The sequence below is a fragment of the Sander vitreus genome, chromosome 23 (assembly GCF_031162955.1).
Source record: "Sander vitreus isolate 19-12246 chromosome 23, sanVit1, whole genome shotgun sequence".
In the NCBI taxonomy this organism is placed as follows: domain Eukaryota; kingdom Metazoa; phylum Chordata; class Actinopteri; order Perciformes; family Percidae; genus Sander; species Sander vitreus.
In genome coordinates, this window is record NC_135877.1 from 3,567,069 (window position 1) to 3,705,562 (window position 138,494).

A 138,494-nucleotide genomic window follows, 5' to 3' on the forward strand; every position below is an offset into this window, starting at 1 on the left:
TTTGCCAAATGCTGCGCATGTGTTGTCAAATGATTTCTTAATTTGCTTGTGTTTTGTCTGTTTGCATGTGTTTTTTTTTTATTTTTTAGTTGCAGTGCGTTTGCCCCTGTCGGCCACCGTAGACGCGAGTAGAGATTTTAGTTATATGAGAAAAAGGTATCCCAGCAGCCTTTTTCTCATAATGCTATGACTTTATATGATGACATGTCAAAATATTGTGTTAATAATGACTTCATAGGATAGAGATGTTTGGCAGTGTGACTGCTGATATCACATCTATTTGTAGCTATTTCTCCTCCGTCTTTTCCCTCTCATAATCACCCTGTAAAATGAGTGTTGCTGCATTATTTTGGAGCCGTTCCCTCGACACAGCATGACACGGGCAGAAATACACCTCCTCCACACAGAGCGCATGCACGCCTCATCTGCTGATTATAGCATCACAAATGTCAGCGGTCTGTTACAAAAAGCAGGTTACATTGCACTGAAAACTCCTCTTGTTCTGAGCTCTCAACTGGTAGTGGAGTAGTGGAGTAAAAAGTACAATATTTCTCTCTGAAAAGTAGCAGAGTAGAAGTAGAAAGTGGCATGGAAAGAAAAGACTCAAATGAGGTACAAGTACCTCAATTTTGTACTTAAGTACAGGACTAAATATAAGTAAATGTACGTAGTTACAATCCACCACAGGTGTTTTAGAACATTGCAGTAACGAAGGACGTGGTGCTTAACACACACACACACGCACACACACACACACGCACGCACGCACGCACGCACGCACACACACGCACACGCACACACACACGCACACACAAACAACCTACAATTGTACATGACTTCATTGTTTAGAAATGGACACGCTGTCCCGTGTGCCTCCTGTGTCACCAGGCAGGATCCCCCCGCCTCCCTTGTTTCGGTGTCTTATCCTCCCATCGTTCCGCTGTCTGCCACTTTACAAATGACCCGCTGGTGTTTTTGTCTCTGTAAATATCTGGCTGCTGTCGCTGCAGGTACCCATCAGCCCCTGTGATCTCTGGGCACGGCTAAAGTACAATAGATACAGTCTTTAAGAAGATGAGGGTGAAACGAAGGAGCTATCTTTGTCCCCTATGATCATCTGATGAGACAAAAAAGCAGCCCACACAGACAGCCCGGTGCGATGCCGGTGCACGTGTGATCTCGTACTGTTTCTGCCAAGTTCTACTCTCTGATAAACTACTGTACTGTATGTCGACCGAGGTTATCCCTCATGTCGTCCTCTGGTCAAATTTGACTTGTTTTTAAAGTTTTTTTATATCAGAAATATGGGAAGTCGAAATAAGCGCCGAAAATGTTGAAAAAAGTGACAAACGCAACAATAAAAACTTCATAAACACCAGAAGAAAACGCCAAAAAAGTTGGAAAAAGGGACATAAACGTTGGAGAAAAAACCCCGACCAAAACTTCAACAAAAAACACAAAAACCTAAGAAAATAAGGGACAAAAAAAAGTGTTTTTTTATGGTCGATGGGAAGACAACACAAGGGTTATTATAAGAAGAAAGAAATTGACATGATGTGGTTCAAACACGATATATAGCAACATGACGTAGAAATAGTGTGTGTTCTCTAGTGCCGCACAGTCGACACAGGAAGTGGTGCACAATTTGAAATATGTCATTTCCAACGCTAGTGCATAGCGTTGGGTGCAGAGGTGTCAAACTCACTTTCACTAAGGGCCACTCTGGAAAATGAAAATCACATCAAGGGCCAGACATGAGTAGTCTTCTTTTTTTTTACGCTTGTCACTAAGTTTTTTGTCATTTTTGTTGCTTTCTCTGACACTTTTGCCTCTTTTTTCGACTTTGTTTTGTCGCATTTTTGTTGACATAAATCCCTATTTGGGTTTGGCGCAAAACTACATTCAATTTATTGTGAACCTAAAATGATATGCTGGCTGAATTAAAAACCTTCAAGGGGCCAGGAGTTTGATACATTTGCACTATATGGAGGGAATTAAGTTTAAATCTTGCGTGCAGCGTCACAGACGGTCACAGAAGTACGCGGCCGCGTCGACGTGCGCAGGCCCGTATTGTAGTTTTGACGTTTCGATTCAACATTTTGCACTTCAGTTCAGTTTTAGTTAGTTTTCAGCGTGTGTGTTGCTAGTTTCAGTTTCAAAGTTTTAGTTTTGATATATTTAGTAAGTAGCTGTATATACAGTACACTGTTGGAGGACTGTATAGGAATGCCAGTGATGCTTGTTTCTTTCTTCTTTAGCGTCCGATGTGAAGCAATTGCAGCGCAGCGCCATCCGCTGGAATGTCAATATCAATTTTGTTCAATTTTTGTAAAAAAAAAATGTAGTGTTCAATCCGGCAGAATAGTTTTATTTTAGTTTGAGTGTTTTCTTTGAAGATTTTGAGTTTTTCTCTAGTTTCAGTTTGCTGAAAATATTTTCCACTGCTTATTCATTTAGTTTACTTTAACAACCCTGATGTTGACCTGAATGAAACTAAGATAACATCATGTTTGCAACCATCCGAGGAAAATGATAATGCCATAACAGTAAAGCTGTTGTTTTCATGCAAACTAACCAGTTTTACACGTGAAGTTTGGTTAACTTGTGAAAACAGTTGTCTTTGCTCTGGAGGAGCTTCGTCAAATCTGAAAAAAGATAACCCTGGTGATGTTGTAGTGATGTCATCAAAGTTATCTCAGCCTTGGATTGGAGACTGCATTTTTTAAAGGAACACGGCGACTTATTGAGACTTATTCACCGTATCTCCCAGAGTTAGATAAGTCCATACATAACCTTCTCATCTCCGTGCGTGTCGTAACTCTGTCTGACGCCCCCACCGCTAGCCTAGCTTAGCACAGATCCTGGAGGTAACCGGCTCCATCTAGCCTACTGCTCCCAATAAGTGACAAAATAACGCCAACATTATCCTATTTACATGTTGTGATTTGTATCGTCACAGCGTGTACAAATAACAAGGTCACATGAGACACAGCCATCTTCTAACCGTATATACATACTGGGAACTATAGTCTCAGAAAGGCGAAGCACTACTTCTGCTACTTGGGCGGAGTGATTTGCTCGCAGCACCTGAAGCCCCGTGGTGAGGAGCAGAGAGTAACAACGGTGCTTTTCAGGTGTTGGGCTAATCACTCCGCCCAAGTAGCAGAAGTAGCAGTGCTTCGCCTTTCTGAGAATATAGTTCCCAGTTTGTATACAGTTAGAAGATGGCTGTGTCTCATGTGACCTTGTTATTTGTACACGCTGTGACTATACAAATCACAACATGTAAACAGGAACATGTTGGCGTTATTTTGTCACTTATTGGGAGCAGTAGGCTAGTTGGAGCCGGTTACCTCCAGGATCTGTGCTAAGCTAGGCTAGCGGTGGGTGAAAAGACATGGGCACTTGGAGCCCGGTTCAGACCAAAGATTTGCGACGAGACAAAACGGTTTTAGAACGCCTGAAACAGTCCGTCTCAGCTTGACTCAAACCAGCTGATGGTGTTGCTGCGACTCAGTTTCATAATTTATATAAATTCATAAAATTTCTGAATAAATCTAATATGGCAATTCTCTTGTTTGTAAAAAAGGTTTCAAGAAAGACACAAAACTCACACCAAAACTCCATGAGATGACCTGATACTCCCTGCATAGTAGCACACATAGCGTACCTACTTTTGCATTTACACTGAAAACCTGTCTGTTACCTGAGGTAAGGTGGGGTTGTCCTCACTTCTGTGGGAACTGAATGTGCTGGGGAACATACACAGCTGTCAACTAAGAATTTCATGTCTGGAAGTCAATAAAACTAGTCCAGTAGGTACGGGGGCGAGAAGTGAGCGGCTTCGCTCCCATTCATCTGCTGCTTTGGAACGTTCAACCTTTAAATTACGGGTTAATTTCTCTCCCACTTTGCTTAAATCCTCTGTAGACGTTTCATCTTCTCTTCGGCAGTTTGTCACATTGTTTTCAAGATTTTAAAGTGACTAGATAAGCATTTAAGCTTCTAATGCATGTCCACCCCTTAAAATGGAAGATATCATCTACCAACCAGGTGCAGGAGCGTTTTGGAGTACCTAAAAAAATAAGGAGGGAACTTGGAGCGAAGTGTGTTTGCACTTAAAATCTGTCAGTGTTACGGGGATGTGTGCTACTTAGCAAATCCAGGCCTCCATGTTCACTTGTGTCTGGTTTTAAACAACGATTAGAGCCATTACAATATTTGAGAAGGCTTGATGTATACAGCAGGTTTTGAAAGCACAGCGAGCGGAGGTCACGCTGAAGAATCCTTTATGGTAGATTTATAGTGTGTTCCGTTGGTACACCGAGGTCGGAATTTCCGAGATCAAAGTTGGACACGCGCCCCCCGATTTCCGAACTCGGACAACCTCGCAGCACCCCGAGGTCAAAATCCAACATGTTTGCCCCGTGCATCAGCAGCAGTGAAAGCTGCAGTAACATGCAGTTATTAGCACTTCTGTCTTATTTGTGTCTCACTAAATCAGTCGTACACACAGTCGTGTCCATCTTCTATCTGTGGACATGTTGCTATGCACAACAAAACAGCGTCATGCGTTGTGAACTGGTATTGCTAACAATGGCTAACCTGGCTAGAGCTAAGCCCACAATGAAAAATCTGACTTGTAAATGGAACGCATTCAACTCGGGTGCGACGTCATTCTCAACCACATTTACATTGCTACATAAGTGGAGTTTTGAGCCAAAAGCGATCTCCGTGCACACCAGTGTTTTTAGCTCCAGCAGAAGAACTAATCTCTGTCTCACGCCCAAACCTCATATCTCATCAACATTCTCGTATACTGGACATAAACAGGAGGCAGCATGTATACTCCGCCCGTCGCCGGTAGTTGCCATGGTAACGTTAGTAGCTTAGTCTCGGAGAATGAGACGTCGTGACCCAATCAGGCGGCGAAACATTGGCGTCCGTGTTGGTGTTGCCAAAGGTCTCCGTTTGCGGCCGTTGAGACTACAACACAACCCCACAGATTCCAAACCAAAACGGGTCAGAAGGGTTATAAATGTGTCCGGTTTAGGGGCTCTGAAACGCCAGAGCAGGGGGAATGGAAGGTGTAAACGTAGCAAAGGATATTTGTTTTTAAACCAAAATGTGGCAAATGAAATGTAGCTCCTGCTTCTGAGTTCCGAGGGAAATGGAATGATGGTGTGTGTGTGTGTGTGTGTGTGTGTGTGTGTGTGTGTGTGTGTGTGTGTGTGTGTGTGTGTGTGTGTGTGTGTGTGTGTGTGTGTGTGTCTCCGGGCAGCCTTTGATGTGGGATGTGTGTGACTCCCGCTGGGTCACCAGCTGCAGGGAGTCTGAGCGGAGAGCAGCAGCTGCCGCTGTTGTCATCAGGAACAACATCACTCCTCTGTATGCACGCTTGCGTACAGTGGGCCGTTCAGTGTGTTCACGGACATAATCATGTTTTCATTGTAACCCGACGAAGGTAACATTCCCATCATTATTGTCATGTAAACACTGTTGCTAGGCTTGTCGCTTACAAAGCAAACATAGCCAGATTGCTGTGACACAGCTGGAATACGCATCATGGAGCATTATGCAAGCGTGGTGAACAGTTTTCATGAAGTGGATCAGGCTGTGATGTCGTACATTAACTTTGGGGTTAACATTGGGGGGCTTGAGATCTCCACTTTTGGCATATCAAACACTTCATTTCCTGCATTCTGGTGACTTTTTCTGCAATAATTTGAGCCTTTTCTTCATCCATTTAAGGTGCAAATGTCTTTAATTATATAAAAGAAATTATTATTAGGTAATAATTTATCTAAATTATCCCCCCTGTAAATTCCGCCTATGCGTACATATAGCTATGAAAAGTAAAGCACTATAATTTTGGTTGATTCCTTGTATTTATTTCTTTGTGGCTGGGTCATGAAACACAACGCTTTCAAGCCTGGGAGCAGAGTTTTAATGTCCCAAGAAAAACACAAGATGTTATACCCAGGAAATGCGTGTTCGTGTCCCGGGCGTGTTTTAATACAAACCATATTTCGGGGGGGCGCACCCCATGCCACCCTTCTAGCACCACCCCTGTGGAGAAGTACCTCATAAAACCCCACTTCCAAATATCTGAACTATCCCTGTTGGCAAACACCGTAAATCTTGGCGTTGTGACTAACCTATTGTCCCCTGCAGCCCACAGGATGTTTGCAGAATTATGTGTGTTTTGTGAATTGTTCACAGGTACCATGAACTCACCACACACCTGGGAGCCTTCCTAGGACATAAAGCACACTGAGGTTAACCAAGAAAAACAAACATTTGCATTGATCTGCATAGAGCGCGGCCTTGTTGGTCCAGATTACTTCATTGTGAAACCGACTTGTGTGAGTATTGGTATGGGTGTGTGGGTGTTGGTGTGGCTGAGTCTGTTACAATATCTGAATGGGTGAAGTCACGTGTGTCATGGTGTCACCTGTACAGCAAGGGTTTAACTGATCAGCAACCCCAGTGTGTAGGAATGTGTGATTGGTGTTGTGTCATTTGGATAATACATTGTGAGACAAATGTGTCACTGTGTGTTCTTTTTTTACTGCAATTTCTTTTCTTTTTTTTTCTTTCAGTAAATGCTGTTTTCCTGCTGAGATCAATCCTAATTAGGAAATTTCAAAATAAGCACACAGTACTTGAATTATAATACTATAATACTATGAATTATGTTTAAGGAAGATTGCAGTCAAGATGGTAGCATATTCAATGGCAATATACCATTTGCTAATTGTGATACAAATTGTCCAATTAATCGTTATTTCTATTGGTGGAATGTAACAAAGTACATTTACTCAACTACTATACTTAAGTACAAATGTTGAGGTACTTGTACTTTGCTTGAGTCTTTTCTTTTCATGCCACTTTCTACTTCTACTCCGCTACATTTCAGAGAGAAATATTGGACTTTTTACTCCACTACATTCATCTGACAGCTTTAGTTACTTTACAAATTAAGATGTTTTTCACACAAAACACATGGAGTTTATAAAATGCAATGTTTTATTATAAGTTAAACTACCCAACAATATAACGGCCTACAAGTCCAGCTGAGATGATTAGACCATTAAACACACAGCTGTTAGGATCGTTCATCCAATTCATTTGGATCCAGTTTCTAAAATGTGAGGAATTTTCTGCAGTACTTTTATTTTTAATACTTCAAGTACATTTTCCTGATGATACTTACATACTTTTACTTAAAGTGGCTAGATGTAGGCTAACTTTCAGTTTGTGTCGATTCAAGCGGACAAGGGGGGAAAAAAATAGTAGGCCAACACTAACATGGACTGAAAGGAATATAACGTCCGCGCTAAATGGAAGGTGGACGTAATTTAATGTTGGCTACTGAATCACAACCACATTGCGCATTATAAAGTTATTTTATGAAATGAAATAGACATATTACATACCTGAGGGACAATTTGGTCGGTAGTCTGGGCAGCGAGAAAGTGTTCAGTTGCACGGACGCAGATTGGGAAACAGTAACTCTGTCTCCTAGTGAACTTTTCATGCAATACAATACATTGGAAAATTACAGTGTTAAGTGTGTATTGTTATCATTTCTGATATGTATTGAATACATTGTTCTTAAAGTGATACTGTCACAAAGGAAAATACATATTTATAAGAACAAATTATTTCTTTTTAGTAGTGAAAAGTAGCCTTATGTTTTTTCTTCTGTTTTGTTGCATGTTTAAAGCTACAGTGCGTAGTTTCTGTCTCCCCCCATGAGGAATTCTAAGTAATGACACCAAAACTATCGGTGTGTCCACATGATACAAGGCTTCCGTGATCGCGAACAGCCCCCGCCCTTCCTCCACGCAGTTGCTAGTAGCCAAGGAGGACACGGAGGATTAAAAAACATGATGGACTCTTCAGAAGAGGTCGTTATCTTCACTCGAGTTTCTGCGCGGGAAAGTCACCGGACGCCACAATCTTCTGAACATAGTCACACTGAGAAATCCAGAGAGAGTTGTGTGGAGCTGATAGTCTGAATTAGCTTTGTAGCAACTCATTTGGCAATGGCTGGAATGTAACAGATGTTCATTAATATCAAAAAGTTACGCACTAAAGCGTTAACTTAACATGCTTTTTTTGAACAACATGACTCCAGAAAAAAATATTCTGTATTTACTAATGACTCCTAACTCTGTTTATACAAAAAAAAATTTACGATTATTTTTGGGCTTTTTATGGCCTTTAATCGATACGATAGCTTGAAGACAGGAGAGAGGAGGGACAACATGCAGCAAAGGGCTGCGGGTCGGATTCGAACCCTGGCCGCTGCCAAGGACTCAGCCTACATGGGGTGCACACTCTACTGGGTGAGCTCACAGTTTAACAGTTTAACCTGTTAAGTTTCACCTTGTGTAAAAACTTAAACGGTTTAAGGCAACGGGTTTCCACGCAAATTTCTAGTAAAGTCAACTAATTGGGGATAAAAGTGGGGGCAAATAAACACGAACGGTCCAGCAGTCGAAGTGAAGCAAAGACACGAGGCAAACATTAGCTTTCTGTCTGAACATACCTTTGAGCTTGATTTATGGTTCTGCAGAGGCTCCACGCAGAGCTTTCACAGTAGCCTACGTGAGTGGCCTGATGTTTATACTTGTGTGTTGGTGTGTGCGCCGATTTCTTTAGGAGAATAGCAGGGCCGGCGTGTGTGTGTGTGTGTGTGTGTGTGTGTGTGTGTGTGTGTGTATGGGGAGTGCGTGGTGGAGCGAGTGAGAGAGTGAAGGTGATTAGCCTCGTAGCGAGTACTGATTCTAAAGTCATAGTGAGAGAAACAAAGCGTCTCCCCTGTTCTTTCTGACCACGGTGGGAAATCTGGAGCAGGAGAAGTTAACCCTCTCCCTGATTTCATGTTGTTTATGGAGAAGGAGAACCAGGAAATGAGTCGGGGGGAAATGCAACACTACCAATCCACGGCCGAGCGACGTGCGTCGCCACAACGTGTAGTTACATTTTTCGAGAGGTGCACGTCAGGCTACGGCGTAGGGTCCGGCGTAGGTTCGTGTCTCCACGTACCTATGTACGTAGCCACGCCGTAAATTTCACGCGGAAGCATAAATCATGCTTTAGAGGAGTTGGTAGGTATACTCTGGACAGAGCCAGGCTAGCTGTTTCCCCCTGCTTGCAGTCTTTATGCTAAGCTAAGCCTATCATCTCCTGGCTACAGCACCGTACTATATAAAACACACAGATTTGACAGTAGTATCAATCTTCTCATTCAACTCTGTCTAAATGAATGAGCTTACTTTAAAACTTAAAAGTATTGTGTTTAAGGTTAGCTGAAAATAATTGTCAATCACAGAACTCTTTGTATGCATGTTTATGAGTGTGTGTGTGTGTGTGTGTGTGTGTGTGTGTGTGTGTGTGTGTGTGTGTGTATGTATATATGTATATATATATATACACTCGGTATATTATCACTAAATACTAGGTAGATTATTGAGTGTTTCCAATTGTAACAACAAATGCGATTAATTTACCATTTTTAACTTTTATTTGATTAACTTTTGATATTTTGTCTCAATTTCATTTATTTGTTTATTTTTTGGGTATCAGGGGAGGGTTGGGGGTGTGTGCTTAAATGTTTGTGTCAAAAAATCAACATGTACTGGTATTTTTTTTCTTACGGATGCATGACAGACATTTCTTTGTAATTTTCTGTGTTTTTTATTTGCACCATATGCTTTTATATAATATTTTCTGCAGATATGTTTGGAGTTGGAGTTACCCGCTGCTGCAACATGTATGAAGTCATGTCTGTTTGTGTTGTGTATACATGTGTTCACTCCTTTAGCTTCACCTGAATAGATTTGATTAGAACAAGGGAGCGTATCAGTTCTGGTGGCAGTCCATGCGTGTCTTTGCCTTTTTCTCATGGGAAAAATGATAGCGAATGACGCACACACACACACTCACACACTCACACACTTCTAATCCTACCTCTCTGCAGTCCCACAGTGGGACAGATGATGTCATTCACCTGTGGTGCCGTAGGGCGACAAAGGCTCTTTTGTGCCTGTGCAAACACACACACACACACACACACACACACACACACACACATACTCACTTTCCTTCCTGTGTGGGGCTCACGTGAGCAGAGCAGATTGAATTGAATGCACATGTGGCTTCTCTCTGCAGGGGGGAGTGGGCCGTTTATCATTTGTTTGCCATCTCATTCATCAAGCCTGCAGAACAGTCAGAGCTGCTGTGTTGTCACAAAGTCACTCCTCACTTTGTAAGTCGAGTTAACGAGACCAATCGGGCCAGGTCAGGAGCAGGTCGACAGGTTTCCTTTCAGACATTTGAAGAATTTGGGTTTCTAAATGAGACATCTGTCCGCAGAGCCCACTCTTAAGAGACAGTAAACGCCGGACAGATAGGGAGCGTGTACAAAGTACAGACAGCTGAGTAAATGAGTGCAGCGAAGTCCTTAAAGCTACACTTATCAATATCATTATATCAAAAATGGAACAAATGACTTAGGGGCTTTTTAACACCTGAAAGTCCAAACCAAGGTCCGGACCAAGGTTCATGTTTTTGTTACATTGTAAACATTTGGTCCTGTTAGTTTTGGTTTCACACTGCAGTTATGCAAGCGCACTAAAGATCTATACATGACATACTGTATGTATATGTGTTTTCAGCTTGTTTTACTTGCCCCATGTAGCACAAAAAAGAAAAGCTAATGCTGTTTAATTAACAAATGTAGTCTCTAAAGCCAGATTACTAAATTGGCAAAACTTTTACATTAAATGAACCTGACATTTGTTTGGGAATATACACCTCTAAAACACAATATAAAATTACATCTTAAGGACCCCATATTGTTCTCATTTTTAGGTTCATACTTGTACTTTGTGTTTCTACTCGAACAAGTTTACATGCTTTAATGTTTAAAAAACACAGTATTTTTTCTCATACCGTCTGTCTCAATATACATGTATTCCCCCTCTGTCTGAAATGCTCTGTTTTAGCGCCTGTTGCTTTTTAGCCCCCCTCCTGAAAAAGCTGGGTTTGGGTTTCTTGAAAGGCGCTATATAAATAAAAGTTGTTATTATTATTATATATAGTGTAGTTGTGACATCACAACCGTACGGAAGTCCTGATAGCTCGTTTAAAGGCACTATTTCTAAATAAGGGCTGTGTGTGTTTCAATTCTTTCACAGTATTTCTATAGCACCTCAACCTGCTTTATAATCAAAAAGACATGCACTAACAGCATGACGTTACCTAGCAACGGGGAAATAGAGTAATATATTACAAGCAGGAAAAGAGATGGCATGATCATCCTGGCAGCTGCACCTGTCCTCTCACACTGTGATATCACTTTAAAACACAACAGGTGCAAAGATATGGCTGAGATTAGCCTGCTATTACCTACAGTGTGAGTGTGTGCCTGCACGTACAGCATGCTAACATACAGACAGGCACGTCTACCTACTGGGTAAAAAGCTGTAGGCACTACCACATGGCAGAGACAGAAGCTACTCTAAATCTAATGAACTGTGACATCTGCTTTTAGGTAGTTGTGTTTAGCTGCAGTTTGTATTTCAGTTGTGGATAAAGGTATTAATGAGAACATACTGTATGTTTATGTTATAACCTCTCTTAGTCTTGATATACTTAATTTGCAGTTATGGCCTGTCTTACTCGCTCTTGCTGCTTACGGTCTTGACATCGAATTATTACTTTTCCCAAAAGTGCCCTTAAGTAAGAGGAGAATGATCGCACTCTCTCTGGGTACATGTCTGTTACCTTCCGCTTTCTTCGTGTTGGCGTTCTAAAAAAGATTTCTGACTATGGTTAACTGCTCCTCAGATCTCTGCAGGGTAAATCCAGACAGCTAGCTAGACTATCTGTCCAATCTGAGTTTTCTGTTGCACGACTAAAACTACTTTTGAACGTACACATGTTCCACCAAAACAAGTTCCTTCCAGAGGCTGTTTAGCAGCGGCACCGTTGCTCTGTGCAGAGTTTAGCGCCGCCCATGACGATTGTGATTGGTTTAAAGTAGGGCTGTCAAACGATTAAAATATTTTAATCGTGATTAATCGCATGTTTTATCACAATTAAAATTCTATTATTTTGCATTTCAGAACTGTTTTTAAGTACATAATAAGTACATAAACAATGGAAAGCAATTCTTACCAGTGGATCTTGATTGGGAATCAAATGAATGCAAAGAAAGTGACTTTATGAACTTGACTATTATTTATTTACTGTAAACAAATGTGTGAATCTGTCATTATTACACAATTCCTACAAGTACCTAACCTAACTGAGATGTAACACTAACACTTTGCTTATACAGTACAAACAAAATGGTCCAAAAACCAGATGCCACAGCAGGACATTTAACCTTTACATTTTTAACAAGGATTGAGAACAATTGACTGAGATGTAACACTAACAACCACTGTTAAGGCAAATGAGTGCAAAGTCCAGCCAGAGTCAATATAGTGTTTATTAACTCCTAAATAATGTTGATTACTCACTGACGTCCAGTGATCACCGGTTAATGAGACAGCGTTTGCACTTGGCAGCAGTTCCAGTTTAGCTGCTTTCTCCGTGTCACACAGGCTGTGTGTGGTGAAACTACTGTCCCCCTCAACGGCAATGTATAAGACGGGTCAGAACATGTCAACCGTAGCACTTCTTTAAGACCCGAGTCTTCTACGATGCTGCAGTTAGTTGCCACCCATTTTGCAATAGCTGTAGTAATTTCTTTGGATTTGGTTTCATCCGCAGGTCGGCAAGTAGCACTCTCCAAAATACTGCTTTGCCTGAGACCCCTAGCTAGCCAGACCCTCCTCCGCAGCACTGTGGAGGAAGGTCTGGCTAAGAGAGACCAGCTTTTAGTTAATGCCAAAGACTGTATATAAAGATGGACGACGTGTCGCCACTCCCTCCCACTGTTGAAAAGTGAAGCCAAAATTTCCTGGATACGGGCGCTGCCATCTTGTAATTTTGGAGCCAGAGTCTGCGCAGCAGCGATCGGGTGGTGGAGCCACAGTATCGATGTCCCACCTATACAGCCGCCTGGCCAATCCCAAATCAGTCACAGCTGTCAATCACAATGTTTTACCCCATTTGTATAGCATCAAATAACTAATGAAAACTAAATTTATCAGAAAAATTAACATTTAAACAAACATCAACGTGACCGGACCTACTTTAAATGACAGAAACCATCTTTGGGGGAAAATTATTTGCTGTGTACTTTTTTAGTTTGGCCCTATGTCCCATCCACTAACATGGATGGACTGGATTAATGTCCTATACTGCAGCCAGCCACCAGGGGGTGATTCAGATGTTTTGGCTTTACTTATACAGTCTATGCATAAACCCCTAGACTGGGTAAACCCAGCCCGATCTGCCGGCGATTTGATTGCGCCCTGCAGCTCAGGCTGGAAACTTGTACATTTATCTATCCTGCTTCTGTTACAAATCTGTGGCAACTAATCACAAACTGGCTTATCCACCTGGCGCGCTATTTGGTTTAACACGATGACAATAGAGAAGCAACGGCAAGCAGATTCTTGTTTACATTCAACAAGGCGGCCACCGAAGCGCAGTAATCCGTTGATGTCGCTGCTGTTTTATTTCAAAGGCAAGTTTTCTCTGTAAACAGAACAGAAACTACAAAAGAAGGATGTGTTTGCCTTACTAGCGACCACCTTTGGTAAAAGCCTAATTTACCACCAGTGAGGGCCTAAAGAATACGTGCCAAGTACGTCACCTGGACCGTTGGTCTGATTGGTTGAAGGACTATCATTTGATATAACAGAGTCATTTGAACTATGCCCGTTGATCACGCCTTTTGTGCAGTAGAAAATACAGAGCAGACTCCCCAGACTAATGTTCAATCTTAAAAGATTGAGCTTGGTCTGGTGATAGACAGACTTATAAACCCCTGGTGTATACACCATGACCATCATCAGTATGTGCCTCTGTTTATGTCAATATATTTTACTAAATAAATGTAGGCTCACATTTCACTCATGCACATCTGAGATAACAGAGTAGTCAAAGTAAGCATAGTAAAGGCTGAAGTGTGAGTTTACAGTTTTATGGCCTTCTGCAATCTGAACATTGAGTGCACCAGATGATTAAAATCTGCAGTCATTGATATCTTGATGCTGATGTCTTCCTCGGTCATGGATGATGTCAGGGCCCTCTGGGTGTCCTGCTTCTGGTTTGTAGGTGCTGTTTTGGAGTTGGGTGACCTCAGTCCACCTCGTCCTCATAAGCTCACGTATGAGCCAGTAGGCCGAAGTTTAGATCAGCTGAAAGGTATGAGCTCATGTAAACTGCAGCTCCATCACACTCTGTATATTAGCCTGGGCCACGGTGTAATGGGGGCTAACCTAAACACTGTTATGGAAGGACCACCCTCTCATGTGAGAATCTGCTCTTCCAGTGAATTAGGTGTGTGTGTGTGTGTGTGTGTGTGTGTGTGTGTGTGTGTGTGTGTGTGTGTGTGTGTGTGTGTGTGTGTGTGTGTTGGTGAACAATGCCATGTTTGGACCTGTGGGCTCCCTCTCTGTTGCAGAGCAGGATAACATCTCCACATAGCCTGCTTAGTTCTCTCAAAACTGCACTTTAATCAGTGCACAGAGGAGCTCCTCAAATCCACATTTGGCCTGTTTTTCTCTTCTCTAAAAATTGTTGCAAACACGAAAATGAGAATCAAGCCTGTTTTCCATCAGTGGGTTTGGAATGAAAAAGCAGGATTCCGGAACATTTCCTTAATGTAACATGTTTAGTAATGGGTTCCAAGTTTTGGAAAAGCTGGAGTTCTGTCATGTGGATAGAAGTTGGCTTAACTTCATGCATTTGTTTAAAGACAAAGAAATACACTTATTTAATATTTTATTTTAATGTGCTAGCTAATGTCTATATAACCATGACCACTGACGTTTAGTAATAGTGAATACATTTTTCTTTTTTTATTTAAAGGGTCTAAAGCATTTAGCTTTTTTGTGTTTTTGTAAGGAGTATCCTACCAATTCTACATCACATCATGTTTGTGCTTATTGCATTTTTATCAATTCTCACACAGCTTTTCCAAAACAAAGTTTTTTAAAAACTGACCCTGAAACTCAGTTTCTCCTTCAGTGCATTCAGTGGTTCTCGGAATGGAATTTCTCTGTGAGGTTTGGTGACGTTCTTGTTTGTTTGCACTGTTTGACCAAGTGAACAGCCTGCACATGAAATGTTGGAGTCTGTTGGCGGTGAAGCCTCTCACAGTCCCACCATTTTACCACAGGAGGCGGTAAAGGTTTCAGTGTTGGAGGGGAAACTGACCTGTGTGCTCTTATCTCACTGGGCCAAAGGCTAACAGGTTTCACAGCAGCAGAGGTGCTCTGAATGTTACACTGCAAAAAATGTCTAATCAAAAACATCAATACATCGTCACCTACAATCTTATTAACCTTTAAAGAGTCCTTATTATACTCCTTCTCAGCGTCATATTTGTTCTCTTGGGGTCCACTTGAATAGGTTTACATGCTTTCATTTTCAAAAAACTATGTTTTCCATACTTTGCCTTGCATTTTTGCATTGCTGCAGCTCCTCTGCCTGAAACGCTCTGTCTGGGCTCTTGGCCCCGCCTTCCCGGATAGCCCAGTATGCTGTGATTGGTCAGCTGGCCCACTCTGTTGTGAATCGTCAACCAAATTGAAACAAGCCATTGGGCAGGCTGTGCTTGCTCAGGCAGCACCTACGGGCAGCACATATGAAAAACTGGGCTGGCTTTCTCAGGAATTTCAAACAGGAATGTGGGTGAGGCGTTTTTAGGCAGGTTGAGAAAAAGTGCTTTCTGTGGGAGAGAAAGCTCCATTTGGAGTGAAATGTGTTTTTTGTATTTTATACATCTATTACATGCACAAACAACTAAATAACACTCAAAAAAGACGGGAACAATCCAAAAAAAGCATGATAGGGGCTCTTTAACATCTTTGCTGCTGCTGTTTTGCTTTGCCTTTGTCTTACTGAGTGTGTATGCTACTATTGTTCTGTTGTTGTATTGCCTGATGCTTGACCTAGAGATTGGCATGGTTTTATTTCAGTTAGCCTAATAGCTGGTTTGATTTGCATTGAGAGATGATCTTATGGAAATTACCCCATGCCAATCTCTAGGTATGGTGAAGGGAATGTGATGATGTGTGGGGGGGGGGGGGCTATTTTAATTCCAAAGGCCAAGGGAACTTTATCAGGATCATAGTATCCTGGATCCATGAAATAACTGGCCTTTAAAAATAAACATCTGCCTGCCTCTATGGGAGTTTAACATAGGGGTGTACTGACTTATGCCCCCTGTATTTTAAGGAAGAACATTTATTTATTTACAATACATTATTCATTCACAAAGAAAATTGGTGTCCTTAAAGGCTGGATTTTTCCTCATTGTTTTTAATTAAGGCATTAAGATCAATTCCCAAAAGATGATTTTTTTATTCCTCTTTTTAGTCAACTTTAGCGTGGGTGTATTCACTTATGCTGAGCACTGTATTTCTGTCACTCTAGACCGACAACAAAGTTTTTTTCTTATCTTATCTTAGCATATCTTGTTGTCACATGTCTTGCTTGTTAGGATTGTATGTAAGTAGTGGATGTGTTGCAAATGTCAGTGTCCCATTGTCAATGAGAATGTTTTCTTAATGACTTGCCTGGTTAAATAAAGGTTAGAAATAAAAAATAACAAAAAGTCAAACTGAAATTAAAATTCACTTTTGCTAAGACATAAGTATAATATGCAGGTTGTAAAGCAGCTAGACTGACATTGTTTGCTGTCGCCCATCCTATCTGTGACTACATTGAGATAATGTGAATCAAAAGAAGGAATGTAGATGTTTTTACAGTGTGTGGCAGCTGGGCCCTTGATTTGACAGTCTCATCACAGATAATGTAGTAAACACAGGGAGTAGCCATTGAATGTGTTCTGTACTGTTCTGAGAACACTGTGGTGAGATGTTTGTTTGGTTAATGTGACTGATTCCTGTGGTATTGTTTCATAAGTCTGTGTACTTCTTAGTCTACTTTCTACTTTGGCTGACTAACGACTATGACTCTAATAACACCCACAGGAGAGTTTTCCGCCCTCCTATCCAAACCAGAGAACAGGTTAAGTTTAGGCACAAAAAAACTTTAAAAAAACATCAGACTTAGGTTAAAAATCAGACATCTCTTCACTTATAACTTATAACAATATAATAACTTGCTGTTTACTCTTATTTTCAAACGGGACACCAACCCTGGCCTCCCGGGTGAAAGTCCTGTGTATGAAGGAGACATTTTTGGGCGACCAAAATATTCCAAATAACTGAAAGTGAAAACAATTCAATTCAATTTTACTTACAGTATTATCTCGAGTTATCTCAAGACAGATAGAGTAGGTCTAGACCACACTCTATACCCAACAATTCCCCCAGAGCAAGCATTTAGTGCAACATAGCCAGGAAAAACGTCCTTTTAGGCAGAAACCTCGAGTGGTGAGAGGGTCAAAGTTTAAGAAGAAAACATGGAAAGCACCCAAAACAAGTTCACAAGCTATTTCAAAAACTAATCAAATGGGGTTTAGGGTCCGTTTAGGGGTCCTTGATGTCAAAAAGTTTGAGAAACCACTGGTTTAGACCAACAATAGCTCTGTATCAAACAGCTCACACATCTCAGTGTTCACAGGACAGAGACACAGGACGTCTGCCAGCTGTTGCACCCAAATACAACAGAATGACTCAATTTCCAAAACTCCACTGTGATAGTGATAGTTGCTACACAGCAATTCTCCAGATAATGATCCTGTGGGGATCAAACCAAAAACACATGATGACTCATTCTGTCAGAGTGTGTGTGTGTGTGTGTGTGTGTGTGCGTGTGCGTGTGCGTATGGTACTTACCATTAGGCCAGTTACACACTGGATGCGTCGCTCGAGCGTTTCTGTTGCGTCTCAGAAGCATGGCGGCTGCGTGGATTTTTCTGTGTCCTACACACTGCGTCTCACGCAGGCAGTGTGTAAGCGGCCTTATGGCAATGCTGATAGGGTATTGGTGCAATATTTACGGGAAATGTGCAATCATTATCAAAATGAAGTGCAATACGAGGGGGAGGATGTGTTGTGGGTTCTCTTCTGTTCTTCTGTGATTGTGAGGAAAGGTGGGGGGTGGGGGGGGGGTATGGTGTGATATTTATTAGATGTTCATTGAAGCATTGGATGAGATAATGTATGATTATGTTTCTATGTAGGTTAACTGTATGTTTATTGTGTGTTTATGCGCGATGTGTCGCCATTTTGTTTCTCTCCAATGCCCAAGATGAATTTCTCCTATATGAGACAATAAAGGCTTATCTTATCTAATCTTATCTAATCTAATCTAATCTTATCTAATCTTATCTAATCTTATCTAATCTTATCTAATCTTATTTTAGACTACAGGTTCAACCTGATCTAAGGGTGTTTTCTTTGGTCTGAACCACACTGCATGTTATTAGGTCCATTTAGGTGCCCATTGTCTGACTGCTAATTACTAGAGTAGAGTCACACTGACTCAGACATACAGTACTTGGGTCAGAGCAGGTGTGTTGTGTTTGACTGACAGGGACCACCTGCAGTGACATCACCCAGTAAGGGCGCGGACATGTAGAGGCCCACACACAGAGCAGTGTCTCACCAGTACTGAATTTAAGATCTGTAAATATGCTAAAACAAGTGTGACAAATGTGAAGGGATGTAACACTGTCTCTCTCACTGTTGAGCTTTATACTGTCATAATAAAAGTGCTGCTGATGTCTTGCCATGGATTAAAATGTTGATCTTGTTGTTAATATAGAGGTCTATCTTTTGCTTTAGTCATTTTCAATGAGTACAACTGAAATCACGTTTCGTCATCCCTTTTGCTTGTTTTTTTTATGATTATTTAAAGGAGCAGTGTGTAGGATTTAGGGGGATCTATTGGTAGAAATGGAATATAATATTCATAACTAAGAATTGTAGTGTTTTCTTTACCTTAGAATGAGCCCTTCATATCTACATAGGGAGCGGTTCCTCTTCCACAGAGTCGCCACCATGTTTCTACGGTAGCCCAGAGCAGCCAAACATACACTGGCCGCCGTAGGTTCTACTACACACTTGGAAGGGGAGGGGTGAGCCACTAAAGCTTACACACTGCACCTTTCAAGGAGAAAAAATGTTATTTGAGGAAATATCAGGAATTTTCCTTTATATCTCAGCTTAGGCATGTCGGTGTCTGATTGACAGCAGCTGCCAGAGTGACAGTGCCCTGCCACACAAAACCGTTTTTACTTTGAAATATGTTAGGCCCATATGTGTTTGTGTTATGTCGTGAATGTGAAAATGAACTGCTACCTCCTCTGTCAGCTCTAGCCACAGAAAAGAAACAAGCGGAGAAATCAGGCCAATTACAAAAGCTGGTCAGTCTGACGTGGCGTTGCCTGAGCTCATTACTATTCATGAGCTCGCCCAGTTGCGCTGGGTAAAGGATGCTGATAGCCAGGCTCTCATTGGCTAGCTGTTAGCCAATCAGAGTCAAGCTGCTTAGCTTGTTGAATATTAATGAGAACTGGCACAAATCGAGCTGAGTCTTCCTGCAGGCTTTCTATACCACGCTAGCATGGCTTGAAACAAGGTAACCAAGGCCTTTTTTTCCACAAAAAATGTTACAGAGTCCATGGTAGAACTTCAGACATTACCACAAAGTAATGAAATATGTGTGGCAGGGCACCTTTAAGGCACGGTCACACATACATGAATGGCTGGCGAGTGACTGCATGGCTTGCTGAGGCGAAACCGGCTGGTTAGACACAGCAACAATCAACGTTTCCTCCGTCTTGGCTCACTCGGAAAACCACAGCCAAGATGAGACAACCACAGAGACGGCTTTGCTATTGGTTTAAGGCTGCGTTTGAGCTGGTCAAAGTTCACTAAAGTTAAACTCCACGTGAAAAAAGATGAATTTGCTCTTCCTACCGGAAGGGAATGTTTATTTGTCCATACACTCGCATAGAATGGAAGTGAACCAAAGGTGGATAATCGCCAATGTTAATTTTGCGCATGTGTGACTGTGCCCTAACACCGTAGAGAACCAGAGCGTGCCGGTGCTACACCGTAGAGAACGAGTCCAAGTAAAAAAACTCACTTTGTAGTAACAAAGCGCCGACTTTATTGCTTGATGTGATATTTTGATTGTCTGTATTGAAATAAGGTCTCCTACAAAAACGGATACTAGAACGGTATTCTGTTGTATTATGCTGCGTTCATGCCACCTGGGAATAACAGGGACCGCCCCCGTGATTACGTTGTTTTTCGGACTGCCAGTGTTCACATGGTCGGGATGTGTCTTCTTCTTCTGTTATATTGGCGTTTGGCATAACAACTTGTTGCATGACTGCCACCAACTGTTGGCCGTAGCCTAGAGCATCAGGTGTGTGAAAACATGGAGGCCACAATAACAAAAGATTTGCTGCTGTTTTCTTATGCGAGCATACAAACAGCACATGGACAGCTGTTTGTTTGTGTTATCTGCAGGACAACGGACGGGAAACGACACGGATAAGGTGTTGTTTTTTTATACATGGGCCTATTTATGAATAATTTGAAACATGTTATGTCTGTGTATGTTTCTCAGCAGAGGCGTTTGTCCACAATAAATAAGTTTATTGTCATTGAAATATGTTCAGTGAACCAAAGTCGCCTCCATCAAACGTCCGTTGTCACCAACTGGGAAGCTCGGTTAGCAAAATCTAGCCCGAGTTTCCCACCTCTGATTCCCACAGGAAGGGACGTGAATGATGACGTTTTCACTCGGAAAAATGTTTTTCCGATGTCCATGAACGCAGCATTAATCGATGAATCATGAAAACATAACCCATTCCCTTTTTGTTTCTGTTTTTTTCCCCTCAAAGAAGACAGGACAAGTGATATAAAGAGCAGACCTGTCACAGACAAAAATAATGCAATTTAAAGTGCGTGCGTGCGTGCGTGCGTGCGTGCGTGTGTGCGTGTGTGTGTGTGTGTGTGTTTTTAGCTCGAAGCGCTTAAAGAAATGATTTCAGCGGGGGGTTGTACATGCGGTAGCCGCTGCTGTGATAAGCCCCGGTCTAAGCGTCCAGTTTGTTTTTAGGCACTGGGTTCACAGCAGGCTGCTATTGATAGAGGCCGCACGCTTTTGGAAATGAAAAGTGCATTTGAAGCCCCCTTATGAAGCTGCATTCCTGACTAATCCAGAAGAGATCTGCACTGCGAGGCCCTCTGATCTCCCCAGGCAGGGCAGAAAAAACAGACGGACGAAGGGGGAAAGAACCTGAGTTAAAGAGTCATTCATTAGCCTTGTGTTTACACACAGTGCATACACTGTAAAAAAAAAAAAAGTATCAACATAAAAAATAAAAAGTGTCCAAGGGACTTGAAACATTGCGTTGTTGTGACAATTATAATTGCCTTTACATGACAATTAGTTGTCATAACAACTTTCAGTTGGAGGGACAAATTATGTTTGTACCCGCAACAATAATCGTTACGTTGTCAGCCCAATGCAGAAAGAGTTGTTAACACTCAAAATAATTCATGCAACTGGTTATCCCCCAAACCTAACCCTTGTTAATTTAAGTTGATACAACTAGACATTTTTTGCAGTGTATTGTTAATGTCAGGTAAGAGCATGTATCCAGGAAGTTCTCAGGAGCTTGTTTTTAGCACGACAGGTAAAGCATGTGATCCTTTATGTACAGTTAAACATGGAAATCACTGAATGAATCACTGGAATTAGTGCAGCAGTATTCATTATGGGAAAGAAAATATATATCTGAAGTCATCCATCAATATTTACTATAATAATGGATGTTTGAAAAGCAGCTATTCTGTAAACTAAGGACTTTAAGTCACAACAAACCTGTCAACCTGTTAATAGTAATATTTTCATTTCCGTATATTTCCTTTAAAATCAATTTTAGAGAACAATGTTATCATTGTGTACGAGTACGTGTAAATAAAGTTATCTGAATTTTCTCTAGGCCCAACCCATCTCATCAAATTCAACTACATTTATGTATCGAAGCGATATTTTATATCCGGGGCCAAACGGAATATGCAGACTTTTTTTCCAGCGGTGATCCAGAAGAAGAAAAAATTGGCGGACTGTTTTTTCTGCTTGAGGTGGATATGAGTTTTATATTTTTATTTATTTATTTTATTTTTAATTCTGCAGACAAAATTCTGCATAATAGTGCATCGGCAGATTCCGTGTGGCCCTGCTGATATCCCACTTATATGTCCCGTACGTCTATATAACTGCCTGGCTTTCCATTAAACCTTCTCCAAGCACTTGACCAAGCACTTGTGTTAATTGTCTGTACAGATAGTCCCCCCCCCCCCTCGGTCCAGCCCAATAAACAGAATCCAAACTTAAAATCACTCGACTACAAAAGAGTTTTCTTTCTTCAAGGGGCCAAGAGTTCAGTGAACCGTGATATAGACTTGAGTCCAAAGAGCCGCCCTAATGGCTCTGACACTGGATCCCTTCTTTTATCTGTTCTCTGGCTCATTCTTTCCATCTCAGCCTGGCCTAACAGTGATTCTCCTGCTGCCTGCCATGTTGACACAGCGAAGCCCGCCTTTGATTTTTTTTTCTGTCAAAGTGGCTCGAAAGACAACACACAGGCTGAGAAAAAGCGGAGAGGAGGGGGGAGAGCCGGGGGGTGTTCGTGGAGGGTCTGGAGGCGGGCCGATGGAGGTAGAGACAAGGAGAAACGTTTTTTGATATTCTCCCTCTGCAGCTCATCCTGAAGCGGGCCTCAGTGGTGGAAGAAGTATTCAGATCCTTTACCTAAGTAGAAGTACAAATACCACACTGTAAAAATACTCTGTTACAAGTCAAAATCATGCATTGAATAATTTACCTTAATAAAGTATGTACAGTAAGTATCATCAGGGAAATGTACTAACACTGTTGTATTAAAAGTAAAAGTACTCAATGCAGAAAAATCCTCACGTTTTAAGAGCTGGCCGATATGTAATATCACGATAGTTTTGACCAAATACCTACTGTAGATGTCGATACTGCGACGGAATTTTAGGGTGGACAATTGGTGCTTTAACAAAATGTTAGATGGCAGTTGGACTGATCAGTCTCCCCGAGTTGGTCCAAAAAGTGCCTCAGAACACACAGAAGAGACGAGACGTAATACGTCTCCATAACAGCAGGCGGCGCTAATCTGTATTGTCGCCCAAAAATGAAAACCGGCAGCTGATTGGACGAACGCGTAACGTGGGTCTGGTTTCTCTGGAAATTCAAAGACAGACTGTCATGGCGGCTCGTTCAGAATACGATCTCATATTGGACTAAAATAGTTCACCGAAACGTGTTTCTAAAAACATTTTAAGAGAGAAATAGGCCGTGCAGTTGCTGAATCTGTCTTCATTTCAGATCAACAAAGGTCAGTTTAAAAGATTTTCGTCAGATTTTGAGAGACTCTAGTCAAGCTCATTCCGCTCCCTGTTTCAGATGGGTCATTTGAGCCCGACTGCTGGCAGTGCCCGCCCCGCTGATTATACATGTCAAATCGGCCAAAATGAAGGACGACGGCCCCTCGGATGGACGACGGCACGGAACACACCGAACAGACTCAAGTCACTGACCTCGCCAGACTGTCCAATGGCCGATTATTGGGTTGGTGTGTCACCTTAAGTGGTTAAAGGCAAAATAACACAACAGCTAAAACTGTCTGTTAAGTTCAGACAATGACATCACTTTACTGTAATGCAGCCTTTAAAACTAGAAAAACACTTACAATATTATGATATCCATAATCCAAGACAATATCTAGCCTCATATCACGATATTGATATAATATCGATGTATTGCCCCTCCCTTCGCACTTTAGAAACTGGAAACGATCCAAACAGTTCTGTCAATCAACTCAGTGTTTAATGGTCTAATCATCTCAGCTGGACTTGTAGGCCGTTATATTGTTGGGTAGTTTAATTTATAATAAAAAATCAGATTTTATAAACAACATGAGTTTTGTGTGCAGAAATCTTAATGTGTAAAGTAACTAGTAACCAAAGCTGTCAGATGAATGTAGTGGAGTAAAAAGTACTATATTTCTCTCTGAAATGTAGCGGAGTAGAAGTAGATAGGGTCATGAAAACAAACGACTCAAGTAAAGTACAAGTACCTCAACATTTGTACTTAAGTACAGTACTTGAGTAAATGTGCTTAGTTACATTCCAACACTACTTGTCACGGGGGGAGCAAGCAGCCACGTAGACAACGCAGTCAAACACAAAGCCACCCAAACAGCAGCCATGCAGCTTTTTATAAAAACCCGGAATTCAACTTGATCCATCTGCAAACAGATGACACTCCTGTAAACAAAGCCGGGGGGGGAAGATGAGCTCTTCTAAATCCTACGAAGCCTGAAATACAAGGAGTGCACGTGAAAACACTGTAAACTGTAAATTAAGAGCACAGACTGTAACCTTAACTGACGTCCTGTTCTATAGAAAGAGACAGACCAACATGCCTTGCATACTGTGGCGTACATGGTGCTCCTGTTCTATGGTGATTTAGATTAGATTCAACTTTATCGTCATTGCACATGTCACAAGTACATAGCAACGCATCGTCTGTATTTATTCTATTAGTCTGTGTTTTGCAGTGTGAAAAAGTACAAATACTTTGTTACTGCACTTAACCCTCTGAGGTCTAAGGGCATTTTAACATATCTTCTTGAATTCTCCTTTTAAGGTTATTTGCATATAACCTGATCCCCATGTGTTTCATATCAAAATGTTCAGAACAAACTCAGCTTTCTGTATGGTGACGCCCAAAATTGTTGCAGAGCATGTGAAAGCATGCCTTCACTCAATTGTTTTGGTACTCGAAATGAGTTTACAAAAGTCTTGGGTCCACAAAAGTAGCGTAATTAATGAATAAAATAGTAAATAAATGTGTAAAATGAAATTTTGTGATATTGATTTTTGAGTAGTCTTTTGTCTTTTGTGCTCGATGGTGTTTTTTTTTTGCCAAAGACCATCTTTTGTCCTCAGAGGGTTAAGTTATGTTCACGTATCTGTACTTTACTTCGTTATTTATATTTCTGGAAACTTTCACTTTTTTTCTCCACTACTTTTCCTAAATAAAATGTATGCTTTCAATTCACTACATTTCCCCTCAGCGTCTCTGTCACTCGTTACTTGCAAGAAATGTTTTCGCACGTTGGAGTGAAATATTCTTCCTCACAAAAAAATGAAAAATTCACTTTCTGTTTTTCTCTTGATAGATGTCAGACTTTGAATTCGATGTTTAGGAAAGGTGTATAAACCCTGAATATGATGCTTAACTATAAGGAGGCCACAGTGAAGTTCATAATCAAAGCTTTTCTTTACTTTTACTTCTAAAAATGAACTACATTTAATATTAGAAATTACTTTTGATACTTAAGTACAGTAAATATCACTCAAGTATTGCTATCAAGACTGGTGTTTTGTATTGTTTTGTCTGTATTTTCTTGTTAGAGTGTTGAGTTATTATTATTATTATTATATATATTATAAAAGGTCCATCCAGGGACACATTTTACTAATTAAGTGGCCCGTCGGTGTAATTTTGACACAGGTCAACCCAAAGAAAAAGCCAGGTTTACATTGGCAGAGCGCCACCTACTGTACCGGAGGTAGAGTTACTCCTGTCATCTTCCCATTCTTCCCCGCTCATGTATACGGGGAGAACTTGCATAACCCAGTTATTCACTAACCCGGGTAAGACCATACCCCGGTTACAGCTGTGCATGTGAACGCACTGAATGTGAATTTGATGTATTCCGGAGCTTATGAAGACATGAAACTCCTCCAAATCTTTCACAGTAGCACCACTCCAAATAAAAAAACAAATCATCTATATACCCCATAACTGCTGATGAACTTAGAATAGAGATTTGTGATTGTAAATGATATCTAACTCCAATGACCCCATGAATAAATTTGGCATAATTCGAAGCCAATGGTCACAGCGTTGACATCCATAAGTCGTTTTTTTTTCAGATGTGTGTGACTGGGGCCCTGCATGTGCCGAGAACGCTGACACAAGAGAAGAGTGCCAAATTTGAAAAAGTAGTTCAGCACGGAGCTTTAGGAAAAGCTCTCTCAGCATTTTTCCCACTAAGCCTCTCTGAAAAACCTCTCTGGCTCCTGCACCTACGGAGCTGTTGTATAACCTTTTACACTCACCGGAACGCACAAACACACACATGCACGCGCACACACACACACACACACACACACACACACACACACACACACACACACACACACACGCACACACACACACACACACGCACACACACACACACGCACACACACACACACACACACACACACACACAAACATGCACACACACACTCTGTTCAACCATGTGGTGAGGAAGCCTTCGGGGGGGGGGGGGTGTTGGAACAAGGGAAAGCCTATTTTTGAAAGTTATCCACCACGGGACTCAATTAGCACTTCATCTAAAGACCGGAGCACGGGGTCGCTGCGTGCTCCCTCCCTTCCTGTGTTTCCTGAGCAAAAAAAGCTAAAGTGAGTTGACTCAGTAGTAGAAGTAGAAGTATTTCAGATCCTTAACTTAAAAGTACTAATATCACACTGTAAAAAAAAAAAAAATGTATGTATATATATATACTCTGTTACAAGTGAAAGTCCTGTATTGAAAATGTGACTTAGGTAAAAGTATGTCTATATCAGGAAAATGTACTTAAAGTACATTTTAACAATGCAGAAAAATCCTCACGTTTTAGAAACTGGAAAGGATCCCGACAGTTTTGTCCATCATCTGTTTTATAATTTAATTGGCTAGGCCTGTTTATTGTTGGGTAGTTCATAATAAAATGTATCGTATTTAAAAACGCCATTTTCTATGCAAAGATCTTAATTTGTAAAGTTAAAAAGTCTAAAGCTGTCAGACGAATGTAGTAATTAGTGGAGTAAAAAGTACAATATTTCGCTCTGAAATGTAGCGGAGTAGAAGTAGAAAGTGACATGAAAAGAAGAGACTCACTAAAGTACAAGTACCTCAACATTTTTACTTAAGTACAGTACTTCCTTTCGACCCAGTTCTTTTGATCAAACCCCTCGACTTTGACTTCTTCTACTGTCTTTTCTCTTCCTCTTCTTCTCGAGGCTTCAGACAGTCTTGCTGGCCTGACTGCGTCTCCTCCATCCGCCCTCACTCTTGTGCTTCAATATCCTGCACATTGTCCTGAAAATAGCCCACATTTGGCTCACTGATGTGCTTAGCCTTTGTCTCCCTTCACTGCCAAAAAATCCCATATGTCTGAGCTCCACTCGTACGTCTGAAGAAAAACGAGTCAGCACAGTCATCATCTGACTGTGCTGACTCGTTTTTCTTCACTCTCTCTGTAGTGTCTGGCATGTGGTAGATTTTAAAGTGGAAATTGTCCAAAGAAGATTGTGTGCAGGAGTCCATGAGCGCAGAAATCTTTAGCACAGAAATCAAACCCCTGACCTCAGATCATTGACTTTAATGCTGTACAATACTCCCTTCCTTCCTTTGTTTTGGCATAATGTCTGACAGCAAAAGGCTGAGCACATGCAAGAGGCTGCTAAACTGAAATAACAAAGTTTAAAGGGATAGTTTGGATCTTTTGAAGTGGGGTTGTATCAGGTACTTCTCCATAGTCAGTGTGTTAGCTACAGTAGATGACGGTCTGCACGTTCCCAGTATGGAGAAGTAGGCAGGAGTACTGGCACAGAAGCTAAGCAATATACTGCAGTGGTATTTTAGACACCTAAAAAAGGCCCACCTAAAGAAATCTATATCAGTATAAGTGTACACTATATTTTGAGCATTTTCACGGCTTTAAGCCGTTAGACAGCCCTTTACTTTCTGAATAAAAAGCAATTTTAAAGGACAAGGTGTCACTAAAAAGTCCAAAAAGGTATGTATCCAATGGCAGCCTTATTCCATGTTTCCCATTCATTAGCCGTGCAATGCATTCTGGTAGCATCGCAGCGACGGGGCGTCAAGTTGCCTGCTACTCATGCAAATAAGGGGTGTCCAGCTCCACTCGCTGCCTCTCGAAAACTGACGAAAATCTCTTAAACTGGCCGCTGTCGATCTAACAGCAAAAACACACCGCCAGCGAAGCACCGCAAAGCTCCGTGAACATAGATTTGTGCCCGATCACGCGCCTATAGCTGTTAGACGTGCATAGACGTGCATTTCTACGGGGCGGTCACAGAGCAATCCTGCTCCTCTGCACTCTACAGAACGTATCTCTCTCTCCCCCTCTAGCCTAAGTGGTTATGTGTGTGTGTGTGTGTGTGTGTGTGTGTGTGTGTGTGGGGGGCGCCGAAACGATTGCTGCAGCGTGCTGGCCCGCGCGGCCGCTCCTGATCACAGCTGGATGAACTGACAGATTGGATAACATGGGCGGCAGAATGAAAATAGCTCTGCTTCACGGCTATTCACAGAGCTTCCGCGTCCGGTGTGTTTTTCTGGCAAAAAATGAAGACAGATTCAGCAACTCCATAGCTTATTTCTGCCGTAAGACTGCAGAAGTAATTAGACATCATGCCCTGTGGTTGAAGAACTAGCCTTATACAAGCAGGCAGGGTCATAAGAACTGATTTCACATCTTTCTTGAAAACTGGGAAAGGGAACTTGATAAAATCTCTACCAACTGAGGCATTCAAATGAATCATGTCATCAAGCGATTTATGACTGGAAGTCAAAGTTGTACGGTACAAGCACTGGGTCCTTGGTAGGTATGTTCTTGATAGGTAAGTTCATATCAATCTATCCAGAAGCCGTGGCGTGTTTACACTCTCAGACCCAGCTGCTTGCAGAGCAGTGTGTGTCTCCTGTCTGCGCTGAGATTTTCCAGATCCTCACACTCTGTGTTGTTTTGCTCTCTCTCTGTCTCTCCTTTGTTGCAGCCTGTCATGTGTTTGGCACCTCCAATGCAGCCTAGCTCAGCACTATGATGTGTGTTTGTGGGATTTGTGCCCTCCTTGCAGCAGAAGTCTATTTTTTCTATTGCTGCAGGAAGTGTGTATGTGTGTCCTTGCTGTAAGTAGATCAGTTGCTTTCTCTGCAGGTCGAGGTGACCTTTGACCCCTACACTCTGACCTGCCAACTGCACACACACATGGACTCCCTTACTCACACACACACAATGCCTTTGTTCACTCATCAGGGATCACAACCTCTCATTTATGGGGGGGGGGGGCGTGCGAGTATTCTAGCCTTTGCTGTCCCCATTTAGACTGCAGGGGTGCATTACAGGTTGTTGTCCCAAATTTAACCCTCTGCCTGCACACTTCACATCACCTCGCCGTGGCTCCCATGATTCACAGGGATATAATGGAGGGCAATTACCTCTGATTTAACCTTAACATGACACAACACCTGCCAAACAAGAGCTGTAGATAATAGCAGGATAAAGTGCTCAGAGGCAGGACTCAGTGTACTTTTATTTTACTGGTAGTGCTCCAGCGTAAATATTATCATTAACTGTCAGGAGTCTCTTTCTTAATCAGCGCCATTGAGCATGTGTTTGTTTCAAGATATCCAAAGTTTGTTTTTGATTTTTTTTCAGGGTTCATTGAATTTTCCTACAGGTTTGGGTTTGAGGAAGATAAGGAGAAGTTGAACTCTCAAGCTTATTTCCCCCTTGTCTTTTTAAGTTGTAGCATCCATTAGCTTGGAGAGCTACCTTTTAATGACAGCAGCACAGGCAGTTAACCAGCTAGGGGGTAGATCCTAAATCTGATCTGCTAGAATGGTTGATGTAGTTAGGTCAAAGACCCTCTAAATCGTCTCTTCTTAGGTTTAGGGATGGGCTGTGGGGATTGGTTAGGGTAAGAATACCAGGGTAAGCCAATCAGAGGCAGAATAAGATGGGGCACGAGGCATGTCCTTTGACGTTGACACGTCTAGGGGATCCAATCTAGCATCTACCCAGCTATAGGGGACCAAAGTTGTTAGCTAATATGTGTCCCAACTGTAATTTCAGCACTCCATACATTACTCCTTATGTTATCTTGCACATTGCTTCGCACAGTTGTAATTTGAATCACAATGAGTATGGAGTAAGGTTACCAGACTACACAACGGGGAAATGAAATGCCACACGCCGGCGACAACAACGGGACGGACCGTCACACGCGGGACATGATCCTCAGTCTCTGTGGCACGCAACAACGGGGACATGAAACCCCACAACAATGGGACGGTTGAGGTTAGGAAAAGAAGAACGGGGAATTAAGGAACCGTCACACGCAGGAGACGCCGACAACAACGGGACGGTTGTGGTTAGGAAGAGAATAACGCGGAAAGGAACTGCAACACGCCGGACGTGATCCCCGGTCTCCGGGGTGAGAGTCCTGTGTTGTTTGACCCATCCACCACCCCGACCAACCGCACTGAGCGGATTTTCGCCTTATCAATACTACTCGCTACCGTAATCGTTCTGTGATCACGAAATATGCTTCCCGTTGAAATACATTACTTTAAAATTTGTGCTCACCACACGAAAATAACGACATTAACGTGTTCAGTACACAAATCAATAGATTCAATAACGTGACCATTTCACGAACTGCCATGAGACTAATGCTAGCTGGACTCCTCTGAATGGACCTTTTTCACAGCAGACATTTTGACTTGTCATGGTAGGAAAAGCACAGCTGAAATTGATAACCTTAACAATGGCTCAGTTCCATCAAGTGTCCCAGTAAGCTATATCAGTGAGTCAGCATGTCAACATGTCTGCCGTGAAAAAGGTCTATATTGTGCGACAAAAGTGTTGGTTGTGAGAGCTATAATGGCACTGAAAACTTGAATAAAAAGTAAATCTAGTAGGAAGCATTGTTAATGTTAGCAAGCTGGGCTAACTAGCTTCCCCTTTTCGAGTTGAAGATAGGGTGCTTGGCATGCTAGCTTCCATTTTCAGAGTGGAATTCAAACATAACAGCACGTGGAGTCCTTCTAAATGTTGAAAGTTAACAGTTTACTGTATAGCTAACCCTTTGTGGGCTTAAACAGATTGTTAAAAACGCATTGTACGCTCTGTGTCCGAAAAAAGTTTTTATTCTCCTGACAGATGGAAGAATATGCGCACTAGCTGCAGCATCTTTACAGCTTATATTTCCTTACACAAAAACAATTTCAGTTTAGATGGTAATTATGTTACAAAATCCACTTGGCACAAGATGCATCTTTTTAGCTGCCTACAATCTTTGGGAGTTGGAATCAGTGTGTTTTTGTGCATCTGTTAGTGCCCGTTGTGTAATGACCTGGCAGGCAGAAAGTACAGCTTTATCTGATAAGCTGCATTACTCCATACCATCTCCTGATCTCCCCCTCTCTTGCTTCACTCTCCTGATTCCCATTGGAGGCTGTAAAACAAGCAGGGAGCTCAACTCCTCTCACAAAATCCTCCCTTTGTGAGCAGCTGAAGCAGGTGAGCCAGAGGTACCATTTGTCTGTCGTTGCCAAAATACTTGGGCAACAATGGCCCCCTTCACAGACAGCCTGGAGCAGAGTGTGTCAGAGCAGAGAGGCAGGGTACAGCACATGGAGCTGAACTTTAGACAGAGCTCTATGGCTGCAATAGCACTTTAATAACCATGATGAAGTCAGTGCAGTTTTATAACATTACACATTCAAAATGTGTTATGGTTTACTCTGATTTTTGCACTTTAGACGAGCTAAAAGCAAGCAAATAAAGTGGACGTTGATGTTCTGTGGGATTGTTTGCACATGTGCTTGTAAAGATGGGCCCATGGGTGTACAGTACCTGGCAGGGTTAAGAAACAAAACAACAAAAGTTAACAAATTAACATAAAAGAAATGATATAAAGAAGATTTGATGACAAAATACAGGAACAGAATCTTGTTTTTCACCATGGAAACTAACAAGTACACAAATTGTCTTTGGGTTTTTCGCTGTGTGGGTGCTTGCGTCAGTTGAGATTTTTGAGGGGAGCACATAAGCTTCTCTAAACCACACTTACCCAGAAACCCCTCTGCATACGTAAAGACAGTAGACATGTGTCATTAAAGAAGCATACTAGCCATGAGCATCTTTTTTGTATGGACTTCTACCCCCCACATGTCAATCCCCTATTTCTTCCCTGCCTCTCTCTGTTCTACTACCAAACCCAACATTTCAAAAACAATACATGTCAAAGTAATGTAGAGTTCGATTCATATAAAAGACTTTTTGTGGAGGTTGGCAGCTCTGAAGACTGTCTTAAAAAAAACTCCCTCTGTGAACAGCACTGCAAATAGCATTTCCTGGCTATCTGGAAGCAACTGTACTCAGTAAGTTGTATTTCTTCTTCAGCCTGGACTGTGATCCAAAGCTCGTCAGTCTGTTGTTCTTTTCTCTTCGCCGTTCATTTAAATAAAAACACTCTGCGGAATGAATATCTAGGAATCCTCCCAAACCATAGTCGGTTGGCTCTCACAAACCCTTGTGCGTCCTCTGTCATGGAGCACCATTTAATGTACCCCTTACCCCCACTCCTCGTCCTCCCTCAGGTCCTTAGTTAGTGCGGGCTGGCGCTCTGACAGACGGAGCTCAAGCAGCACTGAACAATGGCTGGCGTCCGACACACTCCGGCAGACTGTCTGGCAGAGCTGTAATCACGGGATGGAGTAATCCCGACAGGCAGTTTTTGGCGTACATGTGTGTGTAAGCAGTCTTAAAGCTACTGTATCTGCTCGTGTGCTAGCATGTGTGTGGTTCTTTAACTCCGTCCCCAAAGGGATGTCTAAGTGCTGTTAGAGGTCGGCGCGGCTCGTTCGTCAAACCCAACCGCAGCATTGACCGTCTGACAGTGGGCAGTTGTAACAGCAGCCTGAGAACTCCAGCTGACAGTTAGTTAAAGTAGTCCCTGGTGGCTGGGGTGGAGGCAGACGGCCAGCACATGGGCGAAACAATATGACGGACTCCCATCCATAGAGGTTCACAGTCCGGATACATCAAAAACAAATGTAATCTGGGAATACGCTTCCCTCAAAACGTAATTGAGAATGCAGTTGATGCGTATACCATACACTAGAAGACTAAAAAGACTTTTAAAAGACTAAAGTCTGACACCATCTTACATCTAAAGACAATCTGTCATAATGTCACTGAGTTATTAGTCACAAACTAGAACATTTTGTTGCCAAGACTTAAAACTTACCATAATATCAAATGTGCTTTGTCAGAACGTCAAGACAGAAAAAAGACTTAAGACTGACATTTATGACCAACTTACACCAAATACTTGAGACGACTGGAGCGCGTACCCAACTCTTAACAAGACTCATGATTTCATTCCGATATCGGAAATTTGTCTGCGACAGTGGAATCGCTTGAAAAATTGTTTGGTGTAAGGCCGACATTAGATTTATGGGAACATAATATTTGGAAAATAGGGCTGCCATGTTACACACACACACACACACACACACACACACACACACACACACACACACACACACATACACATATGTTTTCCAGGAAACTATAAGCTTCCATTCTTTTCTTTTTTATTGCAAATCTTGCCAGAAAATTAGGAACTGGCATGTAAAAATGAAAGACCTCCCCTGCCCTCCAAGAAAATCTGGCTACCCTCCCTTTTGCAAAATGAAAAAACACATGCACACACGCCCTATCCTGTCCCCCTTTTCTGACTCCCCCCCTAATAATGTTCGTACAGTCCCTAATCAGGGTGTCAGGGAGTGCACATCATTTGGCATCATCTTGTGAACTCAGAATCCTGAATTTCAGTGTACAAAGGTTCAGGAGAACAGCCTGGTCAGTGACAGTAATTCATGTGTGTATACAATATGCTTTTGTGTGTGTGTGTGTGTGTGTGTGTGTGTGTGTGTGTGTGTGTGTGTTGAACTGTGTCCCTGCTGCTGATCTAAGCTCCTTTTCACACTCCTCTCTGTTTTTCTTTCTCTCCAACACTCCCTGTATAAACACAGTTTGCTCTAATAAGCCTGACGCACACCAGTTTAATTGGGCTTTCATTTCCTAAGCAGGGAAACCACAAACACACACACACACACACACACACACACACACACACACACACACACACACACACACACACATACACAAACAAACACTCAACACTGGTTCAGGGGTTATTTATATGACCGTGTTTCTAATGCGTGCAGCAGACAGGTTTAAAGACCCTGGCAGCTCCACATGGTAAAGTGACTTGGTACAGCAGTCATGAAAAGATTTGGTTTCCTGCTCCTCTGAGAGCAGCTAATAGACCCAAAGATCTGGCACATCAAACACACACATGCACACACACACACACACACACACACACCACACACACACGTGCAGTCCTTTCGTCTGGTACGGTGGTTACGTGCCACACCGCAACCACCACTGAGAACTTTCTCCTCTTTTCACCAACCATGTCTTTTTCCAGCCTTAGCTTCCAGTTGGATCCAGCAGCACATACCCTCCTCCCCCCTTTACAGATGTTCCAGCACGTGCCCCAGTGCTGGGTAAGTTCACTCCAAAGAAATTGTTGATGATGGACTCTTTATTTTCTACTGCTGGCCGATAATGAAAACACTGTTGTTGCCACTGCAGAACTCCAACTTTATGAATTTCTCTACTGGTGCAGCAATAAAAAAGTCTCTTGTGAAGCTTACCGTAAGCGATTGGCAAAAACATTTTTATTATTAAAAGGAAGTGGATGGATTTGTTCAAATTGGGAGTTGCAGATATCGGCATAATTTGTAGGAAACGGGACAAGATTTTGGTATCAGAAGCATTTTGGTTTATGTTTGTAGTCCGAATAGTATTGACCAATCACGTTTGAGCAGGCTTTGGTTGCATGCAGGTAAACATTTCCAAGATTGGGTGAGAATGAACTAAACAGTAAAGTTATGGGCTGTAAAAGCAATACAGTGAGCTGAGAGAATCTAAAACGCTGTGGAGAGGAACTGCAGAGTTGGTGATAATTCTCCATGAGTTATACTGTCTATGTTATGCATAAATATGAGTGACTCCTTACACATACACACAGTCATCTGATCCATTGTTAATATGTCTATTGAATACAGCAGCTTTAACCAATTCAGCAAGATAAAAATAAAAAGATATTCTCATTGTTGTCATGTCAAGTTTTTTCTTAACTTCCATTTGAGTGTGATGCAATCAGCTTACTTTTTCCAGACTGGTTTGTTGTCGACTCTAGCTGAAAAAATAGACAGAATTCCTAATTTGGGAAAATCCAGAGCAGGTACTTGCAAGTTCTTTGTCACTTTTGAATAAAATACTTTAAAAGCCTCCCTTTCCATCTTTTGAGCAGAACAAGAATAATGCAAAAGTGTCACCAAAAAAAGTCCAATATCACAAAACTCCTTTAGGCCCAAGGCTTTAATATGGCAATTAGTCGCCCTGAAAACTAAAATCCTGACAGAATACATTCCAAATTCTACTTGTGTCCTGTAATATTCCTGCTCATGTTCAGCAGCAAGTTGTACGTGTCTGTGTGTTTTCTGCAGCCGTGTTGTTAGAATAGTGAAGTTGCACTTCAGTCAGAGGTTATGTTGGGATGTGGATGGCTGATGCTGCAGTGAAAAGCCTCCTTTGTCTTTGCCTCAGACCTTGCCCAGCGTCATGTTCCTAATGGCTTCTCCTGGAAGCCAGAGTGTGTGGCTCACGTAACAAGTGAAATGAAATGTCTCGCCAAAGCAGATGTTAGACAGAGGCTGGCTGCAAGACGTGTGTGTGTGTGTGTGTGTGTGTGTGTGTGTGTGTGTGTGTGTGTGTGTGTGTGTGTGTGTGTGTGTGTGTGTGTGTGTGTGCAAGCGTCTAGAAGTAAAGGTTTAAAGAAGAGAGAATATTTGGTGAGGCGTACTTCTGAACTCTTCCTCCTAAGGTGTGTGCATAGGCGTAGATTTTGGGGGGGATGCAGGGTATATGCCCCTGTGTGTGTGTGTGTGTGTGTGTGTGTGTGTGTGTGCGTGTGCGTGCGTGCGTGCGTGCGTGCGTGCAAGCATGTGTGTAGTCTGGATTAACCCTCGTATTGTCTTCCCGACATGCACTTGTTGTCCTCTGGTTTGGTTTGCCTGTTTATAAAGCCTATAAATTAGTTTTACACTTTAAAAAAAAAGTTTGACCCCAAGGATGACATGAGGGTTAAACGTAACCAAGCCCACTTCAGCGGTCACAATGAATTTCAAGAGGAGCAACAGTCAGAGATAGCATGATCATGATGTCAGAGGACATAAATAAGATCAACGACCGTGATGGTCAGGTTAAACAGTGATATTAGTAAATCATCTGAGATAGATGAGGGCTGACCCCAAAAAAACCCATAATTCTCCTAAAAAGTGCTCTCTCTAATGAGATTTGAAAGGTGTGTGTCTGTGTGTGTGTGTGTGTGTGTGTGTGTGTGCGTCAGGCATTAGGTGCTAAACCCTGGATCAAAGGCACTGGCCAGCAGCGGGCGGATCTGTCTGCGTTTTGTCGTTTTTTCCGTCCAGACGGCAGAGTGTGTAAAGCTGCAGGTGAGGCCTGTCATAGCAGGGAGTCTTCCAAAAGCAGCGGGATGCTGGGAAATCCAGGAGGCGGGCATCTGTTTTCCATCTCTACCGTATGGACACGGTGGAGCGGGGAGAGATTGAACTGTGGAAATACCCGAGCAGACAGAGGGAGAGGTGTGAGGCCAGGAAGGAAGAAAAAAAGGATCCCAGCAGGCATCTGATGGAATGTGATGGCCAGGAGAAGTTCAATGTCAACACACACCAGGGTCAATAAGGAATTCATGACCTGTATTGATCTTTATCATGCTCACCATGACAGAGATAAGTTAGCTAGCTACTTAGTCTCGCATTGTCAGACCTATCCCCACAGCGCTGTGGAAGAAGGTCTGGCTACACCAAATAAAGGATCAAAAAAACTCTCTGGGTTGTTTGCATTTCTTTAAACCAGTGTTCTTCAACGTTTTTTAGGCCAGGGACCCCTGAGCTCAAAGAGAGACCGAGTAGGGACCCCTTATTGTATTTATTGTAAACAATTGAGTTGCATATTAAACTGGGTCGAATGGACAAAAATAAATGGTAATTATTTATACATAATGTTTCAACGGTAAACAAGGTGCTATGAGGGGCAATTAATCTTTAAGCATGACTATATGGCTGCCATAGTGGCTACCTTAGCTATAGTAAGCTTATCTTCAATATGTAAATATATTTGTTAGGCCTAGGTAGCTTCTCTGTCTCTCCTCTCTCCCTCCCTCTGTCTGTCCTAATTGCAGGAGTGGAGTCTGGTGTGCAGGAGTCAGGGTTCCAGCTGCCTCTCATCTACCACAATCAACCTTTGCTCCATATACCTGGTCATTCCTCCACTCAACCTTTGCCTATGTGTTTTAGTCTACTGGTATGTTTGTCTGTCCTGATTCCTTTTTTTGTGCCTCCAGCTGCCATTGGAACCTGACTCCTGCTACCACTCCACTCCTGCCGTACACCGAACCGGAACCACCACCACTACTGGACCCCGCCGCTAGCTGGCCTACTGTCTTTCTCTGAAGGACCTGCTCCTTCCCGGAATTCACCTGACCTGTTCTCCACCCTGGAAACCTGGACTTGCCTCCCCACCCCAGAAACCTGGACTTGACACTTGAGTACTTTGAGTAAAACCTGTTAAATTCACACTCCTGGCTCTGCGTCTGTCTGCATTTGGGTTCTGTTTATCATTCAAACCTAACAATATATATTGTTTTCTTCACAAATAGGCTAATTTATTGTTGCTATTCATATTTGAGACTTTCAGACATATTTAAACTTTTGAAAAAAACTTAAATATATTTTTACGGTAAGGTAATTTGGTAATTTTTCTCAGTAGTTGGAGATGGAAAACGGAACAATATTGGACATATTCATCAGGTGGCCCAAAACTATAACTAACTAACAAAAGCGGCTTATTTGGTCAGTGACACAAGTGATTCGGTAAACTCCGTTCAGCTTGAGAATTTAGTGCTTTTTATATTAATTTCTTATTGAGCAGCCCTATTGGAGAAGACAGAAATGTCCCAATGAGGACACTTACTGTATCACCATGTTGAACTTGTTTTGGTTGAGAGAACAAAAAGAGATGTGGTCATGATCATAGCATTGTTCTGTGTTACTGACCAGCTGGACATGAAACCAAAGGGAAGAAACTCAGGAATGTCCCAAAAAAACTGCAGTGGTGCAAGAAGAGTTTGGGCCAGAAGTAGAGATTTGGAAACCAGTGTTGCGTTCAGCTCTGCCAGGACTTCGCAAAAAAGTCGTTCACAAATGGAAACTGTGGTGCTTTAAATGTCGTCCTCGGCCATACGTTGGCAACCTTTTGGTACAATTTTTGAGTTCAGTGTGTATTCTTAAAATAATTCTCAAAAGAAAATAAACCGTGATGGTTTTAGTGCTGCAAAATAGACTTTTTGGTAAGCTAAGATTAGATTTATTTCACAGTAGCTGTACAGCAAGTACAGGGAACTGTGTGCTGGTCTTTAATCAATTTGCACTCAAAATCTGCTTGTAATTACTGGTTGATTTATGAAGTAGCAGCTCATTACATAGGCAGTGTGTGGGTTTGCCCTCCAGGCATACTGCTACCACACCTATACTGCTCCAGTCCTCCTAAATCCTCATTAAAATCCTGGTTAAGAGTTTACATGGCCAAGACATTTGGTTTCTATTGCAAACCTACGTGTGGTAATCAGATTGAAACCTGATAAAAGAAACCAATGTTAACACCTCTAATGCTTAACATGTGATGTAATGACTTGCAAAAGTATATTTAAGCTAGGCCTAAATTTTTTTTTTTTTGTTAAAACACTTTTTGCACCACAGACCATTTTTATGTTGACTGCGTTGGTGTAGGCTGGTGGTTGGAGGGCTCGGGAATCACGTTAGGCTCTAGATCAGAGATCTTCAACAGGGGGTCTGGGACCCTTAGGGTTTCCTAAGTTACTGTATTATTAGGGGTCCAAGCCTGAGTCTGCAAGAGCAATGGCGTTCGCGCAGCAGGGCTGTGGAACCCTATTGTTTTTTCAACTGATTATTTTCCATTATTCTTCTCCGCCTAAAACTCCGACTACAGCCTAAACCGTATATGGTGGGTGGGGGGGGGTTGCCATTTTCAGGACTGGTCACAAACTCCGCAAGGACCTCAAGCGCAACAATTGACCCACTTCCACCACTAGGTGGCGCTATAGCGGAAAAAAACACGCTTGGCCTTATAACTCGTACACCGAACATTTTAAAACCATATATCCACGCGTTCCCTGGATCCAACTGAGTCACGTGATATAGGCCACGCCCATTTCCGCCTAAACTTTTATGCATGAAAAATCGTGATTTATCAAAAACCTACTTTTTTGAATTCCTCCTAGACCGTGCAACCGATCGGCACGAAATTTGGCAGGTAGCATCTCCAGATGGGCCTGACAAATTTATTAGAAATTATTTTGATAAAAATTGCGCATATTACGCACAAACAAGTTTGTGATACTTTGCCATATCTCAGCCAAAATAAATGCTATCGACGCCAAACTTTAGATTCTTGTTTGCCGTGACCCTCTGGAGGTCGCTCAGGCGTTTTACGAAAATTGGTCAATAGGGGGGCGCTACAAGTATCTCATGAACGGCTCATCCCATTTTTACTAAATTTGTTGGGTACCATCTAGGGCCACTCCTGAGGCCAACCCTAGAGTGGGGTACTGAGGGGTCAAAGTGGGCGCAGCCTATGGGACCCAAGTCTAAATTTACTACTTACGCTAATGTGAACAACTTTAAATTTACAGAGTAGATAGACAATGGGTCATGGACCACACCTACCAAAAATTACACATGTGGTGGCGCTATGTTTTTTTGCCTTTAACTCCCACATTAGAAATCCTTACATCCACGTGTTCCTTGAATCACAAGATATAAGCCATGCCCATTTCCGCTTAAATTTCTTTCCGCAATATTGCGCAATGTGCAACTTTTTCGAACTCGTCCTAGGCTGTGCGACGGATCAGCACGAAACCTGATACGTAGCATCTCCAGGTGGACGTGACCAAAAGTTACTCAAAGACTTTTGCTACGTTAAAGTATGCGCATTTGACGACCAAACTAATTTTCATAGCTAGCTACCACGCACGTATCATATCTCGGCCAAATTAAATGTTATCAGCAAAGAACTTGAGATCGTTGCTCAACATCCCACTACGATGCTCTGTACCAAATTTGGCAAAGATCGGCTTTTAGGGGGCGCTATAAGCAACGTTTATTTGTTGGCCAATAACAATGCATTTAAATGGGGAAAATTGCAATTGCAATATCTCTGCCACAGTAAATGCAATCAACACAAAACTTGTGATGCTCGTTCGGCATGCCGCTCTGAGGCGCTCTACTGAATTTGGCGAAGATCGGCCATTAGGGGGCACTATAATCAACGTAGACGTGTTTTGGCCCTTTTACTCAATGTTAATGACATATTTGCAATGGGAATGTACCACAGACCTTGCAGCTCACACTTCTCAATATTTACTGATGTTTGCCTCCTACGTTACGTTTTGGTTTTCGCTTTTGCGTGCTCCTTTTGGTTTTTTACAATGAACAAACTTCTTAAATCACCTGACAAAGTTTCCACAACCTTCACAGTGGACAAATGCAACTCTTTTCTCTCACTTTTTCAATCCAAAATCAACACCATTCATAGGCGCCGATGAAAATACTGAGCACCCACGTGTGCCTGACTGCCAGTAGGCTACATTAATTTACAATTAAACATTGCAGTTGGTGCTAAGTGGAGTCTGTCATAGTGTGATTGGTTATGTATATTGGGCATTGATTCTTAATTTCCCACGAAGCTGATCGCGGTAACGTGTCAGTTGAACTTTTCATCTCCAATCCTATCCGTATATCATTGTTAAAGGTAGTCTGTATATGCATGGAGGTGAACTGTTGACCGCTACGTTTGCAACAGCGACGTACCGCAGACGTCGCGGCTCGCGCCTCTTGATATTTACCGACGTTTGCCTCCCCGCCGCCCGGCTTCGGGTTCCGCTTTCACGCGCTCCCCGGGTCGTCGGGGGCGACTGGCGTGAGTGGCTTGGGCCCCGTCATAACTGCTTGCAGTTCTAGTTTTAAAAATGTATTTTCCAAAAGTTAAAATATGTCTGAAAATACACGTAAACATGAGTCCAACATTTAATTATTAAACAGCCTTTTTGTGATTTCTCTTTAAATTCACACATTGATATTGATTATAGAGTGGATACCCATACTGTTAAGCTTCAAGGATTCACTGTGCAACATATGTTTAACATTAAAACATGATGTATAAATATTTGAACGTGTTAATAATTATTATTTTAATACCTTTTAGTATTGTATTAACCATAAAAAGGTATGTGTAAAGGCTTTAGGCCGCCCTAAACATTATTGTAGGCCCAATTTATTATCCAGTTCAATTTTATACAACATGTAGTAGGGGGTCCCTGCTCCGTCTCTTTCAGCTAAGGGGTCCTTAGCCTAAAAAATGTTGAAGACCTCTGCTCTAGGTCAAATGTCCGGATGTTATAAGACACTTGAGGAAGGTTTTTGTGATAGTAAGCTAATGACAGGCCTAAAAAGATAAAGTTAGCTTTACTACTAGGTAAGAAGCTAGTTAGCCAAACATGCTAACGCTATACCAGACAAACCTAACCTAATCCTTACACTGTTGCTCTTGTGTTTTTGGATTTGGAAAGCCACCACCATGACTCTTTGTATACCAAGTGTTACTGGAGCCCTGTGCACACCGCTAAAGCATGTAGAAATCTAAAGCTTGACTGGGCTAGTTACGGTTCAATGTATATAGTTGTATTGTTTGCTTGCTGCCTGGTATCAAATGTGGGCTAAGGAACTACTGCTTAGTTTTATTGGCCTCACATTAGTAAACATGCAAAAGAAACTTTTTGTGAAGAATTCAATGCAAAGAGGCTACATGTAACTATGTACACACATACTGTATACACAAATGATTTGCCAATTAACCTCTAAAGCCCTGTTTGCATGGGACAAGTATTACCTGGGGACATCTAGTGATTTGTAATAAGTGTCATGTCTTGCTCCAGTGTCAAGTTAATGTTTTTTCAAGTCCCTTTTAATCATAAAATTGAATTGAATTTTCTGTGTTTTCTGTTTGGTTTTACCACTTCCTGTTTTATTTTGATACTCACCATCTTGTGTTTCAGGTCTGTTTACTTCCTGGTCTTTGTCTGTCTTCCCGTGTGTGATTACCCAATGTGTTTCACCTGTGTCTCGTTATCTCCCCCCTCCCCCCCCAGAGCCTTGACAGCATACGGTTTGTGGGGATAATGTCAGTAAATTAGAGTAAAATACAGACTTTACTTATCCCGTGTGAATGCAGCGCAGGAAACATTCATTTTGAAAATTAAATTGTTTGATTACTGTATAGGAGTCGTAATTTGATTTGTTTTCACACCTATAGTTTGTTTGCTTTGGTCCAAATCAGTTGATAAGTTTGTTAACTTGGAACGATTTCCCCTTGGTTCGGTTATGTTTCACACCTGGAAAAATCCAAGCGTACTAAAATGCGTCATTACAAATCACGCAAGAACGTTCATTCCTCTTATTGGTCAGATGTGTCTGGGGGTGGGAGCAAGAAAGTAAATGAAGAAGGTCCTGTGTTCTTAACTAGTGCAAATTTCTTCCATCTCCATGGTCAAACCAGCTCATTTCATTTAAATAAACAGACACTGTTTCGCGAGAGACGTTACTATGTCATACTATAGCATGACAAAAAAGTGATAAAAAAGAAATTGCATAGTATGTCAAAAGTGATAAAAAAGCCATATTATGGTATGTCAAAAAAGTGATAAAAAACCAATAATATGTCGAAAAAAGTGATGCAAAAGCCATAGTATATCCCAGATTGCTCAGTTGGTAGAGCGGGTGCCATATATAGAGGATTACTCCTCGACGCAGCGGGCCCGGGTTCGATTCTGACCTGTGGCCCTTTCCTGCATGTCATTCCCCCTCTCTCTCCCATTTAGAGCTGTCCTGTAAAATAAAGGCCTAAAAAGCCACACTATAGTATAGTGTGTCGAAAAAGTCCATAGTATAATATGTCAAAAAAAAGTAATAAAAAAAGCAATAGTATATGTCAAAAGATATGAAAAAGTCATAGTATAGTATGTCAAAAAAAGTGATTAGAAAGCCATGTTGAAAAGTTATAGTATTTTGAAAAAAGTTATATAAAGGCCATAGTATAGTATGTTGAAAAAAGTGATTAAAAAAGTCATAGTATGTTGAAAAAAAGTGGTAAAAAAGCCATAGTATAGTATGTCAAACAGTGATAATGAAGCCATAGTATATCCCAGATAGCTCAGTTGGTAGAGCGGGCGCCATATATAGGGGATTACTCCTTGACGCAGCGGGCCAGGGTTCGACTCTGACCTGTGGCCCTTTCCTGCATGTCATTCCCCCTCTCTCTCCCATTTAGAGCTGTCCTGTAAAATAAAGGCCTAAAAAGCCACACTATAGTATAGTCATAGTATGTCGAAAAAAAGTGATACATTTAGAGCCTGTAAAATAAAGGCCTAAAAAGCCATAGTATATTATGTCAAAGTCCATAGTATAATATGTCGAAAAAAGTGATAGAAAGCCATAGTATGTCAAAAATAATAATAAAAAAGCAATAGTATAATATGTCGATAAAAGATATGAAAAAGTCATAGTAGACTGACAGTAATAACTTTCACCGACACATGTTTGTAGTCTTCATTCCTGTAACATAGGTGTTGAAACTAATGACCCTGCATAGGACTTGAACACTCAACCTTCTGTCTACCAGTCTTTCTCTTAACACCCTAAGCTATCTGATCCAACAGGCATGTCTGTGTTTTGTTGATATTTTTCTCTCTTGAATAGCATATTGGACTTCAGAGCCTAATGAAACACATAAGATTCAAACACTCAACCTTCTGTCTTTCGTGTCTTATCACTCTAAGCTACGAGATCTGTCACAGAAATGTATGTTTTCGGCAAATTTGTTTCTTTCACTTAGTATATTGGACCCAAAACATGTAAGATTTGAACACTGAACCTTCCGTCTTCCAATCAGAATCTTATACCCTAAGCTATCTGATCTGAAAGGAAGGTTATGTTTTTGTAAAAAGTCATAGTATTGTACAAAAGAATGTGAGTGTGTCTGTATTGCACCAGGGGGATGAGTTTCTGCGAATATCCTGGGACTTGGATCATCTCATGATTTTGTCACAGTTGGGCAAAACAAAGACTGTTAGGGATTAAGAAATACTTGTGAAAGAATATAATAAGCGACTATATAATACATTTTGATCATTGCCTAATACTTGACTCCATGTTGAAATTTATGGGACATAATTGATAATGCTAAAAAATGTTCCTTTATTTCTTTTTTCTATTCAGGATTTATTGCTTATCCCTTTATCATCCTTAAGGCATTTCTTTGCTAATACACATTTCAAAAATATAATACAAATATTAGATGCATTGTCATCACAGCTAAAAAACACAAGTGTATGATTTCATCTGGGTTGGACAAATTAAACTGCACAAGGACAAACACATTTTCAATATTTTATTTCAAATAGAGAAGGCACAATCTGTTATCAACATGTCTTAGTGGGGATGAAGTAGAAAGGCTCAAATAACTTTGGTAGGTTTCCCTTTACAGCCTCAAATATATATTAAGAATCTAACACATTTTCACTCTAAAAACACAACAATATCAAAAGTTTGTCTTCACCACATTCAGATGGTTACATTAAAAAAATGAAGCTATATAGTATGAGTACAGTAAGAAATAGTGATATACAGTATAAATCAGGGATCTTCAACAGGGGGTCCGGGGCCCTTAGGGGGTCCTCAGAGTCAATGCAGGGGGGCCTCCAAATTATTGTTTTTGAAAAAACTTTAAAAAGTGAAAAAGTCTTAACATGGATCCAACATATTAAATATAACCCCCCCCACTGCTTACTGGCCTATAGGTAAGGTAGTCACTAAGATAGTCACCCACAGATTAGTTCATCCTAAGGATTCACTGAGCCACATGTATGTTTAACATTAAAACATGATTTATAAAATCATGCCAACAATTAGTAGGCTATTTTAAGAGTTTAGTATTGTATGTATAAAGGCTTTAGGCCACCCACACGTTATTGGCCTAGTTTAATATGCAACTTAATGTTTTACAATATAAGTAGTAGGGGATTCCTGCTCCGTCTTTTTCTCAGTTAAGGGGTCCTTGGCTTAAAAAAACGTTGAAGAACCCTGGTATAAAGCAATCACTATGTTAATAGTAATCATAATTCTTATTTCATTGTATGCAATACAAAGTGCTTCCCAAGTCAGAGCTTACCATATAATATCTAATCAGACCAATCATGATCACATCAATGCACAAGATTAACATAAAAACCAAACACCCCTAAATATTTGAAAGCCCTAAACCACAATTTAAACATTCACTTTAACTCTACTCCATGTGGGTAGTACTTTATAGCGTGTCCTGATTATAAGGAATACACAGAGAAGACTAGTCTAAAATATGTTTCAGTTTCAAACCAAGACATAAAGGAGTGTAAGACATTTACTGTAAAGTGTGTTTAATGATCAAACTAAAATAAAGATATGTGTATTTTTGTGTATACTGTTGAACAGGGCTCTAAAGAAACTGAGTATATGACCCAAACATGCAGTAATGTATCCTCGATGTATCCTGGGAGAAAAATGGTGTCTAGTACTACACTGTGCTCATACACCTTATAGAATCAATCATTATAACCAATAAGTATCAGGGAGTGTTTGCATTTTCTTTATTGCTTTTTTGAAGTATAGTTAAAGATGGAAAGAGAGCAATAGAGAGTAAAGGATAGAAGTCGAGAAATGAAGGGAGAACAGTTGGGGAACATTATACATTACATACAAGCAATATTTTACACTTATGTCTTTTTTTTTTTTGCCAGGTACATTTGTCATTTATCCCAGCCTTTAGAAAATGAGTCTTCCATAGTTTTTAATCTCTATGTGAGTTTCTCCATCATTTGAATGTAACTGATAGTAGTCAGCCATTGTCTGTGTTCAGGTGCATCAGTCTGGAGCCAGTTCTTAGTGATGGCCTTTTTTGCGTCCGCAAGAAGAATCTTGACCAAATATTGGTCTCCTTTATGCACAGATCCTTCCAAATATCCTCTTTTTTTAGTTTTAATCTCCATTTTCCAAAACGTCCGGTGGATTGTTCTGGATATTTCCCCCAGGGTTGACATCTGGTGTTGCAGTGTCTCCATACTGCATGTAAATAAAGACAGAGAAGTGTTTAGAGTATTAACAAGAGTGGTTCAGAGAGAGATTTGTCATTACTGAGGCAGGGCACTAGACTGCAAAGGAGCTGAAGTGATTAGTCAAAGAACAGAAAATAAACCTGTAACTGTTTTGATGACTATAGTTATGATTATTCATTCAAGTAATTTTTTTTAATCCAAAATGTCTTAATCCAGGTGAGGATTTGCTCTTTTGTCTTAAGTGACGGTGCTAAGGGATAAAACAAACTATTAGCCACCTTGGGCTTTAGTAAATGGTTACAGGCATTTTCTCCTATTTTCTTAGATCCAGAGACCAAACTATCTTAGTTATTGATAATAGAACCTCCAGCCTGAGGGCCCCACACAGTACTTGTCCTATATATAACAACCTAGATCTAAATAATACCTGAGGGTTTGGCAAGCCCTTCTTTATGCACCACTGGACCAAGTGCTTCCTGGCAGCCTCCACACTCTGCTCATCAGTCTTTCTACTGTAAACCCTGATCAGCTGCTCAGAAAAGCATGCTGGGAGAAGCTTGGACACCTGACAAGAATGACAGCAGCATAGAGTTGAGAATACTGACATAACAGAGGCTGTTATATATCATCAATCTGGTACATTCAGTGCATTCCATCTGTTTCCCTCAACCTGATTAAATAGGTGCCATCCTATATCCAGTATGTTGACGTATCTGTAGATCTTGTGTACATTGCCAGTTATCTCAAAGAACTCAAAGACTTCTGAACAATGAAAAGGCAGCCGATGTCAGTTGCGCTAAGTTTGCAACTTTCTGACAAGCTGTCAAACCCTTTGACACAGGCCATCTTTTTAAGAGTTTGGTCTTCAACCTTTGTTTGCATGGCCTGAGGCACCTGCCTGCCACCCCCCACACACACACCCATCTAGGGCACACACAGACACTGACTCCAAAATATCTCTGTCAACAGTTTCTTAGCGTGCCAATGAGTTACCCTGAAACTGATGTGCTTGAAGGACCCTGAAGAATTTTAACTGTCTTGTAAAATATTCCTCAAGGATTTTCCCTTGGAAAGATGATACTCCCTAATAAACTTGCAGCAATGTTTAATGCTGCCAGCTGGCAAAGCTTCCACTGGGCTTCTCTTTCTATAGTCCCCACTTTTTCTGCTGCATCTTTGATACAGCAATACACACTACATTATGTGAGCATAAACATTTAAACAGTGACTTCAAGTGTTGGTACTGACATTTTCTCAATGTATGCCGATTTGAGAATCTGGATCTGATTCTCTTCCAAGACACAGTACTTTTGTAATGAAAATGGATGTTTTCTGAAAGCACCAAGTTTGCGAGTTGTGTCGTGTTTGCTGACGTTTTCAGAAATGGCAGAGCCAATGGAAGTTCATTTTTCCACTATCCACTAACTCTCATATGCGAAGCAAGGTGTCTAGTGTCTACCATTTAAGCTAACTTCCCTCAACAGAAGCTAACTGGCCAGCGAAGCAGTCTGCTTTTTTGGCCATTAACGCGTCATAAGTCTCCATCTTTATAGCGCTGCTTTCCATGTCTGTAGCAGCGAGGACACACACATACGCAGCCCCAACAAACCATACACAGCCAGGTAGCCTCTCCAAAACTGGTCAAATTTTGTAAGTTCTGTCTTGCTTTAATTCTGGAAGAAAAAAATTGAAAAAAAAGTCTCAAAAGCAGGCTGGTTTGCTCAGATGGTTAGAGCGTGGTGCTAATAATTCCAAGGCCATGAGTTCAATCCCCATACTGGCAAGGGATGGGAAATGAATGTGTCTGAATCTGCAGTGAAGGTTTCAGGTTCTAATGCAAAGTTGGAGATTATAGAAAGCTGTTCCTGCTAAGACACAAATATGATGGAGAATGTGGGCCCATGGTGAGTTTGTATATTGTAATTGTAGTCGTATAGAGTCTGAGGCAAATGGTTATATTCCCAACAGTCTCATATTTTTCCTCTGGCATGCCTTTGCACTTTTTTCGACATTACATTACCTACTCGCTAGCTTCCTAAATTGTTAGCCGCTGTGGCTTCTAGACGCAGGCAGTAACGTTAATAATGCCGTGCCGTGTTCTCACAACTTCACCACTTGACTGACACTTCAACGCCAAGCATATCGTTTACAAGACGAGTTCCATTTAAAGGCAGCATAAAAGAGCGGCAGTCAAACCTCAAACTAATGATAACAATGTTTAAAACATGATGGAAATATGAGATTCACGTCTAAGTCTCCCCTCCCACCAGTAGAGTTCCACACACTCTGCTGTACTGAGTTAACAATAAGCCATGATCTTAAACACACACACACACACACACACACACACACACATGCGTGTGTGGGCCTGAACATGTTTTGTGCTTTTTCACATACTCACACACACTAATACATGCGCTGACACGCACATTGGTCAGCTTGACTTTTCCTGCTTTCATACAACAACTGCGGAGTAGTTCACACCCTCTGTTCATTTGCCAATTCAGACACACACACGCACGCACGCACGCACGCACGCACACACACACACACACACACACACACACACACACACACACACACACACACTCCAGCTCTTATTACATGTCTGCCCTGAGAGTGCTTGGCCTCTCGTTGCAGACATTCAGCACGACTCCTCTGATGGAAAACTGCAGTCCATTCACATCGTTATTTCATATTTTGGCTGCAGCGATCCCAATATCTTTCACCGCCGTGACAATTGCCTTAGCAGACAGCCAGTACCGTGCTGCATGGCCACAACGCAAGGAATCCAGACATTACCCAATATCCTGAGAGGGTCCGGGGGGATACATGCTGCTCATTTACAGACATGCCAACACACCGTGTGACTGGCCGACAGGTCTGCGGTTTAAAGGCACAGAGGAGATTTATCAGGCTGGACATCAATGACACATTGAGAGATGTCATTTACACTACTGGATATCAGTCTGTGACAGTCAGTGCATGTCTGGAACTTATTTTGTGATAGTTTTCAGTGCACCACAGTACACTTAGCTAACAACAAGAGAGTCAAACTGCATTGCATTCTGGTCTTTTTACTGTACAGACTGTGAAAACTAATTTCCCTATCTATCTATCTATCTATCTCTCTATCAAGTGCCACTGTAGTCTCGCAATGCCAGCTCTACAGTGTTGTGGAGTAAGGGCTCGCTACACCACACATACATTCTGGGATAGGAGAAAAGAACGCTCTGGGTTGTTTGCATTTCTTTAACCCAATCACAATCATCGCTAAGCGCTGGATGCAGGGACAGTGGCTCTACAAAATGGTCTCACAGAAAGGAACTTCTTTTGGTGGAACATTTGCATCCTGCAAAAGAAAACGCCACATACAATATTAAATCTCCACCCCAAGCAACAAAACAGCTATAGTCTGCAGATGTAGTTTAACACTGAATGAGAATTCTTGTGTTTATTGTTATATGTGTATTGTTAGTCTTTTATGTAACACATGTGGCTGGCCCCCAGACTGGCCCCTCCATTTGAAATGGTCTAAAGGATGAGGATTTACGTGTTAGATGGTGTTCCTTTATGCCTCTATGAAACATGTTGTGATTCTGGGGGTTGGGTTCTACAGTATAGGACAGAAAAGTAATGTTTGAAAGCTTACTTGAATACCCGTGCATGAGTTTATTCATGAATGCCTCTGCAGGACCGAAGCAACTCAAAGTTCTCATGTTTGTGCCCATGAGACAAAGAGCTCTTGTGATGTCTGAGCCAGCTGGCTGACCCTCTCACTCCCTCCACCTCACACTGCTAACCTGCTGCCCTTTCACATGTACACACACACACACACACACACATACACACATAGGCTAACGTCAGGCAGCGTGTGGACAGCTTCCAGGAATCACACTCGTCCTCTTCCCTGCCCTCTTATCCATCACTGATTTTCCAGTTTTAACAGCGAGCCTGGAAAGTGCGAGTAAGCGTTTCCTGTGGAAAACAGTACTTTCAACATAGTAATTTAGCTTCTGCAGCCGTGCTACTGTTAACAGACAGATGAAACTGCAGGACGGTGGAGTTGTGGAGGGGAAAGAAAGAAAAAAAAAAAGAAGCTGTGTCAACTGTGAGGTGACAGATCTGAATTTAATTTTCCTCCTGGGTTTTAATAGAGAGCAGTAGAGGAGCAGGTCAGGGTCTCTGCAGCACAGGGTCAAAGGTCAACATTGTGAGGATGCCGGACAAGATCTGCAATGTATAAGAGACATTTATGGAGCCATTAGACTGAGTGAGGGATTAGCTCACAGCTCAAAGACACAATTAGGACCCATGGGTATGCACAATCAGATAGCACATGATTTAACAGGGAGAGTTTATGTCGTTCCAAGCATTCAAAGTGCTCCAACTGTCAGTCAACTAACATTGTCTATGCAGAAAGTTAACAGGCCCTTCACTTCTAGCCTAAATACAATAACTCCTCAGACCATAGGCGTAGTTTTTTTTTTTTTTTTTTGGGGGGGGGGGGACACGAATGCAGGGCACATCTCCCCTGCCAATATTTAGAAGAGGTAGATTTGTATTCCTCAAAAAATATGACTGGTTTTAGGAGATTAAGTGCTCGTTGTCACTTTTTTTTTCGTTTATCGATTTTTACCACATTTTTGAAGTATTTTTTAATGTTTTCAGAAGTTTATGAACTGAGCAGCTTCATATGAGAGAATTTTATACAGGCCAAAAAGCAGAAAATGTTCTGTATTTTAACTGTAGCTACACACAATTTCTGTTTTTTTTTTATTTACAATGCAAAGTCCGGGTAATGAGCTGCCAGTCCTTTTCTGTTATGTTATGGATTTATTTCTTCGTAAATTCTGGGGGGTGACCCCTAGAGCCTCCAGTTTGTCCGGTCCCCCCCCACCTCCAATGTTGAAACCAGACCTATACCTTTGCCTCAGACTATGCAACTCTTATAGAAGCTGGAAGAAAATGGCACAAGCATTGTTTTGGTCTTTTGGAAATGAGAACACACCTTACACTTACAACTGTACTCAGTTTGTGTGACCTCCAGGAATGTTCATCACCCAGTTGTTTCATCTTATCACCACCACATAAACACTGCCAATCCAAAATAAAGAGGTTGAGGCACATGAGGGATGAAAGCAGGGCATGACTGCCATGGGTGTAAACTCTTCTCCTCAGCACCTCACAGGCGCCAGGCTATGTTCAGACTAATCTAATTTTCCTGTAAACTATTATTACAGTTTAAAGAGCAGCAGCGATTTAATGCAGCAGAAAAACGCTTTGTTCAATCAACTGTGAATCTTTGTTTTATTGCTGTTGTCGCAGTATTGCAATGTTCTGAATGCGTGTTCATTCACATTCCTGACCTCGACTCGCCTTCTACTGCACTGGATACACTGGTTTTTGGAGCAGGTTACAAAACAGTACATACACACACATACACACACACACACACACACACACACACACACACACACAAACAGAATAATGTGGTCAAAAACAAACAGACTCAGGTATCGAGTTAGTGATTCCCTTGAATATTGCAATGATTAAGTTGTGCTTGTGTTGTCATTAGGTGTTTTGATGAGGATATGTATTTTTTTGGTTGAGCTGTCATTTTATTTTTAAGATTGCTTAATGTTTTTTTAAACTCTGTATTTCTGCACAGTCGCAGATCAAAATAAAGGGTACACTTATATTATTAGTATTATATTAATTGTAGTATTAGATCTCAGTGGTGGCTGTGTAGGATCGTTTCTTACTTGTGTTATTCAAACATTTCCAATAACTCCAAAGCATTCTTTCTGTCATAGTATAATGTATTATATAGGTATAATAACCCTGAGGGTGCAATTATTATTTAGTTATTTTTTTTATGCCCCCATCAAATCAGCCTTGAAATTGGTTCAGTATTAAGATAGACCACTGCAGTCGGCAGCGGCAAAACAAGTTTCAGTGTTATGTTATTGGGAGATTGCGAGCCTTCAATTTACGTCCACTAAAAGTGCTGTTTTTACCACTGACATGCTCCGATTAATATTCTAAGTGTCTGACATTCTAAGAGTCTGACGTTATGCAAAGGATCCCTACAGAGGTCAAACATTTTGTTAAAGAGTTAGATCCTTTTTGTTTAACCACAAACAGCCAAACCCACGAGACTCAATCTGAATACATATCCATGGGGCCAAGGTGCTCTTGAGCAAGGCACCAAACCCCCAACTGCTCGGGGCGCCTTTCCATGGGCGGCCCCCTCACTCTGACATCTCTCCATTAGTGCATGTATAGGTACTGAGCATGTGTGTGTAATTCAGGCCTGTGTGTAATGTGTGTGTATATATACTGTGTAATAACAACGGAGTGAAAACATTGTAATTTCCCCTTGTGGGATTAATAAAGTATACATTATTAATATAATGATAAACATACAGTAATTCTACTTTCTATATAGTTTACCATTCACTGCAGAAGGAAACATTTCAATGGAATGGCAACAGGAGATCTGCATTTATCTTTTACTGCATATCTGTCATGTGTAGGTGACTTGTGATTGGAGCCAACAAGTTGGGTAACTTAGCCAGTCAAAATGTCCTGATTAACTCTCCGTTGTTATAAAAGAACGACGCATGACCATGTTCCCCGTTACATAAAGTTCAATAAATAATGATCACAGATTTAAAACATGAATTAAACCATTTACTGAAACTGTGTTTTAACTGTCTCAACATGCAACTTACCAATCAGAAACGAGGACACAAGCAATAAACAAGGCCTTGTGTAAGTTAATGAATATGTTGTGCCTCGGCCAAGGCATTTACAACCTGAACACACTGCCTCCTCTCTGGCTTTCCCACTACATACTAACATACTTCTCTCCTGGTATGGAGAGCAGTGTGACAACATCTCTGTTACAGTCCTAGCATGTCAGAGGTGATAAAAGGTCTAATTAATAAGAAGAGCAGTCTGAAAAACACAGCACTACCTGCGGTACATTCTGTACTTTACGGTTGTTTTTCTGGCAGAGGGATGGCCTTCCATCATCCACCACAGACAGATTATACAACACTGCCTTCAAGTGCTGTTGGATGTTCGGAGTTACGTACTAATTTATGACTGATTGCCAAATGGTAAATAGTGATTCAATTAATCTCAGTGTACTACTTCAATGCTGTGATTCCCAGTTATGTTTATAGAGTAACTCAACTACTTTGGAAAAAATATATAAATTGGGATTGGATTGGATTTATGTACACATATTGAGTCAGCTGCTAACAACTGGATGCTACATGTTATGATTAAGAGTGTGTATGTGTGGGAACTGGCAAGCTAGCTAGCAAGGATGTCTGAACATTGAGCTAAAAGTAATGGACAAACATTTCATATATTTAGCTAGTAATGGATAAATGGTTTAAATAGTTAGGTAATGGATAAATGCTTGAATAGTTCGCTAAAAGTATGGGTACATGGTTGACATAGTTAGCTAAGAGTAATGGAAAGTGGCTGAAAAAGTTAGCTAGAATTTATGAACCTTGCTTTTAGTCAGCTAAAAGTAATGAACAAATGATTGAAACAGTCTAATGAATAAATAGTAAAAAGTAATGGGTACATTGTGTGTTAGCTAAAAGTAATAGTTAAACAGTTGAAATAGCTAACTATAGCAAAAAGCTAACTATAGCAAAATGTTTAAGGATAAACTGTGAAATAGTTAACTTAGCTAAATGGATAAATGGTTGACATAGCAGTTGATAAATCTTGTTAGGAGAGACAGCTATTCAGCCCGCTGCGACATAAAACTTGTTTTTGTCATGCCATTTTGTTATTAAATCATATCATAATCATAATCTCTATTTGTTAATAGAGATTAATTCAGATTTCTCAAAATCTGAAAACGCAACATCTAACATTAGCAAAAAGTAAACTTAGCTAAATGAATGAACAGTTATAGCTAAACAGTTACAGAAATAGCTAAAAGTAAAAGACGGAGGAAATGGCTGAAAAAGATAATGTAAAAAATGGTTGAAACATACAGCTTCTGCCACTAAATGGTAGTAGCACAAATGCAAAGTGACCTAAACATTTATAGCTGAATTGTATGAAAACATTAAAGTAACAATATGCACTATAATATAATTGTTAGTGTTAAACAGCATTCAACTGAATATCAGTTTAAATGAATGCATTTGGAATATGACTGGTGTTGATGAAGAGGTACTTAAATTGTATGTTGATTGTGTTTGTGTTTAGGACCTCAAAATGGATAATTACAAGCTAAAAAAGGTGCACCTAAAGGTAGCATGAGCCACAGTGCACGCTCAAATCTGAACTTCAGCTTTCTTTTTTTTTTTGGCTGTCCATATCTATTCCTAGATAAACCCAAGATAAGACACCATACATGGAACAACAACAGTGGGGCATTCCAGTTATATTCTCAGTGTTCTAACAGTTTTTTTTTTTTTTTTTATTATTCCATTGGTTATATAACTGTTTCTCAGGTTCGTTATACAACCGACCTGCCTCGCCTTGAGCTGCCACATGAATATTTGGTTTTGATGGACTACAAAGGCAGATGTAATGCGGTCTGCTCAGATGTCTCTGAATTTTCAGGGTGTGCTAAATGCTAAAAGGTCGTAAACCCCTTCAGGTATTTAGTCTTTACAGATCTGACAGAACAAACAGTGACAGGACTGTTGAGAAGACTATGTTCCCTGCTGCAGCTTCCTCAAGATTTGACGCTACATTTGCTCAGAGGATTGCATGTCAGGTCATTGTCAGCCCTGGTTATCTTTTAAGTGACTGTGAGTTCAATGAGTTTGAAGACCTGTTTGATCATAAATTCTTCAATAAATGAATTTACATTAAGAATCTGCCCAGCACAACCAGCCCGCCAGAGGGTTGAAGTTAAAGCCCTGAATAACTGATGTTCTTCAAAAGTGTGTCGCGGTAGATATATTTTGGAAATGATGGCTCCGTTAAGGACACATTAGTCTATATCGACAACGTTGAGTAGTCAAGTCAAGTAACGTGACAAAAGTATAAAGGCACCAAGCTCCATGTGCGAAATCGGAAGTGAAGTAACGTCTGATTTGAACCCAACCACAATGTGTTTCTAAACTTAATTAAGTAGTCGTAGCGCCTAAACCTAACCAAACTGCGACCGTTTCACAGGGTTAAAGACGTGTTGAAAACCACGACCTTAACATTCTCTGGTTTAGATATGAGGACGGAAAACGCTCCTGTGGGTCGTTTTTAGAGAGGAGGAATAAACAACCTTTATTGTCGTATGGTTTGGAGGAGTAGTTGACTATATGACATGCTCCATGACATGAACTCAAAGCACCCTTAGTGTCTCAATACTGTCCTCATCCTAGACCTGGAATTGCCTTTCTGTTGTCCATTTTGAGTAACTGTTGGTAGATCAGTCTAAGGAAGACAGTGTTGTGATCTGAGCTGTCCAGGGATGAATAGGCCTTTGGTACAGAGCCCTAACATAAGTTATGTTCAGTTTGGTGGCTTCAACAGGATGATAACAACTTCTTCTTTTCTTTTTTTTTTAACTCCAACTATTCTGAGAATTGGCACTCTGAGGTGCTTCGCTCAATGCCACAGCACTGGTTAAAGTAGAAAAGCTTTACTCATTCGCTTCCCCCATAAAATAATAGGAAGAAGACAAAATAAGAAAAACTATTTCACAGAACAGCTGAAAGACGGCCAGTTTGTAAGGCAGTCCAGGCCGTCTTGAACTTCCCTAGAAAACAAAGCGAGCCGTCCAGCGGGCTACTGCTGAGCAGGCGTGCGTCACAGCAGCTGAAACACAAGGATAGAGAAGGAAAGCGTCTGGGAAGGAAATCTGCCGAGTGGAGCAGCTATATTTGAGATTGCAGCAACTCCAAGACGGGGGGGACTCCCTTCCAGAAAATACAACCAGATGGCTCGGTCATCCAACTGCTTTTGAAGTGTGTGTGTGTGTGTGTGTGTGTGTGTGTGTGTGTGTGTGTGTGTGTGTGTGTGTGTGTGTGAGAGAGTGTGTGTAACCCCAGGCATTGCCGTCCAGACACACGTGAATATTATTTTCTCAGACCAAAGCAGTGTGTTTTACTCTAAGTGTGGGAGCAGACCAGAAGGCGGAGGCCAGAATCAAACTGGCTGGGAACAATTAACTGCAGCGAGAAGCCACTTAGAGAAGTCTTTCATTTACCAGTCCAATCAATACACGCTTTATAATCAAAGTGTTTATCATCCGAATCTTTGCTGTGTTTTCTTCAAGTTCTAATTTTAAAAGGTGTATGTTTCTGGGTTTGCGTCGTCTCTTCTTCTCAGCACTTGGTAACGCTGTGACGACTCATTCTGTGGACTCATGGTTAGTCCCATCCCAGTGTCCGACCTCAGACTGCTGGTGTGTTCCTGATAAGGCCGCAGGACATCACACAGTGTCCTATAGTCTTTACGGACTTCTTAAGCTCTGTATAAATACTTGTATTGAGTCAATCCTGGACAGTGTACCCAGGAGAATAAACCTCAGCACATAGCATTATGATGCTAAAAATGGGCTTGACATGGGAACTTTGCCAGTATCCAAGAGGCAAAGAAAAGCTGGCAGAAATCAAAGTGCCTATTAGTGTAGAATTAAAAAATCTAATGAGGATTATAATTGACTCATTTGGCTTTTCTATAGTCTTCATTCAAAGGCCCCGAGGCTGCAAATGATTTCTTCTCAAGTTCACTGAGAAAGTTATCTCTCCTGACTTCTTTCCGCATGGTTTCAGTTCTGCCAGGACGTTTTGACAGAACTACAACAGCTGCTGTGACAGATACTTCCGTTCATGGAGATTAGTCTTTCTTCAAAGTGTTCCTCCATTTACGCAGGGCTTTTCCGCAGCTGAGCAGTGGAATGATCTAATCCTACAGGTCACGGCAGGGGCCGCCAGCAGACAGGATGTGCAAAATCAAGTCAGAAACAAAAAGGAAAGAATCAAAATAGACTTGAATGCTGCATCTTTGATATATAGAGTTGAATTACAGTGTTTTTAATGCAGTTACATGAGTTAGAGCATATCCATACTAAGCCAGTTCAGTTTGAAAGAGCGTTTTTTTCTTTGGCCTTGCGTCCATTTTCAGCCATTTTAATGTCAGGCATGTTGGAGTGGATATAGAAGTTTATCCAAACTAACCTGAAAATGCAGATGCAGATGCATGGCGTCGTTTGAATTTGACCACAAACAGGTTTTGGAAGGCAACTGATATTAGTTATATTTTTTAGATCGAAACTGAGATTTTTGGGCGATGTTTCTTTAAAATTGGGCATTTTTATGGCAGAACAATTACAATAACACACAGCCACCCCGAGAATTTCACAGCGGACAGATCCTGATCAGACTCCACTGTTGATTTCTGAGCTCAGTTCTTATGGTCATACTTCATATAACTTTATAGTGTATTTATATAAAAATGTAATGACCCCTATAGCTTTATTTTATTAGAGCAAAGTCTTCCTCCACTCAGGATCTCACACACCCAAACTCCTCCCAAACCATCATTACTTTTAATTAACTTTGCATGTTTTTTACAGCGACACATATAAGAGTGTTTCAATCTGCAGAAAATGAATTTAATTTAATGAGTTTTGTGCAATCTGAGGTTTTGTGTCTTTGGCTACATGAGTCTTTGGGTTTGCGTACCTCTAAGTTAGCGCTGTCAAACTCACTTTCACTAATGGCCACACCGGAAAAAGAGAATCACATCAAGGGCCGGACATGGAACGTTTATTGACATGCTTTTATTTCATTGAAAAAGTCAAATATCTTTGACTGTTTAACTGCATGTCGCTTTTTTCATCATTTTTGTCGCTTTTTCTGACATTTTTAAGCTTTTTGTTGCATTTATGTCGACATAAAGCCCTACAAAAGTCAGCTAAAAAGTTCCTTAGCCATCACAGAATTTAGCATTTAACAACAACCTGTTTCACAGCCTTAATATGAAAACTCTCGACTTCTGTGGCAATTTCTGAGTCTCAAAGTCGGCAAATCTGCCATATTCTGCTTTGAATGTCAGGTAATTGCAGTTTAAAAAACACGTTCCCCTGTTTTTGGTTTGGCGCACAACTAGGTGGGCCATAATCTATTGTGAATCTAAATTGATATACGGGCTGGATCTAAATCTGCAAGGGGCCGGGATTTGGCCCGCGGGCCTTGAGTTTGACACGTGCTCTAAGCAAACCAGAATCTTGTAGAATCCGTTTCACATCTGCAGTTCATTTCAGGGTGCTTGTTTTCAGGCTGCAATGTCTGATGGGTGAGCGTAGCATTGGACCATCACAGCATCCAGCTCTCTGTTTATCTGATTCTCAAACAAAAGCCTCCCAGTTCCTGTCTGCTTAGCGCCTCAAATCCACAATCTACTCGCCCAATCTTTTTACCTCCTCTCGTCTTTTTACTGCCAAGACGTGATTCCCCCTTCTGTTTGCTGTGTAAGGAGGAAGATCTATTTCTCATGAGACCGAGAGAGCTGCGTTTCCTGACAGATGCGAGTAAATTCAACAGGGCCACATGAATTAGCCACAAGCCGGAGAGGGAGCTTGTTTTCTCTTTTACCTCTGGGCCTGAACACATACTGACACATGTTGTTGTCGGCTCACTAATACTACAAGCATCTGGTTGACGAATGATTTCTTTATCCATGTCGCCCCCAAGTGGTAAATAAGTGCACTGAGCGTATTGTTGGACCTACTGTACCTTCCTAAATCGATTTGAATTCAGGTAAGTTGGGACAATTTCAGCTGGAAACAATTTCCTATTGACATTTAAAGACCTTTTGATTTTAGAAAATGTACCAAGTTTTGATTTAGTTTTTATTTATAGTTCTGAAAGGCAAGTGTAGGAGCCGCATGTTTCTCCTGTATGTTAAATGTGTATGGTCTCATTGATATTATTCCCTGATTATTATATTATGCACTGATATTGTAGGTGGTGGGCGTGGTCACTGGGGTTTAGGCGGAAGTGATAACAGTATATCTGTTAGCTTCACCTGTTCACCTGGTTTTTGGGCTTTGACAGAGAGGGGGGGAGCCCTCCCCTGAACAAGGTTTTGAAAAAACTATTAGATCTGGACATTACTAGGGGAACAGTGGTAGTCAATGTACTATAGAATACCAAAAGGAGATATTCTACTGACCCATTTCCATTTATTTCAAGATAAATTATTAATTTAATGTTTTATCTAAGGTGCCTCAATATTTAATCCCCCCCTTCTTTACCCTTAATGTCTATACAAGGCCAAAAAAAGGCCTAAAAATGACAAATATATATATATATATTTTTTTTAAATTGCTACATCATTACAAACATCATTTTATACCCATAATATCAAAAAGCTTACGCACTAAAGCTTTAAGGAAATGTTGTAATATTCTATCTTGCTTATGAAACACAGTGTTTCCCAGTGACTCTACTACAGAGACATATGCTGTGTTATCAGGATGAATCATCTGTGTGCTGTCCTTAGACTGTTTACCATAATAAGTTGGCAGACAGACAGTCCAGTCCAGTCCAGCACACATGCAAGCACTTGGTTCAGGGTCATGCAAAAATGAGGACATCAAGCACGTCAACGGTACAATTTATTCAATAAATCAACATATTCATCTTACTCAGAGCATCACTTCTGTACAGCTTAGTAAGAAATATTTATGACACATTTTGTGGGTTGGTTCATCAGTTGTTTTGTAGCACCTTAAACGAGACAAACAAACACAGGACTTTCATCCAGGAGAACGGGGTTCGATTCCCGTTTGAAAATAAAAGAACACAGCGGAAGTCACGTTCAGCATCACGTGCGTAACCGGAAGTAAAGTAACGTGTGATTTTAACCCAAACCACGATCTTTTTCTAAACTTATCAAAGTAGTTTTGGTGCCTAAACATAACCAAACAGCGACCGTTACTTTCTCTGGTTTAGACATTAGGTTGTATTTCCTGCCACCGCTAGGGGGCGCCAATTTATGAAACACTCTTGTGGATCATATTAGAGCATGTGTGTCAAACTCAAGGCCCAGGGACCAAACCCGGCCCCTCACAGAATCTGATTCGGACCGCGTACCAATTTAGGTTCACAATAAATTTTGGCCCGCCTTGTTGTTCGCCTAACCAAAAAGACAGGAAACTGTTTTCAAACACACACTTAGAGCAGAATTCGGCAGGTTTGCCGACTTTGAGACTCAGAAATTGCCACAGAAGCAGAGAGTTTTCATATTCATGGCTGTGAAACAAGTTGTAAAAAATGTAATCATCGTATTGTGTGATTTGCTAAACTCTGTGATGGCTAAGGAACTCTTTGCTGACTTTTGTAGAGCTTTATGTCGCGAACAAAGTGAGACAAAAGTCAAAAAGAGTGACAAAAAAGCAACAAAACGTTGCAAAAACCGACAAATAAAAAAAATTAAAAAGTGACAAAAACGTCTGAGAAAGCCACAAAAAGTCAGAAAAAGCAACAAAAATGACTTGTATGCATGTCAATAAACTCTATATGTCTGGCCTTTGATGCGATTCTCTTTTCCAGCGTGGCCCTTAGTGAAAATGAGTTCAACACCGCTGTATTAGAGGGTGAGGGAACAAACGACCCATAGCGTCATATGTTTTGGAGGACTTTTTGCTTAAACGGATAAATGATGGTGTTTGTTGAACATCGGAGCAGACTGAACCCGATTTTATTCCCCTTAATGTGACAATGCTTACACAAAAAGAACGGCCAGTGCCGTTTAATCTAACGTACCAGGAGGGAAGGTTTCAAAACAAGCAAACCACTCTGTCTCAACCTGAAGTTCAACATTCCTATTTTGGAGCAAAAGGATCATTTCTCATCTTAGATAACTGGACATTCCCTGCATACCTGTCCTATTTTCCTCTCTGTTTTTTTTTTCCAGTCCCTTTTGCTGTTGAGGAGCCAGAAGTAGAAAGCTTTCAGCTACTGTATGTATCAGGGTCAGGTATTTTCAGTCTTTAAAGGGAACGCTCCATGGGAAGGAGGAGAGAGGGAAGGAGGGGGGAAGGGGATGTGTTCATGTTGTAAATGTGAAAAATTAATCATAGTTAATCATAATGGAAAAAAAAACTCCAAAACAGGTCAACTTAGAAGACAGCCAATACAGCAATCTCAAGCCCTTTATGGAATTCATAAACAACTTCCTGTACTTCCTTCTAAAAATACTAAGGCCTCTGGGTCCGATCTCTGTAGGCAGATTTAGCGAAACTATAAATAGGCAGCCAGGATCGCGGTCTCCTTGAAACGCCGGTGTCTGTATTAAACAAAAGGCTTTCTCTAGGCACAGGGTGTGAATCACAGGAATCTGAGATGAAGCCAAGCAGCATCTGGAGAGCTTCACTGAGTGCCGCTGTGACAGCAGCACTGCTTGGTATTCCTCTGGATGTTACATTTTTAAAAGGGAACAGCCATTTGTTCTCCAGGGAATGTTGACTGAGCACGCAATGTCTCAATTATTTCACATTTTAACTGCTACTCAGCAGTTACGGTACGCCGGTGAGTTTGGTGACGTGCATGCACTTCCCCAGCAATTCCAGGATTCAATCCAGAAACCTTTAGTTGAGCAAAAAACGGACTACTGATGTTGCCAAAAAACTAGAGAAGTTCTGATCCTGATACCAACATCTGAAAAGCCTCTGATACCGCCTAAAATGTTGGTATCGGTATCTGAAAGTACTGCAGTTTATGCATCGATACCACGTAATTTAAAGAAAATCTACTTTAAAGTACTTTGTGTTCTTTTTCCGTTATGACTGACTGTCAAACTGGATAATCAAAGAAAGTTCTATGGCGAAATCATATCACATCCATACAGGGATAGTAGTGTACAGCTGTTAAAACATAATAAAATACATGACACACTGGTATCGGATCAGTACTCGGTATCAGCCGATACGCAAGTTCATCGGAATCGGTATCGGACCATCTCTACTAAAAAAGCATGCCATTTGTCTTCTTCCTCTCCTGAGCTGTGACACTTGTTCTCTAGTTGAAATGGAAAAAAACATCTAAAATGATCTCTCACATTAGAAGTACACTCTTTTCTTGTAGTTAAGTTACGCTTCTATTTATTTAAACATGAAATGCTGTTTAAGACTTTTATCTGCTGCACTTTGCTGCAAAGAAATTTAAAAATCATCTTATCATGGCGTGCTCATGTTTATCAACCGAAGCTAGTGACCGTGATAGTTTACAGTGAAGGAAACCAAAAGGGAGCTGTGGTGAGAGCAGCTTTTTTCCACAAGCTGCTGCTGTCAAGGAGACAATTTGGGTTTCTATTTTAGGATTATCATTTCCTGTGTCAGCATGTATCAGTATGTTTGCATCATAGACGGGGGCTTCTCAAAGTCCGGATCCACGATCCACATCTGGAACCGAACGACAAGTCAATAGAGTGTGAACACAATGAATGAATTTCATTTTGGGCAAATCCAGAACTTCAACAATTCCAACAGAGGAGCTGGGATACTCCTCTCTGTCTCAACCCCACTGGTACTTTTAACTTGCCAAGTCTTGAGGTCAAAGTGCAGCTTTGAAGAGAAGTATTGTGCTTATGACTAAACAGTGCGTCTACTATAATCATGTCTAACGCAGTGGCACCTTTGCTGTGTTTTTCTCTCATCTCAGCAGCAGCTCTCTGAACATTCCTGGGCTCTTCTGAAAATTGCTGCGACTGGTCGTCCTCCGGGTGCCACTCACTGATAGCAGAGGTAGCTGATGATGAGTTTTGGTGCGTTGAGTTGACCGATGACCTCCAGAGCTCTGGTGCCCAGTGTTTTCCTCATTGCCATCCTGCTGAGCTGCTGCAGGTTCATGGGGGTGGCTATGGACAGAACAACAACAAAAAGGAGTTAGACAGAAGTGTTCCACAAAATATTGTGGAACAATGAGTAATTGGTGAAAGAAAAAAGTGTCAGGAGCGCTTCTGGTATCCTTTTACCACCGGTGCTCATGGAAGGGAATAAAGTACACGGAAAGGAAGAAGAATTATGACTAAAAAAGTCATTAAAAAAAATATGCCCAGGGACTCAAGGTTAAAAAGTAAGAAAATCCCTTTAATTAACAGGGCAAGACATTAAAAATACAATGTCTTGCCCTGTTAAATAAAACCTTTTATCACTTTTTGTAACCAACCTTGAATGCCTGGACATGGTTCTTTTTATGACTTTTTTAGTCATAATTCTTTGTCCTTTCAATGGGTAATTGGAGTGGAATATGGATTGCAACATCAAGAAGCTAAAACTGGATCCCAAACTGGATGTAGGAGTATTCTGAGTGAGATTGGATACTAAATGTAACTGAGGGGGGGTTTGGAAAGTACTGTATGGTATTATCATATCATTATTCTTTTAATGTAAATATGGTTAGGACTTGGTTAAAATAATCGATTCTCCAATTAAAATGTCTGAGTGATCTGAAATGGATTAATAAAATACTGAAATCAATCTTTACAGTAAAATGTTAAAAATGTTAATCTAATGTTAGTACTGTTCAGGAAAAAGTACTTCAATTCTTAATGTAACCATTAACCTGGTGCTGGTGCATTATAAAATATATTTGAGGGTTGCTTCTCTGAGAATCTCTTTTATACCCAAGCAAAAATTGGTATAGTAACTGATATTTCCCTAAACCTAATTGATATCGAATCGGGGACCTTGTGATTTGGAATCAAATCGATTCGGGAAATCATCTCAAAATATATTTTCCTACCCTCATCTGCTTGTCTTTAAAGGCTGCCTTGTCTCAAACTGTGCTCCACTTTCTATATAAAGCACAGTTAGTGGAATCAGGAGGTGTAAATCAGCACCTTCTCATGCATCCAGTTACTCCAGTGGCTAACCTTTATACATGACCATTGGTATATATACGAGCATCATGGTGAACAACAGGTGTCATCTGTCTCAGACATTTCCTGGAAGTGAAATGCGATCCTTGCTTGCCATCTGCTGGTGCTACGTTGACACTACACTGTTGTACAGGATTACGGGCAACTACACAGACTGGGAGATCTACATGGTACACGTCAACATATTACACAATATATAACCTACAAAGCTAGAGCTTTCTAAATTCTTAAATATTGACAACGAATGCCGTTTTTGCAATGATGAACCAGAATCTATAGCAATTAGTTTTACCATTGTATGCATTTTTGGACTCAAATGATGCATTATATATTGTGTAAAACCAATCATACTATCAGTATTGAATGGAAGAGTTATCTTTTTTTTTTTATTTTGAACATGAGAATTTGAACATTGAATTCATTGCCAACTCAATGGTTTTATCTAAATGTGACTTGCATAAATGCAAAACAACAAATGTTACGCCCAATTTCACTGCTTTTTTTATGGGAATTCAAGGAATATATTAAGTCTCTCAAACTTATAGACACAAAAACATTTTTTTAATTATTTAAATATTTAATTATTTTGAATTTTTAATTATAATGTATATTCATTTTGTCTCATTGTAATTTTATATTGTTCAATCATCCCCTCTAAAAAAAAATTGTTATTAACACTATTTTCATTAAAATTCTATTATTGTTTCTCTGGAGCATTATTTTGAGTATGTCTGAAATGTTCTATATTTGGATGTATTTTTTGGCAGTAAAGTTGGGGGGGTACAGTTTGTTTTCCGTGCAGCCCTGCCTTTTTGTGAATAACCTACTCTCGTAAAAGTGTAGGCAGGTTGCAGAGGGAGAGCCGGGCATGGCGTAATCCACAGGTTTCCTGTTGTGCTGATCTCGGGCGTAGATGTTTGCCCCGAACTCCACCAGTATCTTTACCATCTCAACTCGCGTGTTTTTAGCAGCGTGGTGGAGCGGAGTCTCATGTAGCCTGGCTGCATTCACTTTAGCACCTAAAAGGAAAAGGGCATTAATGGCAGCTCTTGAAGGATACGTCTGGTGATGTTTTTATTGTAATAAAATCTCATGAAAAGACCAAAAACCACCAATGTGTTTGTCCGTCTCCCAATACTTTCTGACTCCCCTAACCTGTCCGTCTGGCCATTGGTTCCTTCTGAAGACGTTAATCATTTAAAAAAATAGTCACATGTATTTGGCGGGTGGGTTTAGGTGTCCTCCCTCAAGAAAATGTTATGTTTTTCAATAAAAGAAAAGGCAATTTCCCTATACATTTTGTGGGGTTTTCCCCGTTTCTTTGTAGTCGTGTTGTGTCTCTTTTTGGTCATTGTTGTTTTGGGTCTCTGTGGTTCATTTGGAGTCTCTTTGTAGTCGGTTTGTGTCCCTTTCTGCTAGCTTTGTGACTCGTTTTCACATCATTTTGGACCATTATTATTTCTATATCTGTGTCTGAAACGTTGGAAAAGCTAGAGCAGTGACTACAATCACTAGATCTGAGAAAAGTCCTTTAGTTACATTCATTAGGCTTAGGTGGTGCCCAAAATGGCTCAAGTGCTACACCTAAACCTTACAATGGCAAGGAAAACCCTGACATATATATACAGTATATATATATATATATATATATAATCGTCCAGGGCCGATAATCGGTCGATCGCTAATTTAAAACCACAGAAATCTGAGAGTAAATATACAAACAAGAAGCAAATTTAAAGCCATGCAACATTCCCCCATGCCGCTCTGCACTGACGCTCACCTGCATTGAGCAGCTCTTTAACACAGTCTGTGTGTTCGTTAGCACAAGCCACATGTAGCGGGGTCCCGTAGTAAAGGTCGTACGCCTCCAGGCAAGCACCCATGGCAATCAGGAGCTTCACACAGTCAGAGTTTCCTGGAAAATGGCAAGAGAATATTGCGCCATTTAAAAAAAAAAAAAAGAAATAAAAGAATGTTAAGCTTCACAAAAACTCCCATGTGGAGTGAGCGGAGGCACTCACCTCCCATGCAGGCCTCGTGAAGGGGCGAGGCCGTGCGGGAGGTGAGGGCGGGGTTGGTCTTGGCGCCATGATCCAGCAGGAGCCTAACACACTCCAAACTACCAGCCGAACAGGCGTCACACAGTGGGGTGCTCCCGTCTACGTTCCTCGCATCCACCTGAGATGCATTACGGGACATTGGGTTACATACAAGTACCTCAACCTCTTCCTACAGAGCCATATTGCCTCTCCCCATTCACCTAATCGGTCTAAAAAGTTGGCGAAACTCCCTTCTACGTCTTTCCTATGTTTGTTTTTTTTGCCTACATTTATTTATTGTTCTACATAATCCTGTGTTCACTGAGGCTGTGCAATTTTTAACGCAATTTCCACTCCCAACGATAGAGATAAACAATAATTTTTTGCACATTAAGTTTTTCTTATTTTGTCTTGTGTTCTGAATGAAAAAAAAGTTCAAACAGGGAAAGCATGAAGGGAAATGTCACGGTTCAAGGTGTTTTCACTGTTGATTTGTTGAACTGACTCACTGTCACTAAAAGTCCCCCATGATATGGCAGATAGGCATGTGCTGTGTCCCTGGCTCACCTGGGCTCCAGCATCCAGTAGCAGCCGGACACACTGGGCCTGTCCGCGGACGCAGGCCTCGTGCAGCGGCGTGATGGAGTCCACCGCCACCACATTGACTGAAGCTCCGCTTTGGATGAGACGCTGCAGCTGGGAGGTCTGGCCGAGGGACGCCGCCTTGTGCACCTCTGTTCTCTCTGACCAGCAGCCTGCAGGGTTTAAGTCAGTATTGTCACCTATGTTTTAGAAAGGAATAGAATTCTACTCTCCCCCTCCCTGGATGATCTTTCCAGTTCCCGCTGCCTCTAAAAAGCCCAGAACATACTAAAAAAATTCAGCTCATCCCGGACACTCTCTCTCAGACTCAGAAACTGTTTTTTTTATCCAAAAGCCATAATTCATTTTCTCCATATCGCCCAGCTCTAAATGTGTGGTATGTCTGTGTTTTAGTGTCTTTACTTTTTATATATTTTTACAGTGATTTTTAGAGGCTCGTCTATATTTATTTATTCACCTGTTCACCAAGAACTGCATCCAAATCTATTGTACATGTCCAATGACAATAACAACTATTCTATTTAACATTTTCACCATTTGTCATTCTTGTAGTATGGTGAATAAATATACATCTTAATTGTGTAGTCTGTTCGCTTTTTTGTTGTAGCTGTGCTATAACTGTAAACATCATTTAGCAGAATGTATTCATGTTGCTCTATAAATTATGTATACAGCAGTAGTACAGTATATTATTATCATTATTGTCTCTACTATCACATCTTAGAAAAACTATTTCTAGTAAATGTCTCCTGAAATACTGTAGATTGAGAACTATGATTTACCTACATATATATTGCAATTATCAACATATGCGTTGACAATCTAGATATTCACCTCAAATTTTAAGTGGGCACAAACATCCAATATTTTTTTTAAAGATCATTTTTGGGGGCTTTTTTAATTAAATAGTGTAGACAGTTAGGAAAAGGGAGAGGAAAAGATGACACGTAGCAAAGAGCCACCGGTCGGATTCGAACCCGGGCTATCGACTCACACTCACCCCCAAAACATACAATGTGTTGATTACTTATACAGTACAAGTTACACACCTCATAATTTGTATTTCACGAGTTATTTATAAGCACCGTCTGCAGTCACAATGACACAAATGTAAAAAAGGAGGAAGACATGCTAATAGCTAATACAGTTTACAATACAGTACAGCAGTTGGTGACAGCTAGCCACAGTAAAACATGCTGTGGTTGCTAGCATGTTTGCATTCCAGCTGACAGACCTACACACAGCTAGCTACATGCCGACGTCAAACTGGGTCAGGACCCTATGATCAGGACCCGAAAAAGCGATATTTTCACCGGCCATATTGTCTTTATTTCATACTCACCGATGTCTCCAAAGAAATATGGACGAGCCTTTTCAATTTCCATCCTGTCTTTTTTTTACTCCGTCTCCGGGATAAAGTAACAACGTTAAAGCAGACGCAGAGACACGAGATGTTTGTAACCAGCCGCATCGTTTAATGTTTACATGCCGCGGGAGTCACGTGACATAACTGGAACTCAAAGCGCATGCTGGGACTTGTAGTTTTTACACTAAAACAATGCACTAATACATTATTCTCGCTTCAGTTTGTTTCCCATCACCCTTAAAGAGAAAACATTTGTTGGGTTCTATTGAACCCATAGAACATATTTTTTTTCTCTTGCAGATGAACTAGGACCTTTTAGGATGCTTTTCAATACTGGATAAATTATAATGACCAAAACATTCCAATTCTCACATGTGAAAATATTAAGTATGGTCTACAACTGGGAACAAGAAAAAAAAAGAGTTTGGGAATAATCATAATCACACAACAACAAATGTTTTTTAAAAACTATTCCTATATTTGCTGCATATTTAAAAGAGATCATTTGAACGGCCCTATATCTGTTTGACAGTGACTGTGACTGTGTGACAATACAAATATTAAATTGGAGTGCTGTCCTAGTAACGTTATCTATGAATATTCACTTTTAGGATCCAGCACCTAGCCTTCAAAGCTTTAAGTGATTATGTGAGTTGAGCGCGTACAGTTCTGTTTTTTAAGGACAAATAATGCAACACAATAAACAATACATTACTATTCAACAGCCTAATTTAAGCAGCAATGATGACATCCTATCCAATCCTGAGTCCCATGGCATTAAAGAAATATGGGGGATAACCTGATATATTTGTAATTAGCAGATGTTGTCCACAGTGCTGCTTTTTTATTATACCTGAAATCAAACACCAGTCTCTCATTGAGGCTTATGAATCTGTTCATGTGTCCCTCTGTAGTGATGCAGGATGATCACAGTACTGGAGGAAGCTGTGGATGCGGTGGGATATGTCCAGCTGACCTATGGCCTCCGAGGCTTTGGTACCAAGCCTCAGCCTCACAGTGATTCGACAAAGCTGCTGCAGGCTCAGAGGATTTCCTGTCGACAAGACAAGAGGTTTTCATGAGCCAGGTTATCCCGATTCTAGTCTCGCACTGGCTTTCTGTCCAGGTTGTCGCTGGCGTACACGTTGGCTCCGAACTCCATCAACAGCTCGATCATGTCCACCATTTCCACTCGTGCTGCATGGTGCAGAGCTATCTCGTGGAACTTCACTGAGTTCACATTGGCACCTGCAGGAAGTTAAGATAAGCTGAGGCCTGTTTGTTTGGATGTAAATGATGTAAATGTTTGTGCAGACCTTGAAACTTTGATTGCCCTCATACAGTGCTAATAGTAATAGATGACAATAAATCCTGCATTCTCATTCTGTTTGCTTGCTGATGTATTTTCTTTGTCTTAAAGATACCAAACATGAACTTTATTGTAATTTTGTCATCAGTTCCTTTAGAGCAACGGACTCATTTTAAAGCTGTCAATCTGCACTGACACTGACAACGATCATAAGTAAGAAATGCATCATAAAAGAGGCACAGAGAACCTAATACAGTGGTTCCCAAAGTGGCGTCCAGGGACCCCCAGAGGTCCTTGAGGAGGTTCCAGTAAAAAGAGAAATCATTTATTTTTTTATTAAAGATTATTTTTTGGGCTTTTTCCACCTTTAATTGATAGGACAGCTAGGTGAGAAAGGGGAGAGAGAGGGGGGAAGACATGCAGGAAATTGTCACAGGTCGGACTCAAACCCTAGACCTCTGCGTCGAGGCATAAACCTTGAAGTATATGTGCGCCTGCTCTACCCACTGATCCAACCCTGGCCAGAATGTATGACTACTTTGGTCATCGGTTTCACACACTTATAATAAAAAGTAATAAAACATTGAAAAGCAAAAATCAGATGGAGGACCCTGGGACAAACTCTTGGCAGTCTACTTTGTGCCAGTTTAGGGGTCCTTGATGTGAAAAGGTTTGGGAACCACTGCCCTAATAGACCAGAATCAATATGTTGCTTACTGCTGTGGATTTTTTTTTAAAGTCATACCATTAGGATATAAACTTAGGAAAACATTTCTAAACAAGTTTCTACCTTACAATATAATCTTTTTTAAAAACAGTCCCTGCAAGTTACATTTTATAATGTACTAACCTAAGTGAATACCAGAGGCTGTTTGGGAAGGTTTTTTAAACCCCTGTTAAATATCCCCTCCCATCCAACGACAGCTTGTGCTATGAAAAAACAAATCACCATGGAGTGTTGCCGAGGACCCCGACTACTTTTTGAACTATCTGGTGCAACAGCCTGCAGGCCTCTTTTCTGGGTATAGCCAAAGGACAATGTGAGAAAAGTAGGAAATGAGTGGGAAAAGCAGAATTAAATGTGGTAGGTTAAGAGAAAGAACATCAGTTTGAAAATGAAATGACAGCCGTTCAACACTTTATCGCATAATAATACAGACATCTCAAATTATTCTTTACCACACTTTCTGACCTGCAGCCTTCCTGCTGACCTGCATGAAGCAGCTCCTTGACACAGTCCAAGTGTCCTTTAGCACAGGCGATGTGGAGTGGGGGACCAAAGTGGACGTCATACGCCTCCAGCTGGGCACCGCTGGCTATCATCAGCCTCACTACTTCAACATTACCTGAGAGGAAGGTGAAGTTTTACACACAGTGAAGAGGTCTGATGGGGTATAGTCTCGCATTGCCAGACCTTCCTCCACACCGCTGCGGAGGAGGGTCTGGCTAGTCCACACAGCATTCCAGGATGGGAGAAAAACGTGCTCTGGTTCATTGGCATTTCTTTAAACCAATCACAATCGTCTTTGGCAGCGCTAAGTGCCAGACAGAGCCGCGGTGCTGCTGCAAAATAGCCTCAGGAAGGAACTTGTTTTGGTGGAACGTGTACATTCAAAAGTAGTTTTAGTCGTGCAACAGAAAACTCAGATTGGACAGATAGTCTAGCTAGCTGTCTGGATTTACCCTGCAGAGATCTGAGGAGCAGTTAACCATAGTCCTCACAAATCCACCAGAGTTTAGAATGCCAACACAAAGAAAGAGGAAGGTGACGGACATCTGGCCGAAAATGAAAGATATCTGGCGGAGTTTTCAGCGGCACCTGAACAATCCCGGAAATTAAACTTTGTCTAATTGCTGCTGAATATTTACCTTGTATGCAGGCCTCGTGGAGCGGCGAGGCGGTGAGAGCTGTGAGGGAAGGGTTAACTTTGGCTCCGTACTCCAGAAGCAGCTTGACACACTCCAGGCTGCCAGAAGCACAGGCGTTACACAGAGGAGTGCTCCCATGGATGGTCCGTACATCCACCTGGAACAACCGGAGAAACTATTCCCATTTTATTTTTTCCATATGTCATGGAAAAACTCAGGAGCAGCTTGACTTCTGGATACGTTAAGAAGGTTCGGGAGACTTTTTATGACTTACACTGCAGGGTTTCCACCAGAAAAGTTGTTAGGCCCTAGTGGCAAGTGTCTTTTTATTTGACAAGGGCACACCTGGGATCAGACCCAGACTGATGGCAGCATTCATGTACAGCCCAATAGTTTCTGTGATAACAGAATCATGGACGGACTCACAAAATTGAGAATTTAAAAAAGCTATAAGACAGATTCCATAGGGCTCTAGATAATCTAAAAGCTGTAAGTTTCCAACCGAGCCGCCCCACTATAACTAGTTTAAAAAACGTCTTAAAAAAACATGTTAACCCAGGGGCTTAGGCCTGGTAGGGGGCAACTTAGGCTCGGTGGGCCACCAGGCTTGCAATACACTGGGGGGAACCCCACGCAGAAGCGTCTAATAAACCCTTGATCGAAAAGATGTGTCATCGTGTAATTGTTGTCTCTGGGAAGTATGCTAAAGTGTTTGAGGCCCCTTTACAAACCACCAGAAGGAGACAGTCCAGGAACACAACATCTACAGACACACACACATATTCATACATGAACACGTTTGGTTATTAGAGTATGGCCGATTAGATATTCTCGTCCCCTGACCTGATGTTATCTAAGTTTTCCCTTTTGTCTCATCTTCCCACAACATGGTGTATCTGGCAATTCCACCACACCACACACCTTTAGGTTATGGGTTGTAAATTGACTGGCACGTTACACTTACTGGGAACTATCACAATGTGAAAAGTAAGTAGACATAATACCATAAACACCTGTATGATCTAAATCATTTTTCTGTGTGTCAGAGAGGTGTTGACCCAAATCCATGGTAACTTTTGAGACGTACGTTGCTTCACAAACCTCACAAAGGTACTATTTATTCTGTATTACATTGCATCACCTTATACCAGTGTTTGTGATAAGGTGTCCCAATTTATTTGAGCATTTTTATTTCTTCATAACTACACAAGTCAGGTTTGGTCCTCCATAGATGGTGGTAGACCAGAGCTTATTCCCCCGGAGACTTTTTGCTTTCTCCCCTCGCAGATTTGGCGGTTCAGGTGAGACCTGGATCGGTTTTGGCAGCTGCTGCTGTGGTCCTGCTCGACACCCTGCACTGCTACAGCTATTATTTCTAGTCATAGTTCTGTTAACTTTATTGTTGCTATAAGTGTAGTCTCGCTACAGCGAGACTAAGACCTGTGTGATTTGACACTATAAATAAAATTGAATTACATTGGTAGAACCATAAGGGGGGGGGTTATGATCATCCCACCTGGGCTCCAGCCTCCAGCAGCAGCCGGGCACAGTTTGGATGAGCCTGTATGCAGGCTTCATGGAGCGGAGTGATGTTGTCCACCGTCACCACGTTGACCGATGCTCCACTTTCTATCAGCTGTTTCAGCTGCAGGGCTCTGCCGTGGGACGCAGCTTCATGCAGGGCAGTCCGGTCTGCCCAGAAACCTAAGTAACACACAATCAGTACATTGGCAAATATATGGCGACAATGAAAGCTTTGTTCAGTTTTTTATAATCTCTTGCACAAGTCTTGCAAGTTTTAAAAGCTTTTTTTTTATAAAGCTTGCTATTTAAATAGGCCTACTCCATAAAACTCAAGCCTCTGAACGCCCACACAGGTGATTTTTTTTCAGCTATTCTGGCCGCCACAAATCGTTTCTACCAATAAGAATGATAAAGCTGTCATTTGTCACTGCTACTACATTGCACGTACCTGTACATGTTGTTCATACATTGTTCATATTACACAGCCATATTTATTCTGCTCTTATAACACTACAATATATTTCTTGTCCTGCCTATGCACCACCTGTCTGTACTTTGTATATCACATTGCACTTTTCTGCTTGTTTGCACTTCTGGTTGGACGCAAACTGCATTTCGTTGTCTTTGTACTTGTACTCCGCACAATGACAATAAAGTTCTATCTAACCTTATTTGTCCTGCCCTAAAATGTAAGAAAAATAAATTGATCAAACAGCTTCGGTTTTTGACAACGTTTTTTACTCTGCAGTAAGAGTAAGATAAGAAGACAAAATATATCACAGCGCTCTCATCAATTCAATACTGGCGCAGTACCAGGGGCGTCGGACTGGGGGGGGGGAAGGGGACTGAGTACCCAGGGCCCTCATGTGAGGAGGGCCCAAAAAGATGCTAGAATGAATAGCTGTGGATGCAGGGAGGGGCCTATAGAAAATGCCTTTCTACAGGGCCCAGAATTTTGTGCTACGCCCCTGCGCAGTACACATTTGGTCCTTCTTAAGCAAGTACAGTGAGGATCATAGATGTTAATTAATCAGTCTATACACACCCACACAGGTGTGAGAAGAGGTCTAATCAGCCAAATTAACTTAAAACACGTCTGTGTATTACGGGCTTCATCTTATTTGTTTCCGACATGCTGTTATAGTTAAACATTAAAAACGTTTGCTGTTTTTACACTGTTTAAAAACCTGCATGTTCATAAAGAAATTCAATTAAAAAAAAAATAGGAACTATTGCATTAATATAGCTAGCTGTATTAGCTAATTAGCTACTCAGCAATAACGTCAAAAACTACTTTATATTCCTTAGGTGTTTAGCTTGGCGAGTTTCTTCATTTCGACACTAACTTTTGCAATAATAATGCAATAATTATTTCTGTAATAATTCGTGTCACAAAGCCTACTTTAACGCGCTTATTAGCTTATATGTTACGGTCAAGGTTGCCATTATTCAGCATGAATGTAGCTGTAGGACTTTCAGATACGAGAACAAAAGTAACAGTCATGAGCAGAGCACGGGCTAATATGATTACTCGACGTCAACTAAATAGACCGCCATTCTTGGCATTCTTAAGGCAGCTAACATTTGTTGTGTGTAAGCTCTTCAGAATATTATAACAGAGCTCACCGATATCGCACAGAAACGAACGGCGAGCGGCCGTCACGTCCATGTTTTACCGGTAAACACTTTGTGCTGGGTTGCAGCCAGCTGAGGACTCCAAAATATAATAGCTGACGTTGCATGTGTCGAAGAGAGGGAATTATGGGAGTCGTAGTTTACAAGTGTGACGTTTCCTGTGCTGCTGCTACTCCAAATGAAATATTCTTTAGATATGACAGGACAACTCAGTCAGTGGGGGTGGTAATACACTGGATATCATGTTGTCATGCATAAGACATCTATTATATTCAGCGGTGAAAAGTAACTAAGTACATTCATTAACTTAAGTACTGTATTTAAATTTGAGGAACTTGTACTTTACTTATTTCTATTTTCTGCTACTTTATACTTCTACTTCACTAACGTCACATCTCAGATATCTCAGAGGGAAATACTGCATCTTTTACTCCACTACATTTATCTGACAACTTTACTAAATTGCAGATTCAGATTAACAGTACAAAAATGTAATCAATAAATGCATATCAATAAGGATTGTTGGTCCCAAGGGGGTAATTTACGAGCTATCCATCAATAAGTAATATATAAAATAGTTGTAAATACATTTAAATTAGCTCTGCCTTTACCAGCTGCAACATTAAAGTATTTACTTTTGATACTACGTATATTTTAATGCCAACACTTCTGTACTTAAGTCACATTTTCAATGCAGGACTTTCACTTGTACGAGTATTTTTACAGTGTGGTATTACTTTTACTGCTTACGCAAAATATCCGAGTACTTCTTCCACCACAGATTATATTTCATAATCCAATTGACTGTAACTTTAATATTTTATCTGTTTAACTTAATTAAAATGAAAACCATATTAAAGGTGTAGCATAGCTGATACCTGCCGGACGTTCTCAGGACATTAATCAATCTTTGGGACTTTCACAATAAAGTACAGGGTGGTGAGGTTTCACCTATGAAACGTTAAGGCCTTTCAGGTGTTGTCCATGGTGCTGTGCATCTTGAGTTGAACTGTTCCTAAATCAAAAACCACATAAAGAACAGGTTTCTAACTGGATATAATCAGACTCCAGCATCATTTTTCATTTTGAAGTTTGCTTTGTTTTTGGTTTATGGCAGAAATCTCAAACTGCAAATGAAATGCTGCCATTTGTGTTAGGAATACTAAACTCAAAACCCAACAGAGATATCATTTTAACAGTTCAAATGGCATGCAACCCACACTAAAGAACATCATGATGCAACTATTCTGAAGGTGCAGATGGCTAGGGTTGTGGGATATAACCTGAAATCATACACTTGTCAACAAATAACCAATTATTTGACTTAGGTCAGTCTAAAGTTCAGTATAAAGCTAGCTGTGAGCAGCAGAAATCTAGAGAGGTATTTCACTTGTGATGTACGCGTTCACTGTTCACTCCACTGCCTGAAATGTAAGAAAAAGAAATTGATCAAACAGCTTTTGGTTTTTGACAAAGTTTTTTTACTTTACAGTACAGAAATCATTAGAGCCCAAGATGTTTATTTTAAAGTTGTTCCAAGACAAAATATATCACAGGGCTCTCATCAATTCAATACTGCTGCAGTACACATTTGGTCCTTCTTAAGCAATTACAGTCAACCAACCCTTCCCATTAACCTGCTGTTAATGCTTGGGTCTTCCATCACTTTGCATGATACAGGAACTAAAATGTCTCTGCTGCGTTATAGTAACTCAAGCCGTTGAAAACAGGTTTGCGTAGTTTATGCTGGACTACAGTCGCCCTTGTGGCTTGGCTTATAGCATGCATCTGGCTGTGCTGGAGAATAGACAGAAAGAGGGGTTAAAAGGACACAACACAGATTGAGCCCACACACCCCCTTACCCACTTTAATGCCTGTTGATGTAAACGGATGGCTGGGGGTGCCCCCTTGCACAGCTGTCTGCTGTGGATGGGCCTGAATGTGGCTGCCCTACCCTGAGAGGAACACCCTGTCACTCACATGATTTAAATTCAGACGCACAAAGCCAAGCCACTTCTCACTCTCTCTCACCCTGACATGAAATACTTTGCAGAGACCAATAACTGATGTATAGATATTATTTATCTTCAAACGCCTTTTATACAATGAGAAAAATTGCCCCCCCCCCCCCCCCATCACATGTACCCACTCTGTAAGATAATGATTATGAATCTTCATTTGATTTGGCATCTTTGGACTATACATCATTTTAACATGATGAAGCAGAAGAATGTAGGGTATTACTGTATATTAGGCATAACCAGTGTTTAGTGCAACATCCATCTGAATGTGATTTAAAAAAGCATAACCCCCCCTGTCCAACAATACTCTATCATATCTCCCTATATATATATATCATGGACTTCCTAAAAAGGGGCAAACCATAGACTTGGATGATCAGCCAGCCCATAGGTGTGTACATTTTTTGTGTAGGTTTTCTATTTTTTGTAAGATTTCAGTTGCCGGCAGCGTTGTCTTTGATATCAGGAGTGTTGCGGGTGCTTTCGCCTCTAGTCTGCGGCGTCACCGAAGGTGTCCTGCTTCTTGCGCTCCATCTCGGCAAAGTCAAATTCTGAGCCCGTCATCCTCCGGTAGATGTCTTTGATGTCGTCACAGGTGGTCTCGAAGTGAGTGGTGGCATCATATGTACGGGAGATGAAAATCTAGGGTGAAGACAGGGTCCAAGTCATTAGTTCAGGACACAGAGAGATCGATAGAACAGTCTAGGTCAGATATAGTCTTGATTCTTAAATGATGCCAACAAAAGAAACTAAAATACAAAATGTTTACACACACAGTAATTGTTCTCCAATAAAAAATAATTTTCTTTTTTTTTTTTCTTTTTTTTTTACAGACGGAAGGAAGGAAACAGACCACAGAAGTGTATCCTGTGCGGGACATTTTGCTGACATAACTTTCTCTGCTCACACACAATGGCAGCAGAAAACTAAAGTGGTGCAGAGATGGCATGTTCTTACATAACAGCAACGTGCGAGGCAAATTCCTCTGTTACAATGAGCAACCAACTTTGGCTGAGGGTATAGATATTCATTTAGAGTGCATAGAGCATTTATACTGTATGTTATGGCAATAAAAGAGGTGAATGAAGAAGTATCTTAACTTGTTTTCTGTGGGTGTGTTTTTTTTTTTAATTAACAGGACTGTGGATATTTCAGATCAATTTGAGGAGTGCCTATGGTTAGCATTTTCCCCATTTCATTGTGTCATGCGATGTGGGACTCGCACTGGTCTGGTCTGGGTCTTGTCTTGGTCTCGGTTTAACACCGCTGTTAACTGCGTTGCGTTATTTGTCTCAAGAAGTTTGCAACATTTCTATTAACTCAAGTGAGTGGAAAACAAATGGTTGCTCAAACGGCAGCGAAAAAAAAAAGTTCCTACCTGGCTGTCAGTGCCCATGTCAGTGGGTGCATACTGGTCACTAATGCTGACAAACTTCTGCTCAATGGGCGTCAGTAGGTCCAGGGCTGGCTTGATCTCTTTCTCGGGGTCGTTTGTCTCCACCGTGGTGCTGACAATGGCAACATATTTACCTTGTGCCGCCACGTTGTGAGCAAAGGAGATCATACAAACGTAGATGTCTGGAAGCCGAAAAAAAATAAATAAGGTTATTGTCTGGTGGTTCGCATGTGGGTGAGTTAAAATATCATTATGTAATGATCGGTTGTTGTTACACCTTAAGATATCATACATCTGAGTAGAACCTGACAATATGAATCTGTTAAAACCAGAGGTGTCACAGCGGAATAACACCATAAGTGGATTATACACTTTAGCAGCTTCCACATATACATGTTTACGACTCTTCGCTTAACGTTAAGCTAGGGCTGCACAATTAATCAAATTTTAAATCACGATCACGGCTTCCCACGATCAAATTCACGTGATCAAGCGATATTTAAAATGCTTCATTCCGTTCATAGAACGCTCCGTTTTTTTTTGTTTTTTTCAAAGCTCCGTAAAAGACTCTCTGAACACGTGCCTCCATGAGCCAATCAGAGTTGTTCTCTGCACCGCGCAGCTTAGTTTAGATGTAGACAGTCACAGAGAACAGAGTAACGTGAGGAACATTCCACAACAGATAGCAGTCGGTCATAAGTCGTCACGAGGTTTACCAGTTTACCAGTAAACGCAACATTTAGTACCGTCTGTGTTGTTTTTCAGAAAACAGCAGTGACCAGTGCTAGTTTGAGTCTTTTAGCTCATAGCTTTAGCGGCAGACTGGTGTACGTCCCGCTACACGCTCACACTACACCGTTTAGCTGTAAGTATTTTAGCCACGTTTACTACATACCTGCAAACTCAGAAGTGCTGAAAAAGGTGACACATCTGTTGCCTCTAACGTCTGTTTTCGGAGAATCAGAGAGAAGCGCAGGTATTTAAGAGGCACCGAACTCCGCGTTGCTATTCTGTCCGGTAGATTACGGTCGTTAAGGCACCGGTGCCGTATTAGTACCGGGTCTCGGACCCCTACGTTAAGCTTCCCTTTCCCTCTGCAATACATTTGTTTTCATCAGACATCTGCGTAATCAGCTATGATAAGGACATCTGTTTTTTCTTTAAGAGGCTTTTTTTCCTTTTTAAAGAATAAAGAAACTAAATAGTAGGAAATCTAGGGCTGCCCCCTGAAAGTCGATGAGTCGAATCCTAAGGTGGTGACCCCTCAGTCAACTCAGCCAGACATTTCCAATCAGTCAGTGTGAATTACAATTATACTTTTATATTCCAGCAGGACGAGCGCGCTGAACAGTGTTTCCCACTAGTGGTCTATAGATATGAATGTTGATGACATGTCAAAAAAGTCACGCCCACAATGCGTGGTAAACAAAACAGGGTCCGTGTGCTAATGGATTTTCTGGTTGCCAGATGGTTTATCTCAGGTGTTCAGCAACATTAGCACGGGTAGCTCAACCAGTGTCACACTAGCAGTAGGTATACAAGAGAGATTTTTTGGAAGTCTTCCAATCCGCATGTCAAATGGCATCTTCCATAGCCATTGGCAGGAGCACAGCCTGTTTTTTAGGTTACATTACCCTACATGTGGTAGATCACCTGGTACATATATAGAGGTTTACTCCTCGACGCAGCGGCCGCAGGTTCGACTCCGCCCTGCGGCCCTTTGCTGCATGTCATCCCCCCCCCCTCTCTCTTTTCGTGTCTTCAGCTGTCCTATATAAATAAAAGTACCCAAATAATAATCTTAAAAAAAATAACATGCACTACCATGCATGTTATTTACATTACGTACCCTACTCTGCCTCTGATTGGCTAGTACTTCTTGGCTTCTTCACAGAATGCGGCGCAAAGGGAAAAAAATAACACTGCCTGAGCGAGCTCGGTAGATGATGGCAGGCGTAATGCCGATATGGCAAACTGATTAACAAGAACATTTTTAAATGGCATTTCATTTGAAGAAAAGGTTGACGAACCCCTGGTCTATATGGAAAAAGAGGAACAAAGAAATCAAATCTTCGTATTGAACAGAACAAATCCAATTTGTAAAAAAAAAATAAAGAGACATCTGCTCATTTCCTGTGTGCGCTCACCGTGTTTCCTGTTGACCTGATTCTGGGGGATGATGATCTGGCACGAGTTGACGTCGCCGGTGTTGCCTATCGGGTGACTCAAGATGCAGATGACTCGGATCACCTGACCCACTTTGGTGACGCGGTCCATAGCGTAGCTGGGGTCGCAGATCAGCTGCTTGCACCTGGCGATCTGTTGTTGAGCAAACAGGCAAAAGGTCAGGGGTCAAGGGATAGGTTTAATTCCTGGAGAAGACGCCTTTGTTTATTTAACACAGGAATCCAACACATTTGAGCGCAAAAACCCCCCCAAAAAACGCTCACCTCTCCCTCAGACTTGACTCCCACCACCTTCCCATTCTCTACCACGATCTCATCTATGGGCTTGTTCAACATATACGTCCCCCCGTAGATAGCACTCAGCCTGGAATGGAAACACAATGTGACATGTTACTTCCTGTTATCCAGCGATATGAGCTGAATGAATGGTGGTGAGCTACAAGAAGTTATACTACCATATTTATGACTTGACATAAGACTAGAGGTGTTGAAATTAATCAAATAATCGATGCATCGGGATGCGGACATGGACGATGCTGCATCGATGCAGTGGCCCACCATAATCGATTACAACACAATGACGTCGCTCGTTAATTTTCCGGCCGCGGCATAAACTCAAATGAAAAATAACATTCTCAGTAGCCTAACCCGTTACACACACACACACACACAACGGCTGAGCGGAGACACGGGAGAGTGGAGAGAATCACAAACCAAGAAGAGGAAAAAAAAACACTGAGAAACATCTGAGAGACACTAGTTAGCTTGGAGAAGATCTAAGTGGAATAACGAAGCTGAAGAGGTGTAGCTACACTACGGCACTTTTCCTGTCTAACAGCAGTGGTTAAGAACAAATGTTGTGCTAGCGTGCCTGGCTAAAGTTGGAGCTAACGGCGGAGAGTTGCTGATTTTGGACCGGAAAGGACGACAGCGTGTTTCCCTGCTGAAGAGGACTTTGCCGTAGCTGGTGACTGGTTTTCGTGTTTGAGCTGTGTTTCTTGGACTAACAGCTAACTGTAAGTTGGATTTCTGTGTGTTTGCTTCACTGAAGATAACATCCTGCTGGCTGCTGCACGTCCACACGAGCTAACGTCAGGCCTGCAACTTTTTTTTCCCCTCTCTCGGTGTGTGTGGGTGGGTAGGTGTGTGTTAACACAGTGGTTTAATAGGGTTTGAGTAAGTTTTACATTGAAACTGCTGTAAAGAGGAATCTTTTTGTGTAGCTGGAGTGTTTTAAGTGGAAACTGATAGAGAAACGGGTAAATGGGTAGTTGTGTGTAATATCATTTGAAGAAATACTGCAGTTAGCATATTTGAAGGGTGTGATTTGTGTTATGTTTTTGTTTTTTTTGTTATTCAATCCAACGGCTAAATATTATTTGTACATTTAAGTTATTGTTCAGTAAACAATACCTTTTTTGTTAAAGAGTTGTCTGGGGTCAGTTATTCCAATACAGCACAATAGATTTGCAGGTTAAAAGTAGGGTGGTATATGACTAATCCAAAATAGGTCAACCTTCGTGGTAGCTACCTTAAAGAAATGAACCCAAACACCTCATCATTCCAGTCTGAAGTTACGTATTGCAGCTTGGGCATTGCACTTGACAATGCAAGTGTGTCAAGTCAAATATCCTATATGGCTTTAATAGAGACATTTATTTTGAAGCATCGAGATATTGAATCGAAGACCTGATAATCGTATCGGGAGATCAGTGAAGATTCACACCTCTACATAAGACTATGTTTAACATTGGCTCCGATAGCTGATAGGGACCTTTACCCCCTCTAGTTGCAACTTCCGGCAAAACCCGGGAAACAGTGTGGTCAGAGTGATTGCAAATCATACAATGTCAAAGAATTATACTCGGTAACAGTAATGCATAATTGTTTCTGCCAAACAACTTATGTTTTTGTAATTACATTCCACTTTGCAACACAGTAATCCAGTAGAGACCCAATTTATTAAATATGATGTGTGAAATCGATCCAGCTTACTACAATGTGCTACGGTGACAAGTGGCTCATGCTAATGCTTGGTGTGTAACCGTCAGTCAAATGTTACATTTGACATTTTTTATTCCTCTTTTCATTATTTTAGTTTTTTTTTTTTTTTCATAAGATACATGCTGGAATAATGTTAAATATCACAGATTGTCAGCAGAAATGTCCTATTCTCAGTGGATCTTTCAATTATTTTGTATTACTTTATTTAACAGGATCGTAGGAAGGTGCAATACGTAGCTGGAAAAAAAAAAAAAAAATTGCAAATTGAATCGCAATATCTGGCAGGAAAAACACAATTAGATGTTTTCTCCAAATCCTTCAGCCCTAACAGTGATACATACAAGTATCACGTGTGCGTGTCAAACGGAGGAGTCCCTACCTGGCAAACCCTTGCGGCAGTTCTCCCAGGCCGTACAGTGGGTAGAGGTATGGGCTCTTGCCGTATCTGGCCAGAGACTCGCTGTAAAGCTTGATCCTGTTTATAGTTTCGATGCAAGGTTGATCCAGGTATCTGAGTGGAGAGAGATGGAGACCATTAGAACTCTACCAAATGTACAACGTTATCCCAATCACGTGCAATTAACAAGGTAGTGGGGGGGAGAAAAAAAAACGTAGAAAGACGACTGACTCGTCTGTGCGGTAGAGGGCGAGGGAGTGGCCGGTGAAGTCGATGACGTCCTGTCCCAGGTTAAACTTTTTGAAAATGTCCCTCATAGTCGACTGCTGGGGGTCGATGCCTTCCATGGTTTTGGGGTTGCTCTCGTCAAAGTTGGAAATGTACTGAAGGAAGTTTTTGAAGCGCCGTTTCTCAAACAACCCCATGAGACCTTTGGGAGAGCGAGAGTTTAGACTTCAAGTGGACCAATGTCGAGAGCACCAGAGTGAGTACAAAGCAAGCTTCATAACATCAATGCTACATGCAACCAGCAGCTGACTGTTAAGGGTTAGACCCGAACAACATTACATAAAAACAAGGACTAAAGAGAAAGGCTAAGGATTCCCCCCCCCAAGGGACCTATAGAAAGGAACAAATGCAGCATATATTTCAAAAACATTCCCTCGATGGTTTCAAGCTATCCACACATTCTTTTTGTTCAGTCATTTGTCACTGCATCCTCGGATAACGTACCAGATGACAGAGCCTCAGCCTCAGTAGAGGGGACTTTATGGATTTTGCTCCCCTTGTACACAAAGCTGCCCTCTACCACTTTGAAATCCAGGTACTGAGTCACCTTTGTGATCAGCAGCATGCGCACCAGCTGACCTGGGGGAAGAAGATGCAAAAAACAAAGTGAGACTATTGCTTAATTCATGAAGATATTTGTTAAATATCAACATTTGTGTCATTTTAGACTAGCAGTAAGCAGCGCTCTAGTCGAGGCTTTATTTTACGTTGAAAAAGCCCGGTAAAACCGCAACCCACCATTGAATCAAAATAAAACTTTCCTCTTATTTGTGAAATAAGCACGTGACCCGTTTCAACTCCACCCCTCAGAGAATTGGAATCGAACCGGAATTGAAAGAACAATCGGAATTGGAATCAGAATCGTTAAAATCCAAACGATGCCCAACCCTATTTTAGACCCTTTGATATTTTTATATTTTGTAGCATTTAAGCTTACTTGTGGTTCTGGCTGCTACTTAAAGATGTTTTAAGTATTAAACTTTGTTTGAACCATGACAAGGGCTGGGTAAAGAGACATATTGAAGATACTTGGCAGACCCAGAGGTCACAAGATAAAGCTGTATGCGATACACAGGTCAGTGATCTAAGTAATACCGTTGGCCATGAGGAATTTAGGGATGAGGTCCACGTTCCAATCCCGGCCTTTTCCCATCGACTCAAGAGGTTTGCCCGGAATGCTGAAGCGCTTGTAGAGCTGTAGGGAGAGACAGAAGCAGACTTGACTCACGAGCTACAGCCAATAACTTACAATTACACCAGAGGAGCATTTCAGAAAGCAAGGTAACCATTAAAAAGGGAACTCGAGGGATTTTACACATGAAAGTCTGTTTACAGGGCTTGGGGAGCAGTGCTGCAAAAGTATCTAACGATAGAGTAGAAGTAGCACAAGAAATCTCTAAAGAGTAGGGGTCGGGGAAAAGTCGATTGCAGATGGATTGCGATTCTCTCAAAGATTGTGGCTCGATGCAGAAAAGTCAATAATTGGAACTTTGTTGCCATGTTTGCTGTTTTAACCATTTGGAGAGAAAGTTGAGACGGATTGAACTTTTAGAGAAAAGCAACCCGACGTCATGCATCATGTAATCAGCGATCAGACTTGTCAGTCAGTTTTGAGGCGTAGTGAGAATCCTGTACAGCAAACAGGAAACATCTTTTAAAAACACTATGAGGGTAAAAAACACAAGCATTGAACTGCCCTGGAGTTTGTGTAACAGCTGAATGTTTCCCGCACCAACAAAACACAAATCAGTCGCTAGTCTCTTGTCTTTCTCCGTGATATGAAGCTGCCTTCAAGGGCAGTCGGAAATGTCAGGATCATAAAAACGGAAAACAATAATTGTAAAATAGGAAGTTTACTTGTGCTACGTTGGGGGGGTTTAAAGAAACAACAGGACGTCACACAAATGGGCCATTTAAGGGACGCTTCCATTGCCACACAACCCTGCGGCGAATCACCAGAGCATGTGAATAGCGTTAGAAAAGGAACCCCCTCCGTCTGAACAACTACCTTTTTACCTGTTTCAGTCCCTCTGTTTCTCTAGCTGTTAACATCCTCAGTTACCTGTTCCCATATATCAGCTTGTTTATTTATATATATCACAATTGCACAGTCTGCAGTTCTTGCTTCCTCATGCCTTACATTTCAAACCAATGTGACTCCCCAGTGTCACAAAGTCGAGCCATCAGGCTCAGAGATTAACTTACATCTTCAAGAGGCGTGATGGAGGCACTCTCGGCTCCGTAGTAGGAGTTGCGGTCCATGTGCAGAACCTTCTTCCCCTTCACTGACATGATGCCTGATAAAATGCATTCCTGTTGGGAGAAAACAAAACACAAGAGAAATTAAACCAAGACCAATAGGGTGACGGGAAAATCCACAGACATGGCACATCCTAATGATACTGGTTATAATGATAGAAGGTTGATGCTGTTTGTTTAGTTGTTGGAAATATTCCTATAGTTAGGGGCGTCCCCATAGCCTATTATTTAAAGCATACCACATAAAAAACTTTTTTGGACAATGCACATTAATCAACATCTCTGTAAATGCGCCAGTGTTAGCCAGATGGCTCATTTTCAACTGTAGCCCTAGTTAGGGCACACAAACACGGGGAGAACGTGCAAACTCCACACAGAGAGGCCCTGCGCGGACCGGGGATCCAACTCTGCATTGCCAACTTGCTGTGAGGCACAAGTGCTACCTACTGAGCCACCAACATCCCCTGTTCGATTCCAGTCTCTCCATCCTTTCCTGTCTCTCTACATGGTCTAAACATCAAATAAGGCAAAAATGGATTCGTAATTGAAGGGATTAACAACAGCTCTACTGTAGATAGCTACACCGCAGGTTCTAATTGATTGTTCGACACTGCAACACTAGACTGATGTCCGTGATTGAGCTGTTTAGGCTCCATTTATATTTCCTGCATTAACTGCGTTTACATTCTTTTAATCACTCGTGACAAATGGGCTGTTGTACATCTAATGTACAACTATAAATCCTGCTCTAGTGCATTTTAGGTTGCTTTAACATCAGTTCAGTGAAGTTCCACTCGGGGTCACAATCAATATAAATTGATGGAGGACTAGTTTTTCCTTGAGTAAATGTTAAAAATGGCTTTGGACATACACAATTTGCAAATTTAACAGAACCAAGATTATGACCATACATTGGTGTATCCAAGAATTCCGTTCCGACACACCCAATACCGACATAATGTCTGACATGCTTCTGTGGAGATGGGATGATGATTATAGCTTTCACATGGCTTTAAGTCTCAGAGCCTTGGCCAGACGAGGGGAAATGTGCATGTTTGCCAGAGCCTAGAATTCACACAGACCAAAGGCCATAATGAGATTACTGTGTGCATCATGTGAGCGTATGGACTTTACTTTAAAACAAGTTTTACTACCAAGAATCATGGATCATAACTTTCACTGGGTGATGTCAGCTTCACTCCAGACTGTGGCCTGCAATGACGCAGAAAGCGTCAAGGGTTCATACCATTTCTTTCTTTTAAATTAGTACGACTCTTCAGAGGCTTAAATATGCTCCACGCTTATTACATTATGGTTAATGAAGGAGCACTCACACAACCTGTATGCTGTTCCATGAAAGACAATACAGCATACAGTACAACTTTCATTTGAAACCAAACTTGGGATCATCAAATCAATCAACCAATGCTGTAATTTCCACATTCTACATGACATCACGTCACACCCCCCTCAGTCTCACGTGGGAGTGGCTGCTGAGTTAAGTGCGACACCTAGTCGGAGAATTCGCTATAAGTGTCCGGTCTGATTCTTGGCTTAATATCAACCCGGTTCGAACATTTTTACACTGGCCCAAACTTTGTGTAATGCCAGATTGAGCAAGACATTTCTGGCAAGAAACTGCAAGAAGGAAGAAAAAAAAACACCCAAGGGTGAACATTAAGGGTCATTTACACAAAGACGAAAATGTCTAACTGGGGAGACGCCAAAATCTGGAACTTCTGTCGGTAAGAGCCGACGCCAAAATTGTCAGACAAAATCTAGGAACGGCAGGAGACTCGGTTGTGAACAAATTACGAACCGGCTACACGACTGAGATGTAATCTGCCGAGAGGGAAAGAGGTCTACGGTCTTAGAATTGTTGTATAGGTTTGCCCTCATACAGACGTAATGCGCAATAATAGATATTCCAGTAGTTTAAACCTGCGTTTATTTAAGGGCGTTTTCACACCGACAGCCTTTAGTTTGGTTGAATTGAACTAGAGTTTGTTCGCCCCGCTGGTGCGGTTCGTTTGGGCAGGTGAGAACGCGGCAATCCAATGCTCACCAAATGATGCGCACCAAAAGCGGACCAAACAAGCGTACCGAGACCTGCTTGAAGAGGTGGTCGCGGTATTGCTTTCAATCGAACTCTGGAGCGGTTCGTTTGCGGTGAGAACGTGATCCGTACTCAAACGTATACTACATGTACTCCGCAAGTCTATGCTAGTGTCTCCTGTAGTCAGGTGTATTTAGCAATCTGCGATGCAGCAGAGCAGCAAGCTGTAGCAGCTTGCAGTGTTTCTATGACAGAAATAGACTGCAGTCAAGCTTGCCGTCCGTCACTCGCATCTCCGTGGTCAAACCAGCTGCCGCTAAAATTGGAGACCGACACCGGCAGAGCAGAGCGAAGTCTCGGTGACCAGAGCAGACGTAGTAACGTCTCTTGCGAAACAATGTCTGATAATTTTAATGAAATGAGCTGGTTTGACCACTAGACCAGAACACAGGACCTTCTTCCTGCATTTACTTTCTTGCTCCCTCCCCCAGACATATCCGACCAATAACAGGGCTGGACGTTCTTGCCTGATTTGTAATGATGCATTTTGGTACGTTTGGATTTTTCCAGGTGTGAAACCAAACCAAACCGACCGAGGGCAAATCGCTCCAAGTTTACTAACTCACCAACTGATTCGGACCAAAGCAAACAAACTACAGGTGTGAAAACGCCCTAAAAAGGAATACAACAGCCTATTTGGCCAACTTTGACAGTCCTACATGACATGTGGTCAACCTTAAATTTAACTAAACATCTGAATGCCCCCTTCATAATCCCAGTGTCATACCTACTACTCTACATCCTGTACTTCCAATGTAGCTTCTGCATAGGTACTCTCCTAAAATAGCACATGCCCCAGTGAAATCAGATCACGTCTGTAAATGTCTGGGTGTCATCTAGTAGTCTGTGATCTTGCAATGCCATTGACTTGAAGGCCATACATCCAGGTTACGCATAAATCTCTGGGGAAGAAAGAGCAGTTGTGATTTGTCACTCACTCCTTTTAGGGTGACATGTGACTGAAGCCAACCTACTGCTGCTTACATAGATACAGGCTTTGACATAGAGCAGGAGGCAGCCTAGTCATCACTCCCTCAGCCAGATGGTAGTGGCCGTGCTGACAGAGAGGAAAACACACTGATCCAGTGTACAGTCAGAAGCCAGTTTCAAACATTGGGTCCAAAGGCCAACTATGAGTTCAGTTTTTAACACATCAGACCCATCGAAAGTCTGAGAGGGTGAGAGGCAGCAAAGTCCAACGCACAAGACAAGAGCTGGATGTGTCTCTGCAGTTCAAAAATACAACCACATGACAGGACATTACAATCACAGCAGCACAATACTAGCTTTGATTTTACAACACTGACAATTTCCAACACACTTTCACAGTCACAAGAATCGGAGTCGGGTCTCTTGGTTACACAGCAGATTAAAAAGGTTCTACATGCAAAACATATGATGAGCTTGTACAATTAGATGGGAAGGAGTTGGCTTCAGAGGAGGTTAAGACAATTTCTAGCAGTTTGGTCAATACAAAACTACCACAGTAACACAAATCTTTACTTTACTGTGTGAGTCTTTAGTGATTGTTTAATTGTCATTTGATTGCCCATGGCTGAAACTTCTAAACAAGCTGACCTCCCTTATTCATTATATTGCGAGTGAGTGCAAGCATTGTGTCCATTTCCTTTAACACCATTTCCTTCTTTTGATGGGCGCAAAGATAGCAGCGACTGTATACTTCTTACTGGAAAATGCAAAAGTATTCTCGTACTGTGAAAGGAATTAGCCATTTTGATTGATATACTTTGGTATATTTAACTTTAGGGCGGCAACTAACAAATGTTTTCATGATGGAGTGGTCTACCAATTATTATCTTGATCAATTGTTGTTTACTACTTCAGATCATTTTTACTATTGATTTTCGATGAATTGGTTTGGTCTATAAAATCAAATCACAAAAAACAATCGCAATTCCCTTAAGCCCAATGTGATGTCTTCAAGTTCAATGTCGTCAAAGATATTCAGTTTACTTTCACATGTGATAAAGAAGTGCAACAAATCCTCATGTGAAAGACGCTGGAACCCCAGAATGTTTTTGCAAGAGAACTGACTTCACGATTAATTGATTAAAATCTTTTCTTTTACAGTTTTGAATGGAGCTCTTTATTCCACTGCACTGTTGTTAGTTTTTCCTTTGGCAGCTAAGTAAATATATTTGTCCACTTATATTTTCCCAACTAGCACTGTTGGTTTCCCATCAGTCATGATGTACAGAATGCTGTTATCACTGCAGTCTCTGTATATTCCTCAACTTATAAACTCAGAAACCACTGAAACCCCGCCCCATTCACTTCTCTCTTTCTTCAGGCAACAAGCTGCTTACTTGGGATCACCAAGAGCATCATAATGTGAACCAGACTGCATTTAGGTACAGTTTAATATCTTGTGCCAAGCCACTCCCCTCTTGTGTCATTAGTAGTGGACAGATGGGAAACCCCATCCCCCAGTCGCTTAACCCATGAAAAAAAAAAGGTGCCATTGGTGGCAGAAAATATTCCATTTAAGAATACAAAACAAGTGCATAACTATTTTATTAGAATATTGTGTATCCTAAGGGTTCCCCCCAGTGTATTGCAAGCCAGGTGGCCCACCGAGCCTAAGTTGCCCACACCAGGCCTAAGCCATCTCCAGTTAGCTTTTAGCGCTGACTTAATATAGGGCCCAATGGAATCTGTCTTATAAATTCTCAATTTTGCGATTCCATCCATGATTCTGTTATCCAGAAACATTGGGCTCTACATTGATGCTGCCATCAGTCTGGGACTGGCCCCCAGCCAGTATTAAGGAGAATCTGTCATGTATACAGAAGTGAAGTCACTCATTTGCTTAAGGGAACTAAAACCATGTGAAACCACAAGGTGGAGGAGTGGTCTGCAAGGCTTTTTAAGGCTGGCAGTCAGTCTAGCTCTCTATTTTACTGAGCTTACAGAGTACTACCAGTGTACTTTCGGTTCCCCAGTCTTGGTGGAACCACACCCAATTGTGAGTTAAATCAACACCCGGCCTACCAAAACGTAACCACCCCCCTTTCTGCAACCTCTGCCTGCTCTGAGCCTGAAGAAAACACTCAGTCATTTCTTGCCGTCATGAAGAAATACTAACCTACAGAATATGTACAAGGCTGTGTTGAGCCGCAGACAATATCAGAATTAAAACTGTGTAGTAGGGTTCTCTAAATTAAAAGAGAGTCCAGAAACTGCTACGAGCCACGGAGATGACAGGAAGCTGCATATTGGTATCACGGTATTTCCATGTCATGCTTTAGCCGTGTAAAATTGACAGCAAGTCAGGAGGCATATATAAGTATAATTATGTCTTTGAGGCTGTTAATACTGACAAAGTTCATATCATGGTAAACAACCACTACACATATGGGAATAGCTCATAGACTGCCACCTCACATCATCCTGTATCAGCTTTTTAGTATGAAAGTGAAAACGACGCAAGGATTTCAAGTTAACAATACATTGCTAAAGTTGACAAGTTAACTTAAAGACGGACACTTAACGTAACATCGTCCACAGTAATACAGCACTTTTGGATAAGCAGTCAGTTCGTTCTTACCCCAAATGTCTTCTTGTTTAACTCATTAAAAGTGCTGAGGCTTCGTTAACATTGCGACTATTGAACATGTATACTAGGGCTTAATTTTTCTCCCCAGCCTGTTGAATCCCCCGCACGGACAGGAGCAGGACGGAAACGTAAGATAGCTTGAGTTAGTAAGTGAGCTAACGTTGGTTAGTGGCTAGCTTTGATATCATTATACTAGCTAGCTAAGTCTGGAATAAAGTCAACAATCGAATTGACGGGCACCCTGCACGACAGATAAATAGGTGAAGCTGACACGTCGTTATTCTGTCAATAGCAGGCTAATTAGTTAGCTTACTTTAGATCGGCTAACGTTAGCAGGATAATCATCCGCATATAATCTTATCTTGACTGAAAGACTGGCGCCCAACCTCCAAAAAACGGTTAACTGGACTCAGAGTTGAAAGAATACTTAACCACAGCAACATAGTGAGAGTTTAACGTATCTTGTGTACGTTAACATTTAGGTATCGTTAATCTTTCTAGACACTGGTAGCATTTGCCGATATCAGTGCTAACAGTTAGCGTAAGCTACTTTGCTCACAGTTTCCATTAACAAACAGGTAGTCGCTCACTCTCGGTTAGCGACTAAGCTAGCTACTTAGCGCTAGCTCTGCTGATTAGGCCTAGCTAGCTAGTTAGCTCAAAGCCAAACTGTCAAGCGTAAATGCGCTGGTAACAGGTTGCAAATCATTTCCACGCTGCAACCGCATCGTTTGATTCTTTCTCACCGTAAGACCGGTGCCCAGAACGATAACGTCGTATTCTTCATTCATTTTTTCAAGTCTGTTCTCCTCTGCTTCTGAATATCTGGAAAGAAGAAAATGGAGATCTGCGGGGCTGGAAACAAATGAGAAGGGGCAGCGGTTCAGCGTCAGGCGCCTGAGGGGGCGGGGCTTCTCAGCTGTCAATCACTTGGAAGAAGAGGCGCAAAAGCCAGAGACGGTTAAAGAACTAGAGTATCTTTGCAAAAGCTGTTTGAAAACGTATTAACTAAGTGAAAATACAATGTCTTACTGTTTCAAGAAGCACAATTACAACTTTTTAAAGTTCTAAGGTATCTTACTGTATTGTATGTTTAATGTGCTGTACATTTAGTAGAGCATATTTAACACTTTGCCTTGAATTAATCAATGAGTCAGCTGGAAAAAAAATAGGTGTTCACAAGTTTTATTTACTTTCTAAACATGACATATAACCACAATTACTATTATGTTTTTTATTGTTGAATACCAGTGCCCTTACATTTTGTATGTTCCCTACATAGTTTCTTAACACCCTGCATATTAAATAGGAGGTAACTCTCATACTATAAAGTTTGACCTATTTTGGCAATAACTCATCATCTCATATGAGTAATTCCAACAACAAACCAAATGTTATGATATGTAATGCAATAATAGTGTCATTTCACTATTTGTGTTGCCAAAGTAGACAAGATTCATGGTCAACACACCTGTTGAGTAAACCCGGTGAGGTTAATGAAGTTAGCCTCTGTATTACTCACCCAACTCAGTCTTTATAGCATTCAACAAAGCATTTTAAAAAGGTGAACATCTAACCTCATTCAGGAGCTTACAACTACACCTAATACATCGTTTTTATAAACAGCACTTTTATACAAAGTAATACACAGCAGTCAGCCAAAACGACTATGGGTTTCTCAGAGGAGGTTGCTATTGTTTAAAGCTTGGGTTTTGTTTTGTGTCTGACATCCCAGCAACTGTGCTGGCAAGCTAGAGATGTGAGATGATATGACAAAATCACACAAAGGCATGTGAGCTTTAGCATGTCCAATCATGTCTAAACCTCACTGCATAGCATTGTCTCAACAAGATATTTGCTCCCATGCAGCAGGGTGGCTGGCCTTTTGGTACAAACACCATTATGGCCTTTTTGAATTATTTTGGAGACACTTTTCAAGTTATTGCAGTCTAAGTCAAGTCACTAACATCAAATACAGGTCTGACGTAGTCTCGCGTTGCCAGACCGTCCTCCACAGCGCTGCAAAGGAAGGTCTGGCTAGTCCACACAGCATTCCGGGATGGGAGAAAAACGTGCTCTGGTTTTTTGGCATTTCTTTAAACCAATCACAATCGTCTTGGGCGGTGCTAAGCGCCGGACGGAGCCACAGTGCCGCTGCAAAATAGTCTCGGGAAGGAACTTGTTTTGGTGGAACATGTGTACGTTCAAGTTGTTTTAGTCGTGCAACAGAAAACTCAGATTGGACAGATAGTCTAGCTAGCTGTCTGGATTTACCCTGCAGAGATCTGAGGAGCAGTTAACCATAGTCCTCACAAATCCACCGGAGGTTAGAACGCCAACACAAAGAAAGAGGAAGGTGGAAATGAGGGACATCCTGCGGAACTTCCGGCGGTACCGAGGCAATCCTATCAATGAAACGTTGTGTGTGTGTCTATATATATATATAGACTATCCTTAACATAACCCCTCCCCTACTGATCTTTATTAAAACTACGATACTACTAACATTAGAGCACGTAGCATCAGTGTTGTATCGTTCATATTTATTGTTGCTTTAGCCAGACTTTTAACAATAGAGATATATTTCATGCAGAGTTCAATAGTGCTGTAACAGGTGTAGGGTGTGTGTACAGTATATGTTGTTGATATGTTTTTGATGCGTTTCAGGCGACATCAAGGATCTGTTTAATATCAAACTGAAGCCAGGTCATGCTGCTGCCTTCTCCACTGACTGCGACCTGCCCTCCACACATGAGATGGTGCGCAGCATCGGCATGCAGGTGGATCTTTATGTATTTATGTATGTTAACCATAGTCCTCAGAAATCCACCAGAACGCCAACACAAAGAAAGCGGAAGGTGTTGGACATCCGGCCAAAAATGAGGGACATCCGGCGGAATTTCCGGCGGCACCTGAACAATCCCGGAAGCGAAACGTCATCGATATAGACTAGGTCTGATGTAAACATAAGAGACTAAAGACAGACTTTATTTAAAGTCATGTGTCCACTATAAAGTAAAGATGTATGCTAATCTTCACAACCTAAAACGGATTGACTTGAATCACATTAAATGTTTCAGGTTCTTTGCTTTACTTATCTGAATGTTACAGAACCTAAATCTGTGTTCTGTATAACTATGGTATCGTTTATGACGGGTCCTGTAAGTCACATTCAAACACTCGCACTACGTCTGGTTTCCTGGCATGCTGACGTGCTGTTGTGCCTGACGCATCCTCCGAGTCTTTGAGTCCGAGCTGCAGGAGTGTCCCGGCGGCGTCTGCATGCTGCCCGATGCAGGCCATATGGAGAGCTGGGAAGAGAAGAGAACACAAGAGGGTGGTAGGTAGGACTGGGCGATATGGAGAAAATCCAAAAGGCAAAAACTAGAACTGCTAGAATAGTCTGGTAAATTCAGAAAATGACATCACTTTACTGTAATGCAGCCTTTAAAAACGGCACTCAACCCATTCAGCCGTCTTTTTTCTTATGCAACAAGTCATTTTGTATGTATATATTTGTTTTTCTGCATTTATTGTTTATTTCATATTAATGTTAAATATGTTTGTTTGTTTGTTTATGTATGCATCTTTCACCAAAGCAAGTTCCACATAAGTGTAACTTATTGTGGCAATAAAACATTTTCTGATTCGGATTCTGAAAAATAGACAACACTTTTGTTATATTATGATATAAAGATATAAAAAATGTAAGACAATATCCAGCCTCATATATCAATATAGTATTGATATATTGCCCAGCACTAGTGGTAAGGGACCATACTGGTATATTTGCATGTTTTAGACAAAGCATACCTTGTTTTCAACCTCCCAGGCAGCCTTTGGTTTCATTTTCTAACAGTATTTTATTTAATGTGGATCCCCATTTGCTGTCACTACTGTATAAGCAACTCTTTTCCTGGTCCACATAGTGCATCATTTGGCCTTTATTTATTTGGTCAGAGTTTATTTTCATGTTGTAATGCAGCTGAAAGCGCAAACTAACTTCAAAGTTTTTTCTCGCTGGTGCATTCTAGTGCTGCTGGAAAGTTTCTACAGCCAATACTTGAGAAATCTTTTTCATAGCCTCCACATCTATTCATACTTTCTTCTGGATTAGATTTTGAGGCAGCACAGCTTTTTCACTAACACATTACTATACGAGCTTCAAAATGATACCATAACTATAACCACTGACAAAATAGTGACTATATGTTCACCGAGATGGATTATTGATCTAAATATTATTTTTCAAAGTGCTCTAAAATTAAGTAATTTAGAAAATGACACGTTATCTTCAAATCTTTAACTCAAGTTATCACAACCTTATGCTAAAAAAAGGCATGCTTTGCTGTATTAAAAGGCCCTGCAAATCTATTTTCTCAATCAGCTTCTTTCTATGAGCGATATGGTCCTAAACAAACATATCATTTTCTGCTTCATTTCCTTAAAGTTACAACACCTTTGGTTGAGTTAAAATGAGACTTTTCTGTCTGACCCGTTGTTTCAGGGCTTTTCTGAGTGGTTTTGAGTGGGTAGGGCTCAGCTGGAGGAAAATGATGTCAGCAACATCTGAGTGAAAAAGGCTCGTTGGAGATGAGCCAGGCCTGAGCAGAATCGATCACGGGCGATCGCCACCCAATGCATGCCGGATAGGATTTGTGTCCGACTTGATCCTGCCTTGCTCTGACATCATGCACTCGTGGGCAACGATAACCTCACGAGATCAAGGCAGCCGCAGTCCACCGACTGCAAGACACATGGCATGATGGGAAAAGCCTGGCCACCTGATTGGTGATGATGAACATGATGTTTTATATAAACCTTTTATTGTTTTTGAATATGCCCTGCAGTGCCCTGCTACATCCTGTTATGCCCTGCAGTGCCCTGTTACACCCTGCTAAGTCCTGCTATGCCCTGCTACATCCTGTTATGCCCTGCAGTGCCCTGTTACACCCTGCTAAGTCCTGCTATGCCCTGCTACGTCCTGTTATGCCCTGCAGTGCCCTGTTACACCCTGCTAAGTCCTGCTATGCCCTGCTACATCCTGTTATGCCCTGCAGTGCCCTGTTACACCCTGCTAAGTCCTGCTATGCCCTGCTACATCCTGTTATGCCCTGCAGTGCCCTGTTACACCTTGCTAAGTCCTGCTATGCCCTGCTACATCCTGTTATGCCCTGCAGTGCCCTGTTACACCCTGCTAAGTCCTGCTATGCCCTGCTACATCCTGCTATGCCCTGCAGTGCCCTGTTACACCCTGCTAAGTCCTGCTATGCCCTGCTACGTCCTGCTATGCCCTGCAGTGCCCTGCTACGCCCTGCTACGTCATGCTACCCTGCAGTGCCCTGCTATGCACTGTAACGCCCTGTAGTGCCCTGCTACGTCATGAACTACTACAACTACTATTTCTAGTCATAGTTCCATTATCTTTATTGTGACTATACTTGCCACTGTTCATCACACCCCCAACCGGCACCGTCAGACACCGCCCACCAAGAGCCTGGGTCTGTCTGAGGTTTCTCCCTAAAAAGTAGTTTTCCTCACCACCGAGGTTTCTGCCTAAAAGGGAGTTTTTCCTCGCCACTGTTGTACTATATGCTTGCTCTTGGGGGAATTGTTTGGTCTTATAGAGTATAGCATATTATAGAGTGTGGTCTAGACCTACTCTATCTGTAAAGTCTCTAGAGACAACTCTTGTTATGATTTGATACTATAAATAAAATTGAATTGGAGGGATTTTAACTGCTATTTGTCTGATTTAAAGGCTCATTCTGTACAGAACACATGTCGTGTGGCTGATAGTGACGTTTAGAAGTCAGAGAGACTAAATATGTTCAGATTACTGATCATCTACAGTCTGTTGTTTAGTAACATCAGCAACAGATCACATGTAGAGCATTTAGACAGCTACTCTGTCATAATAAAAACAACTGGAGACTTGTGTACAAGCTGATATATGGGTCTGATAACATTTTAATAAATCAGGATCTGACCTAACAGGATGTGAGTGTTTCTGTGGTTTCCTGTTCAGACTGAAGGCTGCTGGAAACGGCTGGAAACTGTACGACTTTAACGCAGCTTTTTGTCACCGCCCCCCCCGGCTGCTGCCGCCTGCTCTCGTCCACTTTACAGGCGAGGTGCAGCTCATCTCAAACGAGCCTACAGTGATTGTTTGCTTATGTTGTGAGCACTGTCAATCATATCTAACTCACCACACCCAAACAGTCCTGATGAAGCAGACTAACTGAGGTAAATCAGTGCGTAACCTTTTTGATATTAATGAACGTCCGTTACATTCAAGCCATTGCCAAATGAGTTGCTACAAAGCTAATGAAGACTATCAGCTCCACACAACTCTCTCTGGATTTCTCAGTGTGACTATGTTCAGAAGATTGTGGCGTCCGGTGACTTTCCCGCGCAGAAACTCAAATGAAGATAATGACCTCTTCTGAAGAGTCCATCATGTTTTAATGCTCCGTGTCCTCCTTGGCTACTAGCAACTGTGTGGAGGGGGGGGGGGATTCTGCACGATCACGGAAGCCTTGTATCATGTGGATGCGCCGACAGTGTTGTTGTCATTACTTAGAATTCCTCATGGGGGAGACAGAAACTACGCATTGTAGCTTTAAGGATGCTTTTTTCTAAACCTGAACTTTTACCGTTGCTTATTTAGCCATCAATCGATCAACATTTATTTATATATAGCGCTATACAGCAACCAACAGGTATCCAAAGTGCTTTACAACAAGGACCAAGAATAAAACAAGATAACATATGATAAAAAGAATAAAACATAGAATACAGTCAAATCAGAAAAGGTTACATAAAAACAGGAGAAAGAAAGGGAAAGTGTCACAGTGCTACTATGTATTAAAAGCCATTCAAAATAAATATGTTTTGAGTTTGGATGGTTTATAGAACGATACAGTGCTTAAGATTTGAAACCACATTTTCAGGGGCTTTAGGTGTATTAAAAACAACAATATTTCACAAGCTCACCACTGCAGCTGAAGTGAAAACATGGATGGTGTGATAAACGGCTTACCAGTTCTTCCCTTTTTTGTCCCGAACATGAAGATCTGCCCCTAACTCCAGCAGTGTTTTTATAGTGGACGTGTGGCCCTCCTAAGAAAAAAAACATGAAATGAGGAAGGAGAGTTTGTTTGCACACTGTAAACTGCAAGGTGTGTCAGTAGCTTTATAAATATATTTCCATACCGTCATTTTACTACTGCCCCTTCTGTGTCTTCCCTGTACAAACGACACCTACGACATGTCTTAAAGAGATGAAGTTAAAGAGATATTTTGATATTTGAAATCCAGCTCTGTGTCATCTTAGTGTGGGCAATGTGTGCAGATGAACGGTGTGTGGCTCCCCATCCGTGGCACTGCTCTCTGCGGAGCTGAGTTCTGCCGATATCCACCGGATGGCACGCTAAGATGACAAAGAGCTGGTTTATAATCGGCAAAGTATATAACTACATATTTTATCTATTTCAACTTCTCTGCTCGCCTGCTAACTAGTTTTCATGCATTCTCAACATTTGGTTTTCAGGTGTTACAGCTGACTGTGGAAGTATTTTTGATTTAAATTGTATTTCCACTTTTTTTTAAAGTTAAGTGAGCTACTCCACAATCTTACCACCCCCCCCCAAGGCAGAGTGCCCAAATTCTTTCAGGTGAAGGGCCAAAATGTATCTGGATGGAAGGCCGCGGGCCAAAAATAAATGTTGATGTTGAAGAATACCATAATTCTTGTAATTCTTCGTAGATAAAAGTTGTGTATTTAATTTAATAGGGAAGTTTACCAGCACTGCATCAAATTGCCTTTAAGCTCAGATTAAGTACTTTTTAGTAGCATAAAGTCATTATGGTTAGGATTTTACAGCACTTTCTTGTTAAGAGGAGATAAGCGGGCTAAAACAAAAGGGAGCAGGGGCCAAATTTGGCCCACAGGCCCCAAATTGGCGCCCTTGCCCTAATGTAAAGTACCGCTGGGTAGGAGTCCATGATCTAACCTTTGCAGCGTAATGCAGGGCAGTGAGCTGGATGCCAGTTGCTCTATGATTGACGTCTACATTCAGGTCCCGCACCAGATACCGCAGTGCCTCGTCCTGGCCGGTGACAGCCACCTGGTGCACCGCCTGAGCCCCAAGTATATCCGCTGCTGTCGGACACGCCTACAGCACACACAAGTCACACAGTGTGTCAGTACACATAAATATCTCAATTTCTTACAGACGCTAGAGAATTACTGAACTGAGACTGACTGAACTGCCTTGTTCTACCTGATGCTTCTCTAAAAGCAGCCTGGCCACAGAAATGTGTCCGTTCCTGACAGCGTCCATGAAAGCAGTGACTCCACAGCTGTCAGCGCTGTCGGGGGTGTAGCCACATCTGGAAGAAGAGCGGTGAAGGTGAGAGTCAACGGACGAGTTTATCTGTTAGCAGCAAATCGTCACCATCAACCTCAAAAGTACGGAGCTATATTTATCCCAAAACATATAAAACGAAGGCTACATTTACATCGCTACGTTTTGGTTTTTCAAGCAGAGTTTTGAGCCAAAAGCGAACTCTGTGCAAACAAGTGTTTTTAGCTGTGAAACACTGGCGTTCCTGTTGGTGTTGGTGTTGCCAAAGGTCTCCGTTTGCGGCCGTTGAGACTGCAACACAACCCCACAGATTCCAAACCAAAACGGGTCAGAAGGGTTATAAATGTCTCCGGTTTAGGGGCTCTGAAACGCCAGAGCAGGGGGAATGCGAGGTGTAATCGTAGCAAAAGATATCCGTTTTTTAAACCAAAACGTACAGTAGCAATGTAAATGTAGCCTAAGAGTGTGAAAATTGTCAATGGCAAAAAAAAAAACTGAAGTCGTCTTAAAAGTCTACAAACAGAAGTGTAACCATCAGAATCATTCATTGTATATGATGCCGATTAATCACTTTAACGGGTGATTATTGTTCTTGAAAAATAAGTACTTTGACAAAAAAATATAGTAAAGCAAGGTATACTTACTGTGAATTTTCACAGTATTTCATTTGAAAAAGTTTCACATCTACGTTTTACATTTTCAAATGTGGCTAAAAGCTCCAAAATGTGAAGTAAGAGGACCGTGTACTTGTAATTGTTTGTTTGTCACATGTATTGTACTTGCATACTTTCCCCCCTTGAAGTGGCTAAAATCAACATTTTTATATTAACAATGGATCACATGAAAAAGCTGTGATAAACCCACTGTCAGCTACTTGCCCAGCACCAGGCAGCAGCTGGACAAAGTTAGAGACTAGCATTTAGCAACTGAAGAGCTGGTTAGAGGAGTGAATATTAGACTTGCAATTGTCAAGTATCCAAAAAAACAACAACAACTCCAAATGAATGCTAATGTCGCTCCTTATCTGTTGGTTGTGTAAATGGGGAACAGTTTGCCAACAAATTGGTCATAGCGACCTTAAAGGCTAAAACGGCCTATCACTTTTCCCCACCCAGATTTATTTTGCCAAACCAGGGATTGAACCGTGAATTTCAGGGCATTTTGAGCCAGAAATCCTAAGGAAAAGGTCTGGGGATGCACACAGCAAATGTCACTAATGGCATTGTGTCTTTTCAGAGCTGACTGAAACATGCGATTTGTTTTAAAGGGACGTTTTCCCCATACAAAATTCCAACCTACCTCTCCAGCAAGATCCGAACGACCTCCTCACAGCCGTGCATCGCTGGATGATAGCAACAGAGAGAGTATTAGTTATTATCTGACAATAAACGCAAAAGGTCCTTCAAATAATAGGAAAAAACAGATACTGCTTATGTCATCGCCACACACACACACACACACACACACACACACACACACACACACACACACACACACACACACACACACACACACACACACACACACACACACACACACACACACACACACAGATTTGGCCACAGGAGAATACCAAACACTTAGAGAGAAGATAAACCAGCCTGAAGTCAGGACTTTTTTTCTGTGTATGCCAGGTGTAGCTGTGGTGGAATTTCCAGAAACACCATGTTGTGGTATGATGAGACAAAGGGAAAGCTTAGACAACATCCGGTCATTCATAGGTCACAGGTCAGGGGACAAGAATATTCGGCCAGTCTCTGATAACCAAACCTGTTCGTGTATAATTATGTTTGTCTCTCTACGGATTGAAGGAGTCTACATGAGCCGCTTTCCAACTGGAGGGATTTTTGCAGTTCCTAGAACATAACGTTCCTAGAACCCTTTTTTTTCTCGTGTTCCGACTGGACCAGTTTGGGGATTTTTAAGTTCCTCTGGCTGCAGTTCCTGTAACTCTTTAGGCTCCTACTTCACGGCCACGGTCTTTTCTCTGTTCCCTTTTCAGCATAGGAACCTAGGTCAACGAGGGTCGGGTTTCTGGTACAGACAGACCAACAACGGGACAATTTTAACAATTTTCACCATCTTATTCAGCACTAATTACACTTCTGACAACGTTTTAGGCGAGAAATTAACGGTTTAGATTTTGAATAAAGGCAGTCTTGTGAAAATTGATGCCGAATTGACAATTTGCTTCAAAGTTTTCGGAGTTGAGAAGCCATGAAGTGAGGCGACAGCCAGCAGGCGACAGCCCAGAGACCCCGCTGTGAGCTGGAGGTCTCTCAGACCGCTCTCGTAAATAAGAGGCTTTTATTTCACCGTTGACGGTTCGTTTGTTTAAATATCACAACACATGTCCATCAGAAGATTAACGGGAACCTGTGGTTAACTGTCTTTTCGGAGTTAAACTCCGCAAGCACACATACCCACACACAGTCACACAGACACAGTCACACACACACACACACACACCCGCAGCAGGCAGAGGCGGGGGAGAGAGAGATACGTTTCTCCTCAGGAGACTTGTTTAAATTATGACAAATATGCTATATACATTAGATTTAGTTCATACTTTTTTGGTGTATTTGTTTTCTGATTTTAACACTATAAAGACCGTTGCCGTGCTTGCGTCACTCCCTTACCCCTCCTATAGTCCCTATGGCCACTTGGCCAGTGAGAATGCAATTGGAAAAAAACGTTTTGGGGGAGAGTAGTTAGTAGATCTGTTTAGAAGTGGACTTTTCCTAGAACTACGTTCCCTTTAACTACTTGGTCAGAAAACGGCTATGGTTGCAGCTGTATGATAAGGGAATGTTTTGTCTCAGGACTGTCTCCTTTTGGAGGTCGGTAAGCCAGCCACACTTTAGCATACTTCCCAGAGAGAGCGATAGGCTGAACTAGGCTTTAGCATCTGTGTTTAGGCGCCTGCAATATCTTTGTTTACCTTAAAGGTTCAGCTAAACTTAACGCCTCCAGCATGGTTAAACTGTACTGCCTGCTTAATTGTCTCCTCAATTGAGTGTTCATTAAAGGGGAACTACCGTTTTTCTTTTTTTTCAACCTGGACCCTATGTTCCTATGTTTTTGTGTCTAAGTGACTGATAGGAACAACAGTCTTTGACATTGGTCCAGTATTAAGAGAGATCGCTGCAGTCGGCAGCAGAGAAACAAGCTACAATGTAAGTTAATAGGGCAATTGTCCAGCTGGTATTTACCTTCACAGAAGTGCTCGTTTTGCCGCTCAGATTAATATGCTAAGTGTCTGACAACATTATGGAAAGGATCCCTGCAGAGATAGACCTTTAAAACCTCTTTGAGACCTTTCTGTTTAACCAGAAACAGCTCTGAAGTCGCTAACACTAAACCCACCAGACTCCATTTAAAAAAGGTCAAGGTCTCCCAAACCGTCTTCTCATAAGTGAAATGAGTTGTGCTGCTCCTGAGTTCTTCCCTAACAGTAGCCACTCGCTGGAAAGGGAAATCTGAGGATGCTTTACCTGCAGTGTGTAGTGGTGTCCTGCGCGTCTTGCTCGCCGTCTTCCAGACATCCGGCGCGACAAGAAGCATGTGCTGTATGACCAGAGGATCGCCCTCCCTGCAGGCAATGTGGAAGGAGTTCCAGCCGTCTTTGTTTCTCAGTGCAGGGTCGGCGCCGTGGCACAGCAGCTCCTGGATCACAGCCAGGTTTCTCCGGGTGCAGGCCATCATCAGGGGAGTCCTGACAGAGAACAGGCAACACAGTGACACCTACTCTGACCAAGTCAAAGCTACTGAGGTTGGCAGTCACATTACAGGCTTACATGCTAATAAACAGCATGTATGCTGATGTTTTAAAGACAGTTTTCTGGGGGATATAGTACATAGGGCTGCACAATTAATCGTAATTTTATCGAAATCGCAATATGGACTAGTGCAATCATGTGGACGCACCGACAGAATTGTTGTCATTACTCAGAATTCCTCATGGGGGTGACAGAAACTACGCACTATAGCTTTAAGTACTATGGTGCTGCAGAGACATCCCGGCCTAGTTCAGTGATTTATCAAAAAAATAAATCATTTAATTAAACTTAAACTATTAGACTAGAACCATCAAATAAACTGTAAATGATCACTTTTGTTGTGACTTTCACGAGGTGTATATATAGCATTTAAAAATCTTTACCTTCACAGTTTTTTAATTCTGATATAATTAAATAGTGCATGAACTCTAATAATAAGTGATTAGACCCAGTTTGTGTCCATTATGTATGAAGATTAAACTCTTCTTTCTCATTTTTTACAACACAAGAACTATATTATAACATATCCAAATACATAAAAAATTGAAAAAAAAACGTCAATAAAGATATATGTGCCTGATATTAAAACTTTTTGTTTAATTTTCCATATTTATAAAAGTGTGTTTTGTTGAGTCATTGTACAGCGATCACCTTGTTTGGACAGAGAAATAGTCGTGTGTGAAACGGGTTTATAACTATTGTGCAGTGCAAGGAATAGTGTTTGATGTAAATTGACAGGAACGTGTTTGAATCTCTGGAAATACCAAACAGACCGTTTGGGCTTTTGTTTTGTTATCTTTAAGACAAAATAGACGCTTAGCTCTGTGAATCGAATGTAACCATGAGAGGCAAAAAGTGGGATAATGGGTAATATATATTAACCGGCTGCTGCTTTTCTTTGTCTCTTTATAATTATTTCTTTTGTATGTTTGACAAGAGTTTCGCAAAAGAACTGTTTTCTAACCGCTTTACTCACTAAATAAATAAAATCAAAAACAGTGCTCCTTCGAGCCGGATTCGAACCAGCGACCTAAGGATTTCAGCATTATGCCTCTACAGTCCTCCGCTCTACCAACTGAGCTATCGAAGGGAGCTGTTAAGCGACTGTCGACAGTTCCTTTTTAAAGCCAAAAGAGGCCGCCGCAATATTTATGTACTAATTGCGGATAATACGGGGGTTTTCTTACCAGTCAGCTTTCTTCAGACTGTCCACCTTCGCGCCTTCCCGGAGCAAGTAGCTAACACAAGCCTGGTGGCTCATAGACGCAGCTTCGTGCAGCGGCCTCTTGTAGTCGTTGTTGTACACCTCCACATCCATGCCTACCTGCTTTATTAGATATTCCACAATGTCCAGGTGTCCCTTTCTGGCAGCGTAGTGCAGCAGGGTGTCCCCTGACCGACCGAAGTGTTTGCTGCTGACAGTCTGAACCGCCGCCGAGCCACCTAATGTTATCCGTTTATCCAGAGAGCTTAACTGTCCCTCCTGAGTGAGTTTCACCAGGAGTTTTAAAGTGTTTTCGTCCATCCTGAGTGGAGGTTAAACACAGTCACTTGACAGAAAATAGTTAAGCTGGGCTTCTTCAATACATGCTGGAGAAAAGTGTTTTCACAGGTTGTTATCGCAGAGTAGTGAAAAATGAAGTGGCCAACCAGAACCTTACACTAGGTTACTATCTTGCCATACATTAAGCAATACAAAATACGTACGATGTTCGAGCCCACCCCTGCCCATGCTACCGCCAGCCCCGGTACGAACTAACAATAATTCTTTATTTATTAGTAATCGCTATTGTTATTGTATAATAAATAACCCTATTATTGTAATGCTCACATATACGATTTTTACATATGGAAACACGATTGTAAGAGACATGTTCAAATATTTCCATATTGAAGTAAAACGCTTAATACGTGTTAGTAGATTATAGTTTGTTGCATTTTTTTTAAATTGTAAGGACGGCACATATGTATCTGTGAAATAATTTAAGACATATAGGCCTCAACCTAGGCTATTTTATATCAAGGAAAGAAAAACGATGTAAATGAGGAGCAAGGTAAAGAACCGTTTTAACAAACGAATGATTTGATAATTGTTTTGAATAATTCAAATAGTATTACTGACCAAATAATGCATAGATCAAAATAATTATTTTCAACCGGCCTTAACAAAGTGACGGCCCAAATTGTTGAAGAAGGGATAGACTTTAGTCGTCCTTTCCAGCAAAGCAACACCCTCGCCATTATGGGAAATGTAGTTTTTGGGACGACGTACGTTTGGCTCACTAAAAGACCCCCAAACACGGGTTTGAATGGTTTAAATCAGTTATCACTTACAGGATAGAAACGTATAGGCTAAGTATTAAAACACTTTTTGTGACGACGTAACGTTACGTTTTGGCTCGCAAAAAAAGAAAACGGGTTCAAATCAGTTATCGCTTCAGGATATGAATTTATAGGCTAGTGTATTATGACGACGTACGTTTTGACTCGCTAAAAGACCCCCAAACGGGTTTAAATCAGTTATAGGCTAAGTATTAGCATAATAAAACACTTTGAGTAAGTGGCACAGCCCACCGTTAAAAATAGAGCGTTTGTCAGTGGCATTTAATTATGACTTTTCTCGTTTACAAGCCGCACATATACTAACTAAAAAAGTTACTGTTTTCACAGCAAAAACTTTTCAGTATCACAGCTAATTCCGTGAAATGAGGAGAGCAAAGCCACTAAGCCAGTCTCTGGCTACGTGACAGCGGGGAGACCATGGATGTATTAAGAGAACGGGGAAGACAGGGCGCTGGTGAACAAGATGAGTCACATCTGGACTTGTGTGGGGGGAGAGAGGAGAGAAAGAAGGAGAGAAAGAAAAAGGTGGGAGAGGGGGAAAGTGGGCTTGTTGGTTAGTGTGAGCCTCAGTCCAGAGAGGTTTTAACAACATGGTCCATGAACACCAGGAATGAGACTGGCCGTAATTACTACCCTTTTTCTGGTAAGTAGCCGCCATTTCTGACATTTGAAATGTGCCCTTAATTGTGCTACATGACTGATAATGCACATATCAAACCGACAGGGACACGCCTCCTTCATTCAAAGTTCATATGCTTTTACCAAATGAAGTTCTTATGTCACGTATATGTCATTATTATGTCTATTGTATAGTTGAAATATGTTCTATGCATGTATATATTCGTGCATTTTTGTGACATGTATGCAACCCGGTTGTATCTGTTAGACAAGAGAACTTTTTGTCCTTCAACACTGAAAAAAATATCTCTTTAAAAAGAAATTGACGATAGAACTTTTAACTTTAATAACGAATGGAAAATGCATGATGCATGACAGTTTTACCGTTGTGTCAATGCAATTTAATCCTTTTCTGGGATTAAGATTCACGTTTTTTTGTGGGGTTCTTTTTTGTTTTTGATCCTGTATGCCTTGGGGAGGTAATGTACCTCCTTTAAGCTTGTTTCAAACATTTCTTTGCTAGAAAATTCCCTCAAAACAATCTAACTCCATTGCAAGCCAGTGAAATGTTACAGAACCTTTTCTCTTGTGAGTGGATTTTAGTGATGAAAAGTGTACTACTTTATCCAAATAAGGAATTTTTTGCAGTGTGATGACTTAAGCGGTTTGGTTTGGACCACCATCCACACACACAGTTACATGCAAACTTTTAGGAACGTCTGTAACTGGTTGCTGCTACATAATAATGTAATCATGTCTAGAAGAAGCCTTTTAAGAAAATTACTGTATAGAAAGAACCTTATTTTCTGATATTTAGTATCATGTATAAGACAAAATCTCAAAAATAAAGAATACAAGAGGCATTAAATCATGTGAGAGTTCATATCTGGCAGTACAATTCTGCACAAACATAGACAACGTGACTATAAATGCATCGAGATCGGAGAACATATCACATGTAAGATCAATGCACTGTAATGTGGAGGGTCTTGAGTGGATTGTCAATTGTTTCGAATGCAGGCCAGAGACAGTGTGTTTGGCCTTGCAGTATCTGAAGCTAATCAGGACCAGATGGTGACAAACAGAAACAAATTCATGACACAAACGCATGTCCTGTCCTAGTTAAGTTTAGAGTCTGCAGGTTACTTGGGGAGGGCTGAAACACGAAAAGCAGGCCGACTACTGTGGGTGTGAAAACTAATGAGCGACCTACAAAAAAGTGTGACGTTTCCCGCCGAGGTTTCACCACTTTACACTTTACTGAACGCACCAATGACGAATCAATCAAACCCAGTTATTGATTCATAGAGGAGGTGATAGAGATCGGGGGAAATCAGAGGGTGATTTTGAACCTGTGAGACAGTTGGCATTTGTTGTGTAAGCATTTCTGTTCTGTTATATAAAAGTTGACATGGCTGGAAGGCAAACAGATTCCTCGACGAAGCCCTGGCACCAGGAAGGAAGGAAATGGCGGTAGAAAGGCTTTGGACAAAATACAGCCACATGTGTTGTACATTGCCTCCTGGCTTTGGGCCAGGTCACACTGGCAGTTTGTCACAGTCACACACATACGTATATGCAAGTCAAGTATATTTTATTCATATAGCCCAATATCACACATTTGCATCAGGGGGCTTTACAATCTGTTTACATATGTCTCTATCTATCCATAACAGGGAGAGAATGGAAGAAAGCTCAGGAAGAGCAACAGAGTAGGGATGCCTCGACCCTGGTTGGACAGACATGCAATAGATGTGTGTACAGAATATCCAACATAATGAAATATACAGTTTAGACAATCTAAATGACAGAAATGATACAAAGAATGTGAACTGGAGATGGTCCGATACCATTTTTTGCTTCCCGATACCGATTCTGATACCTGAACTTGCGTATCGGCCAATACCGAGTACTGATCAGATACCAGTGTGTCATATATCACATCGCAGCGTAATTACGTCACTTTATAACGTTCCCATGACAACAGGGGAAAATAGCTGCTCTTGTGTGAAGTAAACGCAACATTTTTCAACTTTCTGCTAAGATATGTGACTTTTTTGCAACGAAAATGCGGGGATTATGAAATCATGCAAGCCCCGCATATTTTGTGCGGAAATTGGCAATTTATGCAGCAAAAGTGCGGCGTATTTGAAAAAATGCATCGCATAATCACGTTTTTCTGGAGGGACTGATGTATTTTATTATGTTTTAAGAACTGTATACTATCCCTGTATGGATGTGATATGATTTCTATCTTTGTTGTCGGTCTGGCTCAGGTTAAACTCTTTGTGAAACATGAATGCCACAGAACTTTCTTTAATTCACCAGTTTGACAGTCAGTTATAATGGAAAAAGAACATACAGTAACTACTTTAACGTAGATTATCTTTAGCTTTATTACGTGGTATCAGATCGGTGCATAAACTCCAGTACTTCCCGATACCGATACCGTTTTAGGCAGTATCGGAGCTCTAATGTGAACATATGGAATACTGTAGATATATATACAGGAGGATGTCAAGCAGCTTTCAGATGTCGCCAAACTACAGCTGCAAAGATGAATCAATCGATTAGTAGTCAACTATATTAAATTAATCGTCACCTATTTTGATAATCGAGTAATTGGTTTAAGTCATTTTTTATGAACAAAAAGTAAAAAAAAGTGTTCAGTGTTAAAACCATACTAAAGGAACAGACATCATTATAAGGCCAAGAAATATTTCATCTTTCAACATTTTTGAGTGACTTAATAGCTCTCTCTTTCTGTGTATGTGTGTGTGTGTGTGTGTGTGTGTGTTTGCAGATGTCGTTGGACGCAAACATGAAAAATGGCTCTCCTGAGAAAAAGTAAGTGAAGATAAAGATTGATACGGCTGATTTATGGTCTCGGGTTATAGAAATGTGCATGAAAGTGTGTGTGTGTGTGTGTGTGTGTGCATGTGTGCGTGCGTGCGTGCGTGCGTTGGGGGAGGGTATGATGAGGTAACCAGATGGCAGCCGCAAGCAGTTTACTTTAACGATTCCATCCAGTGTGTGAACACAAAATACTATGACGTATGCTTTAAAAGGTACAGACAGTATATTAACATTTCTACATTCCTCCATTGTTCTATATTGCATGGGAAAATACGGTGCATGTTGAAAAATACAGAAATTCCCCTTTAAGTTTTGGAAGGTATGTTCTTTGGAAACTTGGAAACATAATTGTCTAATTGTCAATTTGTTTTTACATATTTGAGGTGTCTTTGTTTAACCACAATGAATTGCTAACATTAGCTAAGGCGTGTGATGGTAAGTGTTGATTTTGTTAAGATATGCCAAATTGTAATTATATATAGTGATTATTGGTCAGACTATATGTTTTTAATATTATTTCAATTGTTAGTTGTTGGCATTTGGCCCTACACAAAAAAACAGAAAATATGTTTTATGAAAATAAGGAGGTATTGTTTATATTATAGGCTGTGTGTTATTACATCATCTGGGTCACATGACAGTGATATAACCGAAAGATGTATCCTGGGATTCATTCAAAACTTTCATTTGTTTGCAAAAAATAATACATAAACAAATATTTTTAAATTTGACTGAAAGAGAGAATTATATTGTTAATCACTAATTATTTGAGACAATTTATTGTACGGCAACATTTGGACTTGTTACAGGTCTACACACTATAGTACATACTGAGAGAACTCTTACAGTCTGATTGGAAATAAGCTACTTTACTTTATGTGCATGTAAACCACTGACGGACTAATTCCTGCCTCGCCCTGTGTTCCAGTTAACCGCTTCCTCCTGGTGCTGCTGGTGCTGATGGTGTGTCTCCTGCTGCACAGTATACTGCTCAGAGCCTCCACTCGGCCCAGACTCTCAGGTACACCCACACCGGTTTTATTCAAATCCTAATCTGGACCCAGAGAAGTATATTTCCAGGATAATTACCCGACACCCGGCGCATGTTCTTCACCTTCCACGCTCTGCGTGTTGCTGCTTTCAAAATACCTTCGCTTCGGTAAAACAACAACCTTCAAGCTAGGAAGCTACACGCTGAAAAATCACAAGTTTTGAAGAACATTTGAATCGTGCAACAAGGCCGGCCTGCTTGGTTCTTTCGGGGAATGATTAGTAAAATTTACAAAGAATATGTTTACGGCATTTACTCTCTGACTGGGACGTTTTGGGGACCGATTGGTGGTGATAATTAAAATAGCTCACGTTACTGTATTGTGTGAACTGTTATCTTCATCTTCATTTAATATAGTATGAGGCGTTGTCTTTTGCGGGGGTGCAAATGTTCCACCAAAACAAGTTCCTTCCCGAGACTTATTTTGCAGAGCCACCGTCTCTGCGTCCGGCAATTGTGTATTAATACGCAGCTGAAAGTAGTCCCCAACATATGCAGTGTTTACTCTTCTTTGAGTAACATTTGTTAAAAACTTCAATGGCCAGCGGTTTCAGGTATTTACTGAGCACGTTTTGTAAATGTCTCTCAGATCACTGGAAGCGCGTCGGATCCGCAGCGCGACTTCCCACAGTGAGAGTGTCAGAGGCGGATAATGTCATCCCTGTCATCATATGTGCATCGGAGGAGCGTACTGGCGCAACCATGGCAACCATCAACAGCGTCTATAGCAACACAGACGCCAACGTGTTCTTCTATATTGTCACTCTTCGTGATGCCGTGAAACTGACGAGGTCTGTAACGTGTCTCCCAAACAATACTCTTTAAAGGTGTAATACATGATGATTTCCAGCCTGATTTGTGCTCTTACGGGCCGGCTACATTGCACACGTAACGTATGCGGAGCGTATGTTCCAACACTACGCTTCCACCATAATCAATGAAACTGGCTACACCGGACACGAGAGCAGCGCGAAAGTGGTGCGTATGCTCTACCGAGATCCACTCTACAAGCGTAAAAATAGGACCGTCTTCTATTTATATTATTAGGCGAGGTGTGTGCGGCCCTTTTACACAGAAATGGATCATAAAGTCTCTATATTTCTTTTAAATTAAACTACCGATATACAGGAAACGACTTAATGACTGTGAATGAGCGTATTGGCAGTTTCGTGTTGAGAGTTTCTATTTTTATTTCTTGTTTCCCTCACCTGCGTCCTCTGATAACAGCTGACAGTAGATGGATGTTTCACAGCGCTGTGACGGCGCCAAAAACTGAAGAAACAACAATCCCAAAGCAAAAGCTCGCCGTTTCGCCTGTGACTCAAACAATCCTACGCCGTGTGTGCGCAGCAGGTGTAGCCAGCTAAAAGATACGTTCCGCAGCACATCCGCTCCGCGTACGGTCCGCGTACGGTCGGCGTACGGTCGCGTACGGTCCGCATACGTTACACATTCAATGTAGCCAAAACCCTATACTGTAAATGTAATGAATCTGGAATTGTTCCAGATTTGGAGAGGAGATGTGGGTGGGTTTTTTCGGGGCCACCTGGCATCCCAATAATATTGCCTATCCTGATGATAGCCTTTTATGTTTATTCACCTAATCTTACTTTCGTTGCATTTTTCCAGGCAATACATAATGAGGACTAAACTGAAAGGCATCAAATATAAGATATTGGAATTCAACCCCATGGTTCTAAAAGGAAAGGTGAAGCCAGATTCCTCTCGACCCGATCTGTTACATCCAGTGAGTTCTGGGTTTGATTACGTTCATGTATCCATACACACTTTATACTGTATATGGTCCGAATATAAGATGGGTTATTTTTCCTGGAAATACGTGTGAAAAAGTGGGGTTGTCTTATACTTGGGGTCTAGACTTTTAAATGTCAATATACATTCACTACAACAGATGGCGACAAATAGTGAGCTAAATGGCATTGAGGATGACGTTCTATGGGAGGAACCAGAGCATGGGAGGGACGATAGTGACCGTGAACTAGAGTGCAAGTGTTTGAACTCGGCCAGCGTCAGAGAGAGGAGTAACATTGTTACATTGTGGCGTTATTTTTTTGAATCGTTATGTCTGAATCCGCCCCAGGGCCTGACTCAGCCCTCTGAGGACAAAAGATGCACCGGCGAGACTGCTGCTCAAAAAGCGATATTATAAAATTTCATTTTAGACATTTATTTACTATTTTATTCATATATTACTCTACCTTTGTAAACCCAGTACTTTTCTAAACTCATGTCAAACACCCAAACAATTGAGTGTAGGTATGTTTTCACAAGAGATTTGAAAAATATTTCTGCTTTAGGGCCAAATTATCTCTTTACACATTGCTCTGGAACAATTTTGGGCGTCACCATACAGAAAGCTTCAGTTTGTTTTGAACATTTTGATATGAAAAACATGAGGATCAGGTTATATGCAAATAACCTTAAAAGGAGAATTCAAGAAGATATGTAAAATGTGCCTTTAGTCCTTAGAGGGTTAATGTAACTGAAGCCCTGAGTTTGTGGTACCATCTCTAGAGTGAGGCTTGGAATGCATACACCTATTTCTGTCCATGTGTCTGAACTTGAACATAGTTGTTTTTGTACTATGAAATGGATAGCCTAATTGGTATCAGAAATAGGTAATACAATTCACGGTAAATACAAATTTGTTTAATTTACAAATGTGATTACAATTTGTTTGAAATGTGAAAAAGATTCAAAGGAGGTGTAATAATAACTTTTGCTTTTGTTTTGCAGCTCAACTTTGTGCGTTTTTACCTACCTCTGCTTGACATCAACCATAGGAGGGTGATATACTTAGACGATGATGTCATTGTGCAGGGTATGTATGTGATCACGGTTGGAAGGAATCCATGTGTAAAATCCTTCATACTATGTATCCTTAAGATAAAAAAGATTTTAAGGTTGACCTATTGTTAAAACGGTGCCTTTTTCAGTGATTATCCCCTAACACTCACTGTCACACTCACTGACTTATGTAGTTGGATTTGTTAGATTTCATTACAAATAACAGCTCACCATAAAGATATTATGTGATATTATACCTGTAATTATAATATCCTCTGCCAAGTATGTTTACTTTTTACTTTTGAGGTTTACAGCTAAACATCAGACTTTTAACTCACATGTTACAGCAGAAAAAGAAAATGGCTGAGTAAGAGATTAAAGAAATTTGTCACCTCTCAAATTCAAATTCTGCCGTGAAAGAGGCAAAGCAGCGTGTGTGGGAGAAGTTCGGAGAAGACATGGAGAAGGACTTTCGGTCGGCACCAAGGTACTTCTGGAAAACCGTTCGCCACCTCAGGAGGGGGAAGCGTAACCATCCAAGCTGTGTACAGTAAGGATGGGACGCTGTTGACCTCAACTGAGGAGGTAATAGGGCGGTGGAAGGAGCACTTTGAGGAACTCCTAAATCCGACTAATACGCCCTCTATGGTAGAGGCAGAGCTGGAGGATGAGGGGGGATTGGCATCAATTTCCCTGGTGGAAGTCGCTGAGGTAGTTAAACAACTCCACAGTGGCAAAGCCCCAGGAATTGATGAGATCCGTCCAGAAATGCTTAAAGCTCTGGGTGTGGAGGGGTTGTCTTGGTTGACACGCCTCTTCAACATTGCGTGGAAGTCTGGGGACGAGTGCCTAAGGAGCCACCGTCTCCGCAAGGTCCGGCACTGTGTATTAATACGCAGCTGAAAGTAGTCCTCCTAACATATGCAAAGTGCTTTACTTCTTTCTTTTGAGTAACATTTGGTTAAAAACCTCAATGGCCAGCGGTTTCAGGTATTTACTGAGCACGTTTTGTAAATGTCTCTCAGATCACTGGAAGCGCGCCGGATCCGCAGCGCGACTTCCCACAGTGAGAGTGCCAGAGGCGGATAATGTCATCCCTGTCATCATATGTGCATCGGAGGAGCGTACTGGCGCAAATCCATGGCAACTCATCAACAGCGTCTATAGCAACACAGACGCCAACGTGTTCTTCTATATTGTCACTCTTCGTGATGCCGTGAAACTGACGCAGGTCTGTAACGTGTCTCCCAAACAATACTCTTTTAAAGGTGTAATACATGATGATTTCCAGCCTGATTTGTGCTCTTACGGGCCGGCTACATTGCACATCGTAACGTATGCGGAGCGTACGTCAACACTCACGCTTCCACCATAATCACGAAACTGGCTACACCGGACACGAGAGCAGCGCGAAAGTGGTGCGTATGCTCTACCGAGATCCACTCTACAAGCCGTAAAAATAGGACCGTCTTCTCATTTATATTATTAGGCGAGGTGTGTGCGGCCCTCTTTACACAGAAATGGATCATAAAGTCTCTATATTTCTTTTAAATTAAACTACCGATATACAGGAAACGACTTAATGACTGTGAATGAGCGTATTGGCAGTTTCTTCGTGTTGAGAGTTTCTATTTTTACTCTTGTTTCTCACCTGCGTCCTCTGATAACAGCTGACAGTAGATGGATGTTTCACAGCGCTGTGACGGCGCCTAAAAACTGAAGAAACAACAATCCCAAAGCAAAAGCTCGCCGTCTCGCCTGTGACTCACACAATCCTGACGCCGTGTGTGCGCAGCAGGTGTAGCCAGCTAAAAGATACGCTCCGCAGCACATCCGCTCCGCGCACGGTCCGCGTACGGTCGGGCGTGACGGTCCAAGCGTGACTGTCCACATGCATTCAATGTAGCCAAAACCCTATACTGTAAATGTAATGAATCTGGAAATTGTTCCAGATTTGGAGAGGAGATGTGGGTGGGTTTTTTCGGGGCCACCTGGCATCCCAATAATATTGCCTATCCTGATGATAGCCTTTTATGTTTATTCACCTAATCTTACTTTCGTTGCATTTTTCCAGGCAATACATAATGAGGACTAAACTGAAAGGCATCAAATATAAGATATTGGAATTCAACCCCATGGTTCTAAAAGGAAAGGTGAAGCCAGATTCCTCTCGACCCGATCTGTTACATCCAGTGAGTTCTGGGTTTGATTACGTTCATGTATCCATACACACTTTATACTGTATATGGTCCGAATATAAGATGGGTTATTTTTCCTGGAAATACGTGTGAAAAAGTGGGGTTGTCTTATACTTGGGGTCTAGACTTTTAAATGTCAATATACATTCACTACAACAGATGGCGACAAATAGTGAGCTAAATGGCATTGAGGATGACGTTCTATGGGAGGAACCAGAGCATGGGAGGGACGATAGTGACCGTGAACTAGAGTGCAAGTGTTTGAACTCGGCCAGCGTCAGAGAGAGGAGTAACATTGTTACATTGTGGCGTTATTTTTTTGAATCGTTATGTCTGAATCCGCCCCAGGGCCTGACTCAGCCCTCTGAGGACAAAAGATGCACCGGCGAGACTGCTGCTCAAAAAGCGTATATTATAAAATTTCATTTTAGACATTTATTTACTATTTTATTCATATATTACTCTACCTTTGTAAACCCAGTACTTTTCTAAATCTCATGTCAAACACCCAAACAATTGAGTGTAGGTATGTTTTCACAAGAGATTTGAAAAAATATTTCTGCTTTAGGGCCAAATTATCTCTTTACACATTGCTCTGGAACAATTTTGGGCGTCACCATACAGAAAGCTTCAGTTTGTTTTGAACATTTTGATATGAAAAAACATGAGGGATCAGGTTATATGCAAATAACCTTAAAAGGAGAATTCAAGAAGATATGTAAAATGTGCCTTTAGTCCTTAGAGGGTTAATGTAACTGAAGCCCTGAGTTTGTGGTACCATCTACTAGAGTGAGGCTTGGAATGCATACACCTATTTCTGTCCATGTGTCTGAACTTGAACATAGTTGTTTTTGTACTATGAAATGGATAGCCTAATTGGTATCAGAAATAGGTAATACAATTCACGGTAAATACAAATTTGTTTAATTTACAAATGTGATTACAATTTGTTTGAAATGTGAAAAAGATTCAAAGGAGGTGTAATAATAACTTATGCTTTTGTTTTGCAGCTCAACTTTGTGCGTTTTTACCTACCTCTGCTTGACATCAACCATAGGAGGGTGATATACTTAGACGATGATGTCATTGTGCAGGGTATGTATGTGATCACGGTTGGAAGGAATCCATGTGTAAAATCCTTCATACTATGTATCCTTAAGATAAAAAAGATTTTAAGGTTGACCTATTGTTAAAACGGTGCCTTTTTCAGTGATTATATCCTAACACTCACTGTCACACTCACTGACTTATGTAGTTGGATTTGTTAGATTTCATTACAAATAACAGCTCACCATAAAGATATTATGTGATATTATACCTGTAATTATAATATCCTCTGCCAAGTATGTTTACTTTTTTACTTTTGAGGTTTACAGCTAAACATCAGACTTTTAACTCACATGTTACAGCAGAAAAAGAAAATGGCTGAGTAAGAGATTAAAGAAATTTGTCACCTCTCAAATTCAAATTCTGCCGTGAAAGAGGCAAAGCAGCGTGTGTGGGAGAAGTTCGGAGAAGACATGGAGAAGGACTTTCGGTCGGCACCAAGGTACTTCTGGAAAACCGTTCGCCACCTCAGGAGGGGAGCGGGGAACCATCCAAGCTGTGTACAGTAAGGATGGGGACGCTGTTGACCTCAACTGAGGAGGTAACAGGGCGGTGGAAGGAGCACTTTGAGGAACTCCTAAATCCGACTAATCGCCCTCTATGGTAGAGGCAGAGCTGGAGGATGAGGGGGATTGGCATCAATTTCCCTGGTGGAGGTTGCTGAGGTAGTTAAACAACTCCACAGTGGCAAAGCCCCAGGAATTGATGAGATCCGTCCAGAAATGCTTAAAGCTCTGGGTGTGGAGGGGTTGTCTTGGTTGACACGCCTCTTCAACATTGCGTGGAAGTCTGGGGACGAGTGCCTAAGGAGTGGCAGACCGGGGTGGTGGTTCCCCCTTTTTTAAAAAGGGGGGACCAGAGGGTGTGTGCCAATTACAGGGGTATCACACTTCTCAGCCTCCCCGGTAAAGTCTACTCAAGGTGCTGGAAAGGAGGGTTCGGTCGATAGTCGAAATCTCAGGTTGAAGAGGAACAATGCGGATTCCGTCCTGGTCGTGGAACAACGGACCAGATCTTTACTCTCGCAAGGATCCTGGAGGGAGCCTGGGAGTATGCCCAACCAGTCTACATGTGTTTTGTGGATCTGGAGAAGGCGTATGACCGGGTGCCCCGGGAGATACTGTGGGGAGGTGCTGCGGGAGTACGGGGTGAGGGGTCCCTTCTCAGGGCCATCCAATCTCTGTACGACCCAAAGCGAGAGCTGTGTCCGGGTTCTCGGCAGTAAGTCGGACTCGTTTCAGGTGAGAGTTGGCCTCCGCCAGGGCTGCGCTTTGTCACCAATCCTGTTTGTAGTATTTATGGACAGGATATCGGCGTAGTCGGGGTGGAGAGGGGTTGCAGTTCGGTGGGCTGGGGATCTCATCGCTGCTTTTTGCAGATGATGTGGTCCTGATGGCATCATCGGCCTGTGACCTTCAGCACTCACTGGATCGGTTCGCAGCCGAGTGTGAAGCGGCTGGGATGAGGATCAGCACCTCTAAATCAGAGGCCATGGTTCTCAGCAGGAAACCGATGGAGTGCCTTCTCCAGGTAGGGAATGAGTCCTTACCCCAAGTGAAGGAGTTCAAGTACCTTGGGGTCTTGTTCGCGAGTGAGGGGACAATGGAGGCGGGAGGTGGTCGGAGAATCGGCACAGCAGGTGCGGTATTACATTCAATTTATCGCACCGTTGTGACGAAAAGAGAGCTGAGCCAGAAGGCAAAGCTCTCAATCTACCGGTCAGTTTTGTTCCTACCCTCACCTATGGTCATGAAGGCTGGGTCATGACCGAAAGAACAAGATCAGGGTACAAGCGGCCGAAATGGGTTTCCTCAGGAGGGTAGCTGGCGTCTCCCTTAGAGATAGGGTGAGAAGCTCAGTTATCCGTGAGGAGCTCGGAGTAGAGCCGCTGCTCCTTTGCGTCGAAAGGAGCCAGTTGAGGTGGTTCGGGCATCTGGTAAGGATGCCCCCTGGGCGCCTCCCTAGGGAGGTGTTCCAGGCACGTCCAGCTGGGAGGAGGCCTCGGGGGAGACCCAGGACTAGGTGGAGGGATTATATCTCTAACCTGGCCTGGGAACGCCTCGGGATCCCCCAGTCGGAGCTGGTTAATGTGGCCTGGGAAAGGGAAGTTTGGGGTCCCCTGCTGGAGCTGCTACCCCCGCGACCCGACCCCGGATAAGCGGATGAAGATGGATGGATGGACATTCAAAAAGTTGTATACAAAATATACATTACAATACCTTACACTTTACATTTTTGTAAAAAAGTATTTCTAAACCCATTATACATGTTAGAAGTTACTTGTTGAAAACATGTGAGAGGACTGTAAACTGTGTAGTACGGAATTGAGCTGAGCCAGACTGTGTCCAAGATTTTTTCTGGGCGGCCTGAAATTATGTTTCGATAACACACTGGAGTCATCCTCAACATATTCTCGCATTGCCAGACCTTCCTCCACAGCGCTGCAGAGGAGGGTCTAGCTAGTCCACACAACATTCCCGGGTTGGGAGAAAAACGTGCTCTGGTTATTGGCATTTCTTTAAACCAATCACAATCGTCTTGGGCGGTGCTAAGCGCCGGACGAAGCCACGGTGCCTCTGCAAAATAGCCTCAGGAAGGAACTTGTTTTGGTGGAACGTGTACGTTCAAAAGTAGTTTTAGTCATTCAACAGAGAACTCAGAGTGGACAGAGAGTCTAGCTAGCTGTCTGGATTTACCCTGCAGAGATCTGAGGAGCAGTTAACCATAGTCCTCAGAAATCCACCAGAGGTTAGAACGCCAACACAAAGAAAGAGGAAGGTGGAAATGAGGGACATTCTGCGGAACTTCCAGCGGTACCGAGGCAATCCTATCAATGAAACGTTGTGTGTGTGTGTATATATATATATAGACTATCCTTAACATAACCCCTCCCCTACTGATCTTTATTAAAACTACGATACTACTAACATTAGAGCACGTAGCATCAGTGTTGTATCGTTCATATTTATTGTTGCTTTAGCCAGACTTTTAACAATAGAGATATATTTCATGCAGAGTTCAATAGTGCTGTAACAGGTGTAGGGTGTGTGTACAGTATATGTTGTTGATATGTTTTTGATGCGTTTCAGGCGACATCAAGGATCTGTTTAATATCAAACTGAAGCCAGGTCATGCTGCTGCCTTCTCCACTGACTGCGACCTGCCTTCCACACATGAGATGGTGCGCAGCATCGGCATGCAGGTGGATTTTTATGTATTTTATCATACCACTTTGTTTATTAACCTGCCAGTGTGAAGATATATATAAGAAATATTCCACCAGCCACGCCGCGGGGCGTCCCAGAAGAATCTGAATCAGAAAAGGTTTTATTGCCACTTATGTGGAAATTTTCCTTGGTGAAAGTTGCATACATAAACAAACAAACAATATTAAACATGAATATGAAATAAACAATAAATACAGAAAAACAAATATATACATACAAAATAACTGTTGCATAAGAAAAAAGTGGCTGAATGGGTTGAGTGCAGAATTTGCAAAGAATATATACTTTGCAAAGCGTGCGTGAAGCGGATCTCCACTCCGCTTAAGATACGCGCCAGATCTATTTTCACACGAGCCCCGGGGCATTTTTTTTTTTTGCATCATTCAACTTGGATGTGAATTTATGTGAATTAATGCTATTTGTTGTAAACTCACAACCAAAGGGTATTTACTTTAGACCATTAGAGGAATTGATTCCAAATGAAAGATACTTTGGTTATTGAAGTATGGCATGCTTTACTCTGAGCTTGTCCCCTAGACAACCTACATGGGCTTCCTGGACTATAGGAAAGAGACAATTAGAGACCTGGGCATCAACCCAACAGATTGCTCATTCAACCCTGGAGTGTTTGTGGCAGATGTCAGCGAATGGAAGAAACAGAAGATCACTAAACAACTGGAGAAATGGATGGAGGAGAATTTCAGGTATGCACGGTGACCAGCTCATTCTGGAAACCCTCACGTTGCATTTTACCACATGTCCAGCTCAAAGATCAAGCTCTAAGGACTTTATCTAGTACAGAAACAATACAGTAATTTGATAGGCAAAGTAGAACCATATGAAAACAAATATTTCCTTAAATACAAACTACATGCCATTTTCATATCTTCTTGTGATAGAGCTATCCCGTCCCTCTGGTTTTGTAAATACGTGCTTCCCGGTGATCGTATCATCTGACAACATCATGTTAATCTCAACAGCTATGCAGATGATACATTTTTGTTTATCCAAAATTCTCATGTGGTTTATGCTCCCTGACTGTCTGTGTGCTAATAAATAATACATGATTCATTTTTTTATTAACTAACTAAACAAAGTAAAGCATGAAAACATGTTCTAGTGGAAAACCAAAGTACAAGTATGAACCTGAACATGAGCAGAATATGGGACCTTTAAGACCAGAACCAATAGTCACATTTTAAGCCATTTAAGAGCATGCCACTCCATGTTTAGCTTCATTGGACTTACTCTCTGTAGCATTTTGTTTCTAATTACATTTTAAAGTACAGTATAACCTGTGTAAAGCTTGTAATCATGAGTATTAGTGGCCTGTTCAGATTTTGTGAATATACACTTTGCAGGTTGTGTGCCAGTTTGTGACATGATCCCAACCACACCCCAAAAAAAAAATTTAAGAAAAGTATGCTGAAAAATTCCAACCTTGCCATCAGTTAGCACTTTCTTAGATTTTTTTGTTATTGTTATATTGTTATATTATTTATACTTTTTTGTCTGTCTTCGTATTATGTATGTTGGCTGAACTGCATTTCACACATGCAGGCTGTAACCCCATAAACCCTCTTCTTTCTCCTCCCCACCAGGCAGAACATATACAGCAGTGCCATGGCTGGAGGCGTGGCGGCCCCGCCCATGCTAATAGTGTTTCATGACAAATACACAACACTGGACCCAATGTGGCACGTCAGACACCTGGGTAAGATCAACATCTCTGTTACCATACAGAAGAATTTCAGTAGTAGTTCCTAAATGCATAATTGCTGTGGTAGTTGGAAGCTAATCTTAGCATGCAAAGTATAGAAAACACACTTTTACCAATAAAAATAAAGTATTTTAACGGAGTTTATCACAAGTTAACTTATTGAGCATGGGGACAGTATACAGAGCTACACACAACACACCATTCTCAGCGGAAAACTTAAATTAACACATTAGAAAATGGAAATAAAATAGTGACTAATAATAGATTATATAATAATAATAATAATAATGGTTAACATTAACTTTGCTACAAACAGACATAAAGAAACCTGAAATATTTCAAAAAGTGTTCCTGTGTGTCTAGGCTGGAGTCCAGATGCCCGCTATTCAGAGAGCTTCCTACAGGAGGCACACCTGCTGCACTGGAATGGTCCATTTAAACCATGGAATTACCCTGCTGTTCACTTGGATCTGTGGGAGAGGTGGTTCATTCCAGACCCCTCCAGAAGGTTCTCCTTGGTGCGGCCTGAGAGCAAAGGCTGAGGTCTGTGGAACATATGTCTGAGCCACAGGCGGACATGAAGCATGTAAAAGTAGTAAGACGTCTTTTTCAAAACCTTTTTCCTTGACCTCGATGTAAAACATCATGAGGTCGAGGAAAGATGTGAAGGAGAATTCATAAGCACTTAGAAAAAGACAACCGAGGTGCTCAGACAATCTGACAATCTGACTGTATATACACTGGGCCACGTAGCTGGACTACTAAAAGTATTTCTTAGATACTTCGCCCTGTGTGTTTGACCATGTTGTTTCATACTAGCTTTATAAACGTTGACAATTTATATATTACCAAGGTTCAAATTTGAATAAAAAAGGAACCAGGCTACCAGTCACAAAAATATAACAAAATAGTTGTCACATTGAGATTTTGTTGCTCACGCTCACCCTCCTGTTCACTCATATTTATCCAGTGGTGGATGAAGTATTCAGATCATTTACTTAGGTAAAAGTACTAGTACCACACTGTAACAAATACTCTGTTATAAGTAAAAGTCCTGCATTGAAAATGTTACTTAAGTAAATATATGTAAGTATAATCAGGAAAATGGTCCAATCATTTCAGCTGGACTTGTAGGCCGTAATATTGTTGGGTAGTTTAAAGTAAAAAGTACAATATTTCTCTCTGAGATGTAGCAGAGTAGAAGTAGAAAGTGGCATGGAAAGAAAAGACTACAAGTAGCTCAAATTTGTACTTAAGTACCGTACTTAAGTTCTTAGTGTACTTATATTTAGTTACATTCCACCACTGCATGTATCTACATGAATCCTAATTGGTAGTACATAATACATAATGATCGGCGTCCCTTGTCGGTCATGTTGATCATTTGTATTCATGAACAGCCGTATGTGCGTCGCTTACAATTTTGCCGCTAGGAATTCAGAGACGGCATTATCTCCTAGTCCAGGACTTACTTGAACAATGGCGGAAGCTTTAATAGGAAATAGAATTTAATACTGAGGAATGTTCTAGAAAATGAAAGAGTTTTTGGTCAAACATGTCTTAGAAACCATGTTGGCCGAGATGATGCTCTCTACAGTATGTATGTAAGCTAAAACACAAAATGTGACTAATCTGTGACAGATACCTGTAAAAAATATTACAATATTATTTGTAGGAATGTGTTCAAAGTGAAAGTGAAAAGGTTATAACGTGTATAAAGTGAAAAGATTTTTTGGTCTTTTTAAATTGTGGTAAGCAAGAGAAATGTGTTTCTATGTTTACCTAAAATAAAATTTCAGAACTCTGATTTTTACATTTCTTTACTGGTATTTTTATGCTTCAAATATAGCATTGAAATCTTGAAACAGAATAAATAACTGTGTCCTGTTACTACAAAGGATATATTATTAGTTATTATAAGGACCAACTGTAAAAGGTAATAAATAGGTCTAAATAAAGTAATATTCCCAGTTCCTGGACATTGTTGGACCAAGAAATAAACTCGAGATTACTGGTGTATTATCAAACTAATTACATTCCCATCAGAAACATTATACCTGCCAGCATGTTAGCATTAGCATTGTTGCTGTGAGCATGTTGACTTTCACATTTAGCTTAAAGCCCTGCTGTAGTATAGCCTCACAGGATGCTACCATGGCTGTAGACAGTGAATCAAATGACTATGGTTATTTATAGTCTATTTATTAAAGTTGCCTGCAACAATGTCAAAATATAACAACATGTTGAGAGAATCACCAAAAGCAACTATTATTAAAAATACTTTATTTTTTAAATATTGTACATAATGTACGGGAAAGAAATATTGGGATTTTGAGCCAGCTTGTGAAGAAAGAATTATTTAACCTATTCCCTTATTTTAATAATTTGTAAAAAACGAATCCAATCAGGAAATCTTGTTGTGATATGTTTGCATGCTACAATTATTGATCAGCTGAACCTTTCCAACATGGCCACCAGAGGTCATGGCAGCCCTAGAAGTCCTCTCTAAAGGATCTGATGAGCTGATTGTAAAGGAAACGGCCTGTGTTAATAGCAGTTGCTTGTAAAGAGCAGCTCCTCTGTTCTCAGTATGTTAAATCTGAAGCAATGTCACTACACAATCTGGACTCATCTGTCAGTTTGCAGGTTAAACAGGCTCTCATAAATGGGTTTTTGTTCCCAGTTGTTTCAATACTAATTTGCATTTTTCCTAAAGAGATTGTGCTTTTCAGACATTCCCGTCATAACACCTTGAAGCCGGATTGTACCCTTAAATTTGATTCATATTTGGCTACCTTCAAAGTTATACAATATTTTTTTATGGAGAGCATGGGAAAGGGGGAGGGGAGTGTTTTCACAGCCACATGCTTTACAGTAAAAGAAACTGAAACCCAGAAAACTCAGAGCAACAGAAAGCACTGCTGCAGCCCAGACAAATCTCTCTCTCTCTCTCTCTCTCTCTCTCTCTCTCAACAAACAACTTCAGGTGGACAGTACAACAGAGCCTCTGAGTACAACAAGTGAGTACAGCTGATCATTGTATTTGTGAAAAAGTATTTTTGATTAATCATTCTTACCTTCCTACATTTATACTTTCCTCCTTTTGAGACTGCCTGATGTAACCCCTGGCATATTCTGTGTACTGGTCATGTGTTGGACGTTGGTTTCATGATGATTGTATACGATAGGCTAGCCTTTGGCTAGGTAAGGTTAGACTCGTGTGTAGATCTCTCATCCCCCTCAATGAACAAGAAGCCACTGCACTGCTGAAATGGCAAATCCTGCAGCAGAAACAATCCTTAAACGTTAAAAGATCTTAATAGAAACTGGAGGTGTTATCAATTCATCTTTGAAACAATGATCTTCTTAAGTAACTACACTTAACGAGCCCCTATTATACTCCTTTTCAGCAGCATATGTGTACTCTTGGGGTCTACTAGAATATACGAAAATTGCCCGCCTTCCCGAAAACCCCAGTCTGCTCTGATTGGTCAGCTGGCCCACTCTGTTGTGATTGGTCGACCAAATTGAAACAAGCCATTGGGCGGGCTGTGCTTGCTCAGGCAGCACCTACGGGCAGCACATATGAAAAACTGGGCTGGCTTCACTGACATCACTGATTCAAACAGGAATGTGGGCAAGGCGTTTTTAGGCACCGTCGTTTGAACTTTATACATCTATTACGTACACTAAAAACTTAAAAACACACTAACAGATCAGACCAAAAAAGCATAATAGGTTTTTTTTAGGAAATACACCTTAAAATCATTGCAAAAGGCTTGCTTGATCTACATATTAAAATGAAGTTAACTTTACTTCCAAGTTATTTCTTTCATTTTTTTTTTTCTTAGACATGGCAACAGCCAGCAGTCTCCTCTCTGAAGATCGGTTTCTGTGCTTCATCTGTCTGGATGTGTTCACTGATCCAGTCACCATACCATGTGGACACAACTTCTGCAAGAATTGCATCACAGAACACTTGAACGTTAATGTCCAGAGACAGTGTCCCATGTGTAAAGAACTTTTTGACAGAAGACCTGAACTTCGGGTCAACACTTTTATATCTGAGATGGCTGCTCAGTTCAGGCAGTCAGTTCAAAAGAAGACCTGCAGCAGTTCAGAGGAGCAGCATGCCAACACAGGAGAAGTTCTCTGTGACGTCTGCACTGGAACCAAAGTGAAGGCCCTAAAGTCCTGTCTGGTGTGTCTGGTCTCCTACTGTGAGGCTCATCTGGAGCTTCACCAGAAAGTCACAGTTATGACGAGACATAAGCTGATTGATCCTGTGGAGAACCTGGAAAGCAGAATGTGTAAGAGGCATGATAGACCTCTGGAGCTGTTTTGTAAGACTGACCAGATGTGTGTGTGTCAGTTCTGCACCGAGTCAAGTCACAAGCTTCATCTTATTGTTCCTCTGTTAGAAGAATATAAAGGAAAAAAAGCTGAGCTGGGAAAGACAGAGGCCGAAGTTCAGCAGATGATCCAGGAGAGACAACTGAAGATTCAGGAGCTCAAACGGTCAGTGAAGCTCAGCAAGGAATATGCCGACAAAGAGACAGCAGCCAGTTTGCAGGTCTTCACTTCTCTGATAAAGTCTGTTGAGAGAAGTCTGGCTGAGCTCATTGACGTAATTACAGAGAAGCACCAAACAACAGAGAAACAGACTGAAGGCTTCATCAAAGAGCTGGAAGAGGAAATCTCTGAGTTGAAGAAGAGAAGCTCAGAGCTGGAGCAGCTCTCACGTACTAAAGACCACCTACAACTCCTCCAAAGCTTCCCGTCCTTGAACCCTGCTCCGCCCACCAAAGACTGGACAGAGGTCAGAGTTCACTCATCATATGAGGGGACTATGAGCAGAGCTTTGGCTCAGCTGGAGGAGACACTCAGTAAAGAGATGAAGAAGCTGTGTGGTGTTGTTGAGCTGAAGAAGGTTCAGCAGTTTGCAGTGGATGTGACTCTTGATCCTGAAACAGCCAATCCATATCTTATCCTGTCTGATGATGGGAAGCAAGTCAGGCTTGGTGATAAAAAACAGAATCTTCTAGACAACCCAAAGAGGCTATCTTGTAATTGTGTCTTAGGAAAGCAAAGTTTTTCTTCAGGAAGATTTTACTATGAAGTTCAAGTCAAAGGGAAGACTGCGTGGGCTTTAGGAGTGGCCAGAGAGACAATCAACAGGAAGAACATCTTCTTATCATTGTGCCCTATGAATGGCTTCTGGACTGTGTGCTTGAGTATTGGAAATCAGTACAAAGCTCTCGCTGAGCCTTCAAGCCCTCTCACTCTGAAGTCTCGGCCTCAGAAGGTGGGGGTGTTTGTGGATTATGAGGAGGGTCTGGTCTCCTTCTATGACGTAGATGCTGCAGCTCTCATCTACTCCTTTACTGGCTGTAACTTCATTGGGAAGCTCTACCCATATTTTAATTCCTGTCATAATGATGCCGGTAAAAACTCAACTCCCCTAATCATTTGTTCTGTCAATCACAGTGATTAGACTAACCAAAGCAGGAATAAGTGGCATGTAAATGACCTAAATTACTTTCTTTATATGTTGAGATTTTTGTGTTTTTTTTCATTTGTATTTTGGTTTCTCATTACTGCAGAAATGTAACAATGTGCCCATTTTTGGAAGTGTTGTTTCAATGGGTTTTCCAACCTGTAAAAAAAGAAGTCTCAAGTAAATATTGCATTCCTTTAAACTGTACATTTATAAACCGGAAAACTCTTCAAGTGCGTTACAGAATCCCTAAAGAGTTTTTTGTCTTCCGAGGGTTAGTGCACTGTTGGTTCTGCTCCACTTGGAGGCGCCACAGAAATGGATCAAGATTCTGAGTGGAGCATGTGGGGCTCTCAATGGTGCAGTCTCAGAGAGTTTCTGAGTGGAGCCTGTGGGGTCTCAATGGTGCAGTCTCAGAGAGTTTCTGAGTGGAGCCTGTGGGGTCTCAATGGTGCAGTCTCAGAGAGTTTGAGAGTCCATCACTTCACCTTCCAAAGAGTTTTAAATTATGTTTTTACTAAATTTAAAACAATAAATTAATAAACATTTTTACCTATTCGGAATTGGAAACTCTACATTACATTTTAGGTAACTTAGTCTGTTTGGGGGCACAACTAAATCTGCTGTATGGAATTCCCTATGGGCCAAAATTGCAATATATTATAATACTATATACTATAATAATATATAAATAGTGAGTTTGGTTTTGTTAATTAATTCCATTATTTTACCTCCGTGTTTGATTTGTATTATATTTTCTATAACGTGGGGTATTTTTTTCATGTTTCCTTTCCATAATGATAATCTAATTTTAGCCCACATTGGATTGTATAATATCTAACCGATTTTTAATATTGGGGGGGGGGGGTTCGTGTTCATATGTGATTTGTGTGTTTTTTTTTTTATATAGTTCCACAATTTGCTGGTTGATTTATGTATTTTATATAATTTGGGAGTTATGAGCATTTCATTCTAAAAATAAAAATGTTTAACTTAATTGTCATTTACTTTGAAGAGTGAACATGTTTTAAACTGCTGTATAAATAAAGACCATCATTACTGTTATTTGACCTGTTTTTGGTGATGTTAACATTTTTCAGTAACTATAGTAGTTTTTGTAATGAAATCAATGTATTTATGTAAATGACTACACTGTGAGTCTATAAAATCAGAGTCCCATTCATCACCAATGGAGATGTTTGAGGAATATTCTCTTGCTGACTTGTTCCTAATTGTGTGAGAGAGCAGTTGTTCCTGGCATATAGATCTTTTGTAGTTGAGTACACCTTGTTTGAAATTCAATTAAGGGGAAATACCTTTGAAACTAACTGTGTTAGCCTGTACAGTCAGCCTTCTACTCTCTGTCAGTTTAACAACATTATTGGTCTTTGACGTGACAGATTATGATGGAAAAGGATTAGTCTTCCGTAGTTTATGGCCTTAAATCTCAGCCTATGGATTTAGTTTAATGTTTTGCCTTTAATTCTCTTGCCTGAGAAAACAACAATTCATTTACTGAAATGTAATGACTTATCAAAGATGCTAAATGCTCTGTATGCAATGATATGACTGACATGTGCGCAGAGCTACAAATACTAATACGTACTTAATATGTACATTTATGGAAAATACTGTAGTTCTCCTCATCATTTGACCTAAGATAGTATTGCTTATTAGTTTTGGGAGTGGATGGTTTGTCTTATTATGTTTACTGTTTGAGGAATGATGTTATTTAAGTGCTGCGTCATAGTCAAACAGGTTTGAACATCCATCGACTGCAGCAATCTAGGGTTAAGGTCACAGGTACTTAGCGCTCTGTGTGTGTGTGTGTGTGTGTGTGTGTGTGTGTGTGTGTGTGTGTGTGTGTGTGTGTGTGTATAACAAAGTATCACTCCTCTTGATCCCTCTTGGAATCTGATGTCTGACGTCAGGAGCTGGCATCGCATGCATCAGAGCTGGCGGCAAGTACCATTTTACATCATCGGGATGTCAGAGTTCATGTTCGGTTGTTGTGGAGTTCTTGGATGCTTACACACCACTTTTGGCAGAATGCCAGAGCCTGAAAGTTGTGTAACTTATGTAGTATCCTAAAAGAAATGAATTGGGCACCAAGTCAAACCTCTGCACTGGACTGTCAAAAGATTCCATATTACTAAAAAGGACATTTAGTGACATTTTGACTCTGTCACAGCACAAAATGATATCACTACATCTTCTGATAGGACGGATCAATACCACTGACTCCATGTTTACTTCAGCAGCTCCTGACATTTCAGTCTTTCAGGCAAAAAACCTGCCTCCACACCTGTGCTTTGGTCGAGGCAAACTTTAGTGCAAGTCAAATGAGGCTCAGTTGGTCCTAATGCGTGCCAAGACAATATTTACACACCAGCATCAGCCTGTGGAATCGTTATGTTGATTATATGAACGTCTATGGAAAGTTCCCAGCAGGGCAGCTTTATATGGGGAATGGAACCAGAATAAGTGGAATCACAAATCCTGCTATACTCAAAGTTGCTTTATCTTTTTACATTGTGATTCAAATGCTCGATTGTGTTTTAAGCCCCCAACATCTCCTTCAAGGCTGCGACTGTTGACTTCAAGACACCTAACCCTAACTCTAACCATAATCATAACCATTGCCTAATCCTAGTGGCCCAGCAGCGCTGCCTGGAAGGAGACGTTGGTTCAAACAGTCATTTATTTAATCATCTCAGTGAGCAGCCTTTTTCCTAATTTTGCATTTTCCAAGTAAGAAATGTGGGATATGCCGGTATTATTCTGGTATAAGAAGCATTCATTGGACGTGTATAGAGCGCGTTCGGAATCTGTGTCTCAATCGGGGTTTTTACTGCAGTTTGTGACAGTTTACGGCCTTTTGGCTCTTTGCGGATTCCGGTCAGCTCTGTGTGTTGCCATGGTTGTCGTGCACAAATCACCCAGCCAACATTTTTGCAAGGCTGCGGTGGAGATGCATGAACCAAAAGGAAAGAAGGAGACACACAGCTACTTTTACATACTTTTTACATGATGAAAGACTTGGATATCAACAGGTTTTTGGATTTGCCCAAACATCACAACAGGGCTGCATGTAAACAGGAATATTACAAACAGCTTAGTCGGAATAATTGTCTTTTTCGGAATAAGGGCCAAAACCAGACTAAAATGTACACGCAAACCTTGTCAGTGAGATTGAGATCACTGACTATATTTATTGTTTGGGTATGAGCCTACATTTGAGTAATACTTCAGATTCTGGTTACGATTTTTGGTTTTTATGATTTTACTTCCTATATAACTCTTTGAGTGTTCTTACTGTATGTTGTTTGTTTTGGGATTCTTACGTGTTATGTGACATGGCTGCTGTAACTCTGCAATTTCCCTTTGGGATAAAGAAAGGCGTCTGTCTGTGTAATTAGTTATTACAGTGGACGTTGCTCTGATATGATCAGCACAAATGGACTGTGTTCTATATATTGCAGCCACGTGATTTCTTGTTTGGAATGAGCTGGCTATACGAGCAGGTTAACGTCATTATGTGGCCGCACCCGTCATCGACGATGGGTGTGGTCAGAAGTGTGCCGTGCTACACCTTTAACCACACCTAACGGTGATATTATGTTGTATTGAATCTGCACAGTAGACTTTGGTGATTACTGCTGCACCTTTTTGCTTCGAGTGCTGCAGGTCTGCAGTTGAAAAGAGGACAGAAAAAAAAAATGGGGGGAAGTTTGTATTATGAGGCAACTTAATAATAAGGGACCCAAATCTCTTATAATATTTCACAAGTTACTATAGAGACATAGCAAAGAATCCAGTCATCCAGGCAAATGATGTGTTGAACTAGTGTGGGAAAAAAGGCTGTGGCTGGTGAGGAGACGATGTGTGAGACTGCACGTATGCTGCTCACAGCTGGCAGACAGAGCAGGAGGTGTGTGTGTGTGTGCGTGCACACACACACACAGACACATTTAAAAAAAAAAAAGGCTGATCATGCTTTTCTTTATTTTTTATAGTGAACAAATCCTAAGAAAATCCCAAAACCAACTATGAATGTATCCTACTAATTAACGTGTGTAAATAAAGCCTGATATTCTTCCTCTATCCCATAGAGCAGCATTGTTAGTCACACTGTTGCACTGGGTGACATCTTCCTTCATTACCATGAACACACACACACACACACTGTAGTTTATTTTAACTCAGTCCCACATACACACCGTCCTGCTGGTACAAATACTCACTACGGCTGAAAATAATCCTCAGCAATCATCTTAATTGGTTCAAAAAAGAAGTTCCAAGACACTCTTCTTTATTTAGATTGCTATTTTATTTTGAAATTGTTAGTACATCTATAATAGAGCTGGGTAACAACCCATAAAGGCTTTTTAACTTTTTACAGCAACAGTGTCTTGCACCCTCCTTATTAGTTTGAATTTATGAGCACTCCAGATCTTTTTTCTTCTTATCATCTTCATTGGATATGTTGCCAAAAACATATACAGTAAGATCTGGTCGTACCAGAAAGTGTTACACTGAAACATTTGATTCTAGAAGCTTGGTAACATTTTGCCAATACTAGCAGGGCGAGTTTGTGAAAAGGCTGGTGAGCTAACTGCTAATTGCTAGCCAGCTGATGTTTGTTCAGCTAATAAGCTACAATAGCTTGCGCCCCCCCCTTGTAAATGACAGCAGCCAAACTCATCTTCCTCCTGTGTATATTGTGATAACCAATGTAAAGTCAATGAGAAATGACAACAGGAATCCTTGTGTGTTGCTGTGTGTGTGTGTGTGTGTGTGTGTGTGTGTGTGTGTGTGTGTGTGTGTGTGTGTACTTCTTGCTTGCATTGTCTACACAGAGTGGACATGCAGCGGTTTCCACTCTGGCGTTTTCTGTAGGTGTTATACGTTCTGTGTGATTGCCCTGTGGTTTCTCAAGGACGTCTTTTCAAATTCCTGGCCTGGCTTCCCTGTTAAGGGTACGGACCGGTAATACATTCCAGTGACTCACTGCTACTGGATATTCCTGCCTCAGCAAAAAAAAAAAAAACACCCTGTATCTACAGAACGTGATTCCTAAAAGCGGAGTCAGAAAAAGCAAAAATGCTCCTGATAGTTGATCAAATAAAATCACATTGGGGAGTACTCATTTGCCTACCCTGTTCACATTTTGTTTAGCCTTGATGCCAGCCAAACTTAGGGACCGTTTGGTATTTATGGAATGGACCACCGGAGGAAAATAGGGGAGGGTCATGTCTTTTTATTCTTTGTTGAGGGGAGGGTCACCCAACAATTTTTAGTCTGGAGGGGGGGGGGGTCACCCAACTTTTGTATTCATGAAAAGAGGAACATTTCAAAGTGGCTTGTTTGGTGCATATTTATCCATGTAGCTCTCAGTCTCGCCCCCTAGCAGATGGGTCTGACCGGTTACGCGGAGATGGCTGGGGGGGGCAGGAGGAGCACTGCCCCCTCTGGAGGCTCAAACAGGTAATTGCATTGTTTAAAAAATGAGTGGAATAATTATGTCTGGCATGACCAGATATTTTATAAATATCTTAAATAGCACAAAACAACTAAATGATGGTAGGTAATACATCAGATTTCATATACTGCTTTAGTAAAAAAAAATATTACCTGGCTGACGATGGGAGCAGCAGGACGCAAAAAACGAAAGTTACTGTTGCACTAGTCTGGACATCTTGCCGTGCCAACGTTGCAATAAAGGTTTCCTAAATGCCATGTATAAACATGTGATGTCAGCTTACTAATTGATTGCGGGTTTTGTGTAGATTTGGACTTTTATATGTTTATTCCACTTTGTTTAAACGGCGAAGTGGAGAGGCCTCGTTCACCTGTTTGGAGCTGGCTGGTGAATGTGACGCTCGTATCGGCCTTGCTGGATACACCGTGTCATTTACCTTTTTGTGGATCTCTTTTTTCTCAACGTGTCTTAACGTTTTATGGTGTGACTGCGCTTCGTTTCTGCGTTTGGAGAGGCATCTCAACAGACTGGAGGTCCAACACTGATTGTTCACCGTTACATTTTAGTTGAATTTAAGCGTCTGTCTATTCCGTTCCAAGACAGCCGGGCCGCGATTGGATTTCATAAGGGCGAATTGTTCAATTGTTACAATGTAATATTATGAATATAATGTTCAGCTTCGGCAGCTTTACCTATGTGCTAAAATATACAATGACTGAGGAAGCCTAGTGATGAGTCTATACCAACCAGTGTTGAATTATTTCCCAGTGTCTTTTGCTGAATGGTCTCAATGTTTTATTGTTTTATTTCAGGTGAATACTAGTTTACTAGAGGAGTAACTTAGTATTTGAAGTAATGCAGTAATGCATGAAGTGATATTTAGTTTCCATGCTTATTGGGTTTCCACAACAATGTTAGTGAGTAAATCTACTGAAATGGCCACCACACCATAACAGAGGAGTGGGATGTGAAGACGTGATGAAGAAGATGAGAAGGCAGAGGTTAACTCATGTAAGTCATGGCTGTAAAAAATAAATGGCATCTGCACATCTTTGTTAAGTGCAAACTTGCACGCAAGTGGAGGGTCATGCCTCTTTTTCAAATCATGTTGGAGGGTCATAGAAAAATGATTACTGGCGAGGGGAGGGTCAAGTCTTTTAGTGTTTTAGGTCGTTTTAGGCCACCGTACAAAGAAAAAGCTCAGACTGTGCCAGTGTGAAAGCTTTCTCAGCCGCAGGCTAGCAGCTGCAAGTGCAGTGTGAAAATCCCAAATATCTAACCTTCTGTAGTCTTGAAAGGTGGCTCTGAATAGATTGCAGCTTGCCTCCTTTTGCAGATTACGACAGCTGTGGCCAGCATGGATTTATACTGTAGCAGTTATACTGGATTCCAAAGCAACTAAAAGTCAAGACAAAGAAGTGTCAGTGTGCATGGAAATATTTCTGTTGATCTGTATGTTCAGTTTGTTCCAAACCAATAAATCACTTACAGTAAATAGCTATTAGCTACTAGGTGGTGATAGTCCAACCCAGGGGGTGATGTATTTAGCTATGTCGTGTGTAGAAACTATAAGTGTTTGGAACATACTGAATGAATCAACAGCGGTTGAAGAATGTTAAGTGGATTGTTCCTTCAATTTCAGATAAAGATCAGATCTGTGATCACTGATTTGTGAGAGTCATGTGAAAATATCAATTCCATCTTTAGACTAGAGATCGATTGGGTATGTATGTGTCACTCGGTTGTGTGAGGTCCTGTTTTACCAGCAAAAAAAAGTGTTCCACAGGATGATTCTGCAATCATTTATTTAAAATAAAGCAGGTTATTTCTGCACAGCATTAAAAGTACTAAAAACAAAACTCTCCTCCAGCCGGTCACACCTGTGATTCTTTGTCTTTTGTCCTCCTTCTTCCTGTGCACCTGTTTCACATCCATCTTTAACAAGCACATCATACTATCCTGTGGCCCATCCTGAGCTGTGGAGGGGGGGTGGGGGGGTGTGGTCCAGCCAATCACAGCTGCTTCTCATCACCTTGATTCCCAGTCCAACAAGCAATTAAAAATCCACAAAACCATGGAAATGATGCAAGACCCAGGCGGATCCAGGGCATGCTGGGAAATGCCTGCCTCTCGGCTGATCTAACAGCTGATTGGTTCAGAATCGACTCAACATGACATTTTATATCAACTTTTTATTGTGTTTTAATTGGAGGGATTTTAATCACTATTTGTCTGATTTAAAGGCTCATTCTGTACAGAACACATGTCGTGTGGCTGATAGTGACGTTTAGAAGTCAGAGAGACTAAATATGTTCAGATTACTGATCATCTACAGTCTGTTGTTTAGTAACATCAGCAACAGATCGCATGTAGAGCATTTAGACAGCTACTCTGTCATAATAAAAACAACTGGAGACTGTGTACTAGCTGTTAAAACATGCCACACATCTATCAGTAAAACCAAATGCAAAGTACACACACTGCTTAAACTCAAACTGGGCAATTAACCAAAAAATGCAAAGATGGGATACAAATGAAAAGCTGCCTAGAGTCACATTCGGACATATGTTTTTAGCTTAGACTGAAGGGAAGGGAAACTACTTCCTTCGCTTTTTCCACACTTTGTCCTCTTCCACACTTCCTCAGTAGTCAAAGTATGTGCCTGGACGTAGTGAGTCAGTTAGTTACATAAAGGTTGGCCCTGAGTCGTGTCGTGTGCTGGAATGTAAATGTTATGACAGTGGAAGGGGGTCAGGGTGGCTCCAGAGGCCTCTGCGGACAGGTGCGTGAGGTGAGGACGATGTCTGTCTTCTGTCTGTTTACCAGACTCACATGAATGGACAGTGTCTAGTGTCTATACCAGTAATCTGGGCAGGGGTCTTCAACATTTTTTTGAAGCCAAGGACCCTTAAAAGCTTTAGTGCGTAACCTTTTTGATATTAATGATCGTCCGTTACATTCCAGCCGTTGCCAAATGAGTTGCTACAAAGCTAATTCAGACTATCAGCTCCACACGACTCTCTCTGGATTTCTCAGTAGGACTATGTTCAGAAGATTGTGGCGTCCAGTGACTTTCAAGGCAGAAACTCTAGTGAAGATAACAACCTCTTCTGAAGAGTCCATCATGTTTTTTTTTAATCCTCCGTGTCCTCCTTGGCTACTAGCAACTGCGTGGAGGAGGAGGGGGGTGGTGCGTGATTACGGAAGGCTTGTATCATGTGGACGCGCCGACAGTTTTGTTATTACTTAGAATTCCTCATGGGGGAGACAGAAACTACGCACTGTAGCTTTAACTGAAAGAGAGACGGAGCAGGGACCCCATACTACTTATATTGTATAAAACTAAGTTGCATATTAAACTGGGCCTACAATAACATGTAGGGCAGCCTAAAGCCTTTATACATACCTTTTTAGTCCATAGAATGACTACCTTACCTATAAGCCAGTTAGCTTATCAATAATGTTTTTTTCGCTGATAGGCAGATTTATATTTGCTAATATGTTGGATTCATGTTAAGACATTTTCAGAGGTTTTCATCTAGCTGCTAGACGTTCAACATCTACGTGCTTCCTCTAGCTCGTATTATATTAAACAATAAAATAAGTCACCATAGCTATGCCGACGATACACAACTTTATATAACTTTAACACCAGGAGACTATAGCCCAATACCGAAATTAACGAGGTGCATTGAACAAATCAACAACTGGATGTGCCAACATTTTCTTAAATTAAATGAAGGAAAAACTGAGGTGTTTGTGTGAGTTTTTGGAGCAAAGGACGAACGATTAAAGGTCAGCACTCAGCTTCAAGCGGCAATGTTGAAAACAACAGACAAAGCAAAAAATCTAGGTGCAGTCATGGACCCAGACCTGAATTTCAACAGCCACATTAAGACAATAACAAAATCAGCCTATTACCACCTTAAGAATATATCAAGGGTTAAAGGACTTATGTCTCAACAAGACTTAGAAAAACTTGTCCATGCTTTTATTTTTAGTAGACTTGACTACTGTAATAGTGTCCTTACAGGTCTCCCTAAAAAATCAATTAGACAGCTGCATCTGATTCAGAACACTGCTGCTCGAGTCCTCACTAACACCAAGAAAGTGGATCACATCACTCCAGTTCTGAAGTCTCTACACTGGCTTCCAGTGCCTCAAAGAATATACTTCAAAATACTTCTGCTGGTTTATAAATCCCTAAATGGCTTAGGGCCAAAATATATTTCTGATCTATGAACCACCCAGACCTCTCAGGTCGTCTGGGACAGGTCTGCTTGTTGTCCCCAGAGTCAGAACTAAACAGGGGGAAGCAGCGTTTAGTTTTTACGCTCCATATATTTGGAACAAACTTCCAGAAAACTGCAGGTCAGCCGCGACTCTCAGCTCTTTTAAATTAAGGTTGAAGACCTTTTTATACTGAACTGTGAATTTTATTCTTGTATTTTATCGCCATTGTCGTGGCCGTCCCACACACCTGAACCCTGTCTGTAGCTGCCAATAGCTTCTCGCAGGACGCTGATTGGTCCACTACTACCACTATGTATGTTCACAGATACTTGCTCCCTTGTCTGTCTGTCTGCTGTCTGGAGCTGAGCAGGCAGTGGGTTTATCAGAGCCTTGACACTGAAAACAGCTGCCTGCTGCAGCTGGGACCAACACGTTGATAAGAGCTGGGAGGGGAATCAAATCAGTAACGTTTTGGCCTGTAAAACCAAAACAATATTCATCAAGAGCGAGTGCTCTAGAGCAAGTACTGACTCCAGTGGTGGTCTCTGCGTACCTATATATATATATATATATATGTACTTCCATACATACCTACGGCGCAGATTCAATGCAGAACCATAAGAAGGTGTTCCGGTCCCCCGTGAAGCCAAACTCGACTCGACTAGTCCTGGTCTTGGACTTGTCTTGGATTCGACAAAGGTGGTCTTTGACTACAGCCCTGGCTTAGACTATCTGTATAGCTCTTCTTCCACTTCTCCCTGTCTTCTGTGGGTGTCAGATCTCTGATTTCCACTGAGTGTCTGCAGGATTGCATTCCCCGGAACATTTCAACTTTGTGCAGATCAATCATGTGTAAAATGTTGCATATTTCTGTTGTGTTTTTTTTCCATTAGACAACATGAACCAGATCTGTGAGTTTCCACTAGGCTATAAAACACTGCAATAAGTCACCACAAGGCCTGACCCACGCTTTAGTTAATGCTTAGTGTAGACACAATGTGCTTTTGACTCTCAAGATGATTTATCTGCTTTTTAAATGGATGGTAGCTATTTGCTGGCCTTTGACATGAATACGTGAGTCTCTCATTATACCTATGTGACTCCAAGACTATGAACTCAACTAAAAGCCCAAATTGTAGATGGAAGGAGAGATTGTTCACCGGTATGTGACACAGTTCCTGCTGGCTGACATACATCAGATGCAGGCGGGACGATATGACATAACTCATGCTGGTGGACTTTTTGGTATTTGTTATTTACATAGTGATAAAACGTAAGTTATAACAGAAAGACACAGGGATGGAGGAATGTGTATTTATAGTTTTAAAAGCCAGAGAAGGGCCTTTTAAAATCATCTTGATGTTGCCCTTCAGATAACACTCCCCTGTCCCTTCAGTTTGGGCTACTCCAGTCATAGAGTCAAGAATTGCACTTCCATAAAGTTGGGAAGTGTTTTTGGTCCCTACCATCTAACATATACGTGCCTCAACACTAATTTAATTTAAAGTGTATATGTCGACATCTTGTCAGCTAACTAACTAACAGTATATTTCGTAACGAGTAGTGTTTGGAATGACACTAATTCCAGTATTGCTCCGTTACTTAGACATTTTAGGGTTCAGCTTGTTTAGAGATCAGCTGTATTAACGTCCTACTCTTAAAGCTTGTTCTTTACAAGGCTTCACCCCAAAGTTAAATCCAGAAGAGTTTGTTTTTCAAATTCCAGGCAAGATCCCCACCAGACTGTCAGGCTGAATTCTAGGGAAAATTACAGATTATTTAGAATTTTGCATTTGTTGCAATAGATTATCCCAAAACAAATCCTAGATGAAAGTACAGTGTTTTATTCAGTGTATGTCTGATACACAGATGGGTGGCATATGAAAAGAAAAAAACTGAATAAATATTAAATAATAAATTGTCTCCATGTGAGGAAGCCCCTGCTCCCTCACTATTTACCTATTTAGTTCCCTCACTAACTATTTTGTTAATGAAGGTAGATATTTATTGTCATTAGGTTTTCTTCATTTTCTTTATTTTAAGTTCCTACATCAGTTAACAAAGATGAAGTATTGATTTTGTTTGTTGCTGACCTGAATGGTGACCTGATTGGCTAATTTGAACTAGAGAGGCGGGCTCTAATCCTATATGTGTGAGTAGAATGTGAGAGTTTTGCATGGGAGTGTTTTGTTTGAGGAGCAGCATCAGAACCGTTTTAGCAGAGTAAAGAGGAGTTCCCTCTGTGTTTAATGTTTTTTCTTTTTTTTAAGACTGAAAATAAAAGTCTACCAGTTTTTCCCAGCAAACCTTCTTGCGAACGTGATGT

The 138,494-nt window shown here is 41.3% G+C and overlaps 6 protein-coding genes and 1 non-coding gene across 9 annotated transcripts; 2 read left to right on the forward strand and 5 right to left on the reverse strand.

Moving 5' to 3' along the window:
* Positions 1-60,012: 60,012 nt before the first annotated feature.
* Positions 60,013-68,365, reverse strand: LOC144512116 (ankyrin repeat and SOCS box protein 13-like). Its single transcript, XM_078242691.1, has 6 exons — positions 68,275-68,365; positions 66,897-67,084; positions 66,312-66,468; positions 66,071-66,205; positions 65,118-65,309; positions 60,013-63,267 (listed from the first exon to the last, which is right to left on the reverse strand). Exons 1-6 carry the CDS (start codon positions 68,315-68,317, stop codon positions 63,140-63,142), a joined length of 843 nt encoding a protein of 280 aa, XP_078098817.1. The 5' UTR covers positions 68,318-68,365; the 3' UTR covers positions 60,013-63,139.
* Positions 68,366-69,194: 829 nt separating this feature from the next.
* asb13a.1 (ankyrin repeat and SOCS box containing 13a, tandem duplicate 1) lies at positions 69,195-74,736 on the reverse strand. The gene is given in 6 exon segments (XM_078242690.1): positions 69,195-69,367; positions 69,370-69,546; positions 70,819-70,953; positions 71,477-71,633; positions 72,993-73,180; positions 74,627-74,736. Coding segments are annotated over 6 exon segments (873 nt in total). The 5' UTR covers positions 74,670-74,736.
* Positions 74,737-77,070: 2,334 nt separating this feature from the next.
* On the reverse strand, positions 77,071-91,761 carry gdi2 (GDP dissociation inhibitor 2). The gene is made up of 10 exons (XM_078281455.1): positions 91,627-91,761; positions 85,134-85,241; positions 84,024-84,123; positions 83,373-83,507; positions 82,872-83,070; positions 82,623-82,754; positions 80,504-80,603; positions 80,201-80,372; positions 78,036-78,235; positions 77,071-77,299 (listed from the first exon to the last, which is right to left on the reverse strand). Exons 1-10 carry the CDS (start codon positions 91,669-91,671, stop codon positions 77,147-77,149), a joined length of 1,344 nt encoding a protein of 447 aa, XP_078137581.1. The 5' UTR covers positions 91,672-91,761; the 3' UTR covers positions 77,071-77,146.
* A 242-nt stretch (positions 91,762-92,003) lies between these two features.
* Positions 92,004-104,652, reverse strand: ankrd16 (ankyrin repeat domain 16). 3 transcript variants are annotated; one of them, XM_078281458.1, is made up of 7 exons: positions 104,216-104,652; positions 102,744-102,964; positions 100,549-100,591; positions 99,166-99,274; positions 98,896-99,057; positions 97,927-98,002; positions 92,004-94,194 (listed from the first exon to the last, which is right to left on the reverse strand). In XM_078281458.1, the coding sequence occupies exons 1-7, from the start codon at positions 104,551-104,553 to the stop codon at positions 94,028-94,030; spliced, it is 1,116 nt and encodes a 371-aa protein (XP_078137584.1). In that variant the 5' UTR covers positions 104,554-104,652; the 3' UTR covers positions 92,004-94,027. The 3 variants fall into 3 exon arrangements, with proteins under 3 accessions (XP_078137584.1, XP_078137582.1, XP_078137583.1); XM_078281456.1 differs by having other exon boundaries at positions 92,004-94,191; positions 97,923-98,002; XM_078281457.1 differs by lacking the exons at positions 92,004-94,194; positions 97,927-98,002 and adding an exon at positions 98,101-98,312.
* trnay-gua (transfer RNA tyrosine (anticodon GUA)) lies at positions 104,031-104,118 on the reverse strand. The gene is given in 2 exon segments: positions 104,031-104,066; positions 104,082-104,118. It is a non-coding gene; the product is annotated as a tRNA-Tyr (tRNA).
* Positions 104,653-105,661: 1,009 nt separating the features above from the next.
* glt8d2 (glycosyltransferase 8 domain containing 2) lies at positions 105,662-121,555 on the forward strand. The gene is made up of 10 exons (XM_078242713.1): positions 105,662-106,014; positions 108,793-108,836; positions 109,774-109,866; positions 110,486-110,687; positions 111,526-111,643; positions 112,654-112,738; positions 119,099-119,211; positions 119,774-119,940; positions 120,838-120,950; positions 121,320-121,555. Exons 2-10 carry the CDS (start codon positions 108,818-108,820, stop codon positions 121,496-121,498), a joined length of 1,089 nt encoding a protein of 362 aa, XP_078098839.1. The 5' UTR covers positions 105,662-106,014; positions 108,793-108,817; the 3' UTR covers positions 121,499-121,555.
* Positions 121,556-123,838: 2,283 nt separating this feature from the next.
* Positions 123,839-127,518, forward strand: LOC144512136 (E3 ubiquitin-protein ligase TRIM21-like). The gene is made up of 2 exons (XM_078242712.1): positions 123,839-123,976; positions 124,808-127,518. The coding sequence occupies exon 2, from the start codon at positions 124,810-124,812 to the stop codon at positions 126,448-126,450; it is 1,641 nt and encodes a 546-aa protein (XP_078098838.1). The 5' UTR covers positions 123,839-123,976; positions 124,808-124,809; the 3' UTR covers positions 126,451-127,518.
* The last annotated feature ends 10,976 nt before the right edge of the window (positions 127,519-138,494 follow it).

Excerpts from the sequence above, each read along its gene's own strand:
- LOC144512116 (XM_078242691.1), bottom strand. The coding sequence starts at position 68,317 with ATGGAAATTGAAAAGGCTCGTCCATATTTCTTTGGAGACATCG. Across the intron at positions 67,085-68,274 it reads ATATTTCTTTGGAGACATCG|GCTGCTGGTCAGAGAGAACA; the intron begins GTGAGTATGAAA and ends TAAACCCTGCAG. Across the intron at positions 66,206-66,311 it reads TCACGAGGCCTGCATGGGAG|GAAACTCTGACTGTGTGAAG; the intron begins GTGAGTGCCTCC and ends GCCATTTTCCAG.
- gdi2 (XM_078281455.1), bottom strand. The coding sequence starts at position 91,671 with ATGAATGAAGAATACGACGTTATCGTTCTGGGCACCGGTCTTACG. Across the intron at positions 80,604-82,622 it reads CTGCCGCAAGGGTTTGCCAG|GCTGAGTGCTATCTACGGGG; the intron begins GTAGGGACTCCT and ends TTTCCATTCCAG. Across the intron at positions 77,300-78,035 it reads ACATGGGCACTGACAGCCAG|ATTTTCATCTCCCGTACATA; the intron begins GTAGGAACTTTT and ends TCTTCACCCTAG.
- ankrd16 (XM_078281458.1), bottom strand. The coding sequence starts at position 104,553 with ATGGACGAAAACACTTTAAAACTCCTGGTGAAACTCACTCAGGAGGGA. Across the intron at positions 102,965-104,215 it reads AGTCTGAAGAAAGCTGACTG|GACTCCCCTGATGATGGCCT; the intron begins GTAAGAAAACCC and ends GTTCTCTGTCAG. Across the intron at positions 100,592-102,743 it reads GACACCACTACACACTGCAG|CGATGCACGGCTGTGAGGAG; the intron begins GTAAAGCATCCT and ends GCTATCATCCAG.
- glt8d2 (XM_078242713.1), top strand. Across the intron at positions 110,688-111,525 it reads GATGCCGTGAAACTGACGAG|GCAATACATAATGAGGACTA; the intron begins GTCTGTAACGTG and ends GCATTTTTCCAG. Across the intron at positions 119,212-119,773 it reads TGCGCAGCATCGGCATGCAG|ACAACCTACATGGGCTTCCT; the intron begins GTGGATTTTTAT and ends CTTGTCCCCTAG.
- LOC144512136 (XM_078242712.1), top strand. The coding sequence starts at position 124,810 with ATGGCAACAGCCAGCAGTCTCCTCTCTGAAGATCGGTTTCTGTGCTTC.